Source organism: Mangifera indica, chromosome 9, assembly GCF_011075055.1.
Source record: "Mangifera indica cultivar Alphonso chromosome 9, CATAS_Mindica_2.1, whole genome shotgun sequence".
Lineage (NCBI taxonomy): Eukaryota > Viridiplantae > Streptophyta > Magnoliopsida > Sapindales > Anacardiaceae > Mangifera > Mangifera indica.
This window is the reverse complement of record NC_058145.1, coordinates 10148689-10292867: the sequence shown is the minus strand read 5'-3', so window position 1 is coordinate 10292867 and position 144179 is coordinate 10148689. Positions and strand designations below refer to the sequence as shown.

Here is a 144179-nt window from a genome sequence, read left to right as displayed (position 1 = left end):
GAGAAGCAGAGCGGAGAGAAGAAAGTTCTTGATAGCTGCAATAATCATTCATCTTTTCATTACTTCAATAAAACATTTATATGTACATCCTATCTTACTTAATACTTGTACACAGCAGCTCAAATTAAGCTAAACCATACAATTTCTTACAAAGCAAACCAAAAGTAACCAAAAGCTTACCTACTCTAACAACTCCAAGCTACATTGGTTACATTCCAACTAAATACACACTAAAACAACTCAAAATGGATAAGAAAGTTTGTCAGCATATTAAACAACAAAAACAAACTTATATTGGCTTTGTTTCAAAGCACCCATGCACATCTTCAATATATCAAAAAAATCCAGCAACTACATACTTCACTTAGCGTCATTACTCCTCCTTGACAAACTTACTTACCATTCCCAACTTGTTCCTTAGTTGAACAAATCTATTTGTGCTAACAACCTTTGTCAACAGGTTAGCCAATTGCTCTTCTCAACTGCAATGAATTAGCTTGATTTCAAATTCTTCTTCAGCTTGCCATATAGCATGATATTTAATCTTAATATGTTTTGTTTTGCCATGAAAAACTAGATTTTTAGTTATAGTCATGGCAGACTTGTTGTTACAATAAATAGGTGTTGCATTTATTTGTTTTTCAAGAAAATAACCTAATATCTTCCTCAACCAAATGATTTGATTTACTGCAGAAATAATAGCTATATATTCTGCTTCCGCCATAAATTGAGCAACAACATTTTGTTTTTCTGAATTCTAGCAAATTGATCCTGATCCAAGAGGAAAAATGTAACCAAAGGTGTTCTTTAAATCATCCGTTGAGCCACCCCAGTCAATATCAACAAAACCATGCAAATTGACCTCCAAATTTCTGTTGTATAATATTCCAAGATCAGCAGAGTTCTTAACATACCTGCAGACCTTTTTTGCTGTTTTAAAATGTTTTTAGCTTGGTCTTTGCATGAACCTTGAAAGCAAACTTGTTGCATACATTATATCAAGTTTAGTTATTGTTAGATAAAGCAAACATCTTATCAAACTTCTGAAAACAGTAGGTTCAATTTTTGGAAATCCATCATTTTTTCCCAGTTTCTAACTCACTACAAGAGGATTGTATGCATTCTCCATACCAAAACCTTTTTACTAATTCCTTAGCATATTTCTGTTGGCTAATGAAAATACTAGATTCTGATTACAAAACTTCAATGCCAAGGAAGAAATTGAGTCTCCGTAAGTTAATCATTTCAAATGCATTTTGCATTTCTAGTTTCAGCTAAGTGATCAGATTTGCATTACTACCTGTAATCAGAAGGTCATCCACATAAATGGACATTATTGACACATCATCATTTTCCAACTTCACATATAATGAAATATCATTCAAGCTTTTTACAAAATCAAGTTTCATCAGATAAGCGTTTACTCTGCTATACCAGGCTCTTGGAGCCTATTTCAGTCCATATAAGGTCATCTTCAACAAATACACTTTCCTTTCATCTCCTTTTTTCACAAACCCAGGAGCCTATTCTATGTACACTTCTTCGTTCAAGTCACTATTGAGAAAAGCTGACTTAACATCTAATTGATAAAGAAACCAACCTTTTTAAGCAACCAATGTAATAAGAAGTTTAATAGTATCAAACCTTGCAATTGTGCAAAGGTTTCAAAACAGTCTTCACCCTCTTTCTGTGCATAGCCTTTCACTACAAGCCTTGCCTTTAACTTGTTTATAGAACCATTAGCATTTAGTTTTGTCTTGTAAATCCACTTGACAGTAATAACATGTTTATCAAGTGGTCTATCAACCAATTTCTAGGTCTCATTTTTCTGTATCATTTTTATCTCCTCTTACATAACTACCCTCCAATTAGAAAACTTTGAAGCTTCTTTATAATTACTAGGTTCAATCACTATCAAATTACACCTACTATAAATATCAGCAAGTGATTTCATCTTGACTGTTTTATCTTCATCATCACTACTATTTTGCTCCTCACAATCTGTTGTTATTTCTTTATGCACAATTGGCTCCTCCTTTATCTTCCTTTGACTTGCATTTATTTCCCAATTCCACATTGACTCTTCATCAAACTTTAAGTCTCTGTGAATGCCAATTTTACCATTTAAAGGATGATATATTCTATATGCCTTGGACTTGTCACTATAACCCACCAATATACCCAATTAGTTTTCTTGCTCAAATTTTCTCTCTTCATTTCTAGAATAAAAGTCTAGCAAAAACAACCAAATATTCACACATAACTTATATTTGGTTTCAAATCAAACCAAGCCTCATAAGGTGTCTTATCCTTTAAGGCTCTTGTTGGTAGCCTATTGAGCAAATGAACTATTGTATTCACTGTTTCTACCCAAAATTTCTTTGGCGAATTATCTTCAAGCAAAAGACATTTTCCCATCTCCATAACTGTTTTATTTTTCTTTTTACTTACCCCATTTTGCTGAGGAGTATATAAGACAGTAAGTTGGTGTTTGATGTCATTTTCCTTGCAAAATTTCTCAAAATTTTCATTAGTATGTTCTCTTCCATTGTCACTTCTTATCATTCTTAATTTGTATCTACATTTATTCTTTACAAACTTCTTGAAGTTCACAAGCATAATAGTAACTTCATATTTTTGTTTGATGAAATACACCTAACATATCCTACTAAAATTATCTATGAACAATATAAAATACTTACTACCATTTAAGGAATTTTCTATCCTAGGGCCACACACATTAGTGTGTGCTAATTGCAGCTTCTCCTTGGCCTTCCATGCTTCATTCTTTGGAAAAACAAGCCTTATTTGCTTTCCCAATTGACAAGCTTCACAAATTTTCCTTATCATTGCCACCTTTGGCCTTCCAACAACTTCTTTCTCATTCATCAATTTGAGTCCATGTTCATGAAAATGGCCTAATCTTTTATGCCATTTAACTGATTCATCATCACTACTGACAAATGCTTGAGCATTCAAATCACTTAGCTCTAAGCAAAAACTTCTATGTATCATATTTACTATCATTACTTTTACTCTTTTTGAGTCATACACATGACTTTTTTTATTGTCAAATTTTACAGAATAATTTTTTTCTAACATTTGAACAATACTCAATAGATTAAGAGCAATACTAGGAATAAGTAACACATCATTAATCAATCTTGTACCTAAAATTGTTTTAAAAGCCACTATGCCCACTCTTTTTATTTGTAATAGCTTTCTATTTCCAATTTTGACATTGGAAATTCTGCTCTTTCTAAGGTTGATAAAAAGGCTTTTATCAAAAGTCATATGATTGGTGCATCCGTTGTTTAGTAGCCAATTTCGAGAATGAAACTAAGCATTATAGCAGTTTACAGTGAACAATTGGTCTTTAAAGTGCTCCTCTTTCTCTTGTAAATTTTTAGCAACTTGAGTTTGCTGCTGAGTTGTTTTTCCTTTGTTCTTACACACCTTTTCCATATGACCAAACTTCTTATATCCTCTACACTGAATCTCAAGTCTATACCAACAATACTTTTTTATATAACTGGTTTTTTTGCAGTGCAAACAAGGTGAAAATCTACCTTTCTTTCCTTTTTGCCTCTTCTCATATCCATCCTTTTTCCTCTTTTCTTTCTTGTTAGCATACTACTTATTCAAACTGAAACCAGCTTGTGTTTTTTATAACCGACCTATAGTAAATGCTCCTTCAAAGACTATAACACTATATCTAAAAGTTTTTCTCAATTCCACAACTTGCAATGAACTGGACAATTCTGAAATGGTCATAGTGCTTATATCCTTTGAATCTTCCAAGAAGGAAACCTTTGCTTCAAATTTTTCTGGTATACTTACTAACACTTACTTCATAACCTTACTTTCAAAAATGATTTCTACAATAAGAGTGAGTTGGTTCACTATCTTCATCAATCTATTAATGAAACTTTTGACTGATTTTTCATCTTTCATTCTAAACAAAGCAAATTCTCTTTTCAAGTTGAAAATCTATATTTGCTTTGATTTTTCACTACCATGGAACTCTAATTTTAACTTATCCCATGCCTTCTTTGTTGTTTCACAAGCCATCATTTTTACAAACATAATTTCTGAAACAGCAGAATAGATACAAGACAAAACTTTGTACCTCTTTGTTATCTCCTCAGAGTGATGTTTAATCTGGTTCGATGTTGGATTCTCAGGCAATGGATTTGGCTGCTTATCCACTTTAACTACATTCTACAAATCAAAAGCTCTCAAATAGGCTTTCATTTTTACAACCCAGGTTACATAGTTTTCACTAGAAAAAACTAGTGCAATCACCCCTGTAAAGTCGCTTGAAGCCATGGTTACAATTTGAGTTCCTTCTTCCTAACATTTATACTAATCTTCCTTGACACAAGCCCTTACAAATATGGAAAGCTTTGATACCAATTATAGTTTTTTTGAGTAGGAAGATTATATGCAAAGATAAAGAAATAGAAAGAAAAGACAGAAAAACAGAGAAAAGAGAAGAAAGTTCTTGATAGCTGCAATAATCATTCATCCTTTCATTACTTCAATAAAACATCTATATGTACAACCTATCTTACTTAATACATGTACACAATAGCTCAAATTAAGCTAAACCATATAGTTTCTTACAAACAAACCAAAAGTAACCAAAAACTTACCTACTCTAACAACTCCAAGCTATATTAGTTACATTCCAACTAAAAACAAACTAAAACAACTCAAAATGGATAAGAAAGTTTGTCAACGTATTAAACAAGAAAATCAAACTTATATTGGCTTTGTTTCAATGCACCCAAGCACATCTTCAATATATCAAAAAAACCTAACAGCTACATACTTCACTCAACTTTATTAGGTTGAAGATTAATTGGAAGCGATTTCCTATAATAGAATCGTGATTTGACCAATAAGCAAAATCTGGATTATCTTATGGGAAATTTGTGGTGAGTAATAGAAGATTTCCATCAGTTTGTAGGTGGAACATAAATCTCTGGGTTGAAAAATTTGAATCTAAGATAGAAGCATAAAGTTTCATGTCAACATTCATTATTTGAATGGAAAGAATTGTGTCAGTTGGAGTATCAAAACTCTCTCACAAATTTGTAGATTCTCGGCTTGCCAGCACAAAGTTTCTAGTGTCAAGCATGGTTGCATAGACAATTGCATTACCACATAGTTCAACAATTGGCGTCTGTTTTCCAGTGGAATCAGTGAGAATAAAGTCACCATTCATACTTTAACCTTTGATCCTCTTTACACATAGTCATTTCTATTGGCTGATTAGACAATGGTTTTTTCAAGTATGTTGTTAAACCAAATGGCTAGTAAAAAGCCCTTATTCTTAATTTTTCAAAAACCAAAAACAAAATCACCAGACAACGATACCTAGGAAGGTAAAGTAAAGTTATCATCAGACGTTATGAGAGATGAGCCCAACGAAACATTTCTATATCTTTGGGCATACAACAAATTGGCAATAATAGAAGAAGAATCAATATATAGAAATGATATACAAGCACCTAAGCCATATAAGCAACCTCTTTCTTTTTCCCAGTATCTAGAGATGTTTAATAATAGTTTCAGTTTCACAACACCACAATTATAATCCTGAAACTGGCCAGTTCAATCTAAGCGAGTAGTATTAACATGTCATTATATAACTGAGTGTTATTTTATTTCTAATTCAAAATCACAAAATCACATGCAGACATGTCATCATTTATGTATAAATTTATACTCATTATTTGTACACAAAATTTTATTAATAAAGTAAATTAATAAAAGAGTAAATAACATTTTCCCACCCAAGGTTTGGCCTAAAAACAGTTTTCCACCCTTAAATGGCATGAAGAATACATTTTCACCTAAACTCAAACACTGTTAAAAAAAAAAAAACCTATTGGCGTTTTTCACTCCTAATTGGTATAAATAATACTTTTTTATCTAATCTCAAACTCAATTAAAAAAACTATTGACATAAGAGTAAAATATTAATGTTACTATCCATTAATCGTTACAATTTTAAACATTACATTTTAACCCTTAAATACTTTGTTGCATTTTATTCAATTCTTTGAGAGTGTAACTACGGGTGTGCGCAGTTCGATTTGGTGTGGCATGAGATCTTTTTCAAACCAAACTGAAAAAAACAGTTTAAAAAATTTTCAAACTAAACCAAATTAAAAAAATACGGTTTGAACCTATTAAAATTATTCACTTTTAAATATATATTATTTAATAAAAATAACTGAATTATAGTTTTCTAAAATATATGTAAAATAAATAAAAAATATATATATAAAATATAAAGAAAATGTTAAAATAAATATTAAAAAAAAGTTGTACACCTAATTGTTTATTGAAAAATTTTGTCAAATATAGTTGTATATATGTATTTTGGAAAAATAAAGTTAATAGTTTGGTTCAGTTTGAAAATCGCCTAAACCACAACTAAAACTGAAAACTGTTTTCTAAAAATTTATCAATTTAAATCAAACTATTTTACGAATCAAACTAAAAAAAACCATAATTTTTAGATGGTTTGGTATAGTTTTACGATTTAAACTAAATTATGTGCATCTCTAGGTGTAACTATCATTTTTTAAATTATTAGGGGGTAAACTGATATATCAAAAATTTCCAAAAAATTCCTAAACTTTTTTAAACTTTCAGTACCCCTAAAAATTCCTATAAAGACTCAATATTTTTAAAAATTATAGTTTACCTTTGATATACAATTATACAACAAAGACAACTTTATTTTTAAGAAGAGAGAAAAAAGGCATGAGGGTGTCTTCGTAAGATAGAGGTGTCTTCATGTTAAGCTTGGAAAGTGTTAGATGGTTGGAGAGATAACTCTACTAGAAAGACATTAAGTTTGGAACCCAACCATCCAATACCACATAGATGACTCTACCCTTAGGTACAATTCCAACACAAATAAAATCAAGGGAAATTAATTAAATTACCTAAAATATAAGGGCAAAATGAAATTGCCTAACTTTTTGAATTTTAAATGAAAATACCCTATTTCATTGTAAAGACGAAAATGCCCCTCATTTCAAAAACAAAGAAAATGAGGCATCGTCGTTCCTAGGTACATGAAAACAAACTCTCCACCACACGTTCTCACGTACTCTATCCGATCGATTTTCTTAGATGATTTTTGCAACATTTTCAAAGACAAAAATGGATGAAAAGGTTAGTAAAACAATCTTTGTCATGTCTTTATATATTTCGGTTCAAGATTTAGTCGATTTGATGTGAAATTTAACTGTTTAGAGTTAGGGTTACGATTTGAAAGATTTGATGAAATTGCTTGATTTGTTGGTGATTTTGATAAATTTCCTTAGGGCTTTGTGCTAGATTAGTTGTAGAGTTGATTATTGTTGAAATGACATTTGAAAAACGAAGTTTGGGAGGTGAAATCTCACCACACGAATTTGATAGTAACCACGTGAATGTTGTGTTGACCATATGAATTCATGTGGTGAGATTTCACGGAGATGGGTAGGTTTTTTGCATATTTCAAACTTTCTGGACCACATGACTTCATGTGATTGGGGCCCAATATGCGAGTTTTTAAACAATAAATCGTGTGGTGGGGAAGAATTACAAATTTGAAAAATTGGTTGACATAAGAGGTCATAGGTCAACCTCACAAATTCGTGCAGTTGACACACAAATTCACGTGGTGGGGGCAAAATGCATTTTTTTGAACTTATCAACCATGCAAATTCACGTGGTGGGTTTTTGATATTTTTCATATAAGGGGCAAATTGTAATTTTTGTATTTTTAAGGCTTTTTGGCATGTAGAATTTGAATTTGATATCTGTTTTTATGAGTAATGCATCTATGTTCATAATTGAATCATTTATAATATAAAATTAATATAATTGTGATTTAATTTTGTTACAAGGAGCTCGACAAAAGAGAAAAAGGGATAAGGGCAAGGATGAAATGAGATTTCCCATGGAAAAACACTTCAAGACTCAAGTTATTATACGTAGATATAAAGATGTGAGAGCCATGATTAAAAAAATATTAACAGAGGGGTAATTGCAAATTTTTTGACATACCTATTTTAGACACTTCCTAGACCTCAAGGATAGTCAATTTAATGTGGTTTTAATACACTTCATCCTCAAAGCGGTAAATAAGACGATCTTGAGAAAGGAGTTATGGTTTTGAGTTAATAAGGTTGACGTGAGATTCAGTCCATACGAGTTTGCTATTATGATAGGCCTTCGATTTAGTCATATGTTAGATATTTGTTAGTGTGTGAAATTCCATATTTTTCAACATTTAATTTCCTTGATTTGTGATATTTAATTCATTAATTATTTGATTAATTGTTTGTTTTAGGAAATTGGGCATTAATTGCATTATTCTGAGAAAAGGTGCAAAATAAAAGGAATTTAGAGTTGTCACGTATCAAGATAGAATGACGGCAAAATACATAGGAGATGGCTGATTGTGGAAAGGAGAGAATCGCGCTATTTATTGAGAAATTCACAGTTGAAGATTTAATTAACAATTGGAGGAAGTTCAAGTCCTTTGGATGATATTTGGCACAAAAATATCTCTCAATGACTGAAGCAGACTTGGCACTATAAAAAGGACAATTGCTTTCTGTTTTAGGGTTTTTTTTCTGTTTTTCAGCATCCTTTTCTTTCAGAAAGAAACACAGCCGCAACCTTTCGCTGGTTCTTCTTCAATTAGGATAGGATTTTTATTTTAATTTTCTGTGAAGCCATGAACATAAACATGAGTGGCTAACTCTTTTCTTTAGTCGAGTAATCAGGATCATGGTTCTACGATGATTGTGAGATCTTCTTTACCCGTTCTTTTCTTTTAAATATTTAATTTATTCCTGATTTTATTTATTGTTGTCTTGTTCAATTAAATAGGAGACGTCTTATTTATTTTGGATTAAAAACAACTTTGCTAGATTAAATTATTGAATCCGTATTTGTTTGATGGTTTAATCATAAGTGGCTGACTAGCATGCTTGATGAAGTAGAATAATTATTGTATGTTAGTGGAATAGGTTAATCTAATTTAAACAAAAACAGCGTCTGTGTTTTGTTGATTAGAATCGGTGGCTTTTTTAATTCTTAATTCTGTTTTCAATTTAAATTCTAAGATCGTATCTAGAACTGATTGAAAAACAAGAGAAGTAATTAAAGAACGTTTCTTAATTACCAACACCTAAGGAAAAGCAGAACAACGAGCGTCTCGATGTTTCATAACCGGTTTTTTTAAAAGGAAAAATTAATCTTTTTATCGATGATCAATTGAATTGAACTATACCTGAATTACTTGGCTAGAACTCGTCTTATTATTGTTTCAATCCAGTTTTCTGATTACTTTGACTATTTAATTCTGAATTAATTTATTTTTGTTTGCTCGTACGATTCGAAACAACAAAATCCCTCTTGCTTTATTTTGTTATATTTCAGATAAATAACCCAATCTTTGTGGATACGACTCTACTTGCACTATCTACAAGTTTTCATTGAGAGAGTAGAAAATTTTATTTTTAGTGGATTCGACACCCACCAATATTGATATGTATATTCCATCGAAAGCCACCAATCAGATCCACCGGACATATTTTCACAGTTATAAGTCCGTTACAGATGCTGATTTGAGTTATGTTTTTCAATAAAGGCTGTGGGGAGAAGACGACACTGATGTAATAAAGTTAGCGCTATTGTTTTATCATCACATGGGGTTATTAGGGAGTGATTTGATGAAAACAATCCCCTAGAAGATATTACAATTGATAAATCATCTTGATGGGTTTAATAGATACCTATGGGGCGTACGGGTGTGGTAGATGACATATTGCTCAATTTGTGATAATATCTCTCCAATTTCTATGGATTCCAACCCAATAAAGAAGAAGGAAAACCAACTGAAACAATATGATATCATAAGATTTTCATTAATATTCTAGGTAATTGTGACATTTATTTATTTTAAAAAAATTGTGATTAAAATGGAATTGATTTAATACGATTGTAAATTTATAGAGTAACCGATTTAAGTTGAAATTACAGTTTTGGATATACGAGACAGTGGACATACTACATCAATGGGTGAATATCTCGTCAATTTCAGGAGCTATCTAGATGTTGAGATGACACACAAAAGATATCTCAAGATGAGATTCTATCTCAACTATCTTCACTGGAGATGCTATAAGTAATATTTTGTTATTGATTAACATATGTATAAGGTATAATAACAAAGTTCAGTTAAACAAAAATTTGTAGGATGATGTTAATTTTTTGCTAGTTTTATCTTCGGTGGAAAAAATTGCAAATTGGTATGATGACATCGTCCGATACACAGGGATATTGGATAGTCATTCTTCTTTTTCCACATCATCCCTGTCCTCGTCAAAAGATGCATCATCAGGTCCTCATGATGTTACTTCTACGATCGTTGGCTTTACTTATATTGAGGCTTCTATCTAGCCTCTTGTCACTAAGCCCTATCCTATTGATGACCTTGTTACGACCCCTATCGATGAGTGCATATCACCAGAGTCTTCTATTCTGTCGCCTATCACCGAGTGCACATCAGATAATCCTCTCGTTAGTGGACGTGATTTTTCCATTCATTACTTTGATATTGTATTGGCTTGATAGAGAAATCTTATCTTAAATCAGTTCACTGGAATAGAGGATAAGATGAGTCGTATCAAAGATAGGATGAGTCATATGAAGGATAGGATAAGTCATACAAAGGAGACATGATCTCATCACCGCACAGATACTGTCCGATAAGTAAAAAAGTTAATAATTTACTAGATATTCCAGTTATTTACATATGCAAATATATAAACCTTATAATAATTGTATATGTTGTTACAGTCTCTTCATGACAATAGTGACAGACTATCTAATTATTACCATCCAGTGCAATAGTGATAAATAATTGACTCAGATATGTACCCTTTAAGAAGACAGTGTCAATACAAATGACTGATCGAATATGTTGTTAGAATGCACTGATATTACAACCCAATGTCATTTTTTACACACAACTCTAATTTATTATATAAAACACCATATATAATTGTATTATTAATAAAATAATAATGATTGAAGTTATAGCAAGTATAAATATCTTGATATCACGAACTTTTTTCTTCTCACTTGAAATCCCGTTCATTAACTTTTTTTCTCTCTCTAGAAATCTCTCTTAGATAATGAATAAAATTGTATATGTTAAAGATAAAGAAAGAGATATAGTTTACATAGAAATAAAGGAATGGTAGTTTTAATAATTTTTTTGGGCATTTTTGTTTAAATCCTTTAAAATATGGGTATTTTATTTAAACCCCAAAATTTGGGGTAAATTTGTTGATTACCCTTAAAAAAAGGGTAATTTAATTAATTTCTCTAAATGTAGAATAAAAGAATGGTAGTTTTGGTATTTTATTGGATATTTAGGATATTTTCGTTTAAATATTTTAAAGTATGGGTATTTTTGTTTAAACCCCAAAATTAGGAGTAAATTTGTTTATTACTTAAAAAAAAGGTAATTATTTTAATTTCCCTAAAATAAATCTTAACATGGCACTTGAAAAAAGATAAAAGTTTGAATTTAAAGGGTTATTTTTACTAAGGTTTCATGTAGCTTTGTTATTGATGAAGGCAAGAAATAATCTCATGATTATCTCCTTCCGATAATTTTTGAAGGTTACATATAAAATTTCTTAACTTCTTCTTTTATTTGATTTAATTTTCTTTATTAAATAAATCTTCCGATCATTTTTTTTTAACAATATAATATGAATATTACAATTTTAAGATATTTACATGTAAGTTTCCTGTTAAAGAAAATTAGTTTTCATAGTTTGAATTTTCCCCGGTCAATCATTCAAACATAGACTCCACCAAAGGACTCAACTTTCTTAATCTTCCATAGAGAAAAATATTATGTCCAATCTTTTCAGACCCCACAAATTCATTGAATTATTTGAAGGAAGAAATTTCCTGCAGGGAAGTTTCTAACCATACTTGATCTTTCTGCTAGTCTGCATTTGTTAGCGAAGAAAATGCAGCATTCCCATTCCGTATGATTTACTCAGAAACTAAATCTTAATATATCAAAGTTTACATCAAGAAAAGTATAATAAATTACCTAGTGATGAGATACTCTACAAGGAACGCCTAGTGTCCTTGGCTGTTTGACATTCCAACGGAGAGGAAGCTGCAAAGTCCTTTCAGCTTCCCCCTAACAGCTTGGAAACGCATGGGGATAATTTGATGCAAAACAAGCAATGGAGCTTTTATTGGAACTAGAAATTGCTTTTAACTTCAACTTCGAGTGCAACCAACCAATACCCAGAAGACTTCAAGGAACAATTATCATAACTGATTAGAAAGGAGTTATTCTTCCTGTGGGTCTTACTAGGTGGAGAAATCCCGATTTATTTTATGTGAGAGTAGACGAAAAGAGTTGTGCTTTCTTCAGCATGTATCTGTGTGAGATTTACTTTTTTCTCTCAATTTTATGTTTGGATTACCCTATATTTTGGACTGGTAGTAGAAGACATCTGGTTCTTTATTCTAAATAGTGAAGATTGTGTGTTGTTTCTCAAATAATTTGTTACCTTTGTTAGAACATAAGTTTGTTGCAGTCTGGTTTAAACAGTTCCTTCGTCTATAATTGAATTGCTCTCAAACTTTGAAATCATTTTAGACACTTTTAGTTCTAGATTTTAAATGATGGAGATGTGCATTTGATGTCTAGAATATAAGATATAATCTTATGAGTTTTCGGGTGTGATTTTTTATTTTCCACAATTATGTTATCATTGTGTTTTATATTGTCTTTGGAGGGTTGTGTACCCATTTGTAGGCTGACAAACTATGTACTCTTATTATTGATATAATTGATTGGTTCTAGACAATACTTCATGATTTTACTCTTTATAACGAAGAGATTTCCATGACAAATTATGGTGTCTATCTCTATTATACTTGCTCTTTTGATTGTTTAGTGTAAAAGAATCATTTTGGTTAACCCTTTGATGTCACATAGTTCAATCAAGAGGAGGAGAGTTTGGTTTCGGTCTTGTTAGTTTGTTTGCTTTCCCCCAAACACTTCCTTCATACAAGTGGTCACATTTTCTACTATTCATTCAAAGACAGAACGGTTTTCCTCACTATTTACAGCGATTTTGAAAATCACCACACATGAACAATGAGGCATCGTTATTATAATTTAACTCATGAACTAGCACTCATCACTGATATTTGTAGGCAGCCAAAAGCATAGTTATTGCTACCTATCACCTGTTTTGAAGATCTGGCATCTCATTTAGACTTTGATGTTTCTACTAGAAACATAGGCATATATTGTTTTAAGACCTGAACGCTTTCAATTTTCAGAAATATTAATTTATAGCAACTAATACATTTATTTATTGAATTAGCAGTGACACAAAACTAAAACAATTAACAAACAATTATTCTAGCAGAAAAGAGTACAACATTAACAACGGGTAATTTACCTCAAGGAAAATTGTGCAATGGATACTCTATTATATTGAGTAACTGATTGAAAGTGCTGCAGAAAAGCTAATTTTAGCTTGTGATGTTGAGTGCCCGATTGAAAGTGCTCCAGAATGTGATGTTGAATTGATAAAAGTTAGTTTCAGCTTGTGATGTTGGATGGCCATGGACATGGTGGAAAAGGTACTTCAACAACTCCCTCAAGCATCTGTATAACCTTCCTCATCGTGGGGCGATAAGAGGGATCTTCTTGGATGCACCAAATGGCAACCATCACAAACCTCTGCAGCTTATTAATGTCATCGATGGCATCAGGATCATCTTCAACGAGAATATCCAATCGTCTTTCCTGATAACAACCATAAGCCCAATCAGTTAGAATTGCTTTATCAACTGTGCTCGCTTCCTGTTTGACACTTCTTCGAAGGCAAATGATCTCTAGAAGCAGCACTCCGAAACTGTAAACATCAACTTTTACAGTGACTGGTGTGTTTCTAAACCATTCAGGTGCAACATACCCTTTAGTTCCTCTGATGGCAGTGCTAGTATGACTCTGATCCAATGTCAAAAGCTTTGCCAATCCGAAATCAGATATCCGAGCATTGTAATAATCGTCAAGAAGTATGTTTTGAGGCTTTATATCACAATGGATGATCTGGGTGCAGCATTCCTCATGAAGATACAATAGGCCTCTGGCAATCCCCATGGCTATATCGGTCCTCAGTTTCCAATTCGGTTTACAGTCTCCAAAGAGGAAGCTGGCTAATGTGCCACTCAATAACTCATATACAATTAACCGATTTTTGCCCTCGTCGCAGAATCCAAGAAGTTGAACCAGATTCCTGTGATGTGTCTGCCCAATTACATTCACTTCAGCTTTGAATTCTTTCTCACAATCATGAAATACTCTATCCAACTTCTTCACTGCAACAAGATTATTAGGAGCAATATCCATGAATCCTTTGTAAACAGTACCAAAGGCCCCCCTTCCTAATTCTTCCTTGAATCCATGTGTGGCCTCTACAAGCTCCTTATAGGTAAAACAGCGCAGATTCATGTGTGAAACACCTTCATGAGGTTGAGTCCTCGTGAGTTTTTTCTGATTGACAATTAGAAGGCCAAGGCAAGTAGCAGCACCTAAAATCAAGTTGACAAACATAGAGCTGCCTAAAAGTACAGATCCCACCAGGATAATTATATTCCTCTTCTTTTTTCCATTGGCCTCACCTTTCCTAATTTTGATGAAAGCTGTCCCACCATCATCAGGGTCCATTTTCCCATAGGAGAGTGGTAATTTCTTCTTCCAACAGGTATCAATTCTAAAGACAGATGCAGAACACAGGCAGTCCTTTAAGCAAGATGATTCACAGTCCTCTCTACTAGAAGGTGTAAGCCGCTCAAAATCAGATGTAGGCCAATCAGTACTTTTTAGCTCTTCAATATAGTATAGATCTTCTCCAGATTTCCCCTCATCTTCTTCACAGCCTTGGATGAAATCCGGCTTGCAGTTTCCGTATGGATCATCTGGATCGAGTAAAGAAAACCCCTTTGGGCATGTGCAGTTTGGCCTTCGCAATGAATTGAGAGTGCAGATGCTGTTATGCCCACAAATTCCACCGCCTAATCCTTCACGAATATCGTTGTTTACACAGATATTATCAGGCATAGTGCGAATAACAGACCAGATACCATTATTTCCATTGGTATTCTTGGGGTGGGTATAAAGCACAAAAGAACCATCAAAATTGAGAGTTGCTCTGTGATAATTTTCTTGGGAAGGGACTATTGTTTCTGGTGTGAGAAGAACTCTTTGATTGTTTTCCCTCACAACGTACAAGTAGCCTGATTCATTAAACACTACTCGGAGACCAGCATTTGATCTGTTTTGATCGTATGTATTGCTCCAAAAATAGGCATCATATGCAGTCCCACTAGGCAGGTTTATAGTATTAAGCACAGCATTTCCATCCTGGAGCAAACGAAATTGGAACCTTCCTCGAGAGAAATCAGTCTGCGATCGTTTGGAAGAAACTACTCCATCCCTTTCCATTATCTGTGAAGGGAGCAAAGTATCAGCAGGTTCATCAAAACTCTGCCATAACATTTCAGAATTTGCATCTGCCACCAGGAAGTTGCCTTCATCATAAAGAAAACCAGAAGCAGCTGCACTCATAGTGATACCAGATTTCCATAGCTCTTGGCCATCGGGGCCATCAAGCACCAATCCGCGGTCAGCAGTTAGCTGTAATCTTGATCCTCTTGGTGCAGGATTATCAGCTGAAGCATACCAAACTATGGTTTTGCTTGGAATCTTGTAATACCAAATGGCAGGCAAGAAGAGATCCTTATTGTCAAGTTTGTGAAAACCAAAAGCAAAGTCTCTGGAAGGTGAAAACCATGGTTGTGAATTATCAGCTGCAGAAATATATTGACCTACACGTACAGTTCCATTGTTTTGTGCAGTTGCTAAACATGGTTGCAGAAGCAAGGAAAGAACACAAAGCAGATGCCACTTGAAGAACATAATTGTCTTATGGTGGAAACACGGCATCTGTATCAGTTAATAGGTGGGAAACTTTGAATATTCTACCAAACAAAAATGGTAGAATATTCAAAGTTTGAGAGTGAGGAAAAAGATTTCAAGCAAAGTGAAAAATATTCAAAGTGACAACTAAATCATTAAGACCAAACAATTAATTAAAAATTATATTGTCCTCGTCCCTAATCTTCCAACAAAAGTTGTATGTCCTTAATTACCATTTTTAACGACAAATTCATATCCGAAATCTCACACAAGAAACACAAATTCAAGCAAGTAAAATCATTAAATCTAGATAATAAGATCAATATTTATAAGTTTTTCATATTGTTATATTGTAAGAAAAAAAGACAAAATTGAAAAATTTTCACAAGTTTTGGGCATTTCTTTGAATTGGTACATAATCTTTGATTAGTTTTGGGAGGTAAGTGCAAAGTTTTAAGATATAGAGGGATTAGGAAAATTTTACTAGTGTTTTTAGGGGTGTAGCAAAAATTATAGAAGCTAAACATTTTAATGTTTAGCATTCCAGCAAAACTTTATATTGGAACACTAATCGCATGATGACCATACACTCTTCGACATGGACATTCATCACATCTTGTCCTATGCATCTTATTTCATCAAGAACATATACATACATACATACTACTATACACAATTATTGTAAACACATTTAATAGATTTAGCGACACTGTCACACGCACTCACTGATTTAATAACACAACACGTCTAGCCTTATTCTCAATGACTTAAACATACATTAACACTCATATTAATGCCTAAAACACACTCACAATAACTACATGAACTGGCACACAAATGCCCTTATCTGACCCCCTCCCCCTTTTATATATAAAGTTGGCAATTACATTCGATTTGGGTAGTTTACAATTTGAATTCAAACATTTAAACTAGTAGTTCAGACACACCTAACTACCCTAAGACAAATCATATAATTTGTCCATAGAACTCCAATATTATAACTTCTCATGCAATTGCTTATCGGGCCTCCTTTTCACAATCATTGCTCACCTTTCAACACTTAACACATATCAGTCACATTGTTTATTCTTGGTCTATCACACTCTACAATGTTGTTAGCTCATTAATTGACTAACATTAATGCTACATTTTCCAGTCTTTCCCAACTACACAATCATAGTTGCTCCTGTGCACCCATTTTTATGCCCCCATGCATAAGTCTACTTGCACACTTAGTCAATATCACCCCACATGTCTTGTTTTGGCTTCCCCCTTGCTAAACATATCAAATGACATTTCAAATAGCTTTTGTAGCTCCTTAGATCCTCGATTGCCTCTGCCCGTAACAATTCTCATACGTTATCCAAGCATGTCCAACCATGCCACTCTTAGGCCTGTCATAGAGTCCAACGTGCCAACTTGAGACACTTGCTTTCTTTTGATCATCAGGGATGTGACAAACCTCCCCCATTAGAAGGACTAAAAGTCCTTATTGAGAGATCTTGTATCTTCTCACAATTTTCCTACTTTGGGTCTACGTCATTCTCATGCACTCATGCAAAATCAAACTCTAACAAAAACTAAAGCCAATGATAAAGTCTTGACTTAAGAAATCTCCTCTCAATAAAGAAATCATTGCCAACCACCCAATTATCACCATAAAGTGTTCAACCTATAGCATGCGCTTCTTTTACATTAAATAGAGCATAATAGCCAACATTTATTTTTCTTCTCATGAATAGACTATCTCAACACCTCCAAATACCCAAAAAAAAAAAATAATTTCAAGTTGCTATCCATCGTAAATAAGCTCCTTTTTAACCTTGCCAATATTCACATTAACATGAACCAACAAAACAACATCTTACTGTAAGTTCGATTCAAGAAACACAACCAATGAATTCAACCTTCTCATGTTAACCTCTGTAGTGTTTAGAGTAGATTTCAAACCTTTGCTTCGTTTGTCGAACCGATGTAGCACCAATATGAATGATGAATGCTCCTCTTGCATCATCATAGCCCCATTAAGATTTAACATGGTAGCATCAGTGCTAAATATATATTTCTTGGAACAATCTTAGTTAACGTAATCCAAAAGATTTAACATGTGCTAAATATATATTTCTTGGAAAAATCTTAGTTAAAGGATCAGGAACCATACAATACATAGAATTATATTGTACACTCATTCATTCTTGGAAATGAAGTCTCTTACAATATTATGTCTAGTGCCAATATGTTTGGTTGTCCTATAAAAATTTAGGATATTTTATTTTAACAGACAACTATTGTTTCGATAATATCGTCTTATTTACTCAAATTTACGAAGAATTTTCTTAACAAAATAGTTTCTTGAACAATCACTGAACATATTATATACTTGGTTACCATTGTGGATAAGGCTACACATCTCTGTTTTTTATCACTTCAAGATATGAACCCTTTTAGAGTAAGAAAAAATAGCCTTAATTTAATTTGTGTTGGTCTAAACACTTCCCAAATTAGCATCTCAGTAGTCAATTAAACACAAATTCGATCCTTAATCATATAAACAATAATTCATAGAGCCTTTAAGATATCAATATTCTATAGACAACCTTTTAGTGCTTTTTTCAACATTGACTTATATCGACTAACTAGCCTAACAATAAAAAGAAATGTCTAGGCATGTACACATTATTGCATACATAATACATCTAATGACATTTGTATAGGTAACTATTGACATTTTTCTGCCTCTATCTTAAGTTTTGGGACATATTTCTCGACTCAATCATTCGTCATTTGACACAGGATTATCAATAGGTTTACAACTTATCATTTTGGATAATTCCTAATATGTAATTTGCTTTCTTATATCCTGCAGGTCAAAAGTATGGACAACCATCATTTGATAATCATCACTTACTTTAAATCATTTCTAGCTATTTACACATCATTACACTTATTGATAAAATTACAAATTTGTCATCAGATTGTGTCACATAGACATGGTAATCTTGATAAATCATTTTAAAGTTATAAGATATTAACTCTTATGAAATTTCAAGTACTAGTATTTGAATAACAGTTTTAGGTCATTCAACGTTCTTGAAGCTTGCACACTCTATGCTTTAGACTTATAACAACGAGATTTATATCTCATTTCATGCAGATTTCTTTGTCAAGTTTTCCATTAAGGAAAATTGTCTTGACATTCATCTGGTATAATTCTAAATTCAAATGTATTACTATAACTAAAATTAAACATGTTAAAATAAATCTTATAAATGACAAAAAATATTTTTTTACACAATCTATACATTTTCATCGGGTATAGTTTTTCACTATAAAGCAAAATTATATTTATTTATTAAGTTATCCGTCTCACGATTGATTCGGGGAATCCACTTGTTCCCAATGGATTTTTAATCGAAGGTGAGTCAATCAAAACCTAGAATTTGTTTGTTTTCTATGTATTTCATCTTTTTTTTCAATACATCTTAACATTTTTCTTATCCAAGGATGAGACAACTTCTTTTACAATTTTAGGTTCTTCATCATATTAGGGAGTGGTTATGAAAACCTCATTTTTATTTAAAATGTCGTTAGAGCACTTTCGGACGTCCACTCCTATGCAATTGAGAATTAACGCTCCTACTATCTGAAATAGATTAAAACTTAATCTCAATGCTTTCACTAGGTTGATTTGAATAAGGCAAGCAATTGAAGATCATTACTCCCACTATCCAAAATAGGTTGGAGCTCAATTGCATTTACTCCCACTATTTGAAATAAGTATAGGTATTATCTCTTAGGACTCAACTAATGGTCACTAAAATGTATCTATCCTCATTCTTCTCTCATCTCATTCAGATGAAACATTTTATCAACCTTATCTCTATTAAGAAAAATATCCTTTACAAATGTAGCATCTTATGATACAATTTTGGTTAATCTTTCAGTGGAATCCTCCCTAATAAATACGTACACTTTGGAGTGTTCAGAACATCTGATAAAGATATATTCATTTTTTTTTATCCTAGTTTTTCAAACTTATGGAAAAGGTCGTGGATAAACATTGTTAACCATTAAAGTTGCAATTAATTGACTTAGGTTTTCGACTTGATCATAGCTTATAGGGAGTGGAAGCAACTGATTTAGTAGGCACTCAATTAAGTACACAAATAACAATTAATGTCATATCATCACAAAATGACGTTAATGTTTTGCTTGTGCTAATATTGACCTAACCAAATCTAATAGAATTTAATCACTCTCCCTCGTTACACCAGTTTGTTATGAAGTTATTGAAATTATTAGTTATCATACAATTTCTTTTTCATTGCTTCGTTCCTCAAATTTTTTTGGACAAATGCTCAAGACTTTAATCAGTTTTTAAACCTTTTATCCATTTTTTGTCTAATTGATTTTCAACCTCAATTATATATACATTGTCTAAAACAATCTATTATTTATAACTCAAGGGAGATCAAGTAAACAAGACCGAATCAAGTATTGTCATCAGTAGAAGTAATGAGATATGAGATTCCTTCTCATGCTTGACATCCATAGGAAAACATATACCTAAGTATATAAATTACAAAGAAAGTCAAGCTCTTACAACTTTGTTGAATGGTTTTCTAGAATTTTTTTTTAGCTTTTTCATATGTGGGCAGTTCTATTTATGTAAAAATTTCTAATAAACTTTCATAAACTAATTTATTCAACCCATCTTAGCCAATATGCCCTAATCTAGCATGTCATATATTTGCTTTCATATCCATATATATAAGAGAAGTAAATAATGAAAAAAACTTTACATTATTAGAATATAAGGTGACAAACACTATACAACCATTCAACCAATAAACCAAATTTATAGAAGTCAATTCTATAACATTTTGATAAAACACCTAGAGAAATTCAAATTATATTTTAGTTTAAGAAGAACAAGTACTTTAACCAAGATTCGTCGAATATTTGGAGTATATTGATTTTTATATAGGTATAAGATTCGACCATCTCACAAAACTCATTTGCTCATGTTCATCTCTCTTACTATAACTCTTGTATTGTTGCCTACATACATTCAATTCACCTTCTTCAAAATTTCACTAAAATCTACTAAAGATTCTCTATCATAAGCTATTTGGTTGGTGGCTTCTGAGTCCATAATCTACATAGGATAATACTCAGTAAATATCATAGTACTAGAAAATAATGTTTTATCACTTTATGCACAACAATACTATCATTTTTCACCTCCGTTCATTCATAGGCGATATGAACCTTATTGTTTCTATTGTAACTATTCATCTTGTTTTTGTCTCTTCTTCTAGTACTTTTGCCACTCTCTCATTTCAATTCCTTGTTCTTGTTCTTTTTGAGCATTATACGATCTCCTTCTTGTATTTGGACTTAAGTCACTTACTTTTGAAACTCGACTCTATAACGTATGCATAAGTATCAAGTATAGCTGTCTCAAGGGCATTTGTCTTCTAGTTCTTTGTGGCAAGAACAACTAACAAAAGTCATTCAATTCTCATTATGGATCATATGCACCTTCATACACTCTTACTTTTGGGAAGAGATTGTTTTATTAAATGAATCTACTATTCATTTGTCAGGGTACACCTAATTGACTTTTGTTCAATTACCACATTTGACATTTAATCAAATTTAACAATCAACTATCTTTATTTGAGGATTGCAATTCCTCCAAACTTTTTAATAAAAACTATACTTATGACATATGCAGTTGAACATTGCTAACACTCATATAATAGAGCATTATATATGGAATGAGTCAAGATATCAGACAAAGTGAGTTTCACATCTTACATGTGTGATGTACGCCCATATCACATTTGTGTAAGGCATCATTTGGATTTCTATCCCTTAATTAGCCACGACTCTATCTTAACTAGATCTATGCCCTTCAAAGCCTTTTGCTCATCCAGGATATTGTATATTTTAAATGCCACATGTTGGAATTATCTCTATTCAGTATTATTCTCATTCAAATAAGCCATTATTTCCTAAGATGTTATAGTTAACTAGATAACAGAGACATATATTAGACATAACTCAATATAATCAAATATACATCAATTATCGTAATTATGCATTAAAATTTAAAATATCTCACCTAAGGCATAAAATCGAAAGTTCACTATGTCCCCAATCATCTTTTGTAACACAAATTCTTGACATTTTAAAATTCAATCTAACTGCATTAATATAAATTCTAGATGAGAATTTTATTAAATTTTACTAATCTTAGAATTCCCACATTTAACAAATATATGATACAACGAATACATCATCTATTATGACTAAGACCATTTCATCAACCCGTATCATTTTCTGAATCACTTTTTCCATAATAGAGTCTTTATAAAATTTACAATAGGTCAAATACCTCGCATGTCGTTAATTTAGGACGTAACATGTAACATCTCTCCCTAGAAATACTACCCACCGAAGAAGAAATTTTAGAATTAATATCTGAAGCGTCTATTTTTTTCTTTTAAAATACTTTAAAATAAACACATCACTAAAAGTGTTTAGAAAGTATTCCAAAAAAACTGAAAATCTGGAAGAGAACAAAAGATGTATATACTTATATGAAAACTCATCTGAAAACAAGGAGTAATCATATATAACTGTATAATCATTTTAAAAAGGTCAAAAGTCGACAAGAACATGCCACTGTATGCATGTAATATAAACCAGAGATAACCTGCTCCAATCAGATCTATCTTCGATGACCTGACCCAACCTCGCAGCTACCTCGATAACCTGTACCTGCAATCAGGAAAGAAAAGGAAGTGAGAGATAAGAACACTTAGTAAGGGGAGAGGAGTAAGTAAACTATCTCATTTCCTGTTCTAACTCACTCTCAAGACTCAACCCCACATCATAACCTCTATAAGAAATTGAAGGGATAATCTAGTTCATTTTTTACAATTTGGGCTATACTTTGTCCCATCTGGTGTCTATTTGATACTTTCTGGAAGCTGACTATAGGGATTTGACACTTTTCTAAGCTCGAGCTCTCTTCCTTTCTCTCACTACACCATTTTTGAATCTGAATTGAGCTCTACTACGAGCATGCTCTACTGCGAGCGGACCCTACTGTGAGTCTATGTCCTACTATGGATGTACCCTATTGCTGGCGATGTAGTGTAAAGTGCCCCCTCATAGTTCATAGCATGCATGCGTGCCTTATATCTTACTAATCTTGCTTTCATCTAAATTTATTCATAACTCACCAGACCATACTCTTGGGATGACCCCTGAATCTTGAGCCCCCAAATTCCTTTTTCTTGTTTTTTTTCTCTCTCCTTTCTTTCCTTTCCTTTTCTTTCTTTCTTTCTTTCTTTCCTTTTTCTCTTTTTCTTTCTTTCCCAAAATCTGTGAAATACTGTTCATTTGGTAGGGCAACCTTCTTTTTCATACAATTTAACAACACAAACAGTCTCTAATCCATACAAACTATATATTGTTGAAAATAGGATTCAAAGAGCTTTCCAACAAGCTAAAATAGCACTCATAATTCATTAGATAAGATAATCAAAAGGTGAGATGAAATCAATGGCAAAAAACCTTTCCCCTGTTTATTTGGTAAAGTAGTCATTTTGGTTCATATAATATTTAATAGTCTAAATGATCTCTAATTCATACAAGCTATATATCATTGGAAAGAGGAGTTAAAGAGCTTTCCAGAAAGCTATAATAGAACGCATAATTCATTAGATAAGGTAGCCAAAACATGAGATGAAATCAGTGGCAAAAACTCTCCCCTGTTTATTTGGTAAAACAGTCCTTTTGGTTTAGACAATATTTAACAGTTCAAATGATCTCTAATTCATACAAGCTATATATAGCTTTTCAACAAGCTATAATAACACTCATGATTCATCAGATAAGACAACCAAAACATGGGACGAAATCAGTGGCAAAACTATAAATATTATGTAACTCTTTGCCATAAACAAAATCACACACATAGATATCCCAAATGGCAAAACAACATTTCTCAACTTCAAAATCATCATTTATAACATAGATCTAAGGAACCAAAAGCCTAAAACATGCAACATATCAAGGACGATACCCCTTACCTTGTTTCAAGCTAAATCTTTGTAAGTTGACTTCATTCTCTTTGTTTTGCTTCCTTTATCACCAAAACCACTTTAAATCAATACCAAAACACACTAACATATTCACATAACATGCATATAAACATAGATAAAGGGAAAGGAAGGAGATCTTTTGGTTACCAAGGCTTCCAAAGTGCTTCTTTGTTTTCTTTTCTTATTTGTCTTCCAAAACTCCCTCAATTCCTTTCTTTATCTTCATAAAACAAAAGAAAATGGCATGAAGAGGGCTGGCTGCTAGATGAGGTGGAGAAGATGATGGAAGAAGGGTAAAAGTTTCCTTTTTGACTTTTTCTCTCTTTATATAATCCTTATCTCATTTTCTTTTTCTTTTTTTTTTTTAAATTTCTTTATGTATATCTATATATTTATGTAGATATATATATAAAAACACACACATATGCATATGAACATATATATTTAAAACTGAAAATATCTCGAAATAGGGTCAAAAGACATAAATGCCCCTGAAATGTACCTCAGGGTATTACAACTTTTCCCCCTTCACAAGAATTCTGTTCTCGGAATTCATAAAAACAACTTTGGATACTTCTCTTTCATGGTCTGCTCAATTTCTTAAGTGGCCTTCTCTACCTTTTGGTTTCTCCATAAGACTTTTAATAGAGGAATCTATCGATTCCTTAGTTGCTTAATTCTTCTGTCAAGTATCTGAATCGGTCTTTCTTCATAACTAAGGTCTTCTGATAACTTAATATCATCTGTATTCACGACTTGGGAATGATCACCAAGGCATTTCCTTAACGATGAGACATGAAATACATTATGAATCCGATCCATACTCGTTTGTAAAACCAATCTGTAAGCCACTTTACCAACTCTTTCAATTATCTCATATGGACCAATAAATCTGGGAGCTAGCTTTCCTTTCTTTCTAAATCTCATCAAATGCTTGAATGGAGCAACCTTTACAAATACAAATTCACCTACATTGAATTCCAAGTCTCGGCATCGATGGTCTGTATAACTTTTCTATCAATCCTGGGCCTGTTTTATTCTCTGCCTGATTAGTTGGACATCATCAATCATTTTTTGGGTCAATTCGGGCCCAAGGGATCTAGATAACACATCTTTCTCTCCTATCTTATCCCAGTGAAGAGGAAAACGACACTTCCTACCATATAATGCCTCATAAGGTGTCATCTGAATAATCGTCTGGTAGCTATTATTATAAGCAAACTCCACCAAGGGTAACATTTCTACCAATGTAGCTTTATGATCTAAGCAACAAGCTCTCAACATGTCCTCCAAAATCTGATTAACCTTCTCCATCTGACCATCTGTCTGAGGATGATAGGTTGTACTAAATACCAAATTAGTACCCAAAGATCTTTGGAGACTCTTCTAGAAAGCTGATACAAATCTTGTATCACGACCAGATACTATTGTCTTGGGTACCCCATGTAATCTAATAATCTCCCTAGCTGATTTGTGGTAGTAGTATCTTTGATGGGCAGGAAATAAGCTGACTTGGTTAATCTATCAATAATCACCCAGATAACATTACATCCATTCTAAACTCTAGGGAGTCCACTGATAAAGTCCATAAAGATATGCTCCTATTTCCATTCTGGAATAGGCAGAGGCTGAAGCAACCCTGAAGGTCTTTGGTGTTCGGCCTTAATTTGTTGACAGATAAGACATCTAGTAACAAACTCACCTATATCGCTTTTCATGCCTGACTACCAAAAATGTCTTTTTAAATCCTGATACATCTTTACACCTTCAGGGTGGGCAGTGTAAAGAGTACTATGAGCCTCTGTAAGAATTCTCTGTCTCAATTCAGTTATCTGAAGAACATATACTCGATCTCTGAATTTGAGAATTCCATTTGATACTTGAAAATTTGTCTCGAGACACTCTTTAACTTTCTGAATTTTTTGTTGACACCACTTATCTCTTGTTTGAGCCTCTCGAATCTTATTTATGAGAGTGGACTGAATCTCTAATCTGGCGAGGGCTCCAATCACAAACTCAATCTACTCTTAGTCCATATCTCTTTGAATTTCTCTCTAGACCGTCAATTATGATATCATTACTTTTCTACTGAAGGCATCTACAACCACATTAGTCTTGCCTGGATGGTATTTAATATCACAGTCATAGTCTTTTACTAACTCTAGCCATCCCCTCTGTCTCATATTTGACTATTTTTGAGTGAAGAAATATTTTATAGTTAGTATAAATATTACATCTTACCTTATACAAATAGTATCTTCAGATTTTCAAAGCAAAAATTACCACTGCTAACTCCAAATCATACGTAGGGTATCAAGTTTCAAATTCTTCCAACTGTCTTGAGGCATATGTTATCACCTTGTCTTGTTGTATCAATATTGCTTCTAAACCACCGTGTGAGACATTAGTGTATCAATCATACTTAACTCCCTCATCTGGGAGTGCTAACACAAGAGCAGTAGTTAATCTTCTTTTCAATTCTTGGAAGCTTGTCTCACAAGCATCTAACCACTGAAATAGCGTTGCTTTCTTTGTGAGGGTTGTAAGAGGTCGAGCTAGTCTGGTAAATCCCTCTACAAACCTCTGGTAATACCCCGCCAAACCCAGGAAACTACGAATCTCCTTGACTTTCTTTGGTCTTTGCTATTCAACTATTACCTCAATCTTACTAGGATCGACAGATATACCCTATGCTGAAATCACATGCCCCAAAAAGGTAACTCTATCTAGCCAAAGTTCATACTTTGAGAATTTGGCATACAATTGTTTCTCTCTCAACCTTTGGAGGGTAAACCTCAATTACTGCTCATGCTTATCTCGACTATAAGAATATACTAAGATATCATCAATGAATACCACAATAAATTTATCTAGGTAGTCGTGGAATACCTTGTTCATCAAATCCATAAATACTGCAGGGGTATTTGTCAATTCGAACGACTTCACTACAAACTCAAAGTAGTCATACCTCGTTCGAAAAGTTATCTTGGGTATATCCTTCTCTACCACTCTCACCTGGTGATAACCAGATCTCAAATCTATTTTGGAGAAGACCACAAATCCCTTCAACTGATCAAATAAATCATCAATCCTGGGTAACAGGTACTTGTTCTTAATTATGACTTTATTTAGCTCTCTATAATCAATGCACATCTTCATGGACCCATATTTCTTTTTCACAAATAGGTGGGAGCTCCCTAAGGAGAATGGCTCGGTCTGATAAAACCATGATCTAATAACTCTTGAAGCTACTTTTTCAATTCTTGTAACTCGACAAGGCTCTTGAAATAGGTGTTGTGCCAAGTGCCAACTCTATACTAAACTTAACCTCTAGCTTAGGAGCTAATCCCGATGGCTCACTTGGAAACACATCTGGAAACTCACATACCATTAGCGTCTCATCAATAGTTGGGCTTAACTCAACCTTACTCACTATATGAGCCAAATATCCTATACACCCCTTTTTCAACATTTTACTAGCTTTCAACATACTGATCATTAAGCTCCAGATATGACCCTCATCGAACTCGAATTGATCTCTAGAGTCCAGGTTAAATCTCTTTTTCTTCTTTTTACAATCAATCTCAGCTTCGTATCTCCCCAAAAAGTTCATCCCTAAAATCATATCAAAATCTAGCATTTCAAACACAATCAGGTCCACTAGTAACTGTCGACCCTGAATCATAATACTCTATCCTAGCAGTATCATCTCACTAATGACTGACCCCCTATCAGGCAATTCGATCATAATCCTTTAGGCTATTTTAATGGGTTGCAACTTTAACCTCTTAAGCAAACTTTTGGCTACAAAATAATGAATAGCCCCACAATCAACTAAAACATAAATAGGAGTATCAAGATAGAGAATCTGAGTCATGACTACTGATGGGTTAGCCTCTGATGGTCCCTAGGTGATCGTATAAACTTTGTTTATATCCCTTCTAACAGGTTGTTGCTCTCTACTCTCACTGGGGCAGCTATACAAAAACGAGCAATATGTCTAGGCTGACGACATCTGAAACAAACTGTCTAGTCTGTCAAACACTCTCTTTTATGTTGCTTCCCATATTTCTGGCAAGCTAGTATCTCAAGTCCTCTTTGTTTCTTTTCACTCTTCTAGTTTTTTTTCATGCCTCTGAACTAGAAAGGTTATTTACCCTTCTTGTCTCATTCTGAAGGAGGGTCTCTCTGTGCTGAAACTGAACCACTACTCATCAGGGAAACTAGCATGGTAGTAGGGGGTGTAACCTTTTGCCCTATGGTCTGACCAAACCTCCTCTTCACAAAAACCTCTGTCCTTAAAGCTCTATCGAAGACCTGCTGTTATAACATCTTGAGCTATCTCTGGATCTAGCCTGTACATGAACTTCTGCATACACCCCATCTTTGTACTAGCTATCTTGAGGGCATATTGGGATAACTAATTAAACTTGGTAGAATATTCCTTTGTTGAATCTGTCCCCTGCACTAGATTAATGAACTCTTGCGCCTTAATGCAAGTAACATCAGCGCCCCTGTACTCTGCCTCAAATCGACACCTGAACTCAGACCATATCATCTCTAAGACATTGACCATCTCCCTGACTAAGTTCCACCATATTCTTGCCCCTAAAAAGACAGGTGGTATATCTTACTCTCTCTTGATCGGTCATATCAAATAGGGCCATTGCACTATCTACTGATTCCAACCACTCTTCGGCTACTATTGGGTCCTTTACACCATCAAACTTTTGAGGTTAGTACATACTAGGGAGGTTAAAAATATGATGCAACTAAGTCCTCACTGGGGTTACTGTAGATGCTGAAGTAACCTCCCTCATATTGTGTCCCTAGATTGGCGGCATATGCGCCATCTCACTTCCCTGTATAGGAGCACCTCTATGCTCTCTCATCATCTTTCTAAAAATTTCTCACACATCATGTGCACTGAGTGCCTCTTGGGGTACCTGAAAAGGATCTATTGGTGTTTGACTCATAGGTCCTGAAAATGAACACATCAGTTTCAGAAAACTCAGTAGGTATAAGTGAAAACTTAACTTACAGTGATCGGCTGCGAAGGTGATCAGCGTGGCTGGAAGGTATTTCATCTCTGTGTTACCTTGGATTACACCATTTTGTTTTAGAAAACATTTTTTGGGTTCCTAAAGTCATGCTCTGATACCAACTTGTAACATCCCTCTCTAGAAATACTACCCACCGAAGAAGAAATGTTATGAATTAATATCTGGAGTGTCTATTTTTTTCTTTTAAAATACTTTAAAATAAACGTATCACTAAAAGTATTTAGAAAGTATTCCAATAAAATTGAAAATCTGGAAGCAAACAAACAAAAGATGTAAATACTCATATGAAAACTCATCTGAAAGCGTATGAAAACAGGGAGTAATCATATACAACTATACAATCATCTCAAAAAGGTCAAAAGTCGACAAGAACATGCCACTGTATGCATGTAAAATAAACCAGAGATAACCTACTCCAACCGGATCTATCTTCGCTAACCTGAGCCTGCCTTGCAGCTACCTCGATCACTTGTACCTGCAATCAGGAAAGGAAAGGAAGTGAGAGATAATAACACTTAGTAAGGGGAGAAGAGTAAGTAAACTATCTTATTTCCTGTTCTAACTCACTCTCGAGACTCAACCCCACATTATAACCTCTATAAGAAATTAAGGGGAAAATCTAGTTCATTCTTTACTATTTGGGCCATACTTTGTCCCATCTGGTATCTATTTGATACTTTCTGAAAGCTGACTATAGGGATTTGACACTTTTCTAAGCTCGAGCTCTCTTCTTTTCTCTCACTACACCATTTTTGAATCTGAATTGAGCTCTACTACGAGCATGTTTTACTGCGAGCAGACCCTACTGTGGGTCTATGTCCTACTACAGACGTACCCTACTGTGAGCGGTGTAGTGTAAAGTGCCCCCTCATAGTTCATAGCATGCATGCGTGCATTATATCTTACTAATCTTGCTTCCATCTAAATCTATTCATAACTCACCAGACCATACTCTTGGGACAACCCTTGAATCTTGAGCGCCCAAATTCCTTTTTCTTGCTTTTCTTTTTCTCTCCTTTCTTTCCTTTCCTTTTCTTTCTTTCTTTCTTTCTTTCCTTTTTCTCATTTTCTTTCTTTCCCAAAATCTGTGAAATATTGTTCATTTGGTAGGGCAACCTTCTTTTTCATATAATTTAACAACCCAAATAGTCTCTAATTCATACAAACATTGTTGAAAAGAGGATTCAAAGAGCTTTCCAACAAGCTAAAATAGCACTCATAATTCATTAGATAAGGCAGTCAAAATGTGAGATGAAATTAGTGGCAAAAAACCTCTCCCCTGTTTATTTGGTAAAGTAGTCCTTTTGGTTTATACAATATTTAACAGTCCAAATGATATATAATTAATACAAGCTATATATCATTGGAAAGAGGATTCAAAGAGCTTTCCAACAAGCTATAATAGCACACTTAATGAATTAGATAAGGCAATCAAAATGTGAGATGAAATCAGTGACAAAAAACCTCTCCCCTGTTTATTTGGTAAATCAGTCTTTTTGGTTCATACAATATTTAATAGTCCAAATGATCTCTAATTAATACAAGCTATATATCTTTGGAAAGAGGATTCAAAGAGCTTTCCAACAAGCTATAATAACACTCATGATGCAGCAGATAAGATAGCCAAAACATGTGACAAAATCAGTGGTAAAACTGTAAATATTATGCAACTCTCTGCCATGAACAAAATCACACACACAGATATCCCAAATGGAAAAACAACATTTCTCAACTTCAAAATCATCATTTATAACATAGATCCAAGGAACCAAAAGCCTAAAACATGTAACATATCAAGGATGATACCCCTTACCTTGTTTCAAGTTAAATCTTTGCAAGTTGGCTTCCTTCTCTTTGTTTTGCTTCCTTTATCACTAAAACCACTTTAAATCAATACCAAAGCACACTAACATATTCACATAACATGCATATAAACATAGATAAAGGGAAAAAAATAAGATCTTTTGGTTACCAAGGCTTCCAAAGTGCTTCTTTGTTTTCTTTTCTTATTTGTCTTCCAAAACTCCTTCAATTCCTTTCTTTATCTTCACAAAACAAAAGAAAATCGCATGAAGAGGGCTGGCTGCTAGATGAGGTGGAGAAGATGATGGAAGAAGGGTAAAAGTTACCTTTTTGACTTTTTCTCTTTTTATATAATCCTTATCTCATTTTCTTTTTCTTTTCTCTTTTTTTTAAATTTCTTTATGTATATCTATATATTTATGTAGATATATATATATAAAAACACACACACATGCATGTGAACATATATATTTAAAACTGAAAATATCTCAAAATAGGGTCAAAAGACATAAATACCCCTAAAATGTACCTGAGGGTATTACATAACATCCCTAGTCCAATAACCTGATCCATTGTCAAGATATTGTCCACTTTAGACACACAGTCCATCATGGTTTTGCTTATGGGCTTTGTAATCCAAAATGCATCTTAACAGTTTAAGGAGCTCACAAGCTATTTAACCAATCAAATTCTTTCACCCTAACCGATGTAAGGTACATAAACAGAGTACAGACAGACCTAACATCTGTCTCATGCTTTATTGATGTAAGATTTGCCTAAGGGTATCACATAGGTAAATCCCACATTGGTAAAACACGGGAGAGAAGCTGGGTCTGTCTATGTATCCTACATCGGTTAGAGGTGAGAGAATTTGACTTATTAAGTAGCTTGTGAACTCCTTAAATTGTTGTGACACGTTTTAGGTTACAAAATCCAGAAACAAAACCATGATTAACTGTGTATCCAAAGTGGACAATATCTTAATAGTGGGTTGGGTTATTGGACTAGGGATATTACAAATGATATTAGAGTAGCTTCACGTGTTCTCTTGAACGATGGTGGGGCAAACCTCAACAAGGACACTGAGTCCCGTAATGGGGCTGTATGTGATACTTTTAGACAAATCCCATATCAGCAAAACACGAAAGAGATGCTAGGTCTGTCTGTACTCTATCAATGTATCCCACATCGATTAGGGGTGAGAGAATTTGACTACTTAAATAACCTGTAAGCTCTTTAAGTTGTTAAGACGCATTTTGGGTTGTAAAGCTCAAAAGCAAACCATGATAGATTGTGTATCCAAAGTGAACAATATTTTGATAGTGGGTCGGGTTATTGGACTAAGGATGTTACAAGGAATAACATCAAAACAATATATGTTCTCTCGTACATGACTAAGCGTCACTCTTTAGCAAGTTGTAATGAATCCACTCAGTCCCAAAAGTTTCAAATTCTTGTTCTGAACAAGATCAATGATTACGGGACACATATTCATGCGTGGATATTATTAGACTATTTACTATCTCTTTTTCAATTAAGAGAGTTCAATAGATTATAAATAGTCTCAACATACAATATTATGGTTTCTAGTCAACAAACTTGCATGAATTAGAAACATGTATTTTAAAACACCAATATGTGTTTTTGGGAGTTGGAATAAGGTATTACATGTCTTTACGCATCGTATGACTCACAGAACACATTTCGAGTATAGATTCGAGCATCACACAATTGCTAAGATTTGGTAAATAGTTTCACGCACCAAAACACGCTAGAAAGATGTGATCACACACTGTGACATGCCAAGACATGGTCTTATGTGCATTCACATATTGAGTTGACATCGTACGCACTTTCATACATCGTAATAGAGTCTACATACGCTTTCACACACCAAGAATAAGCCAAACATGTTGGGGAAAGACTATCAAACGGTTACGTGTGCTCGCACAAGCTAAAAGCAGGTTATCACGTGCCTTCATGCATCGGTCAATAGTGATGGTCAACTTTTGACCATTGACTAGTCAATTGACCTGGGTGTGCATTAATTGATTTGGTCTAACCTGATTGATCAGGTGGGTTATCGATTGATCAATGGGTTTTAACTAACCTATTGACCAATGTGTTGGACAATTGGGTTTTCCTAACCCCATTACGATCCGAAATCATGCGATGAACCTAATGTTTTGTCTTTTTGATTAGTCGACTTTCGATGATTTTTTTATGATAGCACCATAGGGCTTTTATAGCCTATAGGTCGGTGGTTCTTCTTATACCAACAACGACCTCTGAAGTCGTCGAATTTCGATGATATAGCTGCTAGAAAAACAAGCCTTTAGGTTTTGATTTTTGGCTCCATTATTATCAATTCTGGTGTTAATTTGACTCAATTTTCATTTCAATGCATGCAATACAATTCCAATCAATCATCTAACATGTTTCTCGTCACTAATTTCATGCATTTTCGAAAGACTTGAATTCATGCCCAAAATCCGAATTTAAAAATAATTCAATCATAAAATCATCATTCAGAATCTAATTTCCTACATAATATGCAATACAATTCACAGAAAATATGACATATATATAACCTATGCTCTGATACCAATGTTGGGGACAATCATGCCAAAAATAAATTCTGTGAAATTTAGTAAATAGTAAATTTTGCATATCTGGACTCATGTTCCGAAGAAGTCCACTCGAATACAACATGAGGCATTGATATTAGTCATTTTCAAGACCCAATTTGCTTCACGTATTGCATTTCTATGAGAGATAGGATCTTTGTGATTTGGTTTTCAGGAAGAAGTAGAAAACTCACCTTTTTTATTTTTTATTTTGCGTAAAGATTATTGTTATTGTTAGAAGGAGGTAGTTTTTTGACAATTTATAAGTGTTCAACTATCCTCCAACTCTTTTTTCATAATTGCCCTTAACAATTAAATCAAATCGAGTTAAGTCAACTTATCATGGGTAGACTCGGACCCAATATATATATTATTTAATAAAAATAATTAAATTATAGTTTTCTAAAATATATGTAAAATAAATATGAAATATATATGTATACAATATAAATAAAATACTAAAATAAATATAAAAAAAAGTTATATATCTAATTGTTTATTGAAAAATTTTGTCAAATATAATTGTATATATGTATTTTAAAAAAATATACTTAACAGTTTGGTTTAGTTTGAAAATCGTCTAAACTGTAACCCAAACTGAAAACTGTTTTTAAAAAATTATCAACTTAAACCAAACAATTTTACGAATCAAACTAAAACAAACTATAATTTTTAGATGGTTTGGTTCAGTTTTACGATTTAAACTGAATTATATGCATCTCTAAGTGTAATTGTCATTTTTTAAATTATTAGGTGGCAAACAATATATAAAGAATTTCCAAAAGATCTCTAAACCTTTTTAAACTTTCAATAACCCCTAAAAATTCGTATGAAGACTCTCAATATTTTTAAAAATTATAGTTTATCATTAATATACAATTACACAATCAAGACAACTCTATTTTTAAGAACAAAGAAAAAAAGCACGACAGTGTCTTCTTAAGCTAGAGGTGTCTTTTGGAGAGACAACTCTACTAGAAAGACACATTAAGTTTGGAATCCAACCATCCAATACCACACAAACAACTCTACCCGTAGGTACAATTCCAACACAAATAAAATCAATCTTAACATGGCACTTGAAAAAGGATAAAAGTTTGAATTTAGAGGGTTACTTTTACTAAGGTTTCATGTAGCTTTGTTGTTGATGAAGGCAAGAAATAATCCCATGATTATCTCCTTCCGATAATTTTTGAAGGTTACATATAAAATTTCTTAACTTCTTCTTTTATTTGATTTAATTTTCTTTATTAAATAAATCTTCCGATCATTTTTTTTTAACAGTATAAACATGAATATTACAATTTTAAGATATTTACATGTGAGTTTCCTATTAAAGAAAATTAGTTGTCATAGTTTGAATTTTCCCCGGTGAATCATTCAAACATAGACTCCACCAAAGGACTCAACTTTCTTAATCTTCCATAGAGAAAAATATCATGTCCAATATTTTCAGACCCCACAAATTCATTGAATTATTTGAATGAAGAAATTTCCTGCAGGGAAGTTTCTAACCATACCTGATCTTTCTGGTAGTCTGCATCTGTCAGCGAAGAAAATGCAGCATTCCCATTCCGTATTATTTACTCAGAAACTAAATCTTAATATATCAAAATTTACATCAAGAAAAGTATAATAAATTACCTAGTGATGAGATACTCTGCAAGGAACGCCTAGTGTCCTTGGCTGTTTGACATTCCAATGGAGAGGAAGCTGCAAAGTCCTTTCGGCTTCTCCCTAACGGCTTGGAAACGCATGGGGTTAATCTGATGCAAAACAAGCAATGGAGCTTTTATTGGAACTAGAAATTGCTTTTAACTTCAACTTCGAGTGCAACCAACCAATACCCAAGAGACTTCAAGGAACAATTATCATGACTAGTTAGAAAGGAGTTATTCTTCCTGTGGATCTTACAAGGTGGAAAAGACGAAAAGAGTTGTGTTTTTTTCAGTATGCATCTATGTGAGATTTACGTTTTTCGCTCAATTTTATGTTTGAATTACCCTAAAATTTGGATTGTTAGTAGAAGACATCTAGTTCTTCGTTCTGAATAGCAAAGATCGTGTGTTGTTTCTCAAGTAATTTGTTACTTTTGTTAGAACATAAGTTTGTTGTAGTCTTGTTTAGACCGTTCTTTCGTCTATCATTGAATTGCTCTCAAACTTTGAAATCATTTTAATCACCTTTTGTTCTAGATTTTAAATGGTGAAGACGTGCATTTGATGTCTAGAGCATAAGATGTAAACTTACGAGTTTTGGTGTGGGAATTTTTATTTTCTACAATTGTATTATCATTGTGTTTTTGATACGAACCTTAGGAGAACCACATCTCAAAAGCTAGCTATTGAGATGGGAGAGTCCAAGGTCATATAAACCCCACACTAGTTGTCTATACTTTCCAATATGAGATCCAAGTCTCATACCTTGCACTTAGGATCTTAACATACCATCACGCTCAGCAGCCCTGGTGCCCACGCGGGCTGGCTGTGCACTAGCTCTTTGCTAGCCCGCGGGCTGGCTATGCACTAGCTCTCTGCTAGCCCTAGGCGAACACTGCAATGCCAATGTCACCATCCGCGTCGCACGATTGCAACTGAGAGATATGGTGATGACTCTAATACCAAATAATACGAACCTTAAGAGAACCACACCGCAAAAGCTAACTATTGAGATAAGAGAGCCCAAAACCATATAAACCCCACATTAGTTGCCCATACTTTCCAATGTGGGATCTGAGTCTTATACCTTACACTTGGGATCTTAACAGTTTTATATTGTCTTTGGAGAGTTATGTACCCATTTATTGGCTGACAAACTATGTACTCTCATTGTTGATATAATTGATTGGTTTTGGCCAATACCTCATGATTTTACTCTTAATAACAAAGAGATTTTCGTGACAAATTACGGTGTCTATCTCTATTATACTTGCTCTTTTGATTGTTTAGTGTAAAAGAATCATTTTGGTTGACTCTTTGTTGCCACATAATTCAATCAAGAGGAGGGGAGTTTGATTTCGGTCTTGTTAGTTTGTTTGCTTTCTCCCAAACACTTATATAAGTGGTTACATTTTCTATTATTCATTCAAAGACAAAAAGGTTTTCCTCACTATTTACAGCGATTTTGAAAATCACCTCACATGAACAATGAGGCATCTTTATTATAATTTAACTCATGAACTAGCACTCATCACTGATATTTGTCGGCAGCCAAAAGCATAGTTATTGCTACCTATCACCTGTTTTAAAGATCTCGCATCTCATTTAGAGTTTGATATTTCAACTAGAAACATAGGCATATATCGTTTTAAGACCTGAACGCTTTGAATTTTCAGAAATATTAATTTATAGCAACTAATACATTTATTTATTGAATTAGCAGTGACACAAAACTATAACAATTAACAAACAATTAATCTAGCAGAAAAGAGTACAACATTAACGGATAATTCACCTCAAGGAAAATCGTGCAATGGATACTCTATTATATTGAGTACCTGACTGAAAGTGCTGCAGAAAAGCTAATTTTAGCTTATGATGTTGAGTGCCTAATTGAAAGTGCTTCAGTGATGTTGAATGACCATGGACATGGTGGAAAAGGTACTTCAACAACTCCTTCAAGCATCTGTATAACCTTCCTCATCGTAGGGCGAAGAGAGGGATCTTCTTGGATGCACCAAATGGCAACCATCACAAACCTCTGCAGCTTATTCATGTCATCAATGGCATCAGGATCATCTTCAACTAGAATATCCAATCGTCTTTCCTGATAACAGTCATAAGGCCAATCAGTTAGAATTGCTTTATCAACTGTGCTCACTTCCTTTTCGACGCATCTTCGAAGGCAAATGATCTCTAGAAGCAGCACTCCAAAACTATAAACATCAACTTTTACAGTGACTGGTGTGTTCCTGAACCATTCAGGTGCAACATACCCTCTGGTTCCTCTGATGGCAGTACTAGTATGGCTTTGATTCAATGTCAAAAGTTTTGCTAATCCAAAATCAGATATCCGAGCATTGTAATTATCATCAAGAAGTATGTTTTGAGGCTTTATATCACAATGGATGATCTGGGTGCAACATTCCTCATGGAGATACAATAGGCCTTTGGCAATCCCCATGGCAATATTGGTTCTCAGTTCCCAATTTGGTTTATAGTCTCCGAAGAGGAAGCTGGCCAATGTGCCATTACTCAAGAACTCATATACTATTAACCGATTTTCTCCCTCGTCACAGAATCCAAGAAGTTGAACCAGATTCTTGTGATGTGTCTGCCCAATTACATTCACTTCAGCTTTGAATTCTTTCTCAGAATCATGAAATACTCTATCCAACTTCTTCACTGCAACAAGATTATTAGGAACAATATCCATGAACCCTTTGTAAACAGTACCAAAGGCCCCCCTTCCTAATTCTTCCTTGAATCCTCGTGTGGCCTCTACAAGCTCCTTATAGGTAAAGCAACGCAGATTCATATGTGAAACAACTTCAGGCGGATGAGTCCTCGTGAGTTTTTTCTGATTAACAATTAGAAGGCCAAGGCAACTAGCAGCAACTAAAATCAAGTTGATAAACACAGAGCTGCCTAAAAGTACAGATCCCACCAGGACGAATATATCCCTTTTCTTTTTTCCATTCCCTTCGCCTTTCCTAATTTTGATGAAAGCTGTCCCATTATCAGCAGGGTCCATTTTCCCATAAGAGAGTGGTAATTTCTTCTTCCAACAGGTATCAAGTCTAAACACAGATGCAGAACACAGGCAGTCCTTTAAGCAAGATGATTCACAATCCTCTCTACTAGAAGGTTTAAGCTGCTCAAAATCAGATGTAGGCCAATCGGTACTTTTTAGCTCTTCAATGTGGTATAGATCTTCTTCAGATTTCCCCTCATCTTCTTCACAGCCTTGGATGAAATCCGGTTTGCAGTTTCCGTATGGATCATCTGGATCAACTAAAGAAAACCCCTTCGGGCATGTGCAGTTTGGCCTTCGCAAAGAATTGAGAGTGCAGATGCTGTTATGCCCACAAATTCCACTGCCTAATCCTTTACGAATATCGTTGTTTACACAGATATTATCAGGCATAGTGCGAATAACAGACCAGATACCATTATTTCCGTTGGTATTCCTGGGGTGGGTATAAAGCACAAAAGAACCATCAAAATTGAGAGTTGCTCTGTGATAATTTTCTTTGGAAGAGACTATTGTTCCTGGTGTGAGAAAAACTCTTTGATTGTTTTCCCTCACAACATACAAGTAGCCCGATTCATTAAACACTACTTGGAGACCAGCATTTGATCTGTTTTGATCAAATGTATTGCTCCAAAAATAGGCATCATATGCAAACCCACTAGGCAGGTTTATGGTATTAAGCACAGCATTTCCATCCTGGAGCAGACGAAATTGGAACCTTCCTCGAGAGAAATCAGTCTCCGATCGTTTGGAAGAAACTACTCCACCCCTTTCCATTATCTGTGAAGGGAGCAAAGTATCAGCAGGATCATCAAAACTCTGCCATAACTTTTCAGAATTTGCATCTGCCACCACAAAGTTGCCTGTATCATAAAGAAAACCAAAAGCAGCTGCACTCATAGTGATACCAGATTTCCATAGCTCCTGGCCATCAGGGCCATCAAGCACCAATCCGCGGTCAGCGGTTAGCTGTAATCTTGATCCTCTTGGTGCAGGATTATCAGCTGAAGCATACCAAACTATGGTTTTGCTTGGAATCTTGTAATACCATATGGCAGGCAAGAAGAGATCCTTATTGTCAAGTTTGTGAAAACCAAAAGCAAAGTCCCTGGAAGGAGAAAACCATGGTTGTGAATTATCAGCTGCAGTAATGTATTGACCTACACTCACAGTTCCGTTGTTTTGTGCAGTCGCTAAACATGGAAGCAGAAGCAAGGAAAGAACAGAAAGTAGGTTAAAAGACATCATCGAATAGTGTTTTGGTTCTGATACATGCTACTAGAGGATCATAATTGTCTTATGGTGAAAACATGGCATCTGTATTAGTCAATATGTTGGAAAGATGCCAAACAAAAATGGTAAAATATTCAAAGTTTGAGACTCTGAGCGAAAAATATTTCAAGCAAAGTGAAAAATATTCAAAGTGACTCGACTAAATCATTAAAACCAAACGACTTAATTAAATATTATATTGTTGCCGTCCCCAATCTTCCAACAAAAGTCCTATGTCCTTAAACCTTAATTACCATTTGTTAACAACAAATTCATGTCAGAAATCTCACACAGGAAAACAAATTCAAGCAAGGAAAATCATCAAATCTAGATAATAAGACCAATACTTATAAGTTTTTCATAATGTTGTATTGTAAGAAAAATAGGCAAAATTGAAAAATTTTCACAAAATTTTGGGCATGTCTTTGAACTGGTACACTAATCTTCGATCAATTTTGGGAGGTAAGTACAAAATTTTAAGATTTAGAGGGATTAGGAAAATTTTACTAGTGTTTTTAGAGGTGTAGCAACAAATTATAGTAGCTAAACATTTTCCAAATTTCAGCATTCCTACAAAACTTTATGTTGGAACACTTATTGCATGAATGACCATATACTCTTCTACATGGACATTCATCGCATCTTATCCTATGCGTCTTATTTCATCAAGAACATATACATACATACATACATACTACTATACACAATTACCATAAACACATTTTGGTAGATTTAGTGACACTGTCACACACATTCACTGTCTTAATAACACAACATGTCCAACCTTATTTTCAATGACTTAAACATACAAATACTCATATTAATGCCTAAAACACACTCATAATAACTAACACGAACTAGCACAAAAATGCCCCTATCTAACCCCCTCCCCCCTTCATATATAAAGTTGGTAGTGACATTCAATTTGGGTAGTTTACAATTTGAATTCAAACATTTAAACTAGCAATTCAGACACAACTAACTACCCTAAGACAAATCATATATTTTGTCCAAATAATTCCCATATCATAACTTCTCATGCAACCGCTTATCAGACCTCATTTTCGTAATCATTGCTCACCTTTTAGCGCTGATCACATATCAGACGCAATGTTTATTCTATGGTCTAGCACACTTTGCAGTGTTGTTAGCTCATCAATTGAGCAACATCAATACCTTATTTTCTAGTCTTTCCCAACTGTACAATCATAGTCGCTCCTGTGCACTCATTTTTACGCCCCCGTGCGTATGTCTAATTGCCCACTTCTCAATATCACGCCATATGTCTTGTTCTAGCTTCTCTTTTCGCTAAACATATCAAATGACATTTCAAATAGCTTTTGTTGTTCCTTAGATCCTCAATTGCCTCTGCCTGCAAAAAGTCTTGCACACTATCCAGACATGTCCAACCATGTCACTCTTGGGCCTGTCATTGAGCCCAACGTGCTAACTTGAGACTCCTACTTACTTTTGATCATTGGGGATGTGACAAACCTCCCCCAACAGAAGGACTAAAAGTCCTTATTGAGAGATCTCATATCTTCTCACAATCTTCCTACTTTGGGTCTATGTCATTCTCATGCACTCATGCAAAATCAAACTTTAATAAAAACTAAAGCCAATAATAAATTCTTGGCTTAAGAAATCTCCTCTCAATAAAGAAATCATTGCCAACTCACTCAATTATCACCATAAAGTGTTCAGCCTATAGCATGCGCTTCTTTTACATTAAACAATGCACAATAGCCAACATCTGTTTTCCCTTTCCTGAATAGCTTATGTCAACACTTCCAAGTACCAAAAAAAAAATTTCAAGTTGTTGTCCCTCGTAAATAAGCTTCCCATTAACCTTGTCGATATTCACATTGACATGAACCAATAAAAGAACATCTTATTTTAAGTTTGGTTCGAGAACCATAGCCAATGAATTCAACCTTCTCATGTTAACCTCCGTAGTGTTTAGATTAGATTTTAAACCGCTTCCTTTGTCTAACCGATGGAAGCACCAATATGAATGATGATGCTCCTCTTGCATCACCATAGCCCTGTTAAGATGTGGCATTAGTGTTAGCTTTTCCTTCTTGTGCAATCTACACCAAGAGTCAAATCATAATCCTCCAAGTTAATCACCATTATGTTCAACTAGCAAGTGGAGCCCCCACTGTCACCTCAACTCCTAAGCAATGCAACTTCATTATAACAGTCATTAAGTAGCTTAGACATTTGCTCATTTTTAACCCTTATTGATACACCATTATTCTTGAAGAAAAAAAGGTATGCGTGGTACCAATGTCTACCATTGCCAAAATGTTAACTTTCACTACAATGTGCATTAGTTAAACTATTGTCATTACACCATTAGTTATATTTGCTAACACCAAAACTGTGTTCAACAATTGGGTAAGGTTGATGATTGCAACTTTTTCTGTTTATTGGCCTAGCCTCTACTCTATTGAAATGTCATTTATTTTTTTTCCCTATTTGGACACTCTGCTACCTAGTAAAGACCATAAAAATGAAACATGCCCTATATCTCCTAGAATTTTCACCTTATTTGAAAACAACCTTCTTGCCATACTTTCTCTTTCTATAGTCAAAGTTCTAACTATCTTTCATATATTTATCAAACTTGCCTATGTTCATTTCATTAGTCTCATGTCATTGGGACTTTATCACATTCCTATCCCTATAGTCCTTATAATCGAGCAAACCATCAATAGCAACAATCGCACTTTGTTGGTTACGCACACTCTGCCTCCTTAGCTTGGCATATGCCCAATTTTGCAGTCCTATTATAAAATTGAAAAGCTTGTCATCCTCAGACGTATTATGAATATCCAATAACAATGAACTAAACTCTTTCATATATTCATGCACTAATCCCATTTGATTCAATCGTTTCAGTACGTCATGCACAAACTTGCTCGTGTTGTATGATAAAAATTGCTATTTCAGTTTTTTCTTAAAAGTTTGCTTCATTTCAATTTTGTTTTCCCAACATTCTCTTCTTTCCTAGATTGTGTGCGCCACCAAAGCTTAGCATCACCAATCAAGTACATATTAGTCATTTCTACTTTTTTTATTTCAGCTATGTGCATGGCTATAAAACATGGTTCCATGTCCTATACAAAAGTTTCTAATTCCCTGGTACTTTAGATTCCATTGAATGTTTTTAGCTTTGGAATTTTCATAGAATGGCTCCTCTAAACTCGGTCATCTGTGATGTCAATTACTTTACACAACACTATCATTTTCAGGTCTATATCATAATTCTCCCTATGCAAGTTATTGATTTCATCAACCATGGACTGTCAATGGAAAACACTTTTAAATCTAGTTGTGTTATACACCCAATAACATCAGAAGACTCTCCTCCCTCAATAGATTTATATGGAGCACCTAACAACATTTCTAACTTCGACACCTGCTCATTAAGTACAGTATTTCCTCTAACAATCACCTTATCTCTTGAATTCTCGCAAACCTGATTTTCCTTTGCAATGACTCTAATACCAGCTACATGAGGGTAATTTTTCCCAAGCAAAGTTAAGCAAAAGTGCTCCCTCATGATGCAACCAAGTTTGGTACTTGATTCAGCAAATTATCACACCTTGCAAAATGTTGTTATCTAATGCATACCTAGACTAAGAGTAGTGCCTTCTATAGGAATGTTACTATCTTCTAGAGCTGACTTAAGTGCCAACAAGCTGGAAATAAGAGTGATTATCTGTTCTTATGTGAATGTAATATAGGAATAATGATGTATGTAATAGACAAAATGATAATGACTGAATAAAAGCTATTTTTATTGAATTATAATGTGCAGATTACATTGCTTATTTAATTAAACCAGAAAGACCAAAACCAATATATTGGACTGCCAAGAATAGTAAACAATGTCCTTAGGCCTAAGCCCGCAAACCCCTATTAATTATGTTTCCTATGATGCTCTCCTTCATTGCCTTCTTTTCCTTTTATAATTAAGCAACCCTATGGATGTGTCTTATAGCTTTGTTGATGTGCATTAATTATTTCTTTTGAGTTATCTTAATGAGTCTCATCTAGTTTCTTTGCTTTATCTTAGTGATGCTTATTTTGGATCGTTGCTATCTCAGCTACTAGAGAGGAATTTCTTTTCCTGCCCTTCCTGTGATAAGTCTTGATAATTAGAGGTCTATCACTATCTAAGCAAAGTAACTCTTTAGCAAGTCTAAAAACAAAAACTTTTTCTTAAACCAAATGCAATCCCTATCAAGCAAATATAGCAAGGAGTGTTTAAGGAACAATTTGGAGACTTTATTTCATCAAGAACATATACATAGACTACTACATACAGTTATCGTAGACACTTCACACATTTAACAACATTATCACACACATTGTTTTAACGACACAACACATCCAGCCTTATTATTAATAACTTAAACATATATTAACACTCATATTAATGTTTAAAAATCACTTATTATTACTAACAAGAAATTGCACACAAACCTACCCCTTTTATATATAAAGTCGACAATTACATTCGGTTTGGCCAGTTTACAATTTGAATTCAAACATTTAAACTAGAAGTTTAGACAAATCCAACTACCCTAAGAAAAATTCTATCATTTGTCCAAATAACTTCCATGTCATAACTTTTCATGCAACCACTTATTGAGCCTCATTTTCGTAACCATTGCTCACCCTCCAATGCTTATTACATATCAACCACATTGCTTGTTCTTTAGTCTAACACATTCTCCAGTGTTGTGAGCTCATCAATTGACCAGTATCATGTCTCATTTTTCTAACCTTTCCCAACTATATTGTCATAGCCAAACATTCCCTGCTTATGTCTCATGCTTATTTTACCTCACTTGCACGTACACAATAGTGACGTATCTACATGCAAAGTCTTCTTTTTGTGTCATGCTACTGACTTTCCTTGTCACTTGAGCTTCCTAGATCTTTTTGCCTTCTTCAAAGCTTGTTGCAACAATTTGGCACTTGTCTCTCACATTTGTGTCGTTCCTTTAGGTTGTGTATTGTTTCTATTCCACTTGCTTTTACACCCCTACACGTGTGCTTATTCACACACTTATTCAATGTCACCTTACATGTTTTTGCCTGGCTTCCCTCACTACCAGTCATATCAAATGACATTCCAAGAAACTTCTATCGCTCCTTAAATCCTCGGTTGTCTATACTGGCAACAATTTTGGCACACTATCTAAGGATGTCTAGCCATGCCACTTCTAGGCTTGTCTTTGAGTCTAGTGTGCCAACCTAATGCACCTACTCAACTTTGATCATTATAGGTGTGAAATAAGTATTTGATACCTTGAAACTACTAGCTTATATTTTCATTCATCTGATAGGCTATGCAATACAACATATCATAGAACTTTTAACATGTTCATGCATATTTCTCTATTTATACATGATTATATCCACAATTAAATCATATCTTCTAACACATTCTTTGTAATTGCAAAACATAATCTATAGATATGATCTATCAACAAATTTAGAATGATTATTCATAAAATTTTCAGCCAAACATAAACCAAAATCACCTAGCTACTTACTTGGTTTCTGCTTGAAAGGTTTGATGTTGAAACTTTGCCTCTTACTAGCCAAAAAATGCCTCTGGACATTGGAAAATCAAGAATCAATGTTTCTGTGTTTAAAGATCATAGGAAAATCTCTATCATTTGTAATGTAACTCCTTATACAGATTTTAAAATATGACAAATGCCACAATGATTATTCATTTATTAAATAATCTTACATAACATGTTATCCATTCTATCAAATTGGCACAACCTGAATAGACACCCTCTATGGACAATCGTTTAGTAACTTAAATTTCTATACATAAATACTTAGCCAATTTATAAACTTATTCAAAATCAACATAACCTCAAAATAACATAAAAAGACAAAAATAATCTTGCTATGCACTTGTGGGTATTACACCTATATTTAAAGTTTTTTATATATGTCAAACTTTCATCGAAATTTAGTGCGAAATATTGGGTTTTTTTTATTTGTTTTTTTGGTTAATTACAATATAAAAAATTTCATTTAGCTCCCTTAGTTTATAATATTTTCAGATACACCAAAATTTATACATTCTAACATTACATGAAAAATCATTATAAAACCTTTGAGCTTTTATTTATAACACTAACCTCCTCATTTCAGAGTTTGGCATAAATGTCAAACGTTCTTCAAAGTTTAGTGTATACTCTAAACTTCAATTTCCAAACCAAAAATCAAATTAATCTATTCATTTCAAATCAACTTAAACTATTTTAAACTCCAAGAAACCAAAACAAACTCACCACTCAGTCATTTAAACAATCATAAAAGTCATAATTTTCATCTTGAAACCCAAAAGAAATCTTTCAAACATAAACCCAAAATAATCATTAACACATTATTTTAGCATAAATATGTAAGATGATTGCAATAGGATATTAATGCCAACCTTTTTTTCCGTTTTAACTAAAAACTTCGAAAAGCATACTAAACGACGAAAACAAAAGGTAAAAATGGTGACAAAGTGCAATGACAAACTAATATGACTAAGAAGATGAAGAAAATGGTTGTGAAACTCTCCTTGTAAGGTTTAGAGGGTGAATGTAATGGGTTTGCTATCAAATTTTTGGCTAGATAGTCAACGGAAACTAAGTTGAAATTTTGAAAATGACGGATAAAAAATTCAATTTCCATATGGGAGTTTATTAGTCATTTTGCAATTTGTTGACTATAAGGTTTGGTTCTTAGATTTTTTCCTTGCGCCAAGTTTGACTTTGAAGCTATCTCCTTGGTGTTTTTGAGCTCCTTTACAGGCCAACTGAAACCTAGGCAAAAGGAAGAAGATGACTCAATAGTGGAAAAAAATTAATTAAAACGAACCTAATCCAGAAGCATAAAAATAATCACCAATTAAACATTAAAAATCCTAAAGCTAAAATTTAGGTACGTAAACTGAAATTTAAAAACAAATACCTATAAAAATCAAAATTGAGATATTAAATCAAATAAGATTGAAAGTTTGGGTTGCCTCCCAAGTAGCGCCTTTGTTTTCTATCGTTGGCTTGACGTACTGCCTCCGTTTATTAATCAATGTAGATGGGAACTCTCAACTCAAATTCTTCTATATTTTCTACTAGTAATCCTTCATAAAAAGGTTTGAGTCTGTGACCATTAACTCTGAACACTTTCAAAGTTGTTGAGCTCTGAATTTCTATTGCACTATGAAGAGAAACATTATAACAACAAAAGGTCTAATCCAATGGGATCGTAATTTACCTATAAACAACTGAAGTTTTAAATGATAAGAGAGAACTTTTTGGCTAATTGAAAATTCTTTTCTAGAAATCATTATGTCACGAAATGTTTTTGTTTTCTCCTTATAAATTCTCGAGCTTTTGTATATATCATTGCAAATATGCTTCTAATTCTTGTAGTTGTAATCTCCTATGTTCGCCACTCTCATCTAAGTTCATATTACATTGCTTAACAGCCCAATATGTTTTATACTCTAATTCAATTGGAAGATGGTAGGGCTTTCTAAATACAAGCCTATACAACGACATACTGATTAGTGTTTTGTACGCTATTTTATATGCCCATAATTCATAATCTAAGTGCAAACTCCAATCTTTTCTAGTTGGGCCAATAGTTTTCTCAATGATGGATCTAATCTCTCGGTTTGAAACCTCAACTTGTCTGCTAGTTTGCAGATGATAAGATGTAGCAACCTTATGTGTTATACCATATTTTTTCAACAATGCCTCTACTGTTTGGTTATAAAAATGCTTCCTTTGATTGCTAATTAGAGCTTTCGAAATGTCAAACCTATTAAATATATCAGATTTAAGGAAACCTGAAACAACTTTAGAGTTATCAATTTGGGTAGCGATTGCTTCTACCCATTTTGAGACATAATCAATAGCTAATAAAATGTAAATGTAACCAAAAAAGGCTGGAAAAGGTCTTATGAAATCAATAACCCAAACATAAAAAATTTCGTAAACTAAAATTGGAGTTTGAAGCGTCTCATTTTTCTATGAAATATTTCCTATTTCCTGGTAACGTTCACAAGATTTGCAAAAATAATATGAGTCTCAAATAAAGATAGCCAAAAAAACCTATAATCTAGAATTTTTCATGTTGTCCTTCTAGCTCCAAAATGGCCTCCACAGGCATATGAATGGTAGAAGGTAATAATAGAAGAAATTTTAGTTTTGGGTATACACCTTCTTATAACCTGATTAGCACATGCTTCCATAAATACAGGTCATCCTATACGTAATACTTTGTGTCATTTTTCAGTTTGTCTCTTTAAGCCTTAGACAACCCAACTGGCAATATGTTAGTAGCTAAATAATTCACAATATTCACATATCAGGGCAACCTGCAACTTGCTAAAAATAAATGTTCATAAAGGAATTGCGATTACAAATTTTGCTCGTTTTTCACATGAACCAGGTGACTTAAATGATCAGCAACACGATTCTCTACTCTATTTTTATCTTTGATCTCCAAGTCAAATTCACTTGGTAGAAGAATCCACCTTGAAAGCCTTAGTTTCGGCTCTTTCTTTGTTATCAAATATCTAAGGGTTGTATGATCAGAGTAAATAACAACCTTGGTACTCAATAAATAAGAACGAAAATTTTCCAATGCAATAACAATAACTAGGAGTTCTTTTTTAGTGGTCAAATAATTTTTCTGTGCATCATTCAATGTCATTGAGGTATAATATATACCATGTGGTGCCCTTCCAATTCATTGGCTTAAAACGGCTCTTACAACATGATCATTCGTGTCACATATTATCTCAAATGGAAGATTCCAATCAAGTGGCTAGATAATTGGAGCCGAGGTCAGCAGCTACTTCAACTTGTCAAATGCATTCTTACACCCTTCATCAAACTCAAAAGCCACATCTTGTTACAACAACTTACATAATGGCAATGCAATATGAGAAAAATCTTTAATAAAGTGTCAGTAAAAACTTGCATGGTCGAGAAAAGAACGAACTTCCTGCATACTAGCGGGGTAAGGCAGAGATTGAATAATATCAATTTTAGCCTTATCTACCTTTATACCCCTAGTTGAAACTACATGTCCCAAAACTATACCTTGCTCAACCATAAAATGACATTTTTCAAAATTTAAAACAAGGTTAGTTTCAATGCATCTTTGCAAAACAAGTGCTAGATTATGTAAATAATTATTGAATAAATCCTCATGAACGGTAAAATCATCCATGAAAATTTCTATAATGTGTTCAACATAATTTGAAAATATACTAACCATATATCTTTGAAAAATGGTTGGCATGTTATATCCTCTGAATGGCATTCGTCGATATGCAAAGGTTTCAAATAGGTATGTGAAAGTCGTCTTTTCTTTATCTTTCAAAGCAATTGCAATATGAAAATAACTTTCAAAGTCATCTAGAAAACAGTAGTAAGTTCGGCCAATTAGCCTTTCCAACATCTGATCAATAAACAGTAAAGGAAAATTATTTTTATAGGTTACAATATTTAATTTCCTATAATCTATACAAACCCACCACTTATTTTGTACTCGGGTGGTTACCAATTCATTGTTTTAATATTTTACCACTGTGATACCAGTCTTCTTCTATACAACTTGAACGAGTTGACCCATTCACTGTCTGAAATTAGATAAATCACTCCAGCTTGAAGCAACTTAAGAATCTCCTTCTTTACCACTTCCATCATGGGCGGGTTCAGCCTCTTTTGTGTTTATCGAATTGGTCTAGCTCTTTCTTCAAGTAAAATATGATACATACAGGTAGAGGGGTTGATTCTTTTAATATTAGTAATGGTTCATCCTATGGTTATTTTGTGCCTCTTCAGAATTTGTACTAATTTTTCTTCTTGCTCTTTATTTAACTTACTTAAAATGATCATTGGTTATGGTTCCCCATCTCCAAGGCACACGTATTTGAGGTGATTTGGATAAGATTTCAGTTCTAACACTAGTGTCTACAATATAAAAGGTATAAGTCTTTCGTTAGACGCTGGTAGCTCAATATAAGACACATTACCTGAATTTTTCAATTCCATAAACTCATTCATTTCTACTACTATATCCTAAAAATCAAAATTTAATTTAAGTTCATCACTTTTTTTTTAAAAATGCTCACAGTTGACCATTTCTAGTTCACCTTCGTTATCAAGTTCAAAAACATCATGCACTAAAGAGTCAGTTAAATCAACTGAATAAATAGGAAAATCAACATTAGGATATTTCATCATATCATAAATGTTGAATTGAATAGCATCACCATCAAACTCCATGGTTAGTGTGTCTTTATAAACATCAATTTTTGTTTTAGCATTTTTAAGAAAAGGTCTCGCTAACAGAATAGGTGTTGATTGATCATTATTTTTCATGTCAAGAACATAAAAGTTAGTAGGAAAAATAAGTTTGTCATTAACTTGAACAAGAATATCTTCAATCAACCCCTTAGGGTAGGTATTTGATCTGTCAGCTAACTGAATCATTATACCATTTTTTTCCAACGGTCCAAGATTAAGAGTAGAATATATTGAATATGGCATGACATTAATAGACGCTCCTAAATCTAACGTGGCCTTGTCAATTCTAGTGCCACATATTGTGCAAAAGATGTAAAACATACCTAGGTCATTGCATTTTTCTGGAAGACTTTTTTGAATTATAACTGAAACATTCTCTCTTACCTTTATTTTTTCACACCTTTTGAGCCTTTGCTTTCTCTTTGTTGTATATAGCTCCTTCAAAAATTTAGCATAACAAGGCACTTATTTGATTGCATCAAAAAATGGGATATTGACTTTGTATTTTTGAAAGGTTTCATATAAATCTGCATTGTGTTTATACTTTCGATTATCTGTAAAGCTTCAAGGAAAAGAGGAATAGGTTTATATTTACCTGAAGAAGGATATTTACCTGTCACTGCATTCTTGTCTAGAGAACTATTTTCTGCCACTTTATCTTTTTCTTCTTGCTGTGTTGGTGTAGGTGGTGCCTTAATTGGCATCTCTAACTCTTTTCCACTCTTCAACACTATTACACTAGCATTCTCCTTTGGGTTCACCATAGTTTAGGATAACAACTTACTCAAATTTTATGCCTCTAACTAGCTGATTGCAGTAACCATTTGACTCATTTGATTTTCCAAACTTTGAATATCGGTTCTCATCTCTTGCTAAAATTTCACAGTGTTAGTAGCTAAAGTTTTAACAATGTTTTCAAGAGACGTACTTGAATCAAAATTTTGAGCTAGTTGCTATCTAGGAATGTAAGGTTACTAGTATAGCTAAAAGTTGCTCGAAGGCTGATTTGCATATGTATTCCTATAACAGAGATTAGGATGGTCCTTCCAACCTAGGTTATAGGTATTTGAATAAGGATTATAATATTGTTATGGCTGTCCCAAAAATCCACTTAGTGCATTAGCTTGTTCAAAAGATTCCTCTTGAAACATTGGGCACATATCAGTTGAATGCCCCACAACTGAATAAATTCTACAAACCTTTGTTACCCCTATTTTTCCTACAACCATCTGACGTATAAGAAAAGTTAGATCATCAAGTCATCTTTCAATAAAAGAGACATCTGCCTCATTAACATGCCAAGATGAATGGTCTAATCTGATCCCGAATTGTTGCAAATTCAATGTCATGTTTACAATTAAATTTCGAGCTGCCTCAGGTGTTTTGTTAGTTAATGCTCCACCACTAGCTGTATCAATTATATTCCTATCAGTTGATAGAAGTCTTTCGTAGAAGTATTGAATTAAAAGTTGGTCACTAATTTAGTAGTACAGATAGCTTACACAGAGTTTTTTAAAACACTCTTAATACTCGTGTCAAGACTCTCTACTACGCTACCTCATGCCACAAATTTCTTTCCTAATGCTAATAGCTCTTAAGGTTGGAAAACACTTATCCAAAAACAGTTTTTCATCTCATGCCAAGTGGCGATGCTTCCAGCAGGCAGGTAATAAAACCAGTCTTGCATATTATCTTTCAAAGAAAACAGGAAGACATGTATCTTAATTTGTTCTTTAGTCACTTCATTTGGTCTCATGCCTGTGCACACTACATGGAATTCTTTAAGATGTTTATGAGGATCTTCACCTACAGATCCATGAAATGTTGGAAAAACATGGATCAGTCTAGATTTTAACTCAAAAATAGTATTAGCATCTAAGTTAGGAAAATAAATGTAATGAGGTTGCTGGTTCAAATCTGGAGCGACAAGCTCTCTTAAAGTTCGATTCTCAGCCATGTATTATTTTGTTTCGTGAGCAGATATGTGTACTTGCAATCTCCTTTTTACTTCTTTTCTTAACCTTTTTGCAATTTTTTCAATCTCTAAATCAAATTGTAAATCAACTTACTTCGAAGATCGCATAAAAAAATACAACCTAAAAACTCCCCAGCAAGAGTGCCAAAATTTGACAGTTTTGTCATCTACACCCAAATTAAAATCCTAAATTTCTATAACAAAAATATAGTATAGGAAAGTAGGGATCGTTCCCTCGAAGAGTTTAGTAAGTCGTTACTTATCTCACAAAGCAATGAAACTAGGGGGCTTTTGAATTGAATACGAATTGTAGTTAAAAGCAATAAATGAGATTCAGTAAAATAATCTAAAATAAATAATCAATTAAATAAACCTTGGTCTACAATTACATCCACCATTGAATCTACGATTGATCATCAACACCCAAGAGTATCAAATTAATTATTCAAATATTCGTTGTGGTTTTAATTACCTGTCTTTCTTTATGATTAGTTAACCAAAAACATGTATTTCAGTTACCTTTATTGATTAACAACTTAGATACGATCTCGAATTTAATCAGTCAACAGCATTAAGATTTAAAAAGACCAATGAAACAAGACATTAATCTAACTGAATATTTTCCCTAGGAATTACAGTTCTTGATGCAGCAAACAATAAATCTCAGTTGCCACTTCGATTAGATGGATTGAACAATTAGGGATTCAACACCTAAACAAGCAGTAGATTATGTTAATCGATAAACTAATCGCACACTTTAGCAATCAACCAATACAATTATAATAAATAATTCAAAAAAATAATCAATACTTGAATAATTAAAAAAATGTATTAAAGAATAAAAATCTCACAATCCTTGTAGTTCAGTGGGTTCAAATCCCTCCAACCAAGAGAAAATATTCAGCCACTGTAAGTCATGCTCAGATCTCCCCTTTTTTAAGATAAGATAAAACCAGAAATTAAAATTCAATTCCCTCTACCTAATAAAAGAAATATATATATATATATATATATCCCCCCACAAATTCAGTCTCTCCCTTGTATATATCCTTTATTTATCAAAAAATAATATTTCCCTTTTTCTAGCTAACAATCACCCCCTTTCTAAAAAATAAAGTTTGACTTTTTAAGAATATTTTAGCTGATTTGGAATTCAAAATTTAAATTTCAAAATATGTTCTTGTTATTTCATGTGTCCACCCCTAGTCAGCATCACGAATTTTATTGACTGGTAAATTTGCTACACTTTAAGTCTTTTTGGCCTAAACTTAGCTTTGAATATGTTCCAAGCTTCCTAAGCATAGAAAGATAAATAATTTCATTAGATTGAATTAAATTTTCATGCAACATAAAGGAATTAAAAATCAACATAATAACAATTAGCAACGCTATCAAATAGTTATTGTAATCAAACTCTATCAACACTAAGTGGTCTTGCAAAAACCACCCAACAATATCATTCTTTATGTTTCTCCACCAAAATTTATTATTTAAAACAAAATACCTTGTAGTACTCATTAGCCTAGTTAGTAAATACAGGACAAAATACCTTGTAGTACTCATTAGCCTAGTTAGTAAATACAGGACAAAATACCTTGTAGTACTTTTTAGCCTAGTTAGTAAACACAAGAATGAGAAAAAAAGAGTGCATGAACTATACGGGTATAATTAGGCAAATAATGAAAAATGCATTTGTAAAAAAGGATTTTTAAAATTTGCATATGGAAAGAGTACTAAACATGTATATACAAGTTTAATACGACACACTTCAATAATATGTTTATAAAAATACGATAATATCATAATAATTTTAATACTTTTTCTGAATCTCCTATTGAAAATCAATATAACAATTCAAATATAAAATATTTAATTAACTATTAAACCTAATATAACATAATACATGATCAAAATTTTTTATATAATAACTAACGTACCAGTCAGTTAGAAAAAACAAACAAATTAATCAACTTGGATTTTAGACTTTAGATCAGAATGAATCTTTGTACAAGTCACAAGAGAGGAAAATGCAAAATTAGGGTGGGAATTATGAAAAAAATGTTGATAGGTTTTTTTTAAATGGTAGTAGTATTTTTGTAAATAATTAAAAATAAAAGGAACAATTTTATACTTTAAGTTTAGCCAAAAATTCAAAAAAGGGCAAAATACATTGTATAATTAATGTTTAATACAGGAATGGCATAAAATACGTGTTTAATACATTTTGGGTTCAAAAACTTTTTTGAATGTGTTTAATACATGAATAATACGAGAACGAAAATAAAACGCGTATTTATTAACTAGGCTCCTTAGATGAACGCTATAAGTAGACACATAAGCATCATTCAAAATTTCTCTTCTCAAGTTATCATTATTAGGCACATATATCCATTTTCCAAACCTCAAAATATCATCATCGGGAAAACTGAATTTCAGTTTATTACCTTTCTTTACTTCTTCAATAATTTCTAATAATAATTTATCTTTCTTTTGAGCCACCTTAAACCTTCCAATTAGTGTCCTTTGTACCTTCATATTCACCAATAGACCACTTTATCTAGGAAATAATACCTTAATACCATACTTCCTTAAATCATCCAAAGTATGCTTTTGAGTAGAAGTTAAATGCACTATACCTTCATATGACTCTCTACTAAGCGCATTAGCTACCACATTCACCTTTCCGATGTGATAATTAATATGACAATAATAATCCTTCACAAGTTCTAGCTATCTCCATCATCTTAAATCACTTTTTGTGGGTGAGCAAACGCTTCAAAAATTTATGACCAATGTAAATCTTACAAGTCTTTCAATAAAAGGTAATATCTCCAAATTTTTAAGGCAAGTACATGACACCTAATTCCAAATCATGAGTCTGATGATTCCATTCATAGTCTTTCAATTACATAAAAGCATACACCACCACCTTACCATGTTTTTTTTTTTTTGTCTAAGCGTAGCTCCTAGGATATGCAAGACCATCTTACCATGTTATGTTAACAAACATCCTAAGTCTTTCATAAATGTATTACTATAAATAACAAAACCACTACTACCAGAAAAAATAGTTAAAGCTGATTAAAAACCAATCATTTTTTTAGTTCTTGAAAACTCCTCTCCTACTTCTCATCCCACATAAATTTGACATCCTTTCTTAATAGTTAAGTCAATCGTGATGCAAGACTAGATAAATGATACGTGTCAAGTGCAATCAAAAATTAAATTTTTCTACCTACAATTAGTAGTAACAGCAAATAAAGATTGATCCACAAAGACTAATCAATCAAATTCACAAATAACCAACAAAAAAGGAAGAGAGTTTTACTTCTGAAAGTTGATAGCAAAAAAAAAAAAAAATCTAAAAACTAAATTGAGTAATAAAAATTCAATCAAAGACAATCTTAATTCCAATATTTAACCTTAGATTACCAAAAGCCAAACAATCTGTATTTTCCCTAATTTCATTAATCTAAGCCCACACACAAGTTAATTCTTATCAATAAACTAGTTGGTATTAAGTAATCTTCTTGAATTTACTAATAGTATTATGAACCAGCATGGAGTTAAAGATGAATAAAAATCTAACAAGCATCAAATTATTTAATTCATTATATGTCTCTTTTAAACAAGCACAAAAAGTTGGATCATAATTGTTCTAGCTTAATTGCTACTCCAACTAAACATCAGAACAATTACAGATTATGGATTCAGTTTAGCTATAGACCAAACTATTCAATCAATTAATAAGCCTCTTAATTAAATAAATTATGCAATCATTAACATGTAAAATAAGGAAACATAGATATTTGACTAGAAAAGTAAATAAGATTACGAACAAAGTCCCATAGTTTTGACAATCGGAATGAAGTTCTCTTGAATCAAACTAAAGAACTTAGCCAGACATAATGAAGAGCACAAAAGAAAATTATGTTCTTTTTTTTTTTTTTCAACCTAGCCGCTTCAGTTATATTTATAAGCCAAAGGAACATACAAGGGTTTCTCACCAACTCCTAAAATTAGGGCAAATAAATTTCTAGCTAAGGCACACATATTTCCAGCCTTCCAGAGCTATCTTTGACTCCCTCTTGAAGTTGGACCAAGTCTTTATGTGAGCCATGTAGAAATAATCCAATTCAGCTGAGGATTAGGGCTCTTAGATTTTAACAATAATTTCCAATCCAATTTTAGATAGGAAAACGATCTTTCTAGACTCTGACCCCCTTATACAAATTGTAGCTTAGGATGTGTAGATGAATTTGGGATTTTGAATTACCTCCATTGGATATCGGAAGCCATAGATATGCCCTTTTAAAGATTTAGTGTTTGGATAGAAATCCTACTATGATTAGGATATCCAAATATGCATTTGAAACAATGTTTAGTAACTCAAATGAATTACGATTTTGGCCCATAATACTATTCTAAAAAGCTCAAGACATCCTTTACAAAAACTCTGAAGGTCTCTTCCTTATTCTAGAATTCTAAGTTGGTTAAACACTTGTAAGAAGCATAGAAGGTTAATATCACTAAAATGCTAGAATTTTCTAATTAAAAGTTCAATTCATTCTAACCTATCCAACCACGTCTTAACCATAAAAATAAACATAAACTAACACAATAGGGCAAAAAACACTCCCAAAAGATCAAATGCAAGAGGAATATATATATGAAAATATGCACTCATCAATAAACCTTCCACAAATCGTCTATTGTAAGTAACTAAGCCTAGAAAAAAGAAACAATTTCTAACTTCTAAGACATTAGTAGGTTGTTGCCAAATCACCACAGTTTCAACCTTAAAATGATCAACACTAATTCTATCTTTAGTAACCAAATGACCTAAAAACACCACCCTGTATGATCAATTCGAGGAGAGGAATAATTACTCTTAATAGTGATCCTATTTAATTGTCTCTGGTCAATACATACTCATATAGTACCATCATTCTTTTTCACAAATAACACCAAAGAACTTCAAGATGGTATACTTAGGCGAACAAAACTCTCATCTAAAAAATCTAGTAATTGAATCTTTACTTCATTCTAGTCTAAAGGTGTCATTTTATATGGAGCCTTTGAAATAAGAGAAGTCTCTAACACTAAGTCAATTCCAAACTCATCTTCTTTGTAAAGGGTAAGCCAAGCAAATAATTTAGGAACACATTAGAAAACTTCTTAAATATAGAGATATCTTCAAGACAAGTCCCAACATCCCCATTTGTGATTACACTAGCTAATAATCCTTTACAAACCTTCATAAATATTTTCTTGGTTTAATGGTATAAAGATTAAGGCAGTATTAGAATTTCACTTTCCATGGAATCAAAATTCCACTTCCCTAGGCAGTTGAAACACAACCGCTTTTGTAAAACAATTCATACTAGAATGATACATTGCTCACACATTTATCCTTATTATCAATTTTTATCATATAAAAAATTTCATTAACTCCTTTAGTTTACGCACTATAAAGTTATTTTTCCTCCACAATTGTTAACTGATAGAAAAGTTTTGACATCAAACCTTTCAACCTGTAAAGTATTCTTGATTTTCTAACCATCAGAGGCATTTTCTTACTAGTATAAGCAAAATTTTGACATCAAACCCTTCAACCTATCCTAGTATGTAAGAAGATGATTTTGGTTTACAATATGGCTGAAAATTTATATGTAATCATTTCAGATTTGTTGATCGCATATGTAGAATATGCTTTGTTATTATAATGAATGTGTTAGAAGATATGATTTAATCGACAATGTAATCATGCATAAATAGAGGACTATGCATGAATATGTTAAGAGTTTTATAAGTTGTTGTATTTTATGGCCTACTAGATAAATGAAAATATGATCGATCAGTCAACTAGTTTCAAGGTATGAAATACTTGAATTCTGGGTTGGAAACATGTTAGGATGGTAATATGGTCATTTATTCTTGAGTGATGTGGAAATCAAGCAAAAACAATTGAGATTATTTGTTTCAGACATGTAGGAACAACCGTTCTTAGGACAAGAATGGTTGTGCAATATCATAATTTACAAATGATTATGCAAAGGACATGCACGATAGTTAATACACGATAGTCAATCGTAAAATGAACATGTATGACCGTCATGACACGTAAGATAAGACACAATGAACGCCTATATAGAAAAGTGTACAATTGTTTATAAAAATGAAAAGACCAAACTACCCTTAGAGCAACATATGATCATGAATGTGATATTGGAGGATATTCATGATGTAAGTATGAATGACCGTTCAAGGTCATGTACAATCATGCATGTTGACTAAGATATGAATGATCATGAACGAAGGAAGAAGTCATTCATGCTAAGTAAGAAGTGAACGCCCATTCATAGAAGAAAAACACTCATGCAACAATGAAATAATGAATGAGCGTTCATAAAAGATGAGCAATCATTCATAAGATTGTCATATTTAGGGATGTTAGGGAATGTTGTAGTATTGAATCATCCCAAGAGTATATCTAAAAGTTAGGGCATGAATAAGACATGATTTAAAGGGTAAAAGCAAGATGTGAGCCTATGTTTATGATTAAGGGGTTTGGGTACATGCACATGTTTTTCATGGAAACATATTACGAGTTATTTATTGTATGAGAGCAATTTTTTAATTACATCTTTTCCCAGATTTAAGGTGTAGAATCATATTTTGGAACTAATCGTATTGTACACATGTGGGACTATGGTACTGTAGTATATGTATGGGACTTGATCTCATAGTACACGAAGACCTACCAATAGTACATGTGTGGGATATGTTTCATAGTTTACAATTTTTCATGAAACCTACAAAAACATACTTTTCTTGTGTTAGTTTTATTGATGTGTTTTCAGAAGGATTGTTATGAGGGGCACCTATGAGATAATTCTTACACACATTCACAATAATACACAAATATTGATATTGCAGTTTAATAATGGGGGGAAGGGGATTGCATACTTATGTTTAGACACGTCAATTGGGCCGGGTTGAATGGAGGCACGGCACGAAGCACGAAAAAAAAGCACGGCACGAGAAAGCCCGGCCCGGTACTGTAGCGTGCCGGGCTAGGCCCATGGGCCTACTGGGCCGGGTCTCGGGCTTTAATATTAAGCCCGTGGGCTGGCCCGGCCCGATACTGTTTAAATTTATTTATTTTTTTTAATTTTAGCTGGCAGATTCTGCCTTTGCGTTGTGTTTCTTGCGGCAGAAGCCTTTGGCTTCTGCTATGTTTCTGGCTTCTGCCTCTGCCTTTGCGTTGTGTTTCTTGCGGCAGAAGCCAAACAAGGCTTCTGCTATGTTTCTGGCTTCTGCCCGGCAGAAGCCAAACAAGGCTTCTGCTGGCCTTTATTTATTTATTTTAATTAATTTATTTTTTTTATATAAACCTATTTAATTTTTTTTTATTTTCATTTTCATTTACAAATTTCTAATCTCAATTATTTTATTATATTTTCAATCTCATTTTCTCTCATTAATTATCTTTCAGAAAATATCTAAATTCATAAATAATAATTCTTTGTGTTTATAATTTTATTTTTATTTTAATTTTATCATTACAAAATATTACAAATAGATCAAGTATCAAATGAATTCAATCAATTTGAATATTATTATAATATATATTTATTTATGTTTTATAATTTGAAAAATAATTTGTTTAAACATTTTAAATAATTTTTAAAAAATATTCAAAGCCCGGCCCGGCCCATTTAAGGCCCATTTATATATGGGCCGGGCCTTGGGCCTTCATATATTAATGGGCCGGCCCGGCCCGAAAGCCCATCACTGTTTGGGCTTTAGGCCCGGCCCGTTAGCCCGATGGGCCGAGCTTGAGCCAGCCCGACCCGGCCCATCGACACCTCTACTTATGTTACTCGTGTGGTCAAAATGTCTAATTGCAAACTAGTCCAATCAACAAAGAGAAAATGTTTTTAAGAATACATGCTTTAAAAAAAATGGTAATTAGGGTGAAAGCATTTAAGGCTTTATTGATAGATTAATGATAAAAATAAAAGTGTAATTATTATGCACAAGGTGACTTCCCACCACAAGAACACATTGGCATGGATAAGCCTCCATATATGAATTTGAGTGTGAATTAGACACGTCAATTGGGCCGGGTTGAATGGAGGCACGGCACGAAGCACGGAAAAAAAGCACGGCACGAGAAAGCCCGGCCCGGTACTGTAGCATGCCGGGCTAGGCCCATGGGCCTACTGGGCCGGGTCTCGGGCTTTAATATTAAGCCCGTGGGCTGGCCCGGCCCGATACTGTTTAAATTTATTTATTTTTTTTAATTTTAGCTGGCAGATTCTGCCTTTGCGTTGTGTTTCTTGCGGCAGAAGCCTTTGGCTTCTGCTATGTTTCTGGCTTCTGCCTCTGCCTTTGCGTTGTGTTTCTTGCGGCAGAAGCCAAACAAGGCTTCTGCTATGTTTCTGGCTTCTGCCCGGCAGAAGCCAAACAAGGCTTCTGCTGGCCTTTATTTATTTATTTTAATTTATTTATTTTTTTTATATAAACCTATTTAATTTTTTTTTATTTTCATTTTCATTTACAAATTTCTAATCTCAATTATTTTATTATATTTTCAATCTCATTTTCTCTCATTAATTATCTTTCAGAAAATATCTAAATTCATAAATAATAATTCTTTGTGTTTATAATTTTATTTTTATTTTAATTTTATCATTACAAAATATTACAAATAGATCAAGTATCAAATGAATTCAATCAATTTGAATATTATTATAATATATATTTATTTATGTTTTATAATTTGAAAAATAATTTGTTTAAACATTTTAAATAATTTTTAAAAAATATTCAAAGTCCGGCCCGGCCCATTTAAGGCCCATTTATATATGGGCCGGGCCTTGGGCCTTCATATATTAATGGGCCGACCCGGCCCGAAAGCCCATCACTGTTTGGGCTTTAGGCCCGGCCCGTTAGCCCGATGGGCCGAGCTTGAGCCAGCCCGGCCCGGCCCATCGACACCTCTAGTGTGAATACATTTAATGCAATATGGAGAAAGTCCAAAATTTGGGCTCAGCTGATAAATACCCTTTTTCTCTTTGTATTTGTATGATCGAGAAAAAGAATTTATATACATATTTCTCAGCTTCCCTTCAATTATCTTCTCTAAATTTCTCCCTTCATACCATTGGTCTCTCAACTGTTCTTCTTCTATTATTATTATAATTATAACCGTAATTAATTTATTTGGTCGGCTATACTGATTTAGTTTTTAGGTACTTAATTAGACCCTTCTTATTTTGACTAATAATTTTTATCTTCATACTTTGAATATTCTACCATTTTTGTTTGGTATCTGTCCCACATCTTAACTAAACAGATGCCATGTTTCCACCATAAGACAATTATGTTCTTCAAGTGGCATGTACCAGAACCAAAACAATATTCGATGATGTCTTTTAATCTACTTTGTGTTCTTTCCTTGCTTCTGCTACCATGTTTAGCAACTGCACAAAACAATGGAACTGTACGTGTAGGTCAATATATTACTGCAGCTGATAATTCACAACCATGGTTTTCACCTTCCAGAGACTTTGCTTTTGGTTTTCATAAACTTGACAATGAGGATCTCTTCTTGCCTGCCATTTGGTACTACAAGATTCCAAGCAAAACCATAGTTTGGTATGCTTCAGCTGATAATCCTGCACCAAGAGGATCAAGATTACAGCTAACTGCTGACCGCGGATTGGTGCTTGATGGCCCTGATGGCCAGGAGCTATGGAAATCTGGTATCACTATGAGTGCAGCTGCTTTTGGTTTTCTTTATGATACAGGCAACTTTGTGGTGGCAGATGCAAATTCTGAAAAGTTATGGCAGAGTTTTGATGATCCTGTTGATACTTTGCTCCCTTCGCAGATAATGGAAAGGGGTGGAGTAGTTTCTTCCAAACGATCGGAGACTGATTTCTCTCAAGGAAGGTTCCAATTTCGTTTGCTCCAGGATGGAAATGCTGTGCTTAATACCATAAACCTGCCTAGTGGGTTTGCATATGATGCCTATTTTTGGAGCAATACATTTGATCAAAACAGGTCAAATGCTGGTCTCCAAGTAGTGTTTAATGAATCGGGCTACTTGTATGTTGTGAGGGAAAACAATCAAAGAGTTTTTCTCACACCAGGAACGATAGTCTCTTCCAAAGAAAATTATCACAGAGCAACTCTCAATTTTGATGGTTCTTTTGTGCTTTATACCCACCCCAGGAATAGCAATGGAAATAATGGTATCTGGTCTGTTATTCGCACTATGCCTGATAATATCTGTGTAAACAACGATATTCGTAAAGGATTAGGCAGTGGAATTTGTGGGCATAACAGCATCTGCACTCTCAATTCTTTGCGAAGGCCAAACTGCACATGCCCGAAGGGGTTTTCTTTAGTTGATCCAGATGATCCATACGGAAACTGCAAACCGGATTTCATCCAAGGCTGTGAAGAAGATGAGGGGAAATCTGAAGAAGATCTATACCATATTGAAGAGCTAAAAAGTACCGATTGGCCTACATCTGATTTTGAGCAGCTTACACCTTCTAGTAGAGAGGATTGTGAATCATCGTGCTTAAAGGACTGCCTGTGTTCTGCATCTGTGTTTAGACTTGATACCTGTTGGAAGAAGAAATTACCACTCTCTTATGGGAAAATGGACCCTGCTGATAATGGGACAGCTTTCATCAAAATTAGGAAAGGCGAAGGGAATGGAAAAAAGAAAAGGGATATATTCGTCCTGGTGGGATCTGTACTTTTAGGCAGCTCTGTGTTTATCAACTTGATTTTAGTTGCTGCTAGTTGCCTTGGCCTTCTAATTGTTAATCAGAAAAAACTCACGAGGACTCATCCGCCTGAAGGTGTTTCACATATGAATCTGCGCTGCTTTACCTATAAGGAGCTTGTAGAGGCCACACGAGGATTCAAGGAAGAATTAGGAAGGGGGGCCTTTGGTACTGTTTACAAAGGTTTCATGGATATTGCTCCTAATAATCTTGTTGCAGTGAAGAAGCTGGATAGAGTATTTCATGATTCTGAGAAAGAGTTCAAAGCTGAAGTGAATGTAATTGGGCAGACACATCACAAGAACCTGGTTCGACTTCTTGGATTCTGCGACGAGGGAGAAAATCGGTTAATAGTATACGAGTTCTTGAGTAATGGCACATTGGCCAGCTTCCTCTTTGGAGACTATAAACCGAATTGGGAACTGAGGACCAATATTGCCATGGAGATTGCCAAAGGCCTATTGTATCTTCATGAGGAATGTTGCACCCAGATCATCCATTGTGATATAAAGCCTCAAAACATACTTCTTGATGATAATTACAATGCTCGGATATCTGATTTCGGATTGGCAAAGCTTTTGACATTGGATCAGAGCCATACTAGTACTGCCATCAGAGGAACTAAAGGGTATGTTGCGCCTGAATGGTTCAGGAACACACCAGTCACTGTAAAAGTTGATGTTTACAGTTTTGGAGTGCTGCTTCTAGAGATCATTTGCCTTCGAAGATGCGTTGAAAAGGAAGCAAGCACAATTGATAAAGCAATTCTAACTGATTGGGCTTATGACTGTTGTAAGGAAAAACGATTGGGTACTCTAGTTGAAGATGATCCAGATGTCATGGATGACATGAATAAGCTACAGAGGTTTGTGATGGTTGCCATTTGGTGCATCCAAGAAGATCCCTCTCTTCGCCCCACGATGAGCAAGGTTATAGAGATGCTTGAAGGAGTTGTTGAAGTACCTTTTCCTCCATGTCCATGGCCATTCAACATCACAAGCTGAAACTAGCTTTTTATTGCTTTTCAGAAGCACATTCAATCAGGCATTCAGTATCCGTTGTACAATCTTCCTAGAGATAAATTATCCATTGTTAATGTTCTCTTTTCCTCTAGATTAATTGTTTGTAGTAGTATTGTGTCACTATTAATTCGATAAATAAAGATTTAGAGATCTGGCTTTTCTTGATGTAAATTTTGATATATTAAGATTTAGTTTGTGAGTAAAGAATACGAAATGGGAATGCTGCGTAACCATAAGTTTCTCATCAACTTTATACACACACACACACACACACACATATATATACATACACACACATTATTAATTCGTAGGTTTGGGGTATGACTAATGAATTGTATATTATTAATTCGTAAGTTTTGTCATATGACCAATAAACTATACCGTATCAACTAGTTTTGGGGCAAAAAGAGATCAATGGGTTGAGACTTCTAAAAGTTTGAATAATAAAGGGGGGCACTCCAAGAGTAATAGTTTAAATTTTTTTTAATGATATATTAAAAGTAAACTTTTATCTTATTAGATGTAATCAATGTGGGGCTGGTTATTAATCTTAAAATTTTACTTATTAGATATAATTAGTTCAATTTCGTATAAGTGATTTGACTTAGACAAAATTCCTGTTATAAAAAATAATAATAATAATCAAAAGTTTCCAAAATGAATTGGCTAAGAAGATTTGCAAAGATTTATATTATATTTGGAAAAAAATGCATTTTTGACCATGTCAAAGATATAAGTTTCCATGCAACCAGTCTTATCTCTAGGGCCGGCAGAGAGGGAGAAATCAACGCAAAAGCACAAGTTGCCAAGTTGACTTGACTTAGAAGACTTGCAAGGTCACTGGCAACCTGGTTGGTTGGAAGTTGGAACCAATTATGAAGGGTTAATAAAATCACAAACTACTACTCAATTTTGGCCTAAGTTCACTGGGATCAGACACTCTCCTTTGTCCTTCCTGTTAAACCTTTATAGAAGTGTCTTAATCAGGAGGTTGCAGAACCCTTTAGCTCTCTTACTCGTCTCAGCAAATGGATACAAGGCATATTCAAATGCAATTCAGATAAAAGCTGTCACATTCCAATACACACAGATGAGAACAAATTCAATCAACAAAGTGATCAATGTGATATTGGAACATGCAACTCGGGCCAAGTTACCCTGAACAATGGAAAGGATTCAATACAATATGGCCTATATCATTCCAGGATTATATAGAGTGGCAATAAATGAAAGAAAATGAGGGTGGGGCGCACTTGAAGTCAATGGTGAGGTCCATTTCAATTAAAGATTTCCCATGTCAATGGGACCTCGTAGAAAATGAAAGGTACCAAGAAATTTGTACAAACAAATATAAGTTGAAACACAAGAAACAGAGACTCTTTCATGGTGTAATGTATGAAACATGAGAGATCAGGATTGAACCCATGACCATGAGAGATCCTTAAACTTCATCAACATCCAATGTTTTCAAATGTTACAAAGAAATCACTTAGCTTCTTTCTTTCTTAGTGGATGATCTATTCAGTTGTCGGTTAAAAATACACATGTAAATCCAAGCTCATACAAATCCTGTTTTGCCATTAAGTTTCTGCAGAAGACCATGAAAGGTTATTGGTATATAATAATGATTCTATGTTAGAAGGAACGTTTCATTCTTCTTATGATGCATATGACAAAAAGAACAAACTATTTTCCTTCATAGGCATAAGAACAATTTGAAGCAGACAAAATTAGTAACCAAACAAGCAAATAATTGTGAATATATATGGTGTGTTCAAGTTTCAAGTGTTAAATCCCTGGTATAATTTCTTTAAAGGATTACAGAAGGCAAATAAAGTTAAGCCCACAAAATCCATAAATGTCACCACACTACTCATCAAACTACTCAGAAAATCTTCCTCAATGTAATCAAAGTGAAGAAGCCTCTTCACTATACCAAATACCATCCATCACAAGTAATCAGTGATTTCCCTCATGACAAAACCTTCGTAATCAAACAAGATTTTTGTGATGACTATGGCCAATTATAATGACTTCATTTTAGAATTCCTTCTTTTCGTCTTGAAAGACTCCGTCTAACTTACTGACTGCAATTGTGTTGGTTGAACTTGTTTGAATTGCCCCTTTGTAGACAACACCAAAGATCCTCTTCACACTTCCTCCTGAAGTTTTCTATAGCTTCTGAGTTCCTCGCAAGTGAAGCAACATAAATTTGTTTGCATTGTTCTTTCAATTGGGAGAGCTCTTAGGAATTTCTTTTTCTAGAAGAAGAAACCAAGACAAAATGCACTAATGAGCGCAACATTTACAAATACCGAGCTACCTAAAAGCCTTGTGGCTGCTGCAGAAATTATATTCATGAGAGTTGAATCGCATATTGAATCATGTATCAAAAACCTAATTTTTTTTATCGTGTATAATAAATTATATTATATGATATACTTTTTTAAAATAAAATAATAATAGATAATAAATCATTCTAATAATTAAATTAAAGTTTTTTTTTATATTTTTCATTTTGTTTTTCAATTAAATTTAATATTACCAATGTTTCCAAAACATAAATGAAAGAGTAAAATCCTCTTGTCAAATCGTTACTAGCTTAATAAAAAAAAGAATATAGATTAAGAATTATAATTAAATTTAATCATACAAAATAAGTAATACAATGGAAAAATGAAAAGAAATATGTAATTATATATTAAATACTCAATTATAATAAAAAAAATCATTCTTGTTTTACAAAAAAAAATAGAATTAGTTGAGTAACTTAGTTTTTAGTTACATCTGAATTAGGTTGGCTCGCTCTAGAAAGCTAGCTCGATTCGGTTTGATTCGATTTGCATTTATTTAATTTGAATTCAAATCGAAAGATTCTATTCATTTTTGGAACCACACTGAACTCAAGCTATGGGATGTTTGGTTCCATTTGACTTAAGTTTAGCTCGAATTGAATATTTTGCCTATTATTTGATAAACAACGTCGTTTTGTTAATGAGTCATAAACTCAAACCATAAATTCGAATCACAAATTTGAGCCATCAATTGGAACCATAAATCCAAACCAAATCAAGTCACAAATTCAAACCATCAATTTGAGTCAAACTAAATCAAATTATGTTATATTTGAGCTAAACCAAGCCAAAGGATATTCAAGCTCGATTTGATTTGTATCAACCCCTAATTGCATGTGTAATTTATTTCAAAAAGTTGTATCAGTTTGTATCGTTAATTTTATCAATACGTATTATATAATACAATACACATTCCATATCATATCAATTTTCAATACCCCTTAAAATACTTATCACTTTTTATTTGTATCGTACCGCATCATATAATACATATTACGTATCATACAATACTAATAACTATGGTTATATTCTGTTTTTTGTTGGAATTCTTATCACTAGGGAATAATGGAGGAACATTAGCATCAAATTTCCAGTTTATGATAAAAGCCTTTATCGTTGACACTAGTAACAGCGCTTTCATTGGAGTGGAAGCTTCTTCCACCATTCTTCACCCTTGGAAATAGCAATTGCACATAGACAATCATACAAGCGATATCTTTTGCAGTCTTTCTTCCGTAGAATTCTTAAAATGCTCTTAAGTCCATATATCTGGAAGTGTTTCCAAATCTTAAAGATCTATAATGGAACTCTAGCTCCCTTTTCTGCAATCAAATCTTAGCCTTCTACCATCTAGGGAGTAGATACTGTTAAAACCACAAGCACCACTAGCTAAATCTCTAACAATAACAGTACATCTATGATAGGACCCTAAGTTACTATAAGCAAGTAGCCTGAAGAATTTTATTGAATGATAAGCAAATACAGGCAAAAGGTAAAAGGTAACATAACATAAACAAAGGTGCTTCACCTAATGTAACAGAGCTACTCTGTTGACAATGTTCTAAAATTAATTCATGTCCTCATCTACCAGCAGTACCTCTCCCCTTAGCAATTGTCCTGTCCTCGGGACAAAAAGAAGGAAATTGTTGCTTTGGTTTCCCAGGTAACCTCCTCTGGAGGAACCCCCTTCCATTGGCCATGGTGTGCAAAAAGTGTGTGGATCAGTGTTTTGATACCAATAGATAGGATCCTAAGTTGTGATAAGCAAATAATGTGAAGAATTTTGTTGATGAATAATAAACACATACAGCCAAAAAGTAAACAGTAATATAATATAAAACAAAATAACATAGACATTACGCCTAGATCAGAATAAAGGCAAGAACTATTTTATCAACAATGTTCTAAAATTAATATATGTCCTACCCTACCAAATATGGCTTGTTTAAATAGGTAAATCTCTTCCCTTATCCAATCCATAATCCTAATTTATTTAGCCTTTAGCTTCTAATCTAATGGGTAAATCCTTTGTTACCCTCATTCCTTATCTCCTCCTGATTTGAGTATGTGTTTGCTTTATCCGCAAAGTCCTCCTTATCCTCCCCTAGTAAACCTTCAGCTACTGATTTTCCCTGACTTTCTATAGTAGATTGCCACAATCAGAGGCCTAACAATACATCTTCTGATATGGACCAAAGACACCTTCAGTTAACTATACTGTGTAAAAACACCATCAAAATTGAGTACTGCTCTATGATAGAAATTTGATGTTGGAGTTGGCTTTACAACAATGAGATCAAACCTTTGGCCAATATTCTCAATTTGTACATGTAGTCTGACTCATTGAAGATCACTCAAACAACAAAATTTGATGAATTACTATCATCGAGTTCAAGTTTCAAAGTCAGCATATGGCAATTTCCTATCCTCATCAACAGCATTGGGACAAGATTTCCATCATCAAAATAATGTAGCTGAAACAGCTCAGTTTGCTTAGAAAAAAAAGTTCTCCTTCAGTATCCATTGTTTGTGCCGCTCGCAAGGTATTTGAAGGATGACTGAAGTTGTCACGTAAGTCATAAGATCCATTACTTCGAGCACAAAGTTGCCCGCATAATTCATAACACCATAGGAAACTGCACTTGGATTGTTACCATACCTCCAAATTTCATTGCTTTGAAGATCATTTAGCACCAGCCTTGATCGGCAGTAAGCTCTACTCATGATTCCCTTGGTGCAGGAGTATCTCCATTTGCATACTAGACTATAGTTTTTAGGCATCCTGTCATACCATATGGAAAGCAAGAAAAGATCACTGTTTTGAAGCTGTTGAAATCCAAATGCAAAATTACTAGAAACCTTAAAAGAGGCCTCAGCATCAGCCGTTAGTATCACCCACAAGTACTCTTCCATTATTTTTGAGCGATAGAATGATATGGCAGCACAAATAGTAGGAATATATAATAAAAACATAGCACAAGCTATAGCTATAATTGTTTGGAAGAACAGTGATTACAACTTGATATGATATGAGCTTGACATTTTATAAATCAAGAAGTAGAAATTTCGCCATTCAAAAAGTTGAATAATCTTGCAAGACTTTTAGCCATTATTAAATATTCTAGCCCCTTTTCTAATTTATCTGAAAAATGCACTAACTTATAAGTTTACTCATTTAGGAAGCTTCTAAGAACAGTTATATCACAATTCTGATCAAGTTTGAAACTTAAATTGATTTGTCAAACCCTAAAAAATCTCAATATAGCAAGTACAGGCCAATCTGCAAACATAAGCTTCAAAATTCTCAAATAATGCTTAAAATTCAACTTTATAATATAAAAAATTCAAACTGCATATTTCAGCTTTCAAGTTCATTATAAATAACAATTACCGCACTTTTGATACTCCCCGGTAACAAATCCTGTTCTTAGAATTTCATATGCATAATTTAATAAAGAATTTTCTTTACTTATGATCAATACCACAACCAAATTTTTATGTTGATAAATAATTGTCACCAATGTAATAATGATCATGTTCAGTTGAATGGTTTCTTCTCATAAGTGCAGAATTGAAATCTTCAAAAGCTTCATTTTTTCTTAATCTGAGACTCATCTTCAGCTGTATGATTATTCAGAAAAGGGTATCGATCTTACTCCTTGATGTACATTCATTCATTTAAGTTCAGAAATGAGACGTTCTAAAACCGTTGTAAATCATATAGTTGATGTTCTATGGTGTTTTTATGGAACATATTTAATTGCAGTAGCAGCTTCATTGATCTTAAACCTAACTACAAAAGCAGAAACAGATAATGTTCACCTCAATACTTACCAACTGAAAACAGGTTAAGGATAAACATGGTACAACAGGAACGTCTAAAATAAATGTGTTACCAGTCAGTATAACAAATCAACTTGTACTGGAAGCTCTTTCGGACAGTAATCAACATTGTAAAATTAGCAATCCTTCAAGCAATCTAATAATATTTCTGATATATTCCTACATACTTCTGTTAAGTACAATTCACTTCATTTCATCCTAAATCTTTTTGAGAAACCAAAGCCTGAACAGGAAAATAAAAAATGAATAAATACAGGGAAATATAGTGAGTAAAAAGACAAAAAAGGTATAGAGATCAGATTCTCCTACCTATCCAACCGTTACAGCAAGAAAACTGCCAAAATTCAGAAAGAGAGTTTTTTCTTTATAGTTAATATCTCTACAAAAAGGCTGATAAAACTTACTTGTTCTGGCTAGGATTTGATTCACTTGGTGGTGCCTTCTTAAGGCTCGTTTCCACAGCTTTCTGGGGATCACCAACAGCTTTATTCAGCTTGCTTAGATTTGAAGAAAGTGAAGTAATGGAACCCAGCAATCCTCTTGGTTCATTTATTTCTCTATGATGACTATGTTCCACATGATCAAGAGAAAATAGTGAAAACATGAGGACAAAAACCAGAATTATGGCAAAGACACTAACCAAAGCTCTATGAGTAGTTCTCATTGTGTTGCTTGCTTGAAAAGGAAGTGATAATAGAGAAGGTTTTGTAGCGTACACATTTGCAAGGAACTGTCCAGGGAAGTTAGAAATGCATGTTTCTTACAAATAGTTTGTGCTCAGGTCTAAGAGAGTGTAATATATAGTTGTCAATAACTGCATTGTCAAATGGAAGCCTGCAATGTTGTGAGGTTCTTATTCAATTCAGAGTAAAACGATAGCTGTAACCAACAAATGTGAACAATGTCCTACCAAATTCAGAAATGATTGGAGCAGGAATCAAAATATTTGATTATAGTATGAAATGAAGGAAACTAGGTCAAAGAAGCTTATAATAACCAAAAAGTTGCATGTTAAGATTCCCACTTTTAGCAAGCTTTCAATTTGGTAGAGGTATAATTTCACTGGACTAAGTCCCCAGTAAACATTTTCCATAGCAGATATGCTTTCAATTTGGTATTTTCCTTGTTTTGTTCTTTAATGGGTTGGAACTTGGAAGCAGCTCATCGTGTGATGATGAATTGAGTATTATATTTCCCTCACTTGTCTGCAATCCCCAGGTAGTTAAACAACATGTCTTATGTGACTTATCACATGAGAACAAATCAATCACTGTCCTCACTGCTCTATTATATCCTCATCAGTTTTGTACCCCTATTATGTATAATAAAACACAGCTAAAGTTAGTTGGGTATGCCTACTTTTCTAGAAATGAATCACCCTTCATCTTCCACTTTTTGCAAATTCTCTAATTTGACTTGGCTGTATCTAGACCTTCTAGTTTGATTTCTGTCTTAAAGCATCGAATTATACTAACAAGTTCCGGCACAGCAATGGCACCTATATCAACCTTCTGCCCCAACTAAATTTAGCTGGCTTGTCAGCAAAGACCAAATTTCTTAGGATTTGTATCTAAAACTGAAATTATAGATGTCCCTCATGCTAGCCTATCTTCCTGAGATTCAAGTGCTTGTGGAACATAGAACATTGATCTCAACAAGGCATTTTAAAAATGAAACAATTTCTTAAGCAAAATTAGAAACAGATCTAAATTATGCAGGCTTTCCTACATTTTAATTATAGGATATTCAATTTTGCATGAATGATTAGTCAGCAATGAGTTTCAGTAGTGACTGAAAGCTATCTATTTGTATAAATTGCAATGCCATTGCCTTAGCTGCCAAAAAAATGGTGAAAGATCTCTGCTTAAGATAATCATATGGCAAGATCTTCTCAAGTGACTCCTGAAAGTTAAAGAATAGAGATTTCAGTAATGTTTTCTTTGGATATTCAGAGGTTCATGTGTATCGAAGATTCTCATTGTCCCAGAAAACATGTAGTCTATTACCACTCAAATGAGAATAGAAGGATGCAATACTGACCTTGAAACCCTTTGAATGAAAGATCAGACTGTGTAGCATACTCAGCATTAGGGTATGAAAATATACTGACATATTCATGCATGTTATGCACATCAATGGTATGTCAGATTCTCAAGACACAAAACTTCGACAAGATTTCACTGATCAGAAACTGTTACCCGTCACTTAACAGTTATGAATCAACATAACTGGCAGAGGTCTATCAGGTTGATACATGACTTTAGCAGTCATATACCCACCAGTCCCCGAAGCTCTGATAAGAACCACTTTTGAAGCCCTAAATCTATTTTCAAAACCGAAATAAAATTTTATCAGGTACTAACCCCAAAATCCATTTTCCAAGACAACAGAAGCACACTTCAGGCTGAAGGTTTGAAAAAAAAGTCAAAAGAATATAATTAATGAATTAATTATGTGAGCACATAGTTGACATAGATGATCTGTTTGGTCTACAACCACCACAGTTCAACATAAATTCTCATTAGCAGACATTAGTACATTATCCTTCCTGAGAAGACTACCATAGTCAAACTGTCTAGCAAAACACGAAACCAACTGCTCATGAATTAAATCTTCAGCAGGAAGCAGATTGCCAGTCTCTCTTGTTAAAGAAGTGACTTCTTTATCTGGAATCCCACAAGGCACAATATGCTTAAAATAGTTTAAATCAGGATCAATGTTAAATGCCAATCCATGAGAAGTAACTCCATATTGTATCCGAACTCCAATCGCACCTATCTTTCTATCTCCAACCCAAACCCCAGTTTCACCCGTATTTCCGGCACGAGCTTTTACTCCATATAATGATGCTAATTCAATCATAGTTAACTCAAGTTTCTCCACATACTTCCGAGCACCAATTCCAATGTCACGTAGAGAAACAATGGGATATAATATTGCTTGATGTGGACCATGAAATGTAATGTCTCCTCCTCTCTGTGTGTAACAAAGTTCGGCTCCTATCTGTTTTAGTTCAGACTCAGGAATTAATAAATTGTGATCTGTCCGACGCTTTCCAAGGGTGTATGTGGGTGGATGCTGCAGGCACAAGAGCGTATCTGAGATCTTATTAATTTTCCTATCAGACACAAGTTTTTCTTGCAGCTTAAGTGCATCCAAGTAGCTGACAGTCCCCAATTTCCAGACCTCAAGACTTCGAGGAAGTCTCATTCCCTGTAGATCAACACAAGATTAATTTCATAGCATTTCTTCATCATCACATGGTGCAGCTTCAGATCATTAAGTTACAATCACATGGCACCCATGATCCACTAAGCACTAAAGATATGCTTTGCATGTGTCAAATCCATAGATACCAAAACCTAGAAGAAAGCAAGTACGCATGCATTTTTGCTAAGATTAGCTTTCTAAAATGTGAAAACATCTAGTGTATATAATGTCACATGGCCAAATAGAGTGGACCAAATCATTAAATCATATCACCTTTTTTCTGATAGGACAATCACATCATCATTTAATCACAGAGAAGAAATAGATAACAACAAAACCATGAGAACATGATAAGTACTCTTACACAAAAACAGTCGTTTTTCAAGTTCAAAAATATGTTAATACATATTCAGTAAATTTTGTGAAGAACAGCACTCAAAAAGCACAACAGTTCTCCCCTTCATGAAGGTTGAAAATGGAACTTTACTCCCTAACAAAAGGCTCCAATATCTCCATATTATCAATTGACAGTTAAATAATTTGATAAAAGTAACAGAAATTACTACTAGATGTGTATTCAGCTTTTTTTTTTAAAATTAAGATAATAAAACAAGATGTGCAACATGTTTTCATTGCTTTGTCATTTTCATATACTAGTTCAACAAGCATTACTACCATTCTTACTTTCAGAAATTTTATTTTCAAAATAAACCATCCACATCATTGCAGATCTAGAAGAAAAAACAATTTCTCCTTTCATTACATAGAACAGTGTTGCAAAATGAGTTATGCACAATGATCTACAAGATCTTAAAAAATGGGCATCTCACTATCTCCAAAACTTAACAAATAGCAAATGAGAAGCTAGTATCTTCCACTTCAATGACAAATAAAGCATAAGACAACTTCACTTCCTCCTCATCTGTATTCCCTCACATTCATCAACATCACCTATTTTAATTTTTCTTGCTTTTAAATTTCCTTTTTTATCTTTCAAACTTACATATTTAAACCAAACTCCTCACCCACCCGGTGTGAGCGAGATTCCATCCCAAGACCTGTTATACGACTCAAGAAAATGTAAACAACAAAAATTACTAGCCCTACACATCTCACATTAGCTAATTCGGTTTATTTGATCCCTTGTGGTTGCACAGGACACCTTGAGATTGAATTGCTTGAGAAAACTTAGTTTAAATTTGTAAATTAAAAAAAAAAAAAGATTATCCACAAAAATCTATATGTTGTCTATCAATCAAGGCTAACTAAGAATAAAGAAAAACTTGCACAAAACCCGGAAACAGAAATGCAAAAGACGCAATTAAAAATGTAAAACTCACCATGGCATTTCATCAAAAACTTGATAGACAAATTTCAACATTACACCTTTATACTTTTTTTATTTTAATGGAATTTATCTGAAAACAAAGCTTTGATGTCCAAATAACAATAAAAATTATCAGAATAAATTTTTTTTAAAATAGGATAAGCATAGGCTTACTGAATCAGTTGCAGGATGCTTCTGAAGATGAGAAAGGAGAATACTTTAAAAGGCCTTAATTTTATTTATGGAGCTTATTATAGCTTATCAAATACAATATCACACCCATAATGTTCATACACTTTAGCTTTGAAATACAACACCAACTGACTGATAATGATATTAACAACAAAAAAATCAATAAACATAAACAAATGACCCTCATTTAAACAAAAATTTCTAGCATCTTCTAGTTCACCAAACATCATGTCAAAACCATAGAGTCGTTAATTTTAAAATTCAAGTTCCAAACTTTCATTTCAAAATACAGCATCACACTAGTTATAATATTAACAACAAATCAATAAAAATGGCTCTCACTCTAACAGAAAATTTTAGATGTTTCAGCTCGCCAAAAACCATATCAAACCCATAAAGTTCATAACTTTAAAATCCAGGCTCCAAATTTTCGCTTCAAAATACAGCACCACACTAGATAATAAGACAAATAATCAATAAAATAAATAATGGCTATCATTCTAACCAAAAAATTATTGGATTTTCTAGCTCACAAAACACCATATCAGACCCATAAAATTCACAACTTTACAATTAGAGCTCCAAACTTTCACTTCATAATACAACAGCAACAAACTAATAATGATATTAACAACAAGAAATCAATAAAAATAAACAAATGGCTCTCGTTCTAACAAAAAAAAAAATAATCTTAGATTTTCTAACTCACCAAAAGCCATATCAACCCCATAAAATTCATGACTTTACAACTCAAATTCCAAACTTCAACTAAAAAATTTTTAAAAAATACACAACATTAATAATGATTATAACAATAAAAATTTTATAAAAAATAATGGCTTCCATTTTAACAGAAATTTTTAGATTTTCTAGATCACCAAACCCCTAAAGTTCATGAAGTTACCATTCAAGCTCCAAACTTATTGAAAAACCAATACCAATACAAGTAAAAACGTTACAAAAAGAAACTAATAAAATGTACAAAAACTATCAAAATACTTACACAAAAAATAAAAAATTCAAAAGCAAAACTAACCTCAGGAGGAATTATATCAGTCCTAGGATCACCAGGAAACTCTCTAACAAAAGAGTAATCCCAATTCAGATCTTCGAGTTTCAACTTATAGTCATTCAGTTTGGTGATTGGGGATGATAAATAGGAGTTTTGTTTTAACGGATACGTGAGAGGATAAGTTCCACACGTATCAATTGTGTGATGTTTAGTGAAATGACAATTTCCACACATTAACTTTCAAACATTTTCAATTCCCACTCTTTTATTAAAATTTATTGACAAAGGTGAGGGCGAAGGAAAAACTAAGAGGGAGAGAGAAGCCGATCGAGAGCAAAAACACCATGAAGGAAATGTTCATCAGATGAAAACTTGAGTATTTGTATTTAAATTTTTGAACGTTAAGGAATAAAAATTTATCATTTTACTAAACATTTGGTGGAAAATAGTCCTTTGGTTTTTATTTAATATTAAAATATTAAAGATGTATGTTGTATTTTTGTTTATAATAAAAATATAGAGTTATTATCATCTTAAAAAAATAAATATTTTCTTATGTAACCTAAATTTATTATCGATAAAATTATTTATACATATTTTTTAAGTAAATAAATAGATATATATTATATACCCATGATATGTCATCATATTAAATTATTTTGAATTAATAATAAATTAACATTTAATCATATGATGATACATTATGTATATACTTATTTACATATTCAAAAAAATGTATATATATAACATTACTCATTTATTAATCTTTAACTTTCAAAATATCAAAGGGTATATATAGAGGTGGTGATGGGTCGACTCTAACAAAGCCCACCATACCTGCAAGCCATGTCGAGTCAAGACTTACACAGTAACAAGTCTTGCAAGCAAGCTCAACCCGTAGATATATTAAGGCCTGTGACATAATCTGCACTTTAGTGGATTATACCAAATCAAACCCTTAACGGTTTGACCTATTAATTAATTAATAAAATATTATTTTTATTTAATTATTATATAAAATGAAATAAAATTCATTTTCAAATTATTAAAACTGAGAATAGTGCCTCAAAAATTTTGTTAATAATTTCTTATTTGTGACAAAAGAATATTATAATCACCTTTTTTATCCATAATTTTCAGAACAAGGAAACAAGTTTCTCTCTTTTAGAGTATTAGTCTGCGATAAGACTTGTTTTCTCTAACTACGTCTTTTTGAGTTACACAACATTTGATCCGAGACAGATGTTGCTCATACGCTTTGCCAACAAAAGCACCAAGAAACTCGCTCATATGGTTGTTAAATAATGTCACTTCTCACTTTTGCTTTATTTACTACTTCACCCTTTGTGTAATGTCTAACAACTTAGTTTCCATTTTTTTTTTATAATTCCATTAATTATTTTTCCTTTAAAATATTTTGATAATAAAAAAACTTAATATATTATAAATGAAAAAAGTGTTCAAATGATTGGAACGAATTCACTTTTATAGACTCAAATAGACAGAAATTGGTGCAATGAACATTGTAAAAAAAAGACATCGTATGGACAAGAGTGAAAATCGTACCTCTAATTCTAATACTTTATTACAAAGATGCAAAGATGTTGTAAGAGTGGAAATCATACCTTTAATTTTCATACTTTAGTATAAAGAAGCTCTAGTTTAATAAATCCAAATGGTTTGAAAATTTGTTTTTGTTTTATCTGTTGCTCCAGTTAGATTTTTCAAACTAGCGCATCTAAAGTATGAGAATTAAAAGGATTAGTTCACTCTTATTTATTTTTACATAATCTTTCATATAGTGTTTTTATTGTACTTATTCCTACTTATTTGATTATACAAAAATGAATTTGTCTCAATTATTTTAAATTTTTTTATTTAGAACATAATAAGCTTTTTTATTATTGAAGTATTTTAAAAGAAAAATGATTTTAAAAATATAAAATTGTTAAACAAATTAAAACTAAATTGTTAAATAGAATTAAATTTTGATTATAATTTAAGAGAATTTGAGGTTGAAATTAATGAAGAAAATATAGAAAGAGATTAAATAAAGAAAACGTAAAGAGTTTGAGAAATTATATTTTGGATTTGGTTTGAAGACTAGAGGGTAAAGGGTTAATATAGGGAAAAAAAAAAGGAAAAACAATTAAAAAAATTTTTCAAAAGGGCCAACGGCTTCTGCACCCGCAGAACTTGTGCTTTCTTCGTAAATTTTTTTTTTTATTTGTTAACAGTCCGCGATAGCAGCAAGTAGACCTGGCCACGGGCCGGTTTGGCCCGTGAACCGGACCGAAACCGGCCCGGATAAACCCGGAACCGGAACCGGCAGACCCGGAACCGGACTGAACCGGAACCGAAACCGTGGCTCTACGGTTCGGTTCCGGTTCACATAAAATGGAACCGTGGAACCGCCGGTTCACACCGGTTTATGAACCGGCGGTGTACTGTGATGAACTGAAAAAAATTTGAAATTTTTTTGAAATTTTTTTGATTTTCTTTTTAATTTTATTTAAAAAGGCAACGGTTCCCTGCGCAGGGAACCGTTGCCTTTTGAAGCAAAAATTGCAGGGGCCCAATCCCCTGCAATTTTCAGAGAAATTGCAGGGGACTTGGTCCCCTGCAATTTCTCTGAATCTCAATTCAACCCCCCTATTTTTTATTTTTTTCAAAAAAGTTTTTTCCTATATATACTCCTCCAAATTCCATTCTCTCAAATTTCAATCTTTCTACTCTCTCACTCAATCCTTCAAACTCTCATTCTCATTCTTTAAACTCTTAATACTCTCTCAATCTTTCAATTCAATCAAATTTTCTTAAATTTAATTAAATTCTTTCTTAATTTTTTATTAATTTCAATTTCAATTTTAATTTTTTTTATACAATTCATAATTAATTATAGAATTTATTTCTATAATTAATTTTATTTATTATTTATTTATTATCTTTAATAATTAATCATATAATTTATTTATATAATTAATTTTATTTATTGTAATTAAGTCCAAGCCTTTATTTTAATTTTCAATTATTGTAATTAATAATTTAAAAATTAAATCAAGATCATGTATTACTGTTCAATATCAGTTTCGAACCGAAACCGTCGGTTCCGAACCGGGGCCATGAACCGGAACCGGCGGTTCCGAACCGTGGACGAACCGTCCTGTTACGGTTTCGGTTCAGGGTCCTTATATTTTCGAACCGTGAACCGACGATTCCGAACCGAAACCGACGGTTCATGAACCGTGGCCAGGTCTAGCAGCAAGTTATGTCAAGTTGATCAATGGGTATGATGTTCAGACCCATGACACAACCCAAACAACTTACAAGTCATGTTGTTGCGAGCTGGCCTAAAACACACAGGCTCAGGCGAGGCCGCAGGCAAGCTCGATCCCCCTGTCATCTTTAGGTAATATATATACGTAAAATTTAACAATAAATCACATCACACTTAATAATTATTAATTAAAAAGAAATGGGTACGAAAATAGTGAGATTGCACTGCACTATCAAATCTAGAATTACAGCATGCATTAATTATATTCTCAATTCTCAAACCATATTGTTAAATAATTTATGGAGCTATTGAATATAATATAATAAATAATATTATATGTATTTATTTTATATTATTTATATGTATCATAATATAGTTAAATATTATTTTATTTTTAATTTAAATTTATTTAATTATATAATAATATATATCAAATGTATATTTATTTACATATTTAAAATGGATACTTATTTTTTTATTAAAATATAATTTATTGCTCCATTAAAGGTATAATTGATAAATCATTCAATGTTATGGCTAAATTTGTAATTTAAATAAATCCCAGACATCTTAGCAAGGTGTGACTATTAAATTAACTATGTGTTCAAACCTTGGTAGAAAAAAAAAAAACACTATTTTCATAAATTCATTGTTAAGATAATTAAGTTTTATTTTGAGAAAATAATAACTATCACTTTTTTCTATTAAATATACCAAATTTTTTTTTGTTATTAAAATGTTTAATTTTTTCTATTAAAAATATTGCTTTCAAATTTTTTTATTGAAAAGATTAAATATTCACTGTTTCATATTAAAGATACCAAATAATCCCTTTGTTTTAAAAACAATTTAAAAAATAAATAATTTTAATTGTATTTGTTCGACACATTTAATAGGAAAGTATTGAATATTTGGTTCATTTTAAAAGAAAATATGAAAATTCAGTTTTTTCAATAAAAAAAATTTTGAGAATTCAATCAATTCAATAAAAAACAAATGCCGATTTCTTAAATAAAAGAGTGATATATACACTTATAATTAATATCAATTTAGATATTAAAGATGATATGTCATAATATAATTAAATGATAGTCTATATTAAATTCAAAATTATTTAATCGTATGATAATACATCATCAATGATACCTAAATTGATACATATTATAAGTGTACATTATTTTATTGTTATGTTTGACCATTATATTAATTAACTAGGAATATACATAAAGGTGCATATGATTTTTTGAAATTTGTTTGTCATCATTGATATTATCTTGTTTGATTCATTAAATAATAAAATATTTTAATAATTTTTTGTTACTAATGTAATATAGTAGACAATCTAAAGTAACCTGACTATGACCTCCACTTTAGATACTAAAATATTACTAAAATAATTTTAATTTTGCATCATCTTTCGTTACAATGGAACCTCCACTTGTGTTCCTCAAAACCTTTTTCTTGAAAATTTGCATTTCTTCTCTTATGATCAATTGTCACATAAAAATGTGTCGTTTGTTTCAATTTCCTAGCTAATACTACAAGACATCCAATGACATAATCATCTTGATTCTTATAAGGTAATTCAGTGATTGAGTTTTTAACATTTATTGTAATATGGATACGTTTTTGTCTTATATTTATTTTCAAATAAGAGCTCAATGTCTTAACCAATTTTTCAAAAAACACTTTAAATATCTTAAGCAATGGAACCTCCACTTGTATTCCTCAAAACCCTTTTCTTGAAAATTTGCATTTCTTTTCTTATGATCAATTGTCACATAAAAATGTGTCGCTTGTTTCAATTTCCTAGCTAATGCTACAAGACATCCAATGACATAATCATCTTGATTCTTATGAAGGTAATTCAGTGAATGAGTTTTTAACATTTATTGTAATATGGATATGCTTTTGTCTTATATTTATTTTCAAATAGGAACTCAATGTCTTTACCAATCTTTCGAAAAACACTTGAAATATCTTAAACAATCCTAAAGGGAGTGAATACAATTTATGAAAATTTAAACACATTTTAAAACTTTCACATAGGTACAAGTAATCAAATTCAATCAACACAAGAAATAAACACTAAGAGAGAAGGTTAGAAATGATTAGGAATTTAAAATGGCTCAAAGCTTTTCAACCTAAGCCTCCTACATCCACTTTTTCAAACAAATAACTTAAAGGTCCACTAGTAAAAATATGTCCCTTTGTACACTAGTTCTCTACTATTGCTCCCAATACAATAGTTTATTTAGGATGCCACCCACAATGAATTGAAAATGTGTTTAAAGAGTAAGTATGTCTTACAAGGTTAATTTAAAAAGTTTGAGTACAAGGGTTCTCTCAAATACATGAGTTTATAGCTCAAAGAGAGACATAGAGATGATGACTTTAAGAGAAGAACATGAATGTAGCTTGATCAAATGTGTTTTCAAACATTTTCCAACTCAAAATGGCTTGAATTTATAAGCTTAATGTGTTGGAAAGCTTCGTGCAAACCGAGTGCACAGTCGTGATTGACCAAAAAATCTTTTTTTTAGAAAAAGTCAACCTCAGTCATACCTCCCAATAGTTGAATTTTTACTCATACCAAACGCGTGGACAAGCATGCATATATCATGTATAGTCATACAAGGCTTTATGAGATCAAATCCTTGATTGATTTTAGTAGCCACTACGCCTTCAATGTACGAGAGTATGTATGCTTGAAATTTGACTTGTGTATAGGGGTGTACATAATTTGGTTAAAACTATAAATCCAAACTGAACCACTTAACATTACAGTTTAGTTTGGATTAAAAATCTTTCAAACCGTTTTTTCAATTTAAGTTGTCGTTTGGGTGATTTTCATACTGAACTAAATCGTAAATCATATTGTCATTTTCTTTAAATGTATATTGTATATTGTATTAATATTTCATATTTATTTTACATGCTTATATTATGTGTTAGAAAACTATAATTCAATTAATGGGTGTTTATGAAAAATTTTCAAATGTTAGGAGTGTTTGTAATATTTTTTAAAATGATGGCGTGTCAATTATAATTTTTTATTGTTTTATTAATTTTTTATTTTTTAAATGGCACATTTTATCATTTTCTCTAAAAAAGTATATCAATCTATATCGGTAATATATATCGTATCGTAGAATATATTTATTATATCGTATTAATTCATACACCTTATGATATATATAATTTTTTATCTATATCGTATCGTATCGTACCATAAGATATTGATAACTATGGTTTAAATCGTAATCAAAAGTTGACCAAACAATATTTTTTCAATTTGGTTTGGTTTGAAAATTTTTTAAATCTTTTTTTTTTCAGGTTGGTTTAAAAAACTCTCAAACTGCACCAAACATGAGTGTGCATGCCTCCTATACACGCATGTATTCGATATTTCACTTTGCCTTGACTTAAACTTTCAATGCATGACTTATTGATGCACAAGAGAAACTAATCATGACTCCTTTGTAGGATTTTGGCAAGAAAATTAAAATTTTTAAATCATGTTCACATCATATATAACAATGATAATATAAAATTTACATATTGTTTCAAGAAATAAAACATAAAAATATGTAAACTACCTTATACCTTGTAATTTGATTTGAAGTTAGGAAGCTTGAATCACTAAAGTAAGTGATCTCTTGACTTGCACCCTTCAAGAAAAAAGAATGGAAGTTTTTCTCGACAAAAGGAAGAAGAAGAAAAATCTATATATTTTCTATGTTTTTCTCCCATTTATTAAACTTAAACTTGATATTTATCAAGTTAAATCATGTGTTTATTTCTCATTGGTTGATAATTAAGAGTAAATTATAATTTGACATATGTTAAATAATTTGTACCTAAAATTATTTATTCAACTTTCTAAACAATTTAAAAAGTGCAAAATAACAATTTTGCAATTTTTTCGAATCTGATTCGAAAAACACCATTTTATCCTCGAAAAATGCTAGCCAACTATAGATAAATATTTTCAGCTTCATAACATCATTTTCTTCCTTGAAATATGAGTGTGACCTTTAAGGTTCATAGTGATATAGTCGTATGTCCCATATCAGACGATACGTTTCATTATATCATTGTATAATTCAAAACTATCATTAACTGATATACTTCATTTTTCGCTACAAAACGAAACTCTCACTGATCATGTGGTGTCATCTAGCAATGTATCATGACCCCTACATCACAATGAAGTACAAGCTTCACATAATGTCAAATGAACATTTCTTACTCACACTTACCATGTAGTCCAATCTCTCCGTCGTTACATCCCCGATTAAACTTGGATTCATGGAATGTCAAAATCTAATATTTAATCTTTTCGAATATCAAGTCATACCTCAGAACTTATCACATCGAAACTCTTTTCATATGGACTTTTATCTACACTAGCCAATGTCTTAGATTTTCATGTTTCTCGATATTCGTATGAGAACTCGAGAGCAATCGAGCTGACGGATCCTTATATGATCATCATTTGTCCTCTCACTCAAGCAACATATGATTAAAGCGGCTTTTGAACGAGACATGATTAACCTCGTGGTATACACCATATAAACCATATATTCCGGAACGAAACATAACCGTGATATCTCAAGTCAAAGGATCTATACACTAGTATGATTTACGATGTATCATTGACTACATATTAATGCCCATGTGATTATCGTTCAATGATCACATTCGATAAACAATATAATATAATAACTTTTGATCAATTCTCTAAGCATCAAACGGTTCTATTGTTTACCTATATGTATATCCACAATGTCTAATATCATCCACTGATATACTGTGGTGATATAACACACACTTATTATGCAATATTGTTGCCCAAACATATTGTCTATGCAGGAAACGATTTGATGACGTTTATTAAAATTTATTGGGACCTTTCACATGTCATATGTATGTAGATAATATAGATGTAGTTAATATGGATGTAATATACAACTACAACATACATATAAAAGTGACGCAGAAAACATGTGAAGTATGATATAACTCTTCTTTTATTAATAATATATATGCAAAATATACAACCTTTGAAACCAACAAATCGATTAGTTTTAGCACATATTCTAACATCCTTTACATGGGATGCACGGGCATGCATGAAGAGTTGACTTTGATTGGGTTGACTCAACTTTGACGATGCACGAGATGCCTTGTATGAGATGTTTTGCTCATGGTTCCTTTACGTACCAATGCAAGTGCATGCATGCATCAAGTGCATAGGCACGCACCATGTGTTGACTAAATCTTGCATTGACCTTAACTTTATATGAACGGGAAAATGTGCACGAGAAAAGGGTTGCTCGTGGTTGGTCTTATACAAGCAATGTACAAGCATATGTCAAGCATGAACGATTGTACATGACATGTCTGATGCAACCTATAATTCTAGTAGATATAACGGGCATTGTACACAATCTTGTATTGTGGCATGTAAAATTGGAATTTACACTACACATGAGTGTGCATCTATCATGCAAGAGCATGCATATGCTTCGTACCTACATTTTTCAAGTGTGATTCAAATTGGTCATGATCAAAGTTATGTCTTAGACAAATTAGTTATTTTAATTTGGTTTTTATTATTATCAAAACATCTAGAAGCCAACACTTGTATATTGTTTCTTGTTCGATATCAACATTCTCTATTTCCGGCCAACGTAGCTTATCATGTTGTTATCAACGAACATGCACTACCCTTCATTTCTAACCATAAATATTATTTCAGGCATTTTTTAAAGATAAATTCATGTGATAGGCAAATCAAAATTGGCTATTAAATTTGTAAGAATACATGAATATGCAAACAGGATAATAATGTAATATATCATATGAAATTCCACGTGTTAATATATAATTAAAAAAAAACTTATAATATCATAAATTTTCAAATCACCCCCAAAAAGGTTTAAAAATTTTCACTCTAACCCTCTAAGTGTAACTACTCATGCCTCCCAAATCGTGCCTAGTCTACCCAAGTTACTCTCCCCACGGTTTTTTCTACTTTTACACAAATTCTAACTCAAAATCACATTCATGCTAATAAAAATGAAGGAATAAGATAAATAAAAAGTTAATTATCATATTTATAATTAAGATTCACTATATATATATATAAAATAAAAAAATTGATGAAAAAACAAGATTGATATTAGAATTATAAACACTATAAGCAGTTACCCCTACCTTATACACAATAAGCGTAATTACTCCTACCTAAGTTTTTTTTTTTTTTTTTTTCATATTTTGCATAATTTTTAATTGAAAATATACTTATAACTCATATTCATAATAAAATAGAGAATTGACGAAAAAAAAAAAAAAAGGTAAGCACAATTATTCGTACTTTCGCTCCTACTAACAATTTTTTTAAATTTAAAACAAATTCACAAAAACCCTTAATAAATTAGACATTTTATTATATCCTAAACTTAAATTCACAATAATAATGAAAAACTCATCAAAGAAGGAGATTAAAATTAGACTTATATATATATTATAAGCAAAAAACGCATGCCCTCAGAATTCTTCAAATTTCGGGTTCAAATTTACATCAATTCTTGAAAAATAAAAGCAATAACGTAATTAAATGTTTACTTACTTTGATTACGATGAATTTGGTAACTAAATTTTTTTATTTTTAAATGAATTTTAACAGAAATTATAAAATGAGATAAGAAGAAGCAAATATTATTTAGTTTTTTTCTACCCTATCAGTATAATCCATGAAACATGTTGTATAAACTCTCTCTAGATTAAAATTGTGCGTATGTAACATATATATTTATATAACCAGATTATACATATTTATTTTAATTATATAAATTAATATATATTTGATATATGTTATTAAATAATTAAATAATTTTAAATTAAAAATAAAATAATATTTAATTAATCATATAATAATATATATTTATTTATTTATATATATATTTGTATTCATATTTGTATACACAATTATTATGTAAATAATTGTTGTCACATTCATTATCAAATTAGATTTAAAAAAAAAAAAAAGAAAGAAAGAAAGACGATGTCTCATGGTTGAGTTGTGCTTGTGCGTCCTGCAGAGAAAAGACAAAAACACGTTCTAAAAACGATCACTCAATTCATGTGGCGGAACTCAAATTCAATTATTAACTGAAAAAAATAATTAAAACTATTTTCAAGTCCGCGCGTTCTTCCTCCCCTCAAATCAAGACATTTTATTTTTTTTCACCAAATCAATCAAAATCCCAAATTATATACCCAGTTCATGATAAACTTGAAAGGAAAAGATAGCATAATTCGAATTGATGTTAAAATTCGACCTAATTTTCACTTCCTTAGATCTATACTCGCTTCAATTGTGAAAATTAAAGGCGCTTATTGCTTGCATTTTTCGATAATTTGGGCCAAATATTTCCTCTTAAGTTGATTTGAAGTGTTTTTCTCGATGTTTTGTTGAAAGTAACAGCTATGGAGTATGATGCTTTCGATAGTAGCGGTGAGTGTTTTCTTTTCTTTTTTTTTTTTCGAAATAAATTCCTTTTTGAGTTTTTTGGTGATTTTCTAGGTCTTGTTTGGTTGAATTGTGAACTTCTAGCTTAATAAAGTGATTAAAAATTAAACTGAACGAAACTGTCAACGAAGGCGTGAATTAATTGGTTTTTTTGAATTGATTTCAGTTGTTTCTATCACGTGACACGTTGAAATTTTGATTTTCATCTACTTGCGTGGAGTTTACTGAAGATTTGATTTGAAGGGAAGAGATGAACTATGATATTTCTGATAGCAGTAGTGAGTTAAGCTAAATTTTATAAGTTTTTTTTTTTTTTTCTAAGTTCTAGTGTTTTCAGGTATTAGATTTGTAAAGTACTAACAATGCAGCGTAATTCATGAGTTTTGCGCTTTACGAAGATTTTAAGGGTAGGTGGAGAGCCTAGTTTCTAACTCAAGTTTGCAAAGTAGGGATTCATGGTTTTAGTTGGGTTTGATTACTGTAGTTTGACTTAAGGAAGAGTCGAGAGATTTTCTAGTTGTTTTTATGAACTTGTAATAGAAATTTGAATTTGCGTGAATTAGTTTTTATGTTAAGAATCAGGATTTGTCATTCACATTGCTGGGAAAATGTTTAATTTATGTTGGTATTTGGTTCATTTGAAGTCAGCTTTTAGGCTTTATTTTTTCAAGCGGCAAGTTGCTTTAAATGTTTTATTGATTGTCACCAGTCTTCAGATTCGGATAAATTATTTAATGAACTTTCATTAATGCCATTGGTCATCTCACGTTTTGTCAGGGTTAGTGTTGCAATGTTCTTCACAGATCCACCATACAGAGCTTCAAAATGATTTTTTTTGTGAAGTTCTAGAATTATTTTATATGCCTCTAGTTTTTCAATTGTTTTATCCTTTTATGTAATTATCTGGCCTACAGCTGTGCTAGTTGCTGCATATTAGATGCTTTCTAGTAGTTTAGATACATTTGAGATACTGAATCCTTTTGCAATAAAAGTATTTTCATTCAAGTTTTTTATGTTCCATCCTTGCAAGTAGATATTTGGAATTGGCATTTGTTGTAATTTGCATTAGTTTTTATTAGCTTGTTTTTCATTTCATTCTTGTCACATTGCTCTAGGTATCAACCTTTTAGATGTGCCTGTGAAGGTGGCTGAAGAATTTCTATTGAAATCTTTCTTTGTTTGGCAGCCACACATCAGAAACAAAGCCAATAATTGCTTCTTTATGAAATAATTGCAGGAACAGATGATGACCTCCCTCCACATCAAAATAGATTTCAAAGAGGGAGCTGCCCTGCTGGAAATGGAAGATCGGCAGTTGTAAGTTCTGCTATAATGCCTAGAATACCACAGAATGACATGGAAACTCAGATCCACAACATTGAGCAAGAAGCATACAGTTCAGTCCTTCGGGCCTTCAAAGCTCAATCTGATGCCATCACTTGGGTATCTATTAACCTCTTTTTACAAATTCATGCAGTTTATGTTGTGTAAGTAAAATTAAGAAGGTTTGAAGGTCCTCTATTTTATATTCCTTCAGGAGAAAGAAAGTTTAATTACTGAACTTAGAAAGGAGTTGAGAGTGTCAGATGAGGAACATAGGGAGCTTCTATCCAGGGTTAATGCTGATGACATCATTCAGAGATTAAGGTCTGGTTATATTATGACATACTCTCTGAGAAGCTTTTGTCATATACATAATCATTTACTGATCAGTTCTGGCTTTTAACACGGAAGTATAAATCAATCATGCTATTAGGGAATGGAGGAAGGCAAGTGGCCTCCAGCCTGGTATGCCAAGCATTCCCCCACCTGTTCATGACCCTGCACCAAGTCCAACTGTTTCAGCATCCCGCAAGAAACCAAAAACTTCGCAATCTATAGCTTCTTTGTCAATGGGTGCACCATCTCCTGCTTTGCATCCATCTATACAGCCATCTTCATCTGCTATGAAACCAGGTCCTCTGCCAGGCCCTAGGGGCAAGAAACCAAAACCTGTAAGTCATATATTTTAGAATATGAAAAACAAAAAAATTGAGAAATTGATGTTTCCTTTGTTTTCCATTGTTACTGTTCAGCTAACAGAGTACATTTCTGCTGCATCTCCATTGAAATCGATGCAGTTATCTACAGGTCTTACTGGAAGGGCCCATGTTGGTAATCGGGGCACTTCGGGTGTCTTTGCAGCTAATGAAACTGTTGAACCTGCAACCTATGATCCCTTAATTGGAAGAAAAGTCTGGACAAGGTGGCCCGAAGACAACCACTTCTATGAGGCCGTTATAACTGATTACAACCCTATTGAGGTATATTTTATTGATTATGGTGTTTGTATGATAACATTCTTCTTTTAATCCGACAATTTTCCCAACATTGGTAGGGGCGACATGCTTTGGTTTATGATATTAATACAGCAAATGAAACATGGGAATGGGTCAATCTCAAAGAGGTAAGATTGGGTCATACTCCTAGCTGCTAAATATATAATATGTACCTGCTTGTTTATTTGTGTGCAATTTTTAACACATTCATGTTAGTGTTTTGAGTAGATTTTTAGAACACTTTTTTTAACATCTGTTGGATGCTAAAGAAACATTTTCTCTGGGCTTTATCCAATAAGCTTTTTCTGCCTTTGTGATAAGAGATTATGGTATTCACATAGTTGTCTTGAACCATATCACAAAAAAGTTGTGTATAAATTATTTTAATTACACATACATTATAGCAACATAAAGAATAGTGTATTTACATCTTCCTCTGTTATATTATGATCATTAACATGCATTACATTCTTGGTCATACTAAATGAGAGGAAGTGAGTGGTAGATTATGCAGTTTAAAAACATGTACAATTTGACATATAGTTTTGTGTCCCAAGCTAGGGTCAATTGTAGGGTGGCTTTTAAGTAATTATTGCAGTTTTACTAGTTTGTGATAAAAAAATCTGACTTCAAATTTTATCATCTTTCTGAACTACAAATCCTACTCACTACTGATCTTCAGTCTTATGATGGTAGATATCACCAGAAGATATCAGATGGAATGCTGATGAACCGGGGATTTCTCGTAAAGGTGGTCGCCCAGGACCAGGACGTGGAATTAAGAAATCCATGGTGCGTGGTGGTGCAGTTCCTGGGGCAGGAAGAGGTAGAGGGACCATGAAGGGTCAGTTCAAGAAAGATCTTCCTTTATCAGTGAATGGTATTGGGAAGAAAGCTTTGGGTGATATTGAAATTCTTCACACAGATACTTTAATCAAGGAGGTAAAAGCAGCTGGTTTATTTAAATTCTTGCAACTGAAGTGACTTTTTTACCTAATTGTGGTGCATTTGAACAGGTTGAAAAAGTTTTTGGCTCTAATCATCCTGATCCCTTGGAAATTGAGAAAGCAATGAAAGTGCTAAAGGTATGAACCAAGACCCTCACTACAGTTTAGCTGTGTTTTAATCAATTCATGCAACTCTCATGATTTCTTTGAAATGAAGGATCATGAACAAGCCCTAGTCAACGCAATTGCAAGGCTCGAAGATGCATCTGATGGTGAGAGTGGTAATAACTGATTACATATAACCATGTTTTATAGTGTTAAGAAATAAAAGCACGCTGTCTTCTGTTGTATCATCTCATTGTAGTAGTTTTTTCGAAGATTGAGGCTTTGATCTGTATTATTTGTGTAAAAAAAGAAAAATCAGTTATTTATAAGTGAATTCTTTTGAAGATAAGTTTATCCCAATGCTTCCTTTGATAACTCTCCAATTATGTAATGGCCTTTTTCTGTAAATGAGAACTTGCGGCCATTTTGATCTGAGCTTATTATTTCTGTAATGGCATTTGTTCCCTTGCAGTGAATTCATTTGTTATTGATGATAAAAACAAATCCCATCTTTTTTCTTTTTTCCTTGACTGGAAAGCAGAGGAGGCAGAACATCCATTCTCTCAAGGGCAATCTATGGAGCAGGGTCAAGGATGGCAAAAACGACTGTACAGTGAGATGGGTGGAATGGTTGAAGATTCACAGGCGAATAATGGAGAGAAAGGGTAGAATTTCATCCGTTGATGCGTATTTAATCTGATGAAGGTTGCTGTGCCTGTGACTCAGTAGTTTATGTAGTTAGGCAGTTGGGTGTTTTCTTGTATTTACAGAGTTTGAAGCAGCCAGCTAAATGATGGTGGCTGGTTAGGTTTGAGTTCACTGTAAGTTAATTCATCTGAATTCAGATAGATGGTCTTATTAATGTAACAATTGTTTATCTTATGCTTTGATTGCTCTTCTTTCTTTCATATGTTTTAAAAGCTCAATTTATTTCCAAAACATTAAAAGAGTACTTTGGCATATATAATTGAGGGTTTTACAGCATGGGAGCAAATCATTTTTATAAAATGTAAATCAAAATAGACTGGTTAAATGCCTGTAGAGCAAAAATCATTTGAAAGTTATCCTTCTAAAATGGCTCTTCTTGTTAAATGCTTAATTCACATTCAAACTATTGAATCTTTTAAATTTATAATTGATATTCATTCTCTAGTGGAATGTCTTCCAAGCGTTTAATATACATACCAAAAGCTAAAGGTATGTGCCTAACTGTTAATATTACAAAGCACAAAAAGTTGAATGACTATTTTCCGCCTAACTTTGATGAATCAATGATTTTTTCATTCTTCAAGTTTGAAAAGTTTATTTATTCATCGACAATTTACCGTTGTTAATTATCATTGTCATGTGGAATTAGCCCAAAACCATTTACAACTCCTATCACCTGCACACCCCACCACAAATATTACCAACACAGTACCTTCACCACCACCCTCATACCTTGGACAAGCAATCTCTCCCCTACGCTCAGCATCTCTCAAATCTCCGTCACACACAACTTTTATGTCTTTCCTTTGTCTTCTTCCCTAGAACCTCAATACCAAAAACGCTAAAATGCCTTCACCTTTCGAAACAATCATCTATAATCGCCACTTGGGCTTTTTAATCTAGCAATCAATCTTTTCCTCTCTTATCTTTCTTATCTCAAACTCTTCTCTCTCGTTCAGGTTCTTCTTTCCTCACTTCCTTATCCCTTTTTACTCTCTTTCTCTTTTCCCATGGAACTTTCTCTTTTTCTCTCTCCTTTGCGATCTCCCTGGCCCCTCTCCCCCCTCTAGCTCATCCTTGCCTCCTTTTTCATGGAAATGGTCATCATGCCGAGGGTCATGTCAATGGCATGCATTTGCTGGGTGAAGAAGGCTTTATTCTTCCTTTTTCGTCACCTTACCTTATTGCCACTGGCAACCCCCGCTCTTCCCCTCACCTTCTCAATTCACCAACTAGCCTCAATAACAGTTCTGCTTTTTAACTACCCTCATTCTACCTTTTCTATCACCCACTCATCCTTTCAAAAGCAAAGTTCATTTTCCGTCCCCTTCCCTCACGGCCACAAGTAACCTCCATTCTTCTCACCTCTTCAACCCACCAACCAACCCCAAAAAGGGCTCTACTTTTTAGCTGGCCCCTGTCCTTCCATTTCCATCCCCCGCTCATCTTTTTAAGAGCAAAGACATTGAGGATTGTTTGATTTTAAATCTGTTGGGTTGAATCTATTGTATTTCTTTTTATTTTCCAGGGAATTGAATATCTTTTAGAAAAAAATGAGGTGACTGAAGAGATTTGAAAAATGGATCTGGTTTTGAAAAACAGAAGTATTTCAGATGGGAAATTGACAGTTAGCCAATTCAAAAATCAAAACCGATGACTAAGACGCAGGTCTTTGACTTCCACATTATAATTTTTATGATGTCTCCACCTAAAAATACTTATAGGCAAAATCATTTGCCGATGATCCTTCTAAAGGGGATTTTGAAGTGCTTTTTGTAAAAAAAAAAAAAAAGTGTTTTCTACTTGAAAGCTCTTTTGATAGAAATATTCTCTAATGCATTCTAAAACCAAAATAAGTGGGACTGCCCAAGATTTCATGGTGAAGAAGATGCAATCCAACCATTTAATTTCCTGCAAATCAAACAAAATGTGAAAATCAACATATACATAGAATGGACATACTAAGTTTATTGAATGGAAAAGTAATTTTAGGAAAAGCAATTCTGCACAAGTACTTCGTGAACTAGCTTATGAATACTACTACAATGATGCAATGAATTCAAGGATAAGAGTCACCATCTCAGCATCATATTCAGGGCCTTCCATCTGGAAGTGGCTTACTCCTTCAATTAGATGGGTTTCTACTCGCCCCTTTGCAGAATGCAGCTTGTTCTTCAGCTGTTTTACACTGGTAAACCCGTCCCGCGTTCCCATAACAAAGAGCTTCGGCTTTGGGGTTTCAAGGACGTTTTTATGGTGTCGCCCAAATAGGATTGAAGCTAGCATACCAAAAGGGTACCCCAAACTTACATAGCCCACAACTTGTGGAATCTCCTGAACCGCAGAACCTGCAATTGGTGCACCTGATAACAGATGGTAAGGAATAGATTAGTTACTCCGAGATCGAACATGCTTTCACCTTCATAATTAAAGTGGTACAAAACCCAAGTTTCATATATCATTTGATGCCAGAAAATACAATGTTATTATCATATTAATTGCAAGAGTTAATCAATACAGCAGAGAAGATATTGTAACTGTAAAACACATGAATCAAAGAGAAAAATTTGTGAAATGCTAATTGATTTCATCACCGAATAATCCATTTCTCGATATTCATTCAATTATCAACACCAAGATGAAAAAGGTCTGGCTTCACGCTTCATCAATAAATATGACACCAAACAAACCCTCAATAATGAAGATTAGTACTTCATTTGCATTTAAGGCAGTAAAGCATTGAGAGGAACTAATTTTACCGTGAATAGAAGTAATGTAATCCATTGAGGATCAACTTCAGTTACGAAAACTGTAGAGCCGAGAACTAAGAAAAGAATAAGATCATGCCCACACCAGAATGTGTTACAGTGTTACTAGATTATAATTCCAATTTCACCACTTAAACAAAAACATCAAAGGATATTGTCCCTATGCAATATCACCAATATAGATCCTTGAATTAGAAGTAAAATAACCAACTAATTATTGCATAACCACCTAAGCTTCAGTATATGACTTCAACCAAATCCAAAATGCTCCTGTCAGAAATTCTAGAATTCATGTAACCAAAACTAGGTATCACATGAAACTCTTGAAGAGCACCAACCAATTTACAAAAGCATAGATGCAAAAAACTGAACCTAGAACAATTTACATCAACAAGCAGAAGATTCAAGTCCCCAGTTCAAATCAAACTTCAAAAGTTAAAATATGACATATCTAACAAGCAAACGTAAACTCAAACAACTTGAAACCATAAAGCTTTCCAACATAATCTAATCAAAACTTCCCTGCGACCTAAAGCATAACAACGAATTTTCCCATATGTGCCAAAAGTTTCTTTTTCTGGTTATTTTTGTAATTGCTATACTCGAATCTCCAATCCGAAATCACAACTTCAAAAGTTAAACCAAGCGCACTTTTTATACTAAAAACTGAAAAATACAAACTTTATCCACTAAATCTAATCAAATTACACCTGTCCCCATTATATATCAAAAGTTTCCTTCTTTAATTTCGCAATTTTTTATCCTTACCTAGAATCTACACAGATCTAACCATTCATCAATCAAAACACATCCGTAACTTACCAAAACAAGAATCAAACATGATCACCAAGCCACAACAAAAATAGAAAGCAAATGAACAAAAACACGCAACAAAATCATACCTGCAGAAGAACCCACCAACAAGATCCTATCAGTGGAGAGATTTTCACAAACCCATTTGCAGACAGCAACCACATCCTTAACTTCAGCAAAGCCGGTAAGGGAAGCTCTTCCATTGGACTTCCCAACACCCCTCATGTCAAAAGTCACAGCCCTGTAACCCTTACCAGCCAGCCCTGAAGCTATGCCTCTCAGGAGGCCTTGGCAGCCGCCCAATACTGAGTAAGGGTGGACCAAAACAATCACCAAATGGTCATCTTTTAAGTCCTTTTCTTCTCTGGGTTTGAACACTCTGGCGTGGAGCTTCACCCCATCAGAAGTTTCGACTGTGCATGACTCAATTTTGAAGTTTGACATGGAGGAATGACATAAAAATGGAGGTCAATTATAAGATAATGGAAGTAGGTATTTGTTTTGCCAGCGAACAATCTCAACTTCATTTTGTTTAACTTCGGAAAATGAAATCACACATTTTACTGTTTATAAGGGAAAATACCATTTAGTCCCTAAGGTTTGCTAAGAGTCCCTGTTTAAATTTTGCAATAACATTTTAATCCGTGATAATAAGACACCTTTTATTGATTAATAGAACAGAATTTTATTGATTGATAAAAACTAAAATATTTAGGCCAAAGGATATTTTCATCCAACTTTTAGTCCAATCTCAAAAGTATATCTACAATAGTTGAAAAACTTAAATGCTCACCTATGCACTAACTGCTATTAAAATTTTTAGTTAAATATAAGGGTAAAATCGTTATTTTATCTTTCATGTTAAAAAATAATAATTTTATTTCATTTTCTCCCCAAGTATTGAAAAATAGCATTTCAACCCCATAAACCCTTAGGGTTTTTTACTCTTCAACAATAGTGATGGCGACAACCATCATTCTCCTCTCTTCTCTTTGTCACCGTCGACGATGTCCCACGATAGAGAAAAAAGATTCGGTGTGATGAATCGAACATAGTTGTTGTCTTTTTTGTGGCATTTTCCTCCAGCACCAACTTTGATTTATGTCGAATTGGCTCTATATGAAGCTTCTAACATGTGAATTGATGGAAAACAAGCGTCTTTGATTTGAGTTGTGATTCAAACTCTAATAACTTGTATCAAATCTAGCCTAAGTGCAATTCCAGTGACTTTGATAGTTGAAATCACACCCACAATTACACTCAAATTGAAATCACACTTGGTGGGATACGATCGAGAAAGATCATACTTTAGTTATGATCTAAACTTATATTACATCAAGTGATGAATAAGAATCACACCAAAAAGGTGTGATATGTTGAATCTAATAAAATCAAACATTGGCTTGTGTAATTCAACAATATCATAAATTTTTTGTGAGATTCCAACTAGATCACTGTGAAAGAGTTGTATTGCTTTCAGTATTAATGCTAGATATGACAGCCTAATAGTATTAATGATGTGGCCTAATAATAGTGGTGTTAAGTCTAAAATAGGTATTGAAGCTCAGAGTTGAATGTTATCAACTAGAAAGTGCGTTTTTGAATTTAAGTTACTAATATCAAAATGCATCGTTTTCAAATAGAAGAAAAGTGTGTATATTACGCTTTCAAGTACAAAGATAATCAGAATCTTCTTCAAAACTTTTTCTTTATTATTTTTTCTCTCTCTTCTAAAATATGGCATTGATTGTTACTCTACAATTGTTTGATTAGTTTTTTGTGTAAAATGAGTCAGGTAGTTCAATTGTTAGATTGGTTTAAGGTAGTTCCAGATCAACGGTGATGATGTAATTGACAGTTATGGTCAGTTATTGGCTTAGTTAATGTATAAATATAGTTGTAAACCTAATTAAAGCTTTAATGAAGATTTTGAGGAATTTCTAGTAAACTTGTGTCCTGTGTTCAATAGATTCATTCTGTGTGTTCACTGTTCTCTGTTTTGATTAGCTTTGCTTTCAATGTTTTGGAAAATTCTCATTGTCTTACATGGTATCAAAGCTAGTGATTCACGTCTCATGGCTCAAGATTTTGGTTTGTTTACTTCAGAGAATTTAATGACGCTTGAATAGAAGTTGATTGGTGGAGAGTCTAACTGTAATATACAGTTTTTGTATGCTTGTTGATAAGAAGATATGAAGAGATATTAAGGGTAAATAGATATGGTTGCAAAACAAAAATTAAGGAAATTATGTGTTGGAGGATTATAAATAAGGATTTTAGGATTTAATGGATTTTTTTTAAAATAGAAAGAAAGGATATGATTGGATTGATTGAGAGATAAGAAGATATTGATTGATTTTAATTGAAATAGTTTTTATCCCTTTGAATAGATTTTTATTGGCTATAAAATTATTTCTCTAAAAGTTTAGACCTCATAAGTAAATCAACAATATTAGTTTTTATTTTTATACTTGGCAATTGAAAAAGGGAGAGTGTAAAGTTATTTGGATCAACAAAAAGGGTTGGAGATTTGAGTAAGTTTAATCTTTCAATTTTATTTTATTTAGTTTAGTTAAATTTAGATTTAAATTATGTTAGCATCATAGTTAGGTCAATAATTGTGTTTGTGCATATTAGAAACTAAAAATTCTGGACAGTTTGTTATTTTATCTTTATTAAATGTTTTGATGAAGAAATTTATTTGATTTGCAATCGAAAAAAAAGTTTCTGGAAATTTTATAACATGTGTTTTCAATTATATCAAATTTTCGTGAATTTTTGATAATTACAGAATTTATTAAAAATCTTATAGCAATGACTGTTCAATAGAAAAAAAACAATCTGTATTCTGGCAATTTGATGATCTGGATTTCTTGAACATTTTGACAAAGTATTTGAACTCAATTTTATCTGAAAATTTTTCTGCAAATTGTATTATATGCCTATTCATACATGCCCAAATTTCATAAAGTTTCAATGCCTATAGAAATTTTTAAAAATCAAGAAATAAGGGCTGTCCAGTAAAGATCTGGTTTCTTTGACAGGGTTGATGTGCTCTCTTTATTGAACGTTTTGAAAACGAAATTTAACTTTGTTTCATTTGAAACTTTTTGTCAATATTTTACTACATGTCTACTTTAATTTGTCCGAATTTTGTGAATTTACCATGAGTGAGTAATTTATTAAAAATCTTGCAATCATAACTGTCCAGTAAGAAGTTTGTATATGCACAGTTGGTTTTAATGGAGTTTAGTATGATTTAACACTAGGGTGATGATTTGTAAGGTTTATAGATTATTAATGGATACTTCTAAGATTAAGATCTGATAGTATTAAGTTTGAATTATGATTGCTAGGACAACGTGAAGATATTGGTATCTCGTTGGTTGATTAAAGACATAGTTAGAAATTATTGAGGTAAGTAAAAGCTTACATAATACGTAATGATTTTTGTTCTGTATGAAAAATGTTTATATGGTTATTTATGTTATAAAATTCTTTTACTATGATTGATAAATTATGTTATGGTTTTATTTTAGAAGTATATGATCTTGTTATGTAAAATACTTTCGAAAAGTGTTTTGATATTTTTCTATAGAAGAAAACTTATGTTATATTATACTGTTGTTAAGATAAAAATATTTGAATGAATTCCTTGAATAAAGATTTTATGCTATTTTTCAAAGATAAAGATTTGTTAGAAAAACAAGTTTTATAAGATTATTTTGCCAAATGTCCATAGGATTTATGGATCGATAAATATGACCGGATCATAAAACATCCAGGGACATATGTTGAATGATGAAAGGTCTGCGGACCAATTATGAATACGAACACAATGAAGGGTCTGCGGACCAATTATGAAAACGATGAAAGGTCTGCGGACCTATTACGAATATGAATACGATGAAGGGTCTGCGGACCAATATGAATAAGAATATGAATTATGAAAAGTCTGCGGACTTATGATGAATATGAATAAGAATCGAACCAAGTCACCACGAATGTAGGTGACACTATGTGACAAAGGCTAAGTACAAATTTTATGTTTTATTTATTTATTTACGAGTAATGTTTATGAACTATTTTAAAATTATCCCTTATGATTGATATAAAATATTTATGTTTGTTTCTCATTAGGATAATGAATATGAACTTGTTTATATTGTTTTTTTTAATTTGTGGAAATGTTTTAGTTCCGTTATAGTTAAGAAATATCAAGGGTTTTTTATTTTGACTAATTATTTTGAAAATAAAGAAGTTTTATGATGTTTATTTATTAAAAAGTTATGTATTATGTTTGTTTTTATTTACCGAGTTGACGGCTCACTCCTCGTCTCCTTTATTTTGCAGAATAAGTTTTCTAGATTAGCTAGGAGGGGTGGAATAAAATGAACTCAAGCTGAGTTGGGAGATTGAAGAGTTTTGATGTCTAGATTTTATTGTTTATGAATATTGTAATTGTGGATTATTTATAAGGTGTGATTATGTTTAATTATTTTCTTTTTGGGGATTATTTTGGCAAAAATAAGATTATATTATGCTATAGAATTATTTTTTTTAGAATGAAGTCATGGATTAAATTCGTTTTGCATTTTCAAGTGAGGTTAGAATCTGGGGTGTTACACTAACAGTAGCAAAATAGCTTCGTTGAACTTTAGTTCATTTCCTATCTCAAGCTGCACACTATAAGTCCAAAGCTAAATGAGAACAACTACTGTTATTGGCGAGCACAAGCCTTATATATGGTAGGTGCTCATGGATTGCGTGAGCATCTCACAAGTTTGGTTACATGTCCTATTCCATTTGTGCATGTTGCTTCTGATATTACTTTGAATGAGTCAAAACAATCAAATCTTGGATATTTTCTATGGAGACGATATGATAAATTATTGATGAGTTGGTTACTTGCCTCAATTTCAGAGGATATGTTTATCAATGTTACAAACTGTCTAACTGTAAGTGAGGTGTGGAGTACTTTAGAGCATTATTTTGTTACAGAGTCTAAAGTGAAGGTTGTTAGCCTAAGGAACACTTTTCAGAATTTTAAGAAGGGTAATCAATCTGTGTAAGAATATATAAGAAAGATAAAAGAAATATATGATACTTTGTTGGCATATGGATAGAAGATAACTGAAAAAGAGTTAATCAATTTTGTCATAAATGGTATAAGTCCTGAATTTGAGCCCATAATTGCTATCATTATGACAAATTTAACATCTTCTAGTGAGAAAGTAAGTTTGGCAGATGTAAAACTAAGCCTACAGAAGAATGAGCAAAAGCTTAGTAAGATACCCATTTTTGGTTATGACTATGGAGGGAGTACAACCAATTTGATCAGTAGAGGCATGATGGGAAGCCATATGAATGCTTTGTACTCCAATGCTAATATAGGGCAAATTAATGGTTTAGAAAAGAATAGTTAAGCCTATGACAAATGAGGGTATGTCATACACTTAAGGAAAAGGTAAAGGAAGATATTCTAACAAAACAAAAGTTATTTGTCAACTATGTGGGAAGTCAGGCCATATGGGATTACAGTGTTATCATAGGTTCGATGTGACTTTCTTAGGTCAAATAGAAAGTTAATGTATAAATATAGTTGTAAACCTAATTAAAGCTTTAATAAAGATTTTGAGGAATTTCTAGTAAACTTGTGTCCTATGTTCAATATATTCATCCTATGTGTTCACTGTTCTCTATTTCGATTAGCTTTGCTTTCAATGTTTTGGAAAATTCTCATTGTCTTACATGGCATCAAAGCTAGCGACTCACGTGTCATGGCTCAAGATTTTGGTTTGTTCACTTCAGAGAATTTGATGACGCCTGAATAGAAGTTGATTGGTGGAGAGTCTAACAATAGCAAAATAGCTTCACTGAACTTTAATTCATTTCCTGTCTCAAGCTGCACACTATAAGTCCATAGCTAAATGAGAACAACTACCATTATTGGCGAGCACAAGCCTTATATACGGTAGGTGCTCATGGATTACGTGAGCATCTCACAGGTTTGGTTACATGTCCTATTCCATTTGTGCATGTTGCTTCTGATATTACTTTGAATGAGTCAAAACAATCAAATCCTGGATATTTTCTATGGAGACGATATGATGAATTATTGATGAGTTGGTTACTTGCCTTAATTTCAGAGGATATGTTTATCAATGTTATAAACTATCTAACTACAAGTGAGGTGTGGAGTACTTTAGAGCATTATTTTGTTACAGAGTCTAAAGTGAAGGTTGTTAGCCTAAAGAACACTTTTCAAAATTTTAAGAAGGGTATCAATCTGTGTAAGAATATATAAGAAAGATAAAATAAATGTATGATACTTTGTTGGCATATGAATAGAAGATAACTGAAAAAGAGTTAATCAATTTTGTCATAAATGGTATAAGTCCTGAATTTGAGCCCATAATTGCTATCATCATGACAAATTTAGCATCTTCTGGTGAGAAAGTAAGTTTGGCAGATGTAAAACTAAGCCTACAGAAGTATGAGCAAAAGCTTAGTAAGATACCCATTTTTGGTTATAACTATGGAGGGAGTACAACCAATTTGATCAGTAGAGGCATGATGAGAAACCATATGAATGCTTTGTACTCCAATGCTAATATAGGGCAAATTAATGGTTTAGAAAAGAATGGTCAAAAATTAGTTAAGCCTATGACAAATAAGGGTATGTCATACACTTAAGGAAGAGGTAGAGGAAGATGTTCTAACAAAGCAAAAGTTATTTGTCAACTATGTGGGAAGTCAGGCCATATGGGATTACAGTGTTATCATAGGTTCGATGTGACTTTCTTAGGTCAAATAGAAAGTCAAGAAGCTAATAACAATGGAATGTCTAGTTCTGTTTGTTTTATTGTCCCTACACAAGTCTCAGGAGTTTATCATCCTTATCAAGCAAGCCAACAGTCAATGTATCCTCAGTTTCATTCATTGCAAGCTGTTGTGTCAAATAATCAAAATAGGGAAAAAATACTACAAAGTCAATCATTGCCAAATTCTACTCAATCTATAGCTCAAGTGGTGCAGTCAACATGTGTGAAAGACAGTGTAGGCATAGTTGAAGGGACCTCAAAATCTTATTATGCATGCCCAAGTACTATTGAAGATTTGAGCTGGTACATGGACTCAGGGGCCTCAGATCATGTTATCTCCAAAGTTTACTAGCTAGCCATCAAAGAGGAATATGTAGGGGTTCAACAACTTCAAGTTGGTTATGGTGAGTGTCTCAAAATTACCCATACTAGTTTTGTGTCTTTGCCTACTACCTTCCTTAATAAATTTCTTCACCTAAAAAGCATCTTGTGTGTTCCCAAAATTACCAAAAACTTGTTGAGTATTTCTAATTTACTAAAGATAATGATAAAATGGTTGAGTTCTTAAATGATTGTTGCTTTGTGAAGGACAAGACCACCAGGATTATGTTGTTTCAATAAGCACTTAAAGATGGGTTATATCAACTCCAAATTCCTTATTTTGTCAATCTTTTAAACTACTGTTCTACAGAGTCTAATTCCCCAACATAAAGTCCATTTTTTCAACACACCAAAAATGTCAAGGTTGTTAGCATGAATGATAATAGTTACTTAGCTAATAAATGTGATGTTAATGTGTGGCACAAGAGACTTGGTCACCCATGTGAAAGAATTATGAGACATGTTTTCAAAAGTTTGAATTGGAATGGAAATTTTAATGATTTTTCTTTTTGTAAAGATTTTCATTTTGGAAAGCATCATCAAGGTCATTTTTCAAGTTCACAGTTAAGAGCTAGCAAACCTTTAGAGTTAGTCCATACTGATTTGTGGGGCCCTACACCTATTTTATCAAGAGAATGGTTTAGGTATTATGTACACTTTATCGATGACCATAGTAAGTACACCTAGATATTCCCTTTAAAGACTAAATTTGAAGTTTTGAGTGTTTTTAAATATTTTCGTAAAGTTATTGAGAGACATCTAGACACCAAATTGAAAACCCTTCAAATAGACTGGGGGGATAGTATAGGGCCTTATTACCTTATTTACAAGAGTATAGGATAAAACATATAGTGTCTTGCCTTTACACACATCAACATGGAAAGACTGAGAGAAAACATAGATACAGTGGAATTAGGTCTAGTTTTACTGTCTCAAGCCAGTATGCCCTTAAGTTTCTGGTGGGAAGCATTTCAAACCTTTGTTTTCTTGATCAACAAAATGCCTTTTATAGTTTTGTTGAATCATAATCCTTATTACTTGTTGTTTATGAAAAAACCTGACTATTTATGTTTGAAATCATTTGGATGTGTTTATTATCCTTTCATTCGACCTTATAGTCAGAAAAATTTCAGTTCCATACACAAAAATGTGTATTTTTGGGTTACCGCCTAAAACATTAAAGGGTATAAATGTCTTCGTAGTACAGGAAGACTGTATATCTCTGCTTCAGTAAAATTCAATGAAGAAGAGTTTCTTTTTAAGTCTGATCCAAACTTTAAAAGTCAGCTAGAAGTTATTCAACATTCTGAAATTTTTGTGTCACCTCTTGAGGTGTTTAATCTTTCACAGATGTGTTTTGAAAGTTTATGTCCTAAAGCTACTGATTTAGGTGATCCTAATACAGCAAATTCTAGTGAAATTATTGATGATCTAGTAACAATTTCTAATAAGAACTTTTCAACCACTCACTTATCTCATCTACCTTTTGAACCTTCTAAAACGCCTCATACCATTACAAGTTATAGAAATAGTCAATCACCTAACCATGATGACCTTATTAATAATTCATCTACTACCATTCAGACATATAAAGAGAGTCTATCAGAGAGGTCACCTTATGTTTCATCTTTAGAAACTAATCAATCTGACCACAGAAATATTGATCTCTCACATAATCCAAAGATGGTTATTGATACATCAATCAATAGGTATGTGTACCATATGTTAACAAGAGCGAAGACAAGACACTTACCACCACCAAGGAAGTTTTCTTATGTTTCTGAATCTGTCATTCAAGAGCCAACAACCACTGTAGAAGCTATGAGCAAACCAGAGTGGTTTAGAGCTATGCAAGTTGAGTATGAAATATTGATGAAAAATCGGACATAGGAGTTGGTTCCACCTAAACCTGATCAGCATTTAATTGGGCACAAATGGGTTGATAAAGTGAAGCTAAAGGCATATGGTACAATTCAAAAATTGAAAGCTAGACTAGTAGCTAAAGGTTTCTAGCAAACCCCAGGAATTGATTACTTTGACACTTCTAGTCTAGTTGTTAAAACTATGACTATTAGGATTATTTTAACATTAGCAGTCTCTTTTGGATGGCCAGTGCATCAAGTTGATATAAACAATGCATTTTTGAATGGAGAACTACAAGAAGAGGTTTACTTGAGTCTAAATAGTTAATTCTCTCTAAAAGATTTAGGAGAACTTAATTTCTTTTTAGGGATTGAAGCTCACAAAAACAATGAAGGCTTACATTTATGCCAAGCAAAATATGCAGATAAATTGTTAACTAAAATTGGAATGCAAGATTCTAGACCTTGCAGAAGTCCTATAACTATTAGAACCAAGTTATTTGTGGGGGATAATGAACTATATGAGGATTTAAAGTAGTATAGAAGTACAATGGGGGCTTTATAGTATCTTACACTTACTAGACCTGGCTTAGCCTTTATAGTTAATAGGTGAGTCAATTTTTAAAGCAGTCTATAGTCTTACAGTGGCAAGCCTGCAAAAGAGTCTTGAGGTATATTCAAGGCACCAAATTTATTGGTTTACTAATCAAACCAACTTTTGTATTTACAATTGAATCATATGCTGATGTAGATTAGGCTGGAATACCAAAAGATAAAAGATCTACCAGTGGATACACTATGTTATTTGGCTCAAATTTGGTGTAGTGGGCATCCAGGAAGCAAAGAGTTGTTGCCCTATTATCTATAGAAGTTGAGTATAGATCAATAAGTCTGGCAGCAACTGAAATTGCTTGGATTAAAAGTTTTTTGGCTAAGATCAAGTTTAATAATTTTTCAGTGCCCATTATCTAGTGTGATAACATAAGTGTAGGAGCTTTGGCCTCAAATACAATGTTCCATAGTCAAACCAAGCACATAGAAATAGATGTGCATTTTGTAAGGGAGCAGGTGGCTGCAAAAAATTTGAGAGTGCAATATGTTCCCACAGAACACCAGATAACTGATGTATTAACAAAGGCTTTACCTATTGCAAGGTTTGAGTTGCTTAGAACAAGGTTGAACATGATAGAACAGGAGAAATCTTATAAGGAATGTGAAAGAAGGGAAGAAGGTGGTCCACAAACACTAATGTGTATAACTAAAAGAGAAATTTTCAATTTGGAAAATAACAGGAAAAATAAATGATGGGATAATATGAATTGGCTTCAAAAGGACTTATTGATTTACTGGTCAAATATTAAATGTTGAATGAGTGTTATAGTTATCTGTGATGCTTAATTCTAGGGAGGAGTTACTGGTTATAACAGCAGTATTTTTGATTCAATATGGTATGTGAATTAAGGGAGAAATTCTCATTGTGACTTTGGTTTCAGCAAGGATGTTTAATCCTAGCAGTAACAATAGTAGTTTTTGTCTTTATTTAATTGAATCAGTGCAGTATTTTAATTTGTGCAGTATTTTAATTGAGAGAAGGGTTCCTAGCTTATTTTTTAGATTGCAGAAACTATTGAGATTATAGTCTTGATGCAATTGGAAATAGTTGGATAATTGTAGTGTTTGAATTAAGGGAGGAGTCTTCTTTTGATTCTCTTTTGGATATAATAAAGTTCAAATATGAATGAGTGCAGTTTTTTTAAAAACAAGTCTAATGCTACTTCCAGAAGCATTGCCTTGAGGGAAGATGTGAAGGAGTTGTATTGCTTTCAGTATTGATGCTAGATATGGCAACCTAATTGTATTGATGATGTGGCCCAATAGCAGCAATGTTAAGTCTAAAATAGGTAATGAAGCCTAAAGTTGAATGTTATCAACTAGAAAGTGCATTTTTGAATTGAAGTTACTAATATCAAAACGCATCATTTTCAAACAGAAGAAAATTGTGTCTATTACGTTTTCAGGTATAAAGATAATCAAAATCTCCTTTAGAACTTTTTCTTTATTATTTTTTTTCTTTTTCTTCTAAAATGTGGCATTGACTATTACTCTGCGATTGTTTGATTAGTTTTTTGTGTAAAGTGAGTTAGGTAGTTCAACTGTTAGATTGGTTTAAGGTAGTTTCAGATCAACAGTGATGATGTAATTGACGGTTATGGGTAGCTATTGGCTTAGTTAGTATATAAATACAGTTGTAAATCTAATTGAAGCTTTAATGAAGATTTTTAGGAATTTCCAATAAACTTGTGTCCTGTGTTCAATAGATTCATTCTGTGTGTTCGTTGTTCTCTGCTTTGATTAGCCTTGCTTTTAATGTTTTGGAAAATTCTTATTGTCTTACAATCGCTAGCGACCCTATAAAGTTAAAATAACAATTATAAAAGTAAAAATAATAAAGGGTAATATGATCTTTTAGTGGTGTAACACTGTGTCAAGACATTTTTTCGTCAGTGAAGTTAAATTTTGGATAAAAATTCTAGCATTTGAATTCAATGGAGAGGAATTACTTTCTCTAAACTAGGGGTGGAAAACTGTAATTTACTCTATAGAAAATTTGTGTAATTATTAATATTTTTAAGTAAAAATTCGGAAAATATTGGTTATTGTTAAAATACTACCTTGATCTTTTTTTTTTTTGGTCACATTAGACAACGTTTTATGCATAATTAATTACTTTTTTTTTAATTCTATTTAACTACCAAGATCAAATTATCATAACAAATTTTTTTAATGTCAATTTATTGCATATAATCTGTTATAAGAAAATGAAAATCTTCATTGATCGATTGAGCTTATCTTACTTAGTTAAGCATGGAAAGAGCAACCGAATAATAAATATTTATTTAAGAATTAATAATGATATATTATCATATAATTAGATAATATTTTATTTTTAATTTAAAAATATTTAATAATATAATATCACATTATTATTATTATCATCTAAATTAATACTCATTATAAATATATATAGTTTTATTAGAACTAACAATAATTAAAATAATAAAATTATGTGTATCTATTTTGAGTATATAAATAAATATATATTTTTAAATGATTGAATAATTTTGAATTAAGAATAAAATAATATATAATTATATGATGACATATTATACATATATTTATTTATATATAATAAATAAATATATATAATATTACTCTAATTAAAAATACGATATTAAATAGAGTTAATTACATTGTTACCATAGAGGTTCTCTCCCTTAAATAAGAAATTGATTACATTTAAGAATTTTAAAATTACAAGGTGATCAACTTTATTATCTAAATCCAAATTCAAATCACTTGATCAAAATTGTCCACCAATGAAAAACCAGAATGCCTGCGAGTTATTCAAAATGTTTTTTTAACCCTTGAATAGTTACTTTTAAGTAAAAAATATATAATTAAGAGATAGTAAAAAAATAAAAATAAAAAACTAGAGGAAAAATATTTTCATGCCAAACTTCCGGGGTAACATTGTCATAAACCAGTTTATTTCACGAGGGAATTTATTTTTATTAATTATGAAGCGTCTATTTTGCTATAAATTAAACATCCAATCCAACTAAAACTTTGGTGATATTAATCAACATAATTTAAATGAAAATCACTCATTTTGTATTATTAATGGGTTGGTAGTGTTTATATACAGATAAAGGAAATGATAAATTATGTATACATATTTTTGACACATAATTTGAGTACATAAATTATATGTTATTATATAATTGAATAATTTTAAATTGAAGATAAAATAACATTTAATTACATAATATGATAACATATTTATCTGTACATATGAATTATGGACAAAAAAAAAATATATATATATATATATATATACATAACATTGCTAAAAAAGAAAATGCCCATTTGAATCATCCAGTTACAAACATTATTTGATTATATAGACTTATGTGAAATGCTTTCTCAACTCCAATTTGATTCCAAAATTAAATAATGGATTTATTATATTAATGGAAATGAAATTTGGAGTTTGCCTTCACATCAAGAAGCAAGCAGCAAGACTAGGTAACAATTTCAGAAGGCACAGTAAATTACCGTTGACTCCATAATATTATCCAATGAACATCTTGGTCTTTTTGTTGATTTTTGATTAACAAAATACTTCAAAAATAAATAAAAAGCCTATAATTCATTTCTAACTCTACACCTGGCGGTGGTGTATATGCAATGGCTGCCACAAAAACATTCTACGAAACTCCAAAATACAAATTTCTTTCTCAAGCATTCTCCCCATTCCAATCCTTTCTCTTTTTTTCCTCCCAAGTAAAACACTAAACTGGAAAATAAATTTAAAAAAAAAAAACAAAATTCCTAATAATATACATTATACAATAATCACTTTCACCTCCTTGTTCTTTTCCTAGATCTGGTACTTCCACCGCCCACTCCAGCCTCACTCTCACCATTGTCTCTCCGTCTCTTTTCTGCCATCTCTGGCAGCCTCACCGCTACGAATTTTTTTGGCAGACTTTCCGACACCGATCTTTTCGATGGCCGGCCAACCCCTCTCTTCGTTCTTCTACTTTCTTCTCTCACCCCTCTTCCCATTGAACTCTTTATAACCCTATCTTTTCCTACATCTCTCTTCTTCCCCTTCCTCTTTTTTGCCTCCTCTTTTACTCTATTATCTTTGCTCTCCTTCTCCTCCTCCTCCCCCTCCTCCTCCTTGTCATTGTCATCGCCACTGTCGTTTTCCACCACTTCACTGGGTGAATTTTGCTTCATTCTTTTCAAGAAGCTTGCTGCCCCTTGCTTCTTTCTCAGGGCAATCTCTTTCTTCTCCATCTTAACCTCTAAGGAATCATGAGAGCTAAGCTCATTACCACCATATTGATGCTTAACCTCTCCTCCTCCCTTGCTGTTAGTTCTCAAATTTCTCTGCCCCGAAACCGATCTTTCATTACTCCTATTCTTCTTTATACCCTTCTCCTCAATACCAACAAAAGAACCATTGATCTTCTTCTCAGTCACCTTCGCTTTTTCCTCGATTTCCCTCTCCTTTTTATTGCCTTTTCTACAAGCAGCATTCTCCAAAGCTGCTTTTGCAGAGCTTCGCTTACCACACACCACCATGGTGGAAGCTCTGCTAGGTTTTGAAAGTGCGACAGGTAGTTCTTTTCGAGGTTTTTGCTGCTGTTGTTGTTCAGGCTCAGGTTTAACAGCAGGAGTTTGTGGTTTCCTTAACTTGGCAGTCATTTCCTTGGTGACAAGAGCCCGAAGTTGTTGTGCAGCAGCATGTTCTTGAGAGCTTTGTCTGACGAATATTAGGAAATTGTTGAACAAGAGTAAGAGATCCCTGAAGAATCTTTGAAAACAGTCAGAATAAAGTCCTCTGTCAAGCCTGGATTGAATTGTTTGAAGATCTATGTGTTGCCTTATCAACTTCTTGTACCTTTCAGATTCCTGCAATATATTTTACCCACATCTTATTCACATTCAAACAACTGATAATTGAATGAACACGCACTAACTTTACAATTAATAACTAATAATATCAAAAATAACAAGCTTTTGACAAAATTCGATATTGACACATAATCTACATTCTATCATGATGTAACTTATATTCTAACGTTAAATTCAAATAATTTAATCAATAACTAATAATAAAATAAAGCAATCAGCTACACAATCATACGTCCGGGACTTTTAAAACTCCATTGATCTTAAATAAGGAATCAAATTATGTTTGAAGTGTTAAAAGGGTAGCTTAGCCATTGACTCATGTTTAGTTGGAGCAGAAAAGGAGGCAATCGAAATGTCCCGCGTGAGGAAAGAAACCATGAACGAAACCTAAGAACCATTCAAAAGGAGTCACTCTGCCAGTCAGTCAGTAAGTAGTAATGTAGATATAACGCTTCCTCCCCGTTACAGTATCCGGACTCCGGATAGAATGAACAAACGAAAGTTTCTCTTTCATAAGTAGCAGTTAGATGTTATGTCATCAACTGCACACAATTGTTGTACATCTAATAGCGGACCCCACTTTTAAGCCCATGACCAACCGATTTTACCCCTTTTTCTTAGGTATTAGTTCAAATTAAAATAATAATTATTGATTAAACCTTTTTAAACAAATTTTTAGTGAATTCACCCTTTTAAGTAAATTTATTTTTTTATTCCAGTAATATTTCTCTATTAATTACCTTTTTATTCAGTATATTTTTCAAAATGATTTTTAGTTAGCAATCTTTTTTTCCAAACATACTCTTGTATCGTTATATTGATAATAAGTTTGATAACGTATAAATCAAATATTCGTAAAACTATTCAGAAACAGATTGATTTTTTGGTGTGATTGTTGATATGTACAAGTTGAAGCGAAAAAATAAGTATAAATGCAAAAAATGTGACTGTAAAAAATGTGAGGGCAAAAAGTGCGTGTGTGAAAAGTATAACTGTGAAAAGTACGAAAAATGCAAAAAATACAAGTACAAAAAATGCAAATGTGAAGAGTGTGTGAAAACATTTCTTGCACTCATATTTTACTATAAATATATTAAAATATATTTATATTTATATTTTTTAATAAAACATAAATATTTATATAAAAAATATATTCTTATATAAATATTATATTATATATAATATATTATAATATAAGATAATATTTATATTAAAATATAAGTGCAAGAAGTACATTCATACTTTTCGCATTACTTTTTGCTTTGATCAGAACATATCAACAATCAAACAAAAAATCGACTTATTTTCTAATAAGTTTATGAATGTTTTAATTTATAAATTATCAAATTTACAATCAATTTAATGATATTAAAGTATGCTACTAACAAAAACGCTACTTAAAAAAAACACAATTGAAGACAGATAATTCCCATAGATAGATATTATTAGAATAAATATTGAGTTTGCTTAAAAAGTAAATTCAATAAATGTTTGTCTAAAAAGATTTAAGTGCAAAATTTTATGTATATTTTAATTAATATCCCAATTTTTTTATAAATAGGATTTTCGCATAAAGAAATGATAAAGTATATAAAGTTTTTGTTAAGTTTCTAATTCAGATAACATTGCTAGTATGAATGATTTTTTTTATATTTAATTTAAAATTATATAATTATACAATTAAATATAGTCTCGTATAATTTTAACCTAGATCTACACCTCATACTCTCAATCCCGGAATTGAAAGTATATATTTGAAATTAATAAAGCAAAATAGATGGACAATTCATCGACAAATGTCAGTTCCTAACAATAGAATGTAAAATTTAGTCAAATTTTCTCCGACCCTAAATTTTCTTTTTAAAAATTTTAGTGCTTTCAAATAAAAATTTTGAATAAGTGAAATATGTATATAGAAATTTTAGTATACATATTAACTAACATTTTTCACTAAAATATTTTAACTTAATTTTTTTAAAAATTATTTTAAATAATGTTATATATATTTATAATGAATATTAATTTAAGTATCAACAATAATATAATAAAACTATATGTATATACTTTTAAGTATATAATTATATATATATAAATAATGTATTATTATATAATTGAATAATTTTAAATTAAAGATAAAATAACACTAATCATATAAAGACATATAATTTATATATAAAATTATATACTTAAAAAAGCATACATATAATATTATAAGTTATTTTAACTTAATTCAAAATTGATCATAATAATATGTTATAACTAATTAGATGCAGACACATAATAACGGATATTTAAATCAGTAGTTGTTATAAATGTTGTTACTTTTATTTTTTTCCAGATCTAATAATCACAATCAAAACCACACAAATGTTGAGTATACTCTACATGCATGGACGAAATGGTGATCCGACCTAAGAATTTTTTATCTTACATGCATGCACGAATCCGTGATACGACCCATGAATTTTTCAAGCCATTGGATTCCCCTAACTGGAACGTCAATCTAAGAGTCGGTACTTACCAAAGCAAACCATGCAAACAAGAGAAGGAATACGACGGCCTGTGGTTCCCACTGCTCCAAATCCTAAACAAAGTGTGCTTTTATCTGTTCTAATTTCTAAATATGGCAAACCCTGGCGGCCGAAGAGACCAAAAATACAAATATCACCCAAAGAGATGTAGAAAAGGCACAAGCTTCTTTGGCTTGAAAGTTACACATGCAAAAACACTTTTTTTCTTATTCATTTATTTTATATTTTATCTCATATTATTATATATTTGTAATTTCTAAATAAATGGCCAAAAGATTAAAGTAGGTGAAAATTGCATGCTAATTTTTATAAAATAAGATTTTTAATCGTAAATGTTTTAGAATAAGAAAATATTTTCATATATTATATCATCTTCTAAAACGGTGGCCTTTAATGTAACAAATTAAAAACAATTATTCTTATTTCTTTAATTTATTCAGGCCAAATGACTTCTTCTGATTCAAGATTTTATAAAAGGATAAATTACCACAATTTAAATTTCAAAAGACCAAGTTCTCACTTATCATCCAGTTATATAATGAATTCAATTTAATTTTCTCCTAAATGATTATTTTAACTTTTTTTTGAATTGCAAAAGTACATTAAAACTTAATATAAATGTAAAATTGTAATTTTATTCTTACCAATTAAAAAATTCATCACTTAAGACTAATTACACATATATTAAAATTTTCATAAACATTCCAATTTTTTTTTTTTGAATTTTCAAAAATCCCTTTGAAAGTATTTATTAATTCCTTTAATTTTTCAAAATTATATTTAATTTCAAACATACATTATTTTGAATAAAAAATAAAATAAATAAATCCATGTAAAATGATCTTATTGTCTTTTTGCGCTAATATGAGTGAGAATATGAAGTTTTAAAACTTAAAGAGACCTTTCAAAACTTAATGATAAGAATTTGTGAAATATCTTTTGGCCATTTATTTAAAAAATCAAAAGTTAATACTTCTTTTTTTTGTGTTAGTCAAAAGTTAATTCTTTACGCCTACTCCATATATCATTGTTTTCCAAATTCGTAGTTATTCGGGACCCACTTCCATATATTGAAATGCATCCCAGCCATAGCTTTTAAAACCGACCATTGCATTTGACAAAAAACTCCCCAATGATATTGGTCGTGTTCCGGTTATGCGTGTTCGTTAGTTGGAGTCTAGGCTGTAACATATGAATTTTCCTTGTTTTGAAAAAAAAAAAAAAAAAAGGGATTTAATTTAAATTGTTTTAATTCGAACTAGAATGTACCTGGCTCCGAAGCCGCCGCTCAAAGTGTAAGCCGAGCCATTGTGACCGTATGATATCAAGAAACCTAACTAATGGCTCAGATTTCACAGCCAACACCTTCTTCGTGGCGGGAGAAACCTCCACAGCATCGGGCTCCTCGACACTACTACTACGACGCCGTTTTTTATTCTTTGACAAACTAGCCGAGCTCTGTACATCACTTGTCTGCTGGGACTCCACCCCAACTTCTTTTCCCTCCCTGTTTGAATCGTCCCACAACTCGTTTGACTCACTGAGTCCACTCGTTTTACCATTTTTTTGAACAGTTTCCATTTTCTCCTCCGACACCCTTTTATCTTCATCCACCTCACCTTCTTCTTCATAGTCCTCGTAGACATTTCCGTTTGATTTACCGTTTGAGGACCAATCTCGATCCCGGTCTGGTTCACTTGCGGTTCGAAGCGGAACCGGATCGTTATCTCTGTCCGGTTCAGATTTTACTTTCGGTTCTTTCTTCTTCTCTCCTTCCGCGACGTCGTTTTTTTGTTGTTTCCTGCGCTTAGTTTCCCCTGCTTTTTGACTCATGGAATTGGATTCGTTGAAAGATCGGTTCTCGCGCTCGACGGATTCGTCGCCGTCCGCGGAGGAGAATTTACCAGCGGTGATCTCCAGCGAGGCTTTCCTTTCTCTCTCCAGATCTGCTTCCTCCGCCTTCAAGCTCTTCTCTCTCTCCTCCTCTAATCTTTTCACCTTCAATTCCAAAGACCTGCAAGAACCGATTATAAAATAACGACACATCCTTCCATAGATCTCAACGAAAACTGAAAATCTTTCACTCTCAGATCTAAGAAAAATGAATTACACAATCGACACGTTGTGTCGTTGAACCTCGTCGCGCAACTCCTGAACGCGAATTTGTCTGAGCTGGTCAACAAGCGGAACCAAACTAGTTGATTCGGCTTCGTTTGAAGCCATGAACCGTCGCTTAAGATCACGAAACTTGTCCTTACAGCTCTCTGGAGTGAGCGACGCCAGGCTCGAACTTCTGTTGGCTACTTCCGTGGCTACGGAGTCCCAACTCTTGATCCCGTGACGGTTCACGGCGCACGCTAACAATAACTCCTCCAACGTCCCCCACCGCTGCTGTTCTTGTTGCTGTTGCGAGGACGACGTCGTTTCGTGTTCTCTAGCCATGGAACGAAACTAATTCCACTACCACTAATGCCACGTCGACGACGGTGCTCATCTCATTTCATAGCGTCAGTTCAAACCCTCGTCTTCATCATCATATTAATCTAAATCGACTTTTGCTTCATCACCATATTGATTAATCGTTTTAGGGTTTTGGCCTTGCCGTTTTGATTGGGTTCTTCTATTCTTCTGTTGTTTTTAATTTTTAATTTTTGTTTGCATATATTTCTTTCGTTGTTGATGATTGTTTTATGTTTTTTTTTATTAAATGAAAAATGATATTTGGCGATTAATGTTTATATTTATAGATAGCGAGACTGTGTGTTGCGTTGTGAGTTGTGGCCTCTGTTTCGATTTTTCTTTCTCTTGGCTGCTCGGGTCTGGTCTGTTTTTCATTTCGTACCAGTTTATTGGGTTTCATGAAAGTGCTAAAATGCCCTTATGAGAGTACAGTTAACTTTAAGATCTTTGATAAAATTTTAGAGGGGGAAAAGAGTAAATTTCATTTGTTTCAATATATTTTTTACCAATTCCATTTGTTTATTTAAAAACTTTGACTACTGGTTTCATCTATTAGTAAACGTTAAAAAGATTTTGAAATCAGACTGTCATACCAACTATATCACAAATCACACATCTATATATAAATGTAAATTGTTCTATTTTTTAAATTAAAAAACTTTGGTTTATGGTGTCATTTTATTTTTATTTTTATTTTTAATGTGTACAAATTTTTAGTTTTAAATATAATATATAATGCAGCATTAAAGAAAATGATAAGCTTTTGTGTTAAAAGTAGTTTAGAGTAATATATTTTTAATAAATATATTTGTTTTTACTCGTTTTTATTGATTATTTGTCTACTCTCACTTGTAGAATATATGTAATTTTAAAAATAAAAGTGTTATTTAGATTTAGATTTTATCATTTTAAATCATTTTTGTTTATAAATTAGAGAAATAAAATGTCACAGCTGTGACATAACACATGCCACGTCGTCTAGTACATCAAGGGTTGGAGTTTTATATGGGACCCATTGTAATTTGATTTGATTATTTTAAATCTAACAAGGCCTTATGTGATCCGTTTATTCATTTTGCGACACTGATTTCGTCACAGACGTCTGAGATCGCATGTTGATCGTTGATATTCCTAATCGTATGTTTGAAAGATTAAATTATACATAAAACAAAGTTTTAATTTAAATAAAATAGACAGATAATATGATTAATATTAGGATCAATAAAAAGTACAAATCTCTATAATATATTATTAATATTTAAAGTGTAAAGAAACACATGTCAATTTTGTTGTTACTTGAATATTTGTAATACTCTGAGCACCATAAATTATTGAAGGGATATTATGTATATAAATAATATATATAATTTTATATATAAATAATAATATATTATTATATAATAAAATAATTTAAAATTAGAGATAAAATAATATTTAATTATAAAATGATATATCATTATTTATACATAAAATTATATATATTATTTGTATAAAGGGAAAATTACTATTTTCCACATATTTTTTAGGCCAATCTCAAACTTATATCCACGGGAGATCAAAAACTCTTTTTTCCACCCATGACCAAACTGCCGTCCAATTTTTCAGTTAGGGATAGGGGTAAAATCGTCATTTTACTGTTTATATTAAAAAGTTATAAAGTTTATTAGTTTTCACCCCCTTTAGGTTTTAAAAACTACCATTTCACTTTTACCTAAAGTTTTTAAACTTTAAAAACTAACATTTTCACCCCCAAACCTAGGGTTTTCATATTTTTCAAAACGCAGCCACCCCCATAACTTTCAAAACTAGTAGTTTCACCTCCATTCTTCAACTTCATCTTTCGACGTCTTCTCCGGCGTCGTCACCGGCCTTCTCCTTCTCTTGGTGCGACGGCGATGGTGCAATGAAAAGATCTTCATCTCCTCGTCGCACGGTGCTACGAAGAGACGGTGCGACGAAGAGACAGAGATCTCTTCATCGCACCACCGTGCGAAGAAGAGGTCTCTCTTTGTCGCTCCACCTAGACGACGAAGGATGACGCTTCATCGTCCTTTGTCGCGTTGTCCAGAAGCGACGATAAAGCGTCGTCCTTCGTTTGTTCTTTTAGATCTGGATGATGCTTCGTTGTCCAGATATGGATGATGAAGGATCATCCTTTGTCGTCCTTTGTAGTCAAAGATGAGAGATCGGTCAAATGCGTCGATCGTCAATGGTGGTAGGAGAAGAAAGCAAACCCTATAGGTTAAATCTAAACTTTTCAAACTTTAAGGATAGGTTAGTTGTTAGTTTTTAAAACTTGGAGGGGGGAAATAGTGAAATTTTAAAGTTTTAAGGTTTTAACTAATAAAATAATGATTTTGCCCCTGTCTCTAACTGAAAAATTGGACGGCAATTTGGTCATAAATGGGAAAAAGGGTTTTTGATCTCCCGTGAGTATAGGTTTGAGATTGGCCTAAAAAATGGATGGAAAATAGTCCTTTTCCCTTGTATAAATATCAGTACTCTTTTAGTAAACATTGGTGGATTGAGTTTTTGAGTTTTGTTTTTGTTTCTTAGTTGTGTTTTGCACTTGATAAAATGTGAGAAAATTTTATTTAGACTTTGAAGTAGTTCAAGTTCAAATTTTTGGTTTTGGATACTAAAAGATTATTGGTTTTGGATATTAAAAAATTATAAATCATGATTTTATTCTTGCATATGTGTACACACACAAAAAAAACTCGAAAATGTGATAAAAATAATATGTTGTTATAAATATAAGTTAAACAAAATAAAGGAGAATTAAAGTAAGGAAGATAAAGGAGAATTGTAGTGAGGAAGAATTGAGAGAAAAAAGTGAAAGAGAGGAAGAGTGTTGCTATACATGGATGCGGATGATTCGATTACAAAGGAAGAGGGGGGTATGATAATCAAAATCTACCACCCTATAAGACCAAAAATTTGACTAACTTTCAATCTCATTAAATGAATTCTCGTAACTTTTTAAGAAAATTATTTCACTCTCATCTTCCATATGGTGGAAAAATCCACCTTATATAATATTCTCTCTTAGATTTTTATCACTTACAGATAATTACATTAACTTTGCTAAGGAAAAATCCAATGGAATAAAAACCAAAGTAGAAGAACGTAATTATGTAATGTCTTATAAAGTGGGGTTAGATGTACTTAGATTGCCTCATTAAAAACTTTATTAGAAAAACCTAGTGGGATAAAACTTAGTAAAAGAAAAAAAGATTACAGTGCACATTTTGTCTAAAATATGATAAATTTAAAAAATTTGCTCCTTTTGATAAATGCTTCCCCTGATGAATACTCTCACTCTTTGTAAGGGATTAATTTGTTTGCTTGTTGAATTGTCGCATATTGATGTTATACACTGATTTTTCAAATATTGATGTCGGTAATATCTTAGTGAATAAATTTGCAAGATTCTCACTAGATCGTATTTGTTTGACATTAATCTTTTTGTTCTACTAGAGATCATGAGTGTGAGATATGTTTGGTTCTGTCTCCTTTAATGTATCTATCTCTAATTTGGGTAATATATGTTACATTGTCTTCATATAATATGGAAGAAGTGTTTGTTGTAGAAGGAAGACTGCACGTATTCTGGATATGATGGATGACAAACCATAACTATATGTATTCTCGGTTGGCTTCATGGAAAGCTAGAGTCTTTGAATGATTTGAAAACGTTAAAACCAAAGTCTGTTTGAAGACATAATGATATCGTTATGTCATTATAAGTAAAAACATATCTCGTCTGCAAGTAGTCTTATGAGGGTCAGAAAGATACCCAACATTTGCATATCCAATTAAATTATGATTTTTAGAAGATTTAACAAAATAGAATAATTCCAAATCTCTAGTCTCACATAAGTAATAAAGTATATGTCTGATTCTATTCCAATAACAATAAGTTGGTGTAGAGTTAAATCGGATAAATTAACTAAGAAAGATATATTCGATCTAATGCATTGGACCAAATATAATAAGACTCAAATAGCATTAAGATACAGTACGTCAAGATCAACTATTTTTTCATTTTCTTCTTTATGACGAAATGCGCCTTCTTTCAAACTGAGAGATCAAATAACCATTAGGGTGCTCAAAGAATAAACCTTATCCATATTAAAGTATTTTAATAATTTTTTCAATATATGTTGATTGATGGATTAGTATTTCATTTGAATTGTGCTCGATTTGTAGGCTGAGACAATATTTAGTTTTCCCCAAATCCTTTATGTCAAATTTCTTTTTTAGATATTCAGTAGTTTTTTAGAGTTCTTCAAAAGTCTCAATGAATGCATGTCATCAACATAAATTGTTGTAATGACAAATCCAAATTTTGACTTTTTTATAAAGACAAATTGATATATAAGGTCATTAACATAATATTCCTTTTTCAAATATTCACTGAAGTGATTGTACCACATTCATTCGGATTATTTTAATCCGTACAATGATCCTTATAATTTAATTGAGTATATACCTTTTAAATTGACCCTTTTTGCTTCAGGCAATTCATTTCCTTTAAGAAGTTTCATATAAATTTCAATATCTAAGTTTTTATACAAGTAAACAGTAACTACGTCGATTAGACACATATCCAGTCTTTCAAAGATTGTTAAACTTATTAAATATTTGAATGTGATTATATACATCAAATGTGTATATGTTTCATTAAAGTTTATACCTGGCATTTGAGAAAAATATTGGCCTACAAGTCTAACTTTATATTTAGCAATATCATTTTTTTATTTCTTTTTTTCATAAATACTCATTTATATCTAACAGGTTGTACGTCTTGAGATGTTGAAACTATAGACCTAAACACTTGACATTTTACTAGAGAAACTAATTCTGCTCGAATTGCTTTTTCTCATTTAAGATAATCATGTCTTTGGCTGCACTTTCTTGTATAAATATAATTTAAAGATATTTCAGTATTATCATTTTCTTATTCTTCAGGATTTTGTATCACTTCAAAGGTTTATGTCACTTCAGGAGTTTAAGTCTCTTCAAGGACTATAATCTCTTCTGGAGGAATATTAGATAGTGTGAATTTTTTTATTTATTTTTGAATCATCATGATTGATATATGTTTGATTATTTTTTTTCTTTTACGAGGGACAATGTCTTTCGATCTAACCAGTCCGCCACACTTTTGAAATGTAGTAGATTGATTAGTCATGATTTAAATGAATTTTTCAACAGTCACATTAATTCTTGTTGGTGCATTGGCAGCTGAAATATGTGATCTTGTCATTTTTATTGTATCTACAAATGTATTAGACATTTGGTTGACAATAATTTGCAAACGCACTATCCTCTGTGCTTCAGTTTCATTTTGGGATGTATGATGATCTAAATGAGACATAGTAGGTACGTACCAAGTAAGTTTATATCTACCTTTAAAAGGCGTTTTCTCTTTCTCTAAAGGTGGGAATGTTGTCTCATCAAAGTGATAATTTGTAAATTGTATAATAAAAAGATCACATGTTAATAGTTCAAAATATTTGATAATAGATAGTTAATTATATCCAATATAAATTTTCAAATGATGTTAGAGTCTCTTTTTTGTGTATTGAATAGATGCAATATGGACATATATATCACAACCAAATATCCTCAAATGAGATATATTAGGTTGGTGAATAAAAACCAATTGTAGAGGAGACTATTGATCATAAGAAGAAGGTCACAAATGAATTAATGTTGCAACATGTAATAGAGCATGTCCCTACATAGAAGTTGGTAATTGGATTTTTAGTAATAAAATACGTGTAATTACTTGGAGTCGTTTGATGAAAGACTCAGCTAATCTATTTTGAGTATGGACATATAGGACTGAATGTTCAACATCAATTCCTATAGACATGGAATAATCATCAAATGTCTTGGATATAAATTCATTAACATTATCTAGTCGTATTGACTTAATTGAATAATCTATGAAATATGTCTTTAATTTGATAATTTATGTTAATAATTTACCAAATACAATATTTCGAATTGACAATAAACAAACATAAGACTATTATGCAGATGCATTAATTAAGGTCATAAAATAATGAAATGACCCACTTAGTGGATGAATGAGTTCACATATATCCTTCTAAATCTTTTGTAAGAATGATGAAGATTCAATTCTAATTTTGGAGGGAAATAGTCTTATTACTATTTACCTTGAGAACTGACAGTACATAATTTTTCATCAGACAATAGAATCTTGTGATTATTTAATACATATCTATGTGAATTTTCAACAATCCTATACATCATTGTAGATCCTATTTGGGTTGAATGGTCATACCAAAACATAAATACTTTTGAATCGAAAAATTTTTGGCTTGATATTGCGTAGGTTTCAATTGCTTTTATGTTTGTATAATACAATTCAGATGATAAAACAAATAATTTTTCTAGTATAAGCCTTCTTCTGAAGGTATTACCAGTTATACAGATAAATTTTGTACCGTTTTCAGTCAAGGTTTTAATGTGATAACCATGATTTCTTATACCTTTAAAATTAAGTAGATTTCGTCTAGATTTACTTAAATATAATGCTTAATTTGGTCTCATTTTTCAACAAAATTATGATTTTTTTGGAGCCTTCAATCTAATTTATGGGTCCTACTATAGTAGTTACTTTAGCTTCAATCGGTGCTAAAGTTAAAAAAAAAAAATTTTCTTAAGAATTGTGTGCGTTGTTGCATTATCTACTAAACACATGTCTCTATCATCAATTTTTGAAGTCAACACTTCAATTCTGGAGTTTGTTTTCTTTTATTTAAAAATTTTGTTACTTATAACGTACACAAAATATTGAAAGAAAGGAGAATATAATAATAAAACACAAAATAATATTTATGACTCTAAAATAATTATATATGATGAATTTTAATTATGAAAATTTGGGACATTCACATTACTAGTCAAGTGACCCATATTTTATTTTTGAAAGAAGTTTTGAAATATCAAGATTCATTAAAGCGACATGATCTAAATCATTAAAAATTTAATTCTTATGGATACTTAATATAGATTCATCCAATGTTTGTGTGTACTATATGTCCACACCCAATGACATTTATGATCACGTCTATTATTTTGTGGGTTACTCTACGTTATTCTTTATTTTATTTCACTCTTAGTCCACTTTTGGTGGTGTAACTGAGATTTTATATTATAACCATCTTCAAATCAAAATTATTTCATCCATGATCTTACTCACACCTATGAAAATTACTTCTGGTAGTTACATTTACTTCATGAATCTATGTAATACTTGTGGGACGAGTTTGATGGTTTTTCATTAACGAAAAAATATTAATTTATAATTTCTTTTCCCAATATTACTATTACAAGAGCATATTATAAAAAAAATAAAAGGTGGAGAATATTTTCTCTTCCACATTATCTCAATCAGGGACAAATTTTAAACATCGCAGAGTTATACTAAATTATAGAGCCATTAAGAGTATTATTGAATATGATGTTCAAATTTATCTTTTAAATTTCTTCACAAATCTAGTGAATTTTTTATTATATCTACATATTCAGCTTGCAATTCTTTGGGTTGTGATGTTGGTAAAATAGTAGTTTCGGATTTATCCTTTTGGAACATTTTATTTAATTACTTTCTCAAAGCTCATAAATTCTACGTGGAAAATCATATGAAAAGAATATTTCATATTATCCATCTAATTTTAGGAACTTTAGGTTCAAATATTGTCATATTTATAAAACTTTTGGTTTTATAGACAATATATATGAGTTAATCTTTGAAACTTTAGGTTCAAATATTATCTCATATTTACAAAATAACTAATTTTGTAGGAAAATATTATGATTAATTTTTAAAAATTTCAGGTTCATATATTATCTCATATTTATAAAACTTTTGGTTTTATAATTAAATCCACAATATTATAATATGTAAACTTTAATTTTGATTCTATTTTGGACTTCAAGTCCATTTTTTTATAATATATGCGAACTTCAGGTTGCAAATGTGATATAATTAATATAAAATAAATACTTTGATGAAACTTAGGACTTCGGGCCCATACACACACACACACACACACACACACATATATATATATATATATATATATATATCTCACGATTTTACAAACTTCAGGTTACAAAATAGATATAATTACTATAACAAAAATGAATATTCAAATAATATTCAAGACTTCTGGCCCAGATTTATATTTTTGTGAACTTTAGGTTATAAATTATATTCATGATTTTGTAAACTTTAGATTACAAATGATATTCAGAACTTTAGATCTAGTTTCATGATATTCAGGACTTCAGGTTTAAATTTATAATTTGTAAACTTCGAATTGTAAATATGATACAATTATAAATGAAAAATTAAATAGAAGAACAACATAAATTAAAAGGTAACTAAAATATTATAATTGAGATATTCGTATTTGTAATATACAAATAAAATAATAATATAATTAAAAGATAATTAATATTAAAATATACCTGAACTGATTATGCTAATAACGTGTTATAAATATAAATTAAACAAAATAAAAAAGAATTGAAGTAAGGAAGAATTGAGAGAAAGAAGTTGAAAGAAAGGAAGAGCGTTTTTATACATGGATCCAAATGATTCAATTAAAAAGGGAGATGTAATCAAAATCTACCACCTTATAAGCCAAAAATTTGACTAAGTTTTAATCTCATTAAATGCATTCTCACAACTTTTCAAAAAAGTTCTTTCATCCTTATCTTCCATATGGTGGGAAAATCCACCTCATGTACCATATGTCACTAATATGAGTTTTTGAGTGTTACTAAGAAACAAAAACAAAACTCAAAAACTCAATCCAGCAATATTTACTAGAAGAGTACTAATATTTGTATAAATAATATATATAATTTTATGTATAAATAATGATAAATTATTATATAATTAAATAATTTTAAATTAAAAATAAAGTAACATTTAATCATATAGTGATATATTATTGTTTATATATTAAATTATGCATATAATTTTATTGTTAGAAATAATTTTAATCTTAATTTTAACTAAAATTTTTATTAGAATTTATTTATTGATAAATATTTAAAATTTTTAAAATAAAATAAAAAAGAAGTTTGAAATTTCATTGTATCTGAATTGGATAAGTCTTTGGCTTATAAGATATCATGTCCTCATCATCGTTACCTATCAAGATCAACCATATTTGGACACGTATACAATTTATTTCGGCCGTACCCACACTTTTGCCAACTGCAGTAATAAGGTTGCCTTCACTACTGGCTATAGCTTTATCAAAGGGTAAACAGTTGATCCATACTAGTGTGGCATAAAACGAACAAGGGAGACACTGAAACACGAATATGATTGTCAAGATTCTTAAGTAATATTTAATGCTTTTGCCCGATAAATAGAATCAATCACCCCATAAAAAGCCCAATTTCCCACCCGGGTTGAAACCAAAGCCCTGGCCCATTAACAAATCCAATTGCATAAATTCACCGCGCGGGAAAATCATCTCCAATTTTTTTTAGGAAAACCCTAAACTTGTAAAAATTTTAAAAGCTCAAAAATTTCCCTCTATTTGCATCTTCATAAATCCCTCTCAAAATTTGAATTCTACCTATCACATTTTCTCTCTTGAATTTCTCAACAATTTTCTTTAGTTTTCTTTCTTGATTTTCTTGGAGAAATTCGGAGGCCAAGTTATGAGAAAAGCAGCGAAGCGAGAGCCGGCCAACACTAGTGGTAGTAGTAGAGAACGAGTTAGCGACAATGCGGAGCAACTCAGGTCCGTGAAGCGCGAGAAAGTGAGTCATAGCCGAGTCGATTTGGGCGCCGATGATGAGTCGACTCAGGCGAGTCAACAAGATGCGGTCCAGCGTAGAGTTCTTCGGTCGAAGTACCTCGCTGTAATGAACAAGATCAACGGTAGTGTTCTACGTTTCAAAATTTAAATCACTCTTTTTAAGATTTGTACTCATTGATTTTTGAATTTCTTTTACTTTTTTAATATTTATCTGTGTTATTATATATATATTCATATATATTTGCAGATCAACGGGATGATTTGTCGAGAATAGATTCTCAGAAGTTCAACACAATCATTAACGAAGTTGAGAATTTGCATCAATTAGGTAATTGTCGATTTACATGTTAATAGATTTAATTTCAATGAAATCCAAAGTGGCGAAAATAAGAATAAATTTGTGAAAAAATTACTGCTTTGGTGTTATATGTTACTGGTTATTATATTTATTATTATTTTACCATGAAAGGAAAATCTATACTGTAATTATTATAGTTTATCCTGCCATCGGAATTCATTTACTTGAACTGAGACGGCTTTGCCGAAGCATTTCTCTGAGAATGTATTGTCTCTCTCTCTCTCTCTCTCTCTTTTTTTCCTTTTTTCAACATTTATGTTTTGAATAATGTTATAATGTTAGTAAAGTAATGGTACATAGTATTGAAATAAAATTGTTTATTGAAATCCATTAATTTAAATGGTGGAGGGATTCTCCTTAACATGTCTCTTTGAGTATATAGGTTTTTTTAAAAAAATTAAATTAAGATTTTTTTTTGTGATGCCCAAACGGGATGCAGTGCAGAAGCCAAGGGAACAGGTAGCAGATGCAGAAGCACTGTTGGATATTGCTAATACATTGGTGTCTTCTGTCCAGTCACAATCCAATGCGGGAGTAACACCAACTGATTTTGTCAGTTGTTTGATATCTGAGTTTGGGCAATCCAATGGTAGGAGATTAGCCTCCCAAGAAAATACCCAAATATCAATCAATTGGAAAGATATTGGTCTTGCTATTTCGCCGTTTTTATCAACATGCCATGGTTGTTGCACCATGTGAGTTTTATCTTACTCTTTATAGATAATGCTAATAATGTGTTTTGGGGTCTCACTGGTTGGAGTTTTGTAATGTGAAATGTGATATTTGGCACATGGAATACTAGATTAGTAACCAAACTTAAATTCATTACTATAAACTACAACTAATATACCTTTATTTTTGTTTTCTTCTAATCTTGTTCTCTTTGAAGTATGTTGACAGGCTGTGGTTTTGCTTTACTTTGTGTTGTTTGGTGAAGGATTGGGCCTATGAATAGTGAGGTTAAACAAAGGAAGAAGATTGCTGATCGCAGAAAGCATGAAAAGCCTACTCAAGCTGCAAGACCCGAGGAGGTGAAATTGCTTTCCCCCACCCTTTTGTGCTCATCTATGGAATATTTCTATTGTGATGAGCTGTGTAATGCTGTAGCCATGAAGAGTTCTTTCATTAATGAGGTGAATGCTGGTGATCTGGGTAACAAGGGTAACAGTAGTTTCTTCTGGGAATTTGTTGGGCAGAAGTGTTAGAGGTTCAGTCGGGCTTTAGTGATGTATAGTGGCATATTTTCATCTTTCTCTTTTCAAAATGCATGATCTGTTTGTATTACTTTAAAAAAATTAATAGACATAGAAAAGATGAAGAAGTCATGAAGTTCAGATGGTTTAGTATGAAATACCATTTTCTTTGGAAGAGGTTTTTAGCTTTGGTTTTTATGTATATGATTGCATATATCTATCTGGTTTACCAGTCTTTTGCATAATTGTTTGTATTAAGCTGCATTTTCATCTCATGAGAACACCAAAATACTTAAGTTCAAGGTCACCTTTGTTGAACATTTTTTGCTACTTTAAATGGTCACAGCTTGAGTGCAGTTGTCTGAAATATACTAGCATGGTGCTTATGTTCAAAGTGCTCTTCTCTCTATTCTCAATTTTTACATTTAGTTTTATGTGTAATTTGCCAACTTGAATGGTTTATGAGTTTCTTAAATGTAGAGTTGGACATTTATCCTTGAAGTTATTCTCTGTGATGCTTTCACAACTGTGGTGATTTTTGTGACTTCTGGTTGTGTACAACAGGTTGATAGCACTGAGGCAGAGAAGAAAACAGATACAGATAAGAATATGTCAATAATGTTTGAGATCTTAAGAAGGAAAAAACGTGTTAGACTTGAAAGTTTAATTCTAAATAGAATGTCATTTGCTCAGACTGTTGAGAACATGTTTGCCCTGTCATTCTTAGTTAAAGATGGTCGCATTGAAATAACTGTTGATGAAAATGGCTCTCATATAGTTGGTAAGACATTTTATGCAATCAGTTTAAAAATTTAGTCGTTTAAAGTTTATATCATCTGTGCTACTGAACTTATTTATTTTTTCCTTTTCAGCACCTAGGAATGCGCCAAGTGCCAATGCTGTCATGTCTGGCGATGTTACATATAAGCATTTTGTCTTCAGATTTGATTATAAGGATTGGAAGGTATGCTATAGGAGCCTGTTTTGCTTAGTGATAATGCCATATTAGATGTTTCTATTGGTGGTCTCAGTTCTAAAATATAAGTTGCGTGGCCTCTAATAATTATAATTTCATGGAATCAATTAACTGTGCAGTTCTGATTACATCACTACATAGGTTCAGTCTAAATTTTGCTTAGTTAAAAGTATAATGGATCATGTAACCTATGATTAAGTGTTTTGAAGTGTCCTCCAATTTAATTATGGGTTAATGTAAGATGAATATTAAAAATTTTTCATCGATAACTTTGGTTAATTCTTTAAAGGTGAAATTTATGGTTAATGGAGCAATGCTATAACTTATCTTTCTAGCATATGCATCATTATTAAATAATATGCTTAATTTCATTTTTTTTTTTTGGTTTTTCATGTTTACTAATTGTTTCCCCTAAACCCAAACATAATATAACTTGTTAAATAGTTAATGATGGATGCGGTACCTGCTGGGGAGGAGCTGATGCCGCATAGGGAAAAATCAAACTCTTATGGTGTTCCTCAGGCAGAACCAGCAGCATTAATCTCTCAAGCAGCAGCATTACGCACAACCCCAATCAAGAAATTATCCAGGAACCGTGGCTTGGTAATAAGAGAAGAATCAGTTGTCGAAGATTCGCCTGAACTTGAAGATGCAGTTGCTGGTAGAAGAGCCACCAATATGCTAAGGTGTAAGCGTAAACTCATCTGAAGAAGAGGCTTGTTTTGATGCTATAAACTGGTACTGGTGGCTGCATTTTTTGTTCAGAGTAATGTCATGTACATATGGTCAGGTAAAACCCAAAATTGATAATCTTATTTTGTAGATATTTAAACTCTGATTCCGTGCCATAGCTTTAAACTTATAAGAAACCATCTTGAAGAATGCTCTTTCGTGAAACAAGTATGGTACAACTAATTTTGTACACCAACTAGGGACAAATTTCAATTCTAATGATTGAAATTTGTTACATTTTTGTATAAAGGTTGGTTTTATTGTGTCAAAATTGTGTATTGCCAAAACAATTAGCATTTTCCTTGTGCATTATCTCAGATTGTTGTGCTGTCAAAATTGTTATGAAATGAAGTCGATGAAGCTCATCTTTCAAGCCTATCATATTATCAATAGGTTGTGTTATTGATTTAATAATATATGTATATATATTTTCCATAGTGTGAATAAACATTCATCATTCCTGGACACTAACAATTTTATTGTAGCTAAAAAATTTAATAAGATCCTTTCAAGTTACATTTTCTAACTGGCACTAACATTTAACACATTATTGAAATTTGTTCATTTAACAATGAATTCGGCCAGCAAGAAAGTCATCATAATGACACAATCCCTATTCTAAAAATCCTGTTCGTCCTAGGGAAGAAAATGTATGTTGCCATTGTTACACTAGTGATTGCTTTTTGATATGTCAAGCTCCTTGAATATTGGACTGTTGACACCCACTCCCATTGCATTAAGACCATTGTCGACATATATAACAGCCCCGGTAATTGCGGTTGCCAAAGGTGATGCTAAGAAGGCTGCTGTGTTCCCCACCTCATCTGTTTTCATCGTTTTGTTAAACTTAGACAAATGAAAATCATGTTCAACAAATAGCACCAACTGAAATCGAAACTATGATGGGACGGGGATTAAGTTGTAGCTTTTACCTGCAGATAGTTCTTTCTGCAAGGGCGCATTCTCTAATGAATATTCAATCATTGTGTCTATGAATCCAATTGCTTTTGCAGCACGGCTTCTTAGTGGTCCTGCAGACGAACAAAATTATCTGCACGCTCTCGGAAAAAAAAAAAAAAGGTGAAAGTCTGGTAACCAAAGGTGTAGGAGAGATACCAGCAGATATGGTATTGACCCTGATTTTGTGCTTTCTTCCTGCTTCAAAAGCAAGCACCTGTATGATCAAGTAAAGCACAAAAATGAATCAACATTAAATAAGAATTTTGGCGTAGTGATATTAGAATGAACGCGAATAGCAAAACATGAGTAGAGAAGAAATAAGAGCTCACTCTTGTGTCACTCTCTAGCGCAGCTTTAGCAGAACTCATACCTCCACCGTATCTGTTATGACAGTTAAAAATTTCATCACACAAGAAATTATAATAACACAAACTGGATGGTTGTATGATATCAACGTACATCAAGCATACCCTGGAATGATCCTCTCCGAAGCAATGTATGTTAGAGAAATTGATGAACCACCTGCATTGATGAAACCGAATTTAGATTCTAGAAACGTGTCTTGTTGCAATATATTATGTACTCAGATGATTTGATTAGGAAGAATCATGGCAGATTATAGAAAGGAGAAACATGCCTGGATTCATTATTGGAACAAAATGCTTGAGTAAGGAAACATAAGAGTAACTTGAAGCAGACACAGCCGCAAGATATCCGTTCCTCGATGTCTCTAGCAGAGGTTTACTCACCTGTTGAGAAGATCATTTCTCATCAAGTACAAAAAATAACAGTTTCAAGAGATTCTGTATACAGAAACTTTAGTACCTCTGGCCCATTGGCAAGTGAATGCACAAGGATGTCGATGCTGCCAAAATCCTGTTTAACAGATTCAGCAACTTCCTGCAACACATTCAAAAGCAACCAAACACTTAAAAAAAAGAAAAAGCTAAGCAATGGCATCAACAATAACAATCATAGAAAGAAAAATATGCTAATTCTAAAAGTTTGAGTGGTTAATCACTGAATGACTTATGGGAAACAAAATAAAGCAATATGTGATCATAACATTAGATGTGAAACTAAATTACATATCAAATTCATCTTTCTGTCTGAAAATGGTCAATGAATTATTCAAAAAAATAAATTCACAAAATTGTTGACTATAGAAGATCAGGAATGAAACAATTTTTTGTTATATACCTTAACAGTCCACTTAGAGGACCCTGCATAACGCTTATTTGCTTTCACCTGCACAAAATCACAGGATGAGAAAATGTTTACTGTAGAAGAATTTGAACATTCTTCACATATTTTAGAATAACTGCACATCCTTACATCTTCCGGCACATCCTCAGGGCTGTCATAGACTGCATCTAGGGGATACACTTTGGTGATTTCCATCAAAGAACCATCTGGCAACCTGAATCATAAAAATCCTTTCAGCTGAACCATTCATCAAGAACTGACCATTATAAAGTCATATAAACCAAGACTAACAACTTACACACGTGATTCATCAAACTTTCCACGTCGCAAACTGGTTTCAAAAATGTTCAAAGCCTAAACAAGAGATGTAAGTAAATGAACATCTTTCTTACACAGCTTGAAAGACATAAGATTATTTGAAAATAAGGAGAAAATAAGAATAGAGGTTCAGAGTCTTACAGGCACCCACGTTCCCACCAAAATTTCTGCACCAGCAGTAGCAAGAGATTTTGCTATAGCCCAACCGTATCCGTTGTCATCAGCAACACCAGCAATAAATGCCTTCTTACCTGAAGACATCAGTATCAGAGTTTATGAACTTGTATGGTAAAAAAAAGTTTTTCATATATTTTGATCTGTATTGGTACAGATATATATAACTATACAAGAGGCTAAATCTGGTAAGAATCCTAGAGAATAAAAAATAATTGACAGCTTTAATTGACAACTATTCATTAGCTATTTTAGAAAACTAAAATACGAACAAATCACACTAATTCAGCCTAATTAACCTGTGAATCTTGCAACACTCCCCCTCAAGCTGGCTTGAAGATGTTTTCCATAGCTAGCTTGCTAACTAGAAGTTCAAATTGTCCCTTGTGTAGCCCTTTGGTGAGTATGTCTGCTATTTGATCTGTAGTTGGTACATAGGAGAGACAAATTAACCCACTTTCAATCTTCTCTTTGATGAAGTGCTTGTCAACCTCAATGTGTTTCGTTCTGTTGTGTAAAACCGGGTTGTGAGTGATTGAAATGGCTGCCTTGTTATCACAATATACTTTCATAGGATAAGACACCGAGATCTTCAAGTCTTCAAACAATCTTTTCAACCAAATTGCCTCGCTAATCCCATGAGCAAGAGACCTGAACTCAACCTCGACACTACTTCAAGCCACAACATTTTGCTTTTTACTCCGCCATGTAACAAGATTTCCTCCAATAAAGGTGCAGTAGCCTGAAGTAGAACGTCTGTCAGTAGTACAACCGACCCAATCTGCATCAGCGTAGACTTCTATTTGTAGGTTGTTATTCTTCCGAAACATAAGGCCTTTTCCAGGAGTTCCTTTTAGGTATCTTAGTATTCTATACGCTGCATTAAAATGTTCTCGTCCAGGTGAGTGCATATATTGGCTAACCATACTCACAGCAAAAGCTATATCAGGACAGGTATGTGACAGATAGATTAACTTCCCTACAAGTCTTTGAAATTTTTCCTTATCAATCACATCTTTAGCTTTAGCTGGATCAAGTTTCAAATTAGCGTCAAGTGGAGTATCTGCAGCTTTACAACCTAAGAGACCTGTTTCACTGAGAAGATCAAGGATATATTTCCTTTGGTTTACAAAGATACCCTTTCTTGATCTAGCGAACTCCATACCAAGGAAATATTTTAATAATCCCAGATCTTTAATCTCAAAATCTCGTGCCAACTTCTTCTTTATGTTTACTAATTCTTCAGAATCATCACCTGTCAAGATTATATCATCTATATAGACGATTAAGATAGAGATTTTACCTTTCTCCGATCGCTTATAAAACATTGTGTTGTCAGCCTGGCTTTGATGATAACCATGGCTTTTCACGGCTTTTCCAAAACGTTCAAACCAAGCTCTCGGAGATTGTTTAAGGTCATATAGGATTTTTTAAGTCTACAGACTTTATCCTGTCCCATCATCTCAAATCCTGGAGGTGGGCTCATAAACACCTCTTCTTCTAAATCCCCATTCAAGAACACATTCTTGACATCTAACTGGTGTAATGGCCAATCATAATTAGCAGCTAAAGACAATAATACCCGGATGGAATTGATTTTTGCAACAGGGGCGAAGGTTTCCTGATAATCAATTCCGTATGTTTGAGTAAACCCTTTAGCAACTAATCTCGCCTTGTATCTCTCAATACTTCCATCTGCCTTACATTTCACTATAAACACCCATTTACACCCGACGGTTTTTTTATGTTTGGGTAAATCAACAACTTCCCACGTTCCACTTCTCTTCAGAGCATTAATCTCTTCCATTACTGTTGATTTCCAATCAGGATCATCGAGTGCTTCTTGTATGTTTCTTGGGATAAATAAGTTAGATAACTTAGATATAAAGACATTATGTTTCTTTGAGAGTTTAGCATAGGAAAGATATCGGGATGTAGGATGAGAGGTACGTTTAGCTTTCCTAATAGCTATAGGAATATCTAGATCACTAGACTCAGTATTAGGTACTGGATAAGGAATAAAATCAACATTTGGGTCATTAGGGACATGAGTATGAATAAGAGGAATGTTACCTGGAATAGTTTCAGGTTCTGTTCTCGGAGCAGCTGATTGAACTGGTGCTAAAGGAACCATGACCCTTTTTTTATGACCTTTCTTCCTTGAATAAGTTAGGAGCTTTTTACCATGTTCTGTGAGAACTATGGGTTGTATTTCTCCCCCTGTTGAGGATTCAGAAATGTTTGGCAAAACAGATTCAGGATCACTTGTTTCCTCAGTATTATTAGTTTCCTCTTTATTTAAAAGTTTATTTTTAGATGTGGGACTAGGTATAGAACCGGTAATAGGTGTAATAAGATCAGTAGAATCAATGATTTTAGGTAAAGGAATAGCAGAAATATCCCAAAAATTTCCTTCTTCTCCTATCTCCCCCTAAAGAGAAATTTTTTGAAAGAAAGGTTGACTTTCAAGAAATGTAACATCCATAGAGACAACTATTTTTTTAGTTTGTGGATTAAAACACTTGTATCCTTTTTTGTTTGGAGCATAATCAATAAAAATACATTTTTCTGCCCTCGGATCAAGTTTAGATCTTCCTTTACTATTTATGTGGACATATGCTGTGCACCCAAATATTTTAATAGGAAGATTTGAAGGTATTCGTGATTCAGGAAAAAAAATTTTTAAACAATCAAACGGAGTAATATAGTTCAAAACACGAGTAGGCATTCTATTAATAAGATAAGATGCAGTTAAGACAACTTCTCCCCATAAATATTTAGGAACATTCATTGAAAACATAATAACTCGAGAAACTTCAAGAAGATATTTATTTTTGCGCTCAGCAATACCATTTTGCTGAGGTGTATCGACACAAGTAGTTTGATGATGAATCCCAAACTTCCAAGAATTCCTTTAAAGTATTCAGTTCCATTATCTGTGTGAAGAATCCCAATTTTGGTTTCAAAATGGTTTTCAATCATTGAGTAAAATATTTTAAATAGTTTTTCAACCTCAGATTTTTCCGACATTAGGTAAACCCAACATAAACGGGTATGATCATCAATAAACGTCACAAATCATTTTTTATTAGAGGGTGTATTAATCCTTGACGGGCCCAAATGTCACTATGGATTAAGTAAAATGGTTTTGAAGCTTGATAAGTTTTAGGATTATAAACAGTCTTATGACTCTTAGATAAAATGCAATTCTCACAATATAGTTTAGAACAATCTAATCCTTTAAATAAACTAGGAAATAGTTTTTTAAGATAAGGAAAACTAGGATGCCCTAGTCTATAATGCCAAAGCATAATTTTATCCTTAACTAGAGTAGAACTAATACCACTTAAGCCTTGAGCTTCTTTATTCTTGGAATCTTGATCTTCAAAATAATAGAGGCCATTGATTAATTTAGCATTGCCAATCATCTTCTCCGAGTTCAGTTCCTGGAAAACACAACATGATTCAAAGAAAATAACACGACAATTAGAGTCTCTGGATAATTTGCTAACCGATAATAGATTACAAGTAAGTTTAGGAACATGTAAGACGTTCTTTAAGGAAATATTTTTTGAAAGATTTACCAAACCTTTGCCGGCTATAGAGGAATAAGATCCATTTGCTATACGAATTTTTTCATGGCCAGAACAAGGATAGTAAGAATGAAACAAACTAGACAAACTCGTCATGTGATTAGAGGCTCCCAAATCTATGATCCAAGGAGTAGAATAATTTAGTGAGTGACAAGATAATGCCTTAAAATCATTACCTACTTGAGCCACTGAAGCATTAGGAGCACTAGATGAACCTGAGTTGAACTTCAGCAATTTCAGGATTTGATCAATTTGCTCTTTGTTGAAGGAGGCCGAATCTGCCTCATGTGCAGCAGGAGTCTTATTAAACCGTCCTTCATGAGAGCCCCTCCAATTTGCTGGCTTTCCATGAAGTTTCCAACATGTCTCACGTGTATGACGTGGTTTGTTGCAATAGTCACACCAAACACGAGGCTTGTCATTGGATTTCTTGTTAGTATTTCGGCTAGCATTCACCCCAACCGCAAGAGCAAAGTTTTCAATAGGACTGCCAGGGTTTTTCTTGCCGAGCATAACAAGACGGTGACTCTCCTCACGGCGGACTTCAGAGAACACTTCACCAATAGATGGAAGCGGTTGTCTACCGATGATCCTGCCTCTAACTTCATCAAACTCCATATTAAGTCCAATAAGAAACTTAAAAATACGATTATCCTCCACCATTTTTTTATAATGGTTACAATCATGAGTACATTTCCATTCATAATCATTGAAGAGGTCCAAGTCTTGCTAAAGACGTTTCAAGGAATTAAAATACCTAGTGATAGTATCCTCACCTCGGCGGATTTTTTCCAACTTCAAAGTCAACTTATATACCTGAGATTGATTTCCCAAGTCTGAGTACATTTGGTTGACATTGTCCCAAAGCTCCTTAGCCGTATGATAGCACATATAATTGGAGCTTATGTCTTCCTCCATCGAATTCACCAACCATGTCATCACCATCAAGTTCTCCGCGTCCCACGTAGCATAGCTAGAATCATCAGATGCAGGTTCCTTCTTTTCTCCAATCAAATATCCCATCTTGCCCCTACCACGGATATACATGCACACAGATTGAGACCAGCGCAAGAAATTCTCTCCATTTAGTTTAATCGTGGTAATTTGAATAGAGTGGGATTCCAAGGTGGGAACCTGAGTGGTAGTCGTGGATGTAGGTAGGTCTGTAATGTTGGTTGTCTCTGAAATCTCAGACATGATGATGAAAAAGAATAGAGAGGAAGGAGATAGGTTGATACAGATGAAGGCTAGGAATTCAGGAAATAGAGTTCCTGCTCTAATACCATATGAACTTGTATGGTATAAAAAAGTTTTTTATATATTTTGATCTGTATTGGTACAGATATATATAACTATACAAGAGACTAAATCTGGTAAGAATCCTAGAGAATAAAAAATAATTGACAACTATTCATTAGCTATTTTAGGAAACTAAAATACAAACAAATCACACTAATTCAGCCTAATTAACCCGTGAATCTTGCAACAGAGTTAGTTTGAGAGGTTAAACTTTTTAATGATTAAAAGAACATCATTGTTAAAGTGGATAAACAATGAATAATTCAACTTCAACATCATACCGGTTGAACAACTTGAAAAGGTTCTGTTCCAACATTGATATACAATACCTCCATCTAAAGACATCAACTAGCCACAACAAGAGCTAACTTATCATTCTTTCACTAGTTTGTACCTATATAGATCCATTGATTGTTTTCAGGGTGAAAAAAGTTTAAGCACATAATTAGCATAGGGATGTCATTTTAATGGTTTCTCTTTGCACTTTTGAAAGATCATATAAGCATGCAGGGTTTAGTTAAAATAAAATGTCCTAGCAACAACTAAAAAAGATAGCAAAATCATTCTCAATAAAAGACATTAAAACTGCACATAATGAAGTAATAACAGAAATTTTTTTGAGTGATAAAAAATTCAAGGAAGATGAAAAAGAACAAACCTCTCAAATCAATTGATAAACCTGATACAGGCTTGCTATCACTAAATTCAGCCATTGCTTTTGTAACAAACTTGTCAAGTTTTACCGATGATGACATAAAACTCCGGTGGAGAGGTTGAGCAGATGATAGGTGACCAGCGCTTGCAAGCTTGGCCAAGGAAGCTTTCTTAGAAACTCCAGAAACAAAGGCAACACCTGCCTTGAAGGCTCTATGAGAAGTTGAAATGCAAGGCCTCACTCTTGCCATCTGAAGGCTGGAAGCCGCTTTTGCTGCCATTTCCAACAAACCAACTCTTTCAGAGGAAAATAAATACCTGCAAAATAAAAGGCTTTGAACCACAACAACTATGATGGAAAAACAATTCTATATTCAAGTCATAGATTGCTCATCATCAATGTTTGAGGCATAAATCCAACCATTTGGCTTTGAAAACATGCCTTAATTGCAAAAAGATGAGCCCAGATAAACTAACTCCACAAACTAAATTACCTATCACATTAAACTTCAATGTCATTTAAGTTAAAACAACAAATCACACAACACTCAAAGATTCGAAATTTCCACAATTTCCCTCCAACTCTCTAATAAAATATAACACAAATCCTCTTAAAAAAAATCTAATAGCACACTACATTAGCCAAAAAACCAATAACTGAATCATTCAATGTCCTTGCATTACAAAATAAACATGTTTTTTTTTTTATTTTTAAATTTTCCATTGAACTCCCTTAGATTCAAATAAAAACATACATAAATGTGAAAACTTCCAACTAAAATTTCAACCTGCCATTACCAAAAGGATTAACTAAAACCTTAAATCTACCAAGAAAAAAAAAACACGATTAGCCCAAAAAAGACCCACCTCCGCATTTACAATAAATCTTCAAAGGAAAAAAAGACCCACATCAGAGAGGGAAAAATATATGAAATTAATAAGTATAGAAGCTTAAAGAGATCTATTTAGAAAGAAATGCAATACCTTTGAAAGAAAGAGAGAGCCAATGTGAGTGAAAGAAGAAGAAAAGAGAAAGGATTTTGAATGTGGAAAAACAAAGAGAGGTGACGAACGTTTCAAGAGATGAAGTGGGAAAGAGTCGGATGAGATCGAGAATTGAATTTGATGGTGTCTAAAAGTGAATGGAGTTGGTTGGGGTTAATGGAGGCTTCGAAAGTGCAGAATGCAAGGATTTAGAGTGGGGGTTAAGTGATAGCTTTCCCGTCAGTGGAAAGTTCCGTATGAGAGATGGCCTTTTTGTTGCTAAGAATAATGTGGAGTTTTTCATTGGGCTTTTTTAAGTCAAAGTGGACTTCGTGAGAGATAATTAAATAATAAAAAAAAATCTTTTTATAGCTATAATAATAACATGAACTCTTTTAAAAATTAAGAATTTGGAGTTAAAATACCGGTAGAGGGAAAATATTAGTCATTTTTTATATTATCAAGTGATATATGAATGGTAAATGTAATGGATAATTTTTTGATATAGATTATGTATATTAATAATGAGTATTAAAAACAATATGTTATTATATAATTAAATATTATTTTATTTTTTCTAATTATATAAGAATATGTTAATGATAATACTTAGATATGATAATAGATCGTATCAATTCGGTCTTAATGTGACTTATTGTATTTGTGACTTGTGTTGGGTTAAAACTTGTTATAATGTGGGCTTTGTGGGTTGGATAGGTTCACAAAAATTATAAAACCTACATTAATAATAAATTATGTCAGAATAAAGAGATTTAGTACGCTCTATCAAAATAAAGAACCTAAGGCGTGTTGTGAGTAACCCGGAGGTGCTTGACATATTTAATAATCCTAATTATTATAGGTTTTATTGTAATTTTATTATTTAAGTCAAAAGGATAGAAAAAAACCCTATTTTTATAATCCAAATTAACTTTTCAAAATTCAACCTACAAACCCAAAATGTGGGAAAGAAGAAAACAATAACCAAGTACATTCAAGAGGGAATTTGAACTTGTGCATAATACAAACTGGTTTTATTTTCCTCATTTTATACTAATAAAATAAAAATTTGTTTTGTTGTAAAAAATCTTGCTTTTATGAATTTTGATCAACAATGTTTCGTATTTTTATGTGTCCAAAGCAATATGCATAAGATTTCTCTTCAATCATTATAAGCAAGAATGTTGCATAAATATTTTCCACCAATCATAATAGTGAATATTATTAAATACATAAACTTATCATTTAGACCTTTTTGTCAGTGATCGTTTGTTCAATTCTGATGTATGATGAAAATTTTCGTGATTTGATTATATTCTGATGAAAAAAAACTGGTCTAGAATTGTAATGAACCCGTTGGGAAGTAGAACCTCAATTTCTGAGGCCAAACACCGGTGAATAAAACTCGTGCTAACACATGCAATGTGGAGAGGAACCAATTCTGGGGCTCATAATTGATCACAAGCCTGAACTTTTCCACGTAACTGCTTGGATCTTTTATTCACCTAGAGGGCTTGGTATGCCATATGGCGTTGATTGGTTGGACTAGGCCTTACACTCTTGCAGCTCTGTCTATGCTAACTGTAGGATTTCTGGTGGCATTCCTGGATGGGATGCCTTGGTAGGGTTAATGTCCTCATTCTTCTTAAATGGGAGGGAGATATACAAGTTGGGGTTCAGCCTTAGAGGATTTGCAGATTTTTTTTATAAATTCTGCATGAGAGGCGATTGAACATTCTGTCACTAACTTCTCTTTGATGTCGTGGAGAACAAGTTCCTCATAAGCTTAGACGGGAGAAAGCAAGATTTGTACTTTACTCCGCCGGGTAGTAGTTGCAATCGATTCCCGAAGAGTTGAGATAAAAGATCCCAACCAATGACAAGATCTTTCTGTATACGGACTGGCTTGTTGATAACCTTGGTACAGAAAGCAATGAACATTGGGTATGATGAATCTAGTAATTGTCTGGCAGGACACCACTCCCCTCTAATTAAAATATATCAATCTCTCCATGCAACAAAACAAATCTTCTTCGCCTCTTACTCCTCCATCCTTCTATATTCCTCCTCCGGCACCACCACCACCGCCTCACGTGACTCCATTAGCAGCGATGACCTAGTTGAGTCACTGTGGAGGACGAATTCAGAAGACCAAATGACATCCAGAGTTTTAAAACTCAAGACAGCTACTCTTTATCTACATTAACATCCATACTCAAAAAGGCTACGAAAATTAGATGGTGGCCCATTTCGCACTATCCATCCCATGAAGAAAAGGATGAGCCTTACCCTAGCATCTTAGATAAGGTTTTTCATTCATCAATAACTAAAATGCTGACAAAATGTCAGCATTGATGGTTCAAACAACACCATCCACAAAATACCAAAGAAAAAACAAATCATAACATTTATTGAATGACAATTAAAAATATTCCTGTCTTTAAAGCTTTGCTTGGCTGGGGGAAACAATCAAAGCGGTGGCTACAATTCCAAGTGGGCTCTTGGAATTGTAACTATTAGAATTTAGACAATTAGTCATTCAAACAAGCTTGTAAGTGTCACATGAACAATTATTTCTTAGGCTCCCTTCAAGATTTTTGAGGGTAATATGAATGGATTGATTTCATTTGATTTGGTTTGAAATATTGTGATATAATGTCTCTTGCCATTTTCCTAGAAAATTTTGTACAAGACCAATAAAATTTATGATGAACTATATATTCTATGATGGTTTAATCTATTATTTGAAAATATATGTTGTTCGTATGTGAATTTAGCAAAGTAATACTAATGACTACAAATTGTTGTCCCCAAGCTTTATACAAAAGTTATAGAACAAAAGATAGGTTTGAATGTGTAATTACAAATATGATTGGACACATTAAGTCCTAAAAAATTAATCTATACATTTGATCCAATTTCATTTTTATGAAAATTGAATTATTGTATTTTCCTAAAAAGGAGGAAAAAGATTGTTATCCTATAAAAATACAAGATAGAGATGAAAAATGCTCTTGTGATCGATGTTAGATACTAAAATGACATTAAAGAAAACGTGAGAATATTCGAAACTATCAAGTTTTTCTTTTCTTATTGTTTATAGATTAGAGAAGTTCTATTCGAATTTGGAGTCTACCGATATGTAAGTAACGTGAATAATTATTGTTTGTATAGTCAATCACTTTTTTAGTAACAGCCTCCTATATTTATGTAAGGTGAAATTTAAGATTGATGTTAGATACTAAAATGACATTAAAGAAAATCTGAGAATATTCGAAACTATCAAGTTTTTCTTTTCTTGTTGTTTATAGATTAGAGAAGTTCTATTCGAATTTGGAGTCTACCGACATGTAACTAACATGAATAATTATTGTTTGTATAGTCAATCACTTTTTTAGTGACAGCCTCCTATATTTATATAAGGTGAAATTTAAGATCGATGTTAGATACTAAAATAACATTAAAGAAAACGTGAAAATATTCGAAACTATCAAGTTTTTCTTTTCTTATTGCTTATAGATTAGAGAAGTTATATTCGAATTTGGAGTCTACCGACATGTAACTAACATGAATAATTATTGTTTGTATAGTCAATCACTTTTTTAGTGACAGCCTCCTATATTTATATAAGGTGAAATTTAAGATCGATGTTAGATATTAAAATGACATTAAAGAAAACGTGAGAATATTCGAAATTATCAAGTTTTTCTTTTCTTGTTGTTTATAGATTAGAGAAGTTATATTCGAATTTGGAGTCTACCGACATGTAAGTAACGTGAATAATTATTGTTTGTATAGTCAATCACTTTTTTTGTGACAGCCTCCTATATTTATGTAAGGTGAAATTTAAGATCGATGTTAGATACTAAAATGACATTAAAGAAAATGTGAGAATATTCGAAACTATCAAGTTTTTCTTTTTTTGTTGTTTATAGATTAGAGAAGTTCTATTCGAATTTGGAGTCTACCGACGTGTAAGTAACGTGAATAATTATTGTTTGTATAATCACTCACTTTTTTAGTGGCAGCCTCCTATATTTATGTAAGGTGAAATTTAAACCATTAACATTAATCATTTTTTCTAGTTTGAATATATTAAAATTATATATATATATTTTTATTTGTAGTGGATGAGACCATTATTAAATATTAATTTAGGTTAAATTTTTTTAAAAAAATTTAATTTTTGATACAATTATAAACCAGAAATGTGATGGTGATTGTGAGCTGTTATTTTTTGTTAGATTTAAAGATTATAAACTAATTTTTTAATAATTAAAAAAATATTGCATAGTACTTTACAAATAAGTTTCTAATTTTTCCATCCCATGTAATTATTTATTTAATAAAATTATTTGTATTTATTTTTAATATATAAATAAATATTAATTTGATATATATTATCATATAATTAAATTATTTTAAATTAAAAATATAATAATATTTAATTACATAATAATATATATATTTATTTATATATGAATAAATATAATATTATCTTTATTTATTTATTCTTGTATTTTCTTTTTCAAATGAAGTGTGCTGGCTCGTATTTCATGAATCACGGGGCATCTAAAATATCTGGAATAAGGCCCCCGTTCCTTTCAAAACGAAGCTTTTTATTAATTAGGTGATTTCATAGTCAATTGATTTGTAATTTTGTTGACCTAATTTTATCTTCCAAAATACCCATAAATATTCCACAATTTTATCAGGAAAAAAATTTACGATGATATCACTTTATGAATTGATGAATGCTTCTTGTTTGCAATTTCAAACCCTAAAATATCTAATCAACATAATTCTAACAATAACAACAAAAACTACCACATCAACAATCACAACAACAATAATAATAATAATAATAATAATAATAAATCATTCACAAGTATAGTTTAATTGATAAAAGATGAATATCTATATGTAAAAGAATAAAAGTTTAAACCTCCTCCGATAATATATTAAGATTAAATTTTTTGATTTATATAATTTAATGATTATAAGATTAGCTATTAGATTCGGTATTTGTCTTATTCAACTTATAAGGGTTAATTCAATTATGATGAAACAATATTGCAAAAAAAAAAAAAATTCTTTTTAAATAAAACCTGTTTCACGTCAGGGTTTGAGGGATTCAAATCATAGTTGTAAGTCCAAATTTGACCATTAATTGAGTTGAAGCCGCCAAATCAATTAATCTATAATTCTGCAATTTATGAAAATCAAATATCATAAAAATATTATTGTAAGATCGTAGAAGAAGTTTCACTATTAATTATTAATTTTTAAATAATTAAAATTTTTTAAAATTTAAAATTTTAGAAGTAATTAAAATTATTAATTTTTAAAATTTAAAAAATATAATAAATTATATATATTTTAAATAATTTTATTAAAATAATAATTTTATTTTTAACTTTAATTAATTAAAAATTTTAACAAATTTAACTTATTAATGATTGTTTAAATTTTTAAAAATTGTAAGATAAGACTTTTAAATGTCAACATACCTTATATGAGAATAAGTCTTTTGGCCTATAAAAAGATTTCTTGCTAGCAATAAATATTGTCTCTCAAAGTCCATCGCCTAAAATAATTCTTAGGCCATCTTCACTTAATGGCTTCTTATAGGGAATTTCTCTCAAAAAACAAGTGACCGATGTGAATCTAAGGGGGGGGAATATCATCTATACAATGCAATGAGAGATAAGAAAATTTCCCGCCAGCAATAATTGTTGCCTTCCAAAGTTCATTTAATGGCTTTTCAGAGTTAAAAAATTTTAGATATTAGTAAAATTATTAAATTTTAAAATTTTAAAAAAATAATAAATTATATATATTTCTAATAATTTTATTAAAATAATGATTTTATTCTTAACTTTAACTAAAATTTTTAACAAATTTAACTTGTCAATGGGTGTTTAGATTTTTAAAAATTGAAAGAGAAGACTTTTAAACTTCAATGTGCCTTGAGTGGGAGCAAGTCTTTTGGCCTATACAAAAAATTTCTTGCTAGCAATAAATGATAATGTCTCTCAAAGTCCACTGCCTAAGGTTCTTAGGCCATCTTCATTTGATGGCTTCTTATAGGGAATTTTTCTCTCACGTGGTGGAAAAAACACCACTCATAACATAACCAAAGTTTTTGTTTTAGTGGTAATATTAAGTTGATAAGAACAAGAGACTTTTAGTGACGAGGAAAGGAGCGAGCAGGTGCACAATAAAGTGGGAGACAATTTTACCGTGAGCAAATTAATGTGAGTGGAAGCAACTTGCATCAAAATTGAAAAAGGTTCATCAACATTTTATCTGTTTTTCTTTTCAATTTAATTACCTTATAATTTTGTTGACTTTAAATTAATTCATTTATGTATGCCTATCCTAATCACCTTTCTTTTGATTTATATAAACAAAATCACTATTTTTCATGTGAGGTTTGATGAAAAGGTAGGTTTTTATCCTTTATATTTGAAAAAAAATAATTATTAAATTTTTTTAACATAAAATTGCTGAGAAAAAAAAACCTCCAAACTAAAAAACCTTTTATCCAGTACCAAATATTTTAAAAAATAATTTTTGTATCCTAAATTATATCAATTTGAATTAAAAATAATAAAAAAATTTAAGCACAAATATAGATAAAAGTGTTAATGACTACAACCGCATATTTAGAGATAAATTGTGATTTTTTAAAAAAATTAGGGGTGGCAATGAAATTTGATAAAATTTGAGGGTGTTTTAAAAATGTTAAAATTTTAATTTGCCCTCAATAGTTCAAAAAATTATTGTTATATCTAAAAGAACAAAATAGATACATAAGTGTGTGTATGGTTTGGTTGGTGCAAAATAAGAACTTTTTTGAAGCAGGTAAGAAAATGATTTTTTCAAATTTAAAAAGTGAAAATTTGTTATTTTATTAAACCTTGGGTAAAAATAGTAATTTGGCTTTTTTGTATTTAAAAAAATTATGATTTACAATTTGATTTGATTTGAAAACCACATAAACTGTAAATTCTTTTTTTAAAAATTTATCAATCTAAACCAAACTAAATCGTAATTATTTATTATATTAGGATCAATATTTTACTTATGCCTAGACTAAAACAATTCATAGTTCATTGTAAAGGAGGTTTGTTTCTTATTCAACTTAGAAATAGAAAGCAACTATTATGAATGAATTAATTACAATATATAAGTTTAAAATGATAACAAAATATAATAAAATATATGATATTAATTAAAATAGACATAAAAATTTCTGTTTAAACCTTTTTAGTTAAACTTTGAATAAATTTAATTTTTTAAGCAAATTTAATTTAGTTTTTATTTTAATAATATCTCTCTTTGCTAATTACCTCAAATTCAATATAGTTTTTCGTTAATAACTTTTTTTTTTAGAGCATACCCTTGCATCATTATATTAATGATACATTTGATAACTTATGAATTGAATATTCAAAAACTTATTTAGAAACAAATCAATTTTTGGGGTAATTGTTGATATATACAGATTAGAATGAAAAGATGAACATAAGTGCAAAGAGTGTGTAAAGACTGCGAATGCACAAAGAATACGTGTAGGATGCAAAAATATTATAATATATATATATATATATATATATATATATATATATAAAGCAGGTGCGAAAAGTGTATACAGGTGCACAAAGAGTATGAGTGTGCGAAGAATACGTGTACAGTACGAAAATATTATAATATATATATAAAACAAATTATATAATATATATATATTTTTAGTGTGCACTCGCAAGCATTTTTAGCATCCACACGCACTCTTCGCACCTATACACACATGCACGCACCTACACACACTCTTTGCACTTATGTTTATTTTTTCATTTTAATCTGTACATATTAACAATTATACTAAAAATTGATTTATTTTCGAATAAATTTTTGAATAATTAATTCATAAATTATCAAACGTATTATCATTATAATGATATAACTCTAAAAGAAAAAGTTGTTGACGGAAAACTATATTGAATCTGAGATATTTCGTAGAGAGAGATATTATTAGAATAAAATTAAATTTACTTAATAAAGTAAATTTATTCAAAGTTTGCGTTAAAAAATTTAAACAAAAATTTTTATGTTTATTTTAATTAATATTTTATAAAACCTGAGT

The 144179-nt window shown here is 32.3% G+C and overlaps 9 protein-coding genes across 20 annotated transcripts; 3 read left to right on the top strand and 6 right to left on the bottom strand.

Annotated features, from left to right (window-relative positions):
* Positions 1-13419: 13419 nt before the first annotated feature.
* LOC123225439 (G-type lectin S-receptor-like serine/threonine-protein kinase RLK1) lies at positions 13420-16106 on the bottom strand. 2 transcript variants are annotated; one of them, XM_044649385.1, is made up of 2 exons: positions 14052-16105; positions 13700-13882 (listed from the first exon to the last, which is right to left on the bottom strand). In XM_044649385.1, the coding sequence occupies exons 1-2, from the start codon at positions 16082-16084 to the stop codon at positions 13807-13809; spliced, it is 2109 nt and encodes a 702-aa protein (XP_044505320.1). In that variant the 5' UTR covers positions 16085-16105; the 3' UTR covers positions 13700-13806. The 2 variants fall into 2 exon arrangements, with proteins under 2 accessions (XP_044505319.1, XP_044505320.1); XM_044649384.1 differs by having other exon boundaries at positions 13420-16106.
* A 20884-nt stretch (positions 16107-36990) lies between these two features.
* LOC123225412 (G-type lectin S-receptor-like serine/threonine-protein kinase RLK1) lies at positions 36991-39645 on the bottom strand. Its single transcript, XM_044649352.1, has one exon. It carries the CDS (start codon positions 39608-39610, stop codon positions 37202-37204), a length of 2409 nt encoding a protein of 802 aa, XP_044505287.1. The 5' UTR covers positions 39611-39645; the 3' UTR covers positions 36991-37201.
* Positions 39646-61292: 21647 nt separating this feature from the next.
* LOC123225092 (G-type lectin S-receptor-like serine/threonine-protein kinase RLK1) lies at positions 61293-63968 on the top strand. The gene has a single exon (XM_044648952.1). It carries the CDS (start codon positions 61329-61331, stop codon positions 63777-63779), a length of 2451 nt encoding a protein of 816 aa, XP_044504887.1. The 5' UTR covers positions 61293-61328; the 3' UTR covers positions 63780-63968.
* A 4053-nt stretch (positions 63969-68021) lies between these two features.
* Positions 68022-75910, bottom strand: LOC123224743 (octanoyltransferase LIP2, mitochondrial-like). Of its 4 annotated transcripts, none has more exons than XM_044648445.1 (5): positions 75760-75910; positions 70399-73207; positions 70048-70217; positions 68811-68933; positions 68022-68709 (listed from the first exon to the last, which is right to left on the bottom strand). In XM_044648445.1, exon 2 carries the CDS (start codon positions 73202-73204, stop codon positions 72500-72502), a length of 705 nt encoding a protein of 234 aa, XP_044504380.1. In that variant the 5' UTR covers positions 73205-73207; positions 75760-75910; the 3' UTR covers positions 68022-68709; positions 68811-68933; positions 70048-70217; positions 70399-72499. The 4 variants fall into 4 exon arrangements, with proteins under 4 accessions (XP_044504380.1, XP_044504381.1, XP_044504378.1 ...); XM_044648446.1 differs by having other exon boundaries at positions 68022-68933; positions 70399-70560; positions 70711-73207; XM_044648443.1 differs by having other exon boundaries at positions 68022-68933.
* Positions 75911-86106: 10196 nt separating this feature from the next.
* Positions 86107-90804, top strand: LOC123225788 (protein EMSY-LIKE 3-like). Of its 7 annotated transcripts, none has more exons than XM_044650044.1 (11): positions 86108-86537; positions 86719-86830; positions 87790-87995; positions 88090-88199; positions 88309-88546; positions 88673-88855; positions 88930-88998; positions 89567-89812; positions 89887-89955; positions 90035-90098; positions 90395-90804. In XM_044650044.1, exons 2-11 carry the CDS (start codon positions 86803-86805, stop codon positions 90589-90591), a joined length of 1410 nt encoding a protein of 469 aa, XP_044505979.1. In that variant the 5' UTR covers positions 86108-86537; positions 86719-86802; the 3' UTR covers positions 90592-90804. The 7 variants fall into 7 exon arrangements, 6 of the variants coding, with proteins under 6 accessions (XP_044505979.1, XP_044505980.1, XP_044505978.1 ...); XM_044650049.1 differs by having other exon boundaries at positions 86110-86537; positions 90464-90804; XM_044650045.1 differs by lacking the exon at positions 86719-86830 and having other exon boundaries at positions 90035-90089.
* Positions 90805-92502: 1698 nt separating this feature from the next.
* Positions 92503-94736, bottom strand: LOC123225789. The gene is made up of 2 exons (XM_044650050.1): positions 94301-94736; positions 92503-92993 (listed from the first exon to the last, which is right to left on the bottom strand). The coding sequence occupies exons 1-2, from the start codon at positions 94653-94655 to the stop codon at positions 92671-92673; spliced, it is 678 nt and encodes a 225-aa protein (XP_044505985.1). The 5' UTR covers positions 94656-94736; the 3' UTR covers positions 92503-92670.
* Positions 94737-107469: 12733 nt separating this feature from the next.
* Positions 107470-114050, bottom strand: LOC123224759 (myb-like protein X). The gene is made up of 3 exons (XM_044648461.1): positions 113407-114050; positions 112566-113310; positions 107470-108762 (listed from the first exon to the last, which is right to left on the bottom strand). Exons 1-3 carry the CDS (start codon positions 113736-113738, stop codon positions 107701-107703), a joined length of 2139 nt encoding a protein of 712 aa, XP_044504396.1. The 5' UTR covers positions 113739-114050; the 3' UTR covers positions 107470-107700.
* Positions 114051-123298: 9248 nt separating this feature from the next.
* Positions 123299-127220, top strand: LOC123225351 (non-structural maintenance of chromosomes element 4 homolog A-like). The gene is made up of 7 exons (XM_044649287.1): positions 123299-123705; positions 123831-123911; positions 124381-124636; positions 124879-124972; positions 125699-125915; positions 126007-126098; positions 126555-127220. Exons 1-7 carry the CDS (start codon positions 123483-123485, stop codon positions 126816-126818), a joined length of 1227 nt encoding a protein of 408 aa, XP_044505222.1. The 5' UTR covers positions 123299-123482; the 3' UTR covers positions 126819-127220.
* Positions 127221-127299: 79 nt separating this feature from the next.
* LOC123224846 (enoyl-[acyl-carrier-protein] reductase [NADH], chloroplastic-like) lies at positions 127300-136305 on the bottom strand. Of its 2 annotated transcripts, none has more exons than XM_044648575.1 (13): positions 136031-136305; positions 135051-135364; positions 129468-129577; positions 129307-129362; positions 129138-129222; positions 129003-129050; positions 128628-128702; positions 128440-128551; positions 128273-128324; positions 128132-128183; positions 127959-128016; positions 127775-127873; positions 127300-127666 (listed from the first exon to the last, which is right to left on the bottom strand). In XM_044648575.1, exons 2-13 carry the CDS (start codon positions 135325-135327, stop codon positions 127512-127514), a joined length of 1179 nt encoding a protein of 392 aa, XP_044504510.1. In that variant the 5' UTR covers positions 135328-135364; positions 136031-136305; the 3' UTR covers positions 127300-127511. The 2 variants fall into 2 exon arrangements, with proteins under 2 accessions (XP_044504510.1, XP_044504511.1); XM_044648576.1 differs by having other exon boundaries at positions 135051-135320.
* Between the last annotated feature and the right edge of the window lie 7874 nt (positions 136306-144179).

What these genes read in the sequence shown, in the direction of transcription:
- LOC123225788 (XM_044650044.1), top strand. Translation starts at nt 86,803, where the DNA reads ATGAACTATGATATTTCTGATAGCAGTA. An exon ending in CAGATACTTTAATCAAGGAG is followed by an intron (nt 89,813 to 89,886) that starts GTAAAAGCAGCT and finishes GCATTTGAACAG; the next exon opens with GTTGAAAAAGTTTTTGGCTC. An exon ending in TGCATCTGATGGTGAGAGTG is followed by an intron (nt 90,099 to 90,394) that starts GTAATAACTGAT and finishes GTTCCCTTGCAG; the next exon opens with TGAATTCATTTGTTATTGAT.
- LOC123225092 (XM_044648952.1), top strand. Translation starts at nt 61,329, where the DNA reads ATGCCATGTTTCCACCATAAGACAATTATGTTCTTCAAGTGGCATGTA.
- LOC123225351 (XM_044649287.1), top strand. Translation starts at nt 123,483, where the DNA reads ATGAGAAAAGCAGCGAAGCGAGAGCCGGCCAACACTAGTGGTAGTAGT. An exon ending in TGAGAATTTGCATCAATTAG is followed by an intron (nt 123,912 to 124,380) that starts GTAATTGTCGAT and finishes AACGGGATGCAG; the next exon opens with TGCAGAAGCCAAGGGAACAG. An exon ending in TGCCATGGTTGTTGCACCAT is followed by an intron (nt 124,637 to 124,878) that starts GTGAGTTTTATC and finishes TGTTTGGTGAAG; the next exon opens with GATTGGGCCTATGAATAGTG.
- LOC123224759 (XM_044648461.1), bottom strand. Translation starts at nt 113,738, where the DNA reads ATGGCTAGAGAACACGAAACGACGTCGTCCTCGCAACAGCAACAAGAA. An exon ending in CGACACAACGTGTCGATTGT is followed by an intron (nt 113,311 to 113,406) that starts GTAATTCATTTT and finishes CGGTTCTTGCAG; the next exon opens with GTCTTTGGAATTGAAGGTGA. An exon ending in AGCGGCGGCTTCGGAGCCAG is followed by an intron (nt 108,763 to 112,565) that starts GTACATTCTAGT and finishes AATATATTGCAG; the next exon opens with GAATCTGAAAGGTACAAGAA.
- LOC123225789 (XM_044650050.1), bottom strand. Translation starts at nt 94,655, where the DNA reads ATGTCAAACTTCAAAATTGAGTCATGCACAGTCGAAACTTCTGATGGG. An exon ending in GTTGGTGGGTTCTTCTGCAG is followed by an intron (nt 92,994 to 94,300) that starts GTATGATTTTGT and finishes ATCTGTTATCAG; the next exon opens with GTGCACCAATTGCAGGTTCT.
- LOC123225412 (XM_044649352.1), bottom strand. Translation starts at nt 39,610, where the DNA reads ATGATGTCTTTTAACCTACTTTCTGTTCTTTCCTTGCTTCTGCTTCCA.
- LOC123224743 (XM_044648443.1), bottom strand. Translation starts at nt 73,204, where the DNA reads ATGAGACTTCCTCGAAGTCTTGAGGTCTGGAAATTGGGGACTGTCAGC.
- LOC123224846 (XM_044648575.1), bottom strand. Translation starts at nt 135,327, where the DNA reads ATGGCAGCAAAAGCGGCTTCCAGCCTTCAGATGGCAAGAGTGAGGCCT. An exon ending in TTTATCAATTGATTTGAGAG is followed by an intron (nt 129,578 to 135,050) that starts GTTTGTTCTTTT and finishes TGATGTCTTCAG; the next exon opens with GTAAGAAGGCATTTATTGCT. An exon ending in TGTTCCAATAATGAATCCAG is followed by an intron (nt 128,325 to 128,439) that starts GCATGTTTCTCC and finishes TCATCAATGCAG; the next exon opens with GTGGTTCATCAATTTCTCTA.
- LOC123225439 (XM_044649384.1), bottom strand. Translation starts at nt 16,084, where the DNA reads ATGCCGTGTTTCCACCATAAGACAATTATGTTCTTCAAGTGGCATCTG.